We start from the raw sequence: 144,179 nt of genomic DNA on the forward strand, positions 1-144,179 counted from the left end.
AGAAGTGTCAAAACTCAAAATTATAGCATCCAGGTGCGTTTTCTGAAAAACAGACTTTGTGGAAGGATTATAACCAAATGGAAATTAACTGAGAATTAGTATTTCACAAAGCAGAGGATGTGATGATAGAAATTTAATGAGAAACAAAGTCAGGATAATTTATGATTATATCCAAATCAATTTTCCCAAAGTGTAGTGTTTTTACCACATATGGGTTCAGATGGTTTTTACTTTAACAGTTATATATTTATTTCAATAGCTGTTAGAAAAATAGAGGTAGATACTAAATCCATAATTTCACATTTATTTGTATTTAATATAAAGTAAGTATTTAAGTTTTAAAAAGTGGGCTGGTTGAAAGGAAAGTATTAGGTAACTAATAGCACAAATGATACATCGTAGTGTAGGTGATAGACAACTGACTGAATTTTCGGAAATGTTGAGCTGAATAATTGTCAATAACGTGGTTGTAAAATACATTCCAGACTTTACCCAACTGTGATGATAAAACAGGTTTGTGTTTCTTCTACAACTTAAATTACAGGGCTGATCCCTAGGTACAAAATTAGCACAAAGTCATCTTCTTCTTTCTCAAATATTCTTCAAAAATTATTCCTTCAAATATTCTAGGCTTGCTTCTATTTGCCCAGGAATTAGTTCAGCTCATTGTTTATCTGTGGGTGACTTCTGGGAGAAGGGAATTCCAGGATGTCCCCTGTGGTTAGATTCACTTCCCTGGTGTCAACACTCCATTGGCAGTAAGTGCCCAGCTGGTGTTTTGGGGCACTCCGCTGAAGTCATGGTGATCTTGAAGAGATGTTCTGGTGGTCCTGTCACCAAAACCATGTCAGCTGCCACTGATACAGTTCTCTGCCAATCGATTCCACAGTGCTTTCTTGTAGTTCAAGAATGTTTGCCTCTTCTCACAGTGCTGTGCTTATTTAAGATGCCCACAGTAAAACCACCTGGTCTCAGTGTTACAGCTCTTAAATAGCACAGCATTTTCTGTTCATCTATGCACTGTAGTTTTCTTCAAGACATCTCCCCAAGCAGGAGGGAAGCCGGCTTAGAAGTTCTACAATTAATCCTATTCTGTGTTCACCTCAAACATTTCCCGGACTGTGGTGATGAGTGTTTTGGTGTCCCGCAAAGCAGAGCCCGAGACAAGGACTTAGTGCAGGCGATCCCAGGAAGTAGGAGCAAGGAGATAGGAAGAGTAAAACAGAGAAAGAGGAAAAGTCCATCAACAGACACACTGTGAGGTCACTATTGTCAGCAACAAGAGCTCAGTTCCACCAGGACCTCTGAGAAGTGTGCAGAATATTCCCCACAAGTGTCTACCCGATGGAGAGGAGGATGGAGCATTTGTTCATTGGCCAACATTGTGCATTGGTTGAGGGTTGCCCATAGGGTATGAATTCCTTGGCACTTCTGAGCTGGGCCAGCCTGGAAAGCTTCTTGGCATTAGGAGAAGGCCCTAGCACAGAATGAAGACAGATAAGAGCTGTGAGTCTTGAGGTAGAGCACCAGCAGCAGAAGGTGAGTCAGACAGTCTATCACAGGTATGAATGAAATCAGAGATGGGCTAAATGAGTATGACACAGACACAAGAGGCAACAACTACAATCCCACTTAGCAGTCCAGTCTTCCCACTCCTCATCATCAGTTTCAATCATGGCCCCATCTTCCACATAGTTCTGTATTGCTTTTTGGCTCCCGTTAGAGCAATGACAGTAGATATGACATATTTTAACATATTTGATCCTCTGTCAGCAAGAGAAAAAGCAAAAATGAATTAACCAAAGTGTATAAAACACAGTAAACCTGGTGAACTTTAAAAAGAGATAAATTTGGTTATTTGAAAACAAAAAATAAGGAAACCTCTGGCAAGTCTGAGAAGCAGACTTCTGGCAAAAGAAAGAAAAACACAGATATACAAAACTGTAATGAAAAAGCTAGAAACCACTGACACAGAAGATGTTTTAAAAATTACAAGAGACTTATACAATTTACTAACATGAATTTTAAAATATAGATACAATAGATAATGTGCTATGAAAATGTAATGACAAAAACCAATGCAAAAAAAAATAAAGAAAATATCTGAATTGCTTACTAACCACAAACAAAATTTAAAAGACTATGGAAAATCTGCTCACTTCCCCAAATTTTGCATTCTTAGATAGTTTCATGGGTGGGACAGGAACAGCTCCTGAAGGAAAGGAGAATGCTACAGAAGAAAGAAATAGTAACAGGAAAGTGAAAATAAATGATGCTCATTGCATTCCACCCTTTGAGTAAAACAGACAACACCACATACACTCTTCCACGTATACAATTGCAAGAAGGCAAACATGATACAATGCACTCACCTTGTCCTTAAGGGTTGACAACCAAAGCAACATCCAACTATCATATCCAGCTGCAAGTCAAGGGTCGCTGGGTGACATACATTCCATTCAATCAGACCCTGATGCTGGTCAGTTAGTAATTATGTATTGAGGACATAAGAGTACAGAAAAGGACGTGTAACTGTCCTCAAATATCTTATATTCCAATGGGAGGAGACAGATAGTAAACATGCAAACAAATAAATAGATAAGATGAATTCAGGTACTAAAAACTGCCAAAAGAAGATAAAGGTAATGGGGCTGAATGTGATTGGGAGATGGATGTGCTGTCTTTGCTCACGTGAAGAGCAAAAGTGTCATCCCATCTGAAGAGATGACACTTGGGTTGAGATGTTTGTCATTGGTTTATTAAGATGTCTTGATTGAGGTATAAATATGAAATCATTTGATTTCTTGCCATTGCTATCCCAACTATGCTATCCCTATAGCATAGTCCCTCAGAGCATAGACTTTTATAGACTCTGGTGAAGTATATGAGTTAAGGTCCATCCAAAAGACAAACAGCACTATCAGTATTTGAAAAGGGGCTGGGCACAGTAGCTCACACCTGTAATCCCAGCATTTTGGGGGGCTGAAGAAGGGGATCGCTTGAAGCCAGGAGTTCAAGACCAGTCTGGGCAACATTGTGAGACCTGCATCTCTACAAAAAAATTTAAAAAAAATTTTTTTTAATTAACTGGGTGTGGAGGCACGTGCCTGTAGTCCCAGCTGCTCAGGAGGCTCAGGCAGGAGGTTTGCTTGAGCACAGGAGCTCAAGGCTGCAATAAGCTATGATGGCACCACTGCACTCCAACCTGGGTGACAGAATGAGACCCTGTGCATAAGGAAAAAAAAAGTATCTGAAACAGACAGAATTTGATGCAGACAACTAGTAACATGGGTGATGGAAAAGGTGAGAAACTGAACAGAGGACAGTAAAACTACCCAGATATTGTCAGAAGAGGGGCAAATGGAGGAGCATGTGTGACCAGAGCCCAGAAACTGTGAAAAAAGAGTGAAAGCTGGAGTGTGCGAGGCCTAGGGTCATACAAGAGGAAAAGCCCACAGTCAGAAACTCCACTGGAGACAGAGAGAGTGGACAATGAATACCTTGATTATTTTCCTTCCTCCTGTTTTCCAGTCCCTCACCTGTGCCTGCCTTTGACCACATAACCAAAAGTAACTGACCCAGGGAAGCACAGCCTGCAGGGATGAGGTCCCAGCCCCAGTACATAGCAGGGGTGGGAAAGGGTGAGGGCAAACAGGTCCGGGGCAGACAAAGGAGGATTCCATAACTTTCTGATTATTAAAAGTCCAGTCTTCTTTAAGGCTTCAATCTCAAACTCCACTTAAATCTTTTTTCCCTTCTCTTGCCCTCACATGGAGCACTCTTGAGCTGGGATATTGACTTCTAGAAAAGAAAGTGGAAAAGGGGTATGATCTAGGTCTGAGATATCTGCTCCCCTTCCTTCTTCAAGGCCCAGCCCTTCCTGTGTATTTGAGGTGGGCCGAAGGAGAAGAAACTGGAAAAAAGTCTTACTCATCTGGCCATGGCTGTAGTTCTTTCTGGGTTGGCTGTTACTGCTTCTCTGTCTAATGCTGGCCACTGATACCCTCACTGTGGCAGGCATTCAAATGTTGATCAGTCCTCTGGAGGACTCATGGGTCCAAGCCCAACCACCTTCTGCAACGTTTCCTGAGCCAGGGCAACTGTAGGGCTATGTATAGGCAGCTCCCCTTCTGCCCCTGTTTTCACCTTGAAATAATTCCAGTTATCTCCTACTTAACCAGATAAATCCAAGGGCAGTTTAGAAAATAATACCCAACTTGAAGGGAAGAGCATACCCATTGCCCCTTCTTTTAGGGATCTCTTGCTTTATGCCTGGTTCTCTGGAGTCTTCCCAATAGTTAGCTTAGCAGGGAGGAGTCACTTCTTATCACAAACACTGCACTTTCCACAAGACAGATGCTTCTGACACTAACTCCCCTCCTTCCCCCTTTACAGTCATCTCATGAAGATTGGGAAGGAAGGCTGGGGGAAGTCTGGTAGGGATAGATCTGGTAAGGATAGCCACCTCCCATGATAAGCCCTGGGAGAGGAATCTGGCGCCAGGATGGGCAGCTGTTTTGAGAAGGTGGCATGCTTAGAGCCTCTTTGTTGTCACATCTGGGCTTTAGCTGGAATTCCCAAACAGGAAAAGCCTCATCAAACATCCTGTTGCATTTGAACAATGGAAAGGAGGTGAGCTTGCAAAGATCTAGGGGAAGAGGGTCCCAAGAAGGAGGAACAGCAAATGTAAAAGCCTTGAATGCAAAGTAGCTTGCTGTGGCTGAGGGGCAGAAGGGCGCTGGTAGAAGCTGGAGCAAGAGTATCTGTGGGAGGAGACAGAAAAATAAGGGAGGATGGGTAGGCAGCTGCGGATACCTAGGCTTTTGTAGACTAAGGTAAGGGGCTTAGATTTTATGTCTGGTTGCTCTGAGAAGCTACTGGATGTAGCTTATATAATTGGACAGATTTTACTTTTTCAAGGCAGCAGATTCTGTAAGTGGATGGATCATTACGACATTTTCCACTGTCAGAAAAAATAAAACCAACATTGACTACATACACAAAGAGAGTCTGACGAAGGCATATTCACCTCTTCTGGCTAGCATTCATTTTATTGTTGAGATGGATACAATGATTAGAGCTTTGCTCTCCACAGATCTATTACGTTAATAGTGTATGAACTGATCATTGTTTTGGAGAGACCACTGTGACTGTTCTGTGTGTGGAGTAGACTGTGGGGACAATGCTACAGGCAAGTAGACCAGTTAATAAACTGATGCAGTGATTCAGCTGAGAGATGATCATGTCCTGGGCGCTGGTTGAAGCAGTGGAGGTGGTGAGAAGTGGGCAGATTTGGGATGAATTTAGGAGGAGGAGCCTTGCTGAAAGGTCTCAGTTATGAAATAATGATTCCTGGGATTTGGACCTGGCTGGCCGACTGCCTGGAGAATGATGCTCCCTCCTGGGATGAGAATGACTCCGTTAAGGCAAGATTCATTTATAGTTGCGGTGCTTTTTTTCTTCATGATTATAGCCCCAGAGTCTATAAGAGTGTCTGCCACCTTGTAGGTACCCCACAAATATGTGTTGAATAAATGCAAAAGCAATCGTTGGATCAGGTAATCATTGAGAAGCCTATACTCATGCTCTTGCCACCTAGGACTAAATGATGCATGTAACCACGCTATACAGATGGTCCCAACTTAGGATGGTTCAAGTTGTGATTTTTGACTTTATGATGGTGTTGACCTGACACACATTAAGTAGAAAATGTATTTCAAATTTTGAATTTTGACCTTTCTTCAGGCTAGTGATGTGCAGTATGATACTCTCTTGTGATGCTGGGCAGCTGTGGTAGGCGCAGCTCCCAGTCAGCCACACAATCACAATGGCAAACCACCATGAAATATTTTATACTTTATTCTAAAATAAGCTTTGTATTAGATGATTTTGCTCAACTGTAGGCTAATGGAAGCATTCTGAGCACATTTAAGGTAGGTTAGGCTAAGCCATGTTACGTTATGTTAGGTTAGGTATTAAACACACTTTTGACATGATATATTCAACTTGCAATGGGTTTATCAGGACATAACCCCAGTGTATGTTGAGGGACACCTATATATGTTTGCAAGATTTCCACTTAAAAAGGAAGAATGGTCTGGGCGCAGTGGCTCACGCCTGTAATCCCAGCGCTTTGGGAGGCTGAGGGTGGTGGATCACCTGAAGTCAGGAGTTCAAGACCAGCCTGACCAGCATGGTGAAACCCCGTTTCTACTAAATACAAAAAATTATCTGGGCATGGTAGTGCATGCCTGTAATCCCAGCCACTCGGGAGGCTGAGGCAGGAACATCGCTTGACCCTGGGAGGTGAAGGTTGCAGTGAGCCAAGATTGTGCCATTGCACTCCAGCCTGGGCAACAAGGGCAAAACTCTTTCTCAAAAAATATAAAATAAAATAAAATAAAATAAAATAAAATAAAATAAGGAGGAATGGGGAAGCAATTCCAGTTGCCATCAGTTAAGAACCTATGTCCCATTCTTCTGGATAGGGACAGTACAGACTTACTTTGCTGCCAGAGGAGCAAGTTCTTTCTGCCCTCCTATGGGTCCTACCCCTTAGAGAACTTGGGGTTCTCTAAGGGCAGCAGTAAAATAGCCACCATTCTAGAAGGATTTCTGCTCCTCAGCACAGGCCTAGAGAAGTGTTCATTCTCCAGGGACTCAGCTTCCTGGTCTCAGCTGCCTTGATGCTCTGAGTGATGAGGGAGAGCTGAGTGATGAACACAGGCCTGAGCAGTGTTGCTGTTAATGTTGCTTCAAGATGAGGTGCTCCCTCTTTACTCCAGCTCCCTCAGGGATCCCTATTCCCAGTTACAGAATTTGCTTTTGCAATTCTTCAAGGAAAAAGACCATCAAACTCTCTGCAGTCTTGGAATCTTGCTGTAAGTAGAAGGAGCCTTTCTTTTATCTGCCTGCTCTTCCTCTTCTGCTTTCAAACAACCCAGCTTGGATGGAAACATCCTTTTTGGCAGTGCCTCATTAAAGGGCATAAGAAATAGTCAACCCATTTTGACATCTTTTGATCTTAGATCTCTTGAAGCAGCTCCTCACTACCTTGCCTCAGACAGTTCCACATTTCAGGGACCATTACCTAAAAGTCCTCAATTGCAGATATCAGTTTCTGTATTATTCAGACCTCTTTAGTTATGGAACAAAAATTCAAGTAAAATTAGCTTAACTAATAAAGCACAAGTAATGGCTCTTGTAAAAAAAGCCAGATGAGTCTGGAATCTGGATCATTGCGTCCAGATAAACAAATAATATTGTCAAGTCTTTCTCCTCCCTTCTCCCATCCCTTTCCTTCCATAACTGGTCTCAACTTTTCTTTGTGCTTGGGCTTCATTTTATCTGACTGCAGATGGCTTCATCTTGGCAAGGGCAGGGCCTAATCTCCTGGTTCATGTTATGTAGCTCAGCTCTGCCAAAGCAAGAAGAGGGCTTCTGTCTTCTCCCCATGCTTTACTGGACATAAGTTCCAGCTGATTATCCCAGCTTTGATCAGTTTCCTCATTCAATCTCAGTGGCTGGGGGATGGTCACGCCTAGGTCAGGTGATAGTCTTTGTGGCCAGGTGCTAAGAATCTGTGATTGGCACTCCCACCAGAATCAACCCCATGGTTGGACTAGGGGAGGAGCAGATATCTAAGGGAAGAAGGGGAGGATGGTTGCCCTCATTAAGAAAGGAGAGAGAAGCTGCTCAGGCAAAGACAACAGATCCCTCTTACGGTGAGTCAGATTTAATGCCAGGACCTAAAAAAAGAGCGAGCATTCAAAGGCTTGTTTTTGTTTTCTTTCCCAACTTAAACAAGAAACATAGTTGGTGGGCAGGAATCATAATGAGGAAGTGAGCATTTCTTCCTTTGTGGAGAAGTGTACTAAGGCAGGAGGTTGTAAGAGCAGGCCCTACATTTGTTCGCTGGGCTCTTGGAGGCTCTTGGAGGCTCTTGGAGATGGAAGCCATTGCAGGTGATGACTCAGTGTGGTGGATCATGCCTCCCTCAATTCTGCTCTGTCCAATTCTCCAAAGCCAAATAAATAGGAAGTGTGGCAGACGAATTCTTTTTAGTAGCAGTACACTTGGGTTTATTTTCATGGGCATGAGTCCACGGGAAAGCAATTATTTTCTCTTGTTTCTTTGCTGCATCAGAGAAATGGAGCAATTTTAAAGAGGGATTTCAAAGAAACAATATTGTAATTTACAAAAAAATTGGATCATGTAGCGACCACCAAGTCGGCTGTGCTGAAATATCATGACTTGTTCTGAACAGTGTCTGTTAGAATCTTACCATGCCAGAATCAGAAGGGATCAGAAGAGATCACAGCCAACCTTCTCACACTGCAGAGAAGGAAATTGAGACCCAAAGAGGAAAATGGAGTGACTTAAAGGACCCAGTGAGTTAGAGGAAGTGCAAAGCCTAATACTGAGGTTTTTTAAATCCCTGCACAAGGATGTTTCCATTAACTCATTCAAGGATGCTTAATAAAGTAAATAACGGAGTGTCTGCTACAGATTTGCTTCTAAATGTCCTTGAAAGCAGTTGATTGGAAAATTCAACCTGGTGCTGCAAGTGAAATTGCTAAATGAATTTGATTCTTGCATGCCAAAAATATCTCTACAAAGATATGAATTTGTCTTGGTTTAAACACTGTGGGCAACTGGATTCAGACATCAAGGTCATGGCTTTGCTCATAGTGCCTTTGCCTTCCAGTGGCCTTTTTGGTCTCTGAATTCCACGGTCTGAAGTTTGTCTTACCGAGGAGATTACTTGACCATGTTTTTGTCATCTCTGGTACCTTCCCGGTTTCCCATCTTGATGGTCAGGCTATGCTGCTCAAGTCTGATCCCCGTGGAACTTCCTCATCACAGCAAGGCTGTGTGGGGCCATTTTCTCCTCCACATCCCCCTTGCTCTGTGCCCTGCAACCTGGGCTGTCTGGAATATAACCCTGCAGCTTGCAGTTGGGTTCAGCCAACTGACCAGACGTGGAAAAGAAGAGGGCGAGGGTAAGGTTGAGGTGCTTATTGCCTGGTTCCCTCTTTGTGGGATTTCCAAGGGCTGGCTGCATCCCTCCATTAAAAACCTCAGCTCCCACCAAGTGGCTCCTCCCATCACAGGACTCCCTCTCCTGGTACCAGTAGCTCTCCTTCCACTCGCCTGTTCAGGCCTGGGCAGGTAACAGCACCTGCTGTTACTCAGGCTTTGATGAGCCCTTTGGGTTTCTGCATTATCTTTTGTGGTTTCCCCATACCCTACCATCCCTTTTAAAAATAATCCCTTTATTAAACTCACCTGAAGTTACCCCATTTGAGTGTGCCACCTGTTCATCTGGGACTCTGACTGATATACTACCTGACTCCAACCTGAGACTCCATCTCCCCCAGTCTCTGGAACATATTCTATCCCAACAGGGAGAATCTTTGGAGACTGCTTTCAGGAGTCAGTGTGTCTGCAAGTTCCTTGAACCTGAACTCCTAAGTCTGAATTGCAAATTCTCACCTTCCTCCTGAGAACAAGCCCCCAAGAACTTACAGTAGAACCTCTCACATGGAGATGGCATGAGGCCAGGAAATCAGGACCTTGAGTGAGGAGGCTGCAGAGCTGTGCTGGCTGTCTGGGATGACATTAGGTGTCTCATATAGCAGAGGGACAAGAAGAGGGGGTCTGGGGATCTTGAGAGAGAGCCCACTCTGGCAACGTTGGAAGCCAGAGCGTTCCTTACCTTTGGGCTGATGAGAACTAGGGGGAGGGATTTGTGTCCGTGCTTAGGCCAGAGCACTAGGAGTGGAGCACCTGCCAGAACCCAGCATGATGATGGCAATGAGGCTCTGCTAACTGGACTGAGAGAGCCCCCAGGGAAGGTGAAGCACAGTACTCTCCTCTCAGTATTAACCACTACCCCGCCCCCTGCAAATAGCCCACTGGTTCAAACTCCTACACCCCCTAGCTGAGCCATCCCATGGGTCTCTTAAGCTCCAAGTCCCTGTTCTGACAATCGCAAGCTATTCAATAATAGCCAGTGTCTTCTTTATTTCTATCCCTCATTGTGCTAGACACAAAATATGTTAGCTTAAGAGTAGTTTACAGTCACTTACAACCTGCTTGCTACAGACTGCCACTTGAGCCCAAAACTGTGTGGGATGGCAGTTTCACAGAAGAAATAGTTGCAAAGATGCCCAAAGTGTTCATATTATCTCACATTTTTTCAAAGTGCTTCACAGTTTGTCATTTTCTCATGTATTATATATCAGTTAATTCTCACAATAAATCTGTTATACATATGTATATATACGTGTGTGCCTATTATATATAATATACATATTTAACATATATAAAATTTTTGTATCTCTCTATATAATGTGTCAGAAGTACAAGACTTCAAGAAAGAAAATGACTTACCCAAGGTAATATAACAACTCAGAATGAATTGCCTCTTTAGATTTCATATGACCTTATTGTGTAATATGTTCGTTCTGATTATGTCTACCTTCCACTTGAGTCTGTGAGCTTGTTAAACATAGAGTCCATGACTTATATTTTTTGTCCTACATTCCAACAAATGTGTGCATGTGTATATGTGTGTATACAATGCATCTTTAATGTTTACTGAATACCAAAACAACCAGTCATGTATCCACCAATTAGATTAGGAAATAGAATTTTACTAGTACTATCCAAGGCTTCTCTGTGCCCCTTCCCTATATCTTGACCTCCAACCACTATTCTGAATTTAATCTTTATTATATGAATGTATCTATATTATTCAATTGTGTACATAGTTTAAATAAATGGGTAAGTGGTTTATTTATCCTCACCACCATCCTCTGTCCCCACACACCCTCCATGTACACACACACTGTCCTACATACAGTAGGTCCTTGGCCTGGCCTGGCTCTAGCATGACCAGAAAGCAACTGACTGCCTGCTATCATTTCCAATGGCTTGAGGAAGTCTGGTCAAAGTTTGGCATTGGTTTCTGGGGGGGAAAAATCATGGGAACACAGCATCTTGGAGCACCTAGCTACAATGCATGCCCATGCTGCTACTCCAGTGGAGTCCTTTTGTAATTGTTCAACAGGTTCTTCTTGCCTGCTGCACAGATAAAGCCAGTTCATGGAAAGAGCATTATTGCAGTAAAGGTTTTCATGGATAATTTTGTGGGCAGGGGGCTGGGGAATGGGTGCTGCTGATTGGTTGGGGTTGAAATCCTAGGGGAATGAAAAACAATCCTCATGCATGGAATCCTCCTCTGGGTGGGGGCCATAGGACCAGTTTACTTATGAGTCACAGGTCAAGGAGGGATCAGTTGGTTGCCAGAATGAAAAAGTCTAAAAATCACCTCAAAACACCAATTTTAGTTTCTACAATAGGGATGTTACCTATAGGGGCAAGTTTAGAAGTCACATGTCTTGTGACTTCTGGCCTCATGACTCCTGAGCAGTAAGGGATTGTAGAAGCTACACCTACATTTTAGCAGAATTCAGGCCCCTCCCATAATCCTAATCTCATGGCCTTTCATTCGTTTTACAAAAGTAGCTTTGGTCCCTGAGCAAGGAGGAAGTTAGTTTTAGGGAGGAAGCATTATCATTCTTTGTTTCCAAGTTAAACTAGAAATCAACTATTCCCATGGTTAGCTTGACCTACACCCAGGAATGAGTGAGAACAGCCAGGTTGTGAGGCTAGAAGCAAGATGGAGTTGGCCATGCTAGACTTCTCTTGCTGTCATGATTTTTACCAAGGCAGTTTTACTTTGTAGCCACAAGTCACATCGATTCAGAGGGGAGTCCTAGTGACTGCCTTACCTGTGGCGCTCAAAAATCTTTTCTTTCTGGCCCTTGCTTCTGAGTCTCTGGTGACAAGCACTCCCATCCCCCTCACCCTTAATGATCTACCACTAACCTAATTTCCATTTCCTTACACATTTCCCTGTCAAATTCTTGGAGCGTTTATGCCACATTTTAACAATCATTTCAACAATGCAAGCGGTTTGTACAAGTCTTAAGAATGACATTTTTCAAACTGTAGGTCATGACCCATTAATGAATTGTAAAGCCAACTTAGTGGGTTCAGACCAGGATTTTTAAAAAATGAAATACAACTGGGCATTACCTCATCAAGCAGCCAGGATTACAAAAAGATCAGAATGTGCTCCCAGTAGCAAGGTAGCAAGGCATAAATGTTATTTTGTGAAAAATGTGTGTGTGTGTGTGTGTGTCCTGGATCACAATGTAAAATGTATTTCTTTCTGTAAATTATGTTCAAAAAATGTTTTTAAGCCACTCCTCAAGAGGAACCTTGCCAGGGACATTGGTTGCTTGCTCATCTACCCCCTATTCCACCTCTCCCTATGGTAGAATAATTCTGTGGTTAGGATGGGCTGTAGGAGTGGCCATGAACAGCCTGAACCAATTACCATAATTTAAACCCAGTTGCTACCAGGATCAGTTCAGGGGTGGTCAGCAATCCAATGCCTAGACCAACTAGGACATGTCATTCCCTGGCCACAGTCAAGGGACACATGACCCAATTAATCCAGGGATCCATCTTCCAGGAAATCCAACCACATCCTTTGATGGTCCTGGAAATCTTACAAAGACATGCTTTGGAGTGGCCGTGTCTTGTCTGAAACACAAAAAAGCTATTCACTGTCCATCCCACCCGACCCTCAGACCAGAGCCTGCTGGGGAGGGAGAAGAAAAGACCAAAAAACAAACAAATAAGACACAGGATAATTTTAAGTGACACCATTAATAACCTACTTATAAAAGTCATGGTTTTGCTACCTTAAAGAGAGCTTTGTAGGTGACCACAAGTCCTTCTCAAGTGCTGGGTTCCCTCAAGGAGTAGTTTACACATGGAAAAGACTGGGCACTTAGGAGGCTGAATGCCTAAGGAAACAGATTTGAGAATCATCGGCATGTCCATGCCAGGGAAGGCCAGGGGCACATTTGAGGCTGTCCAGGGAGAGATTCTAGCCAAAGGGAGAAGAGCTGGGGCAGACCCTGGGGAACAATAGTGCCTGGAGTGGATGAAGAAAAAATTGGTCAGAGATAAGACAGATACTACAGCGCTTGTCCTGTTGCAGCGTGGTGGACACAGATGAAAACAGTGTTCCCTCTTGTTCCCCTCTGTTAGTCTACCAAGACCTGGTCTACGCTGGCCTGCCAGACTTCCAGGGCCCTGGCGTTGGAGTTCTGGGCAGTGGGAGAAGTGGAGGGAGAAGGCAAACTGGATACACTTTCTAATGGGCAGATGACCTCTTGAAGGAAAGAAGACATACAGGAAAGAAGATGGGTGGCATAAACCACATTTTGAAAGAAGGTTTAAATGTAAACCCCCTGGCATCATTAAAAATGTTCTTTTCAGCCGGGCATGGTGGCTCACGCCCGTAATTCCAGCACTTTGGGAGGCTGAGGCCGGTGGATCACCTAAGGTCAGGAGTTCAAGGACCAGCCTGGCCAATATGGTGAAACCCCATCTCTACTAAAAATACAAAAATTAGCCGGGCCTGGTGGCGTGCGCCTATAGTTCCAGCTAGTTGGGAGGCTGAGACAGGAGAATCGCTTGAACCCAGAAGGCAGAGGTTGCAGTGAGCTGAGATCTCGCCACTGCACTCCAGCCTGGGTGAAAGAGTGAGACTCCGTATCAAAAAAATAATAATAAAAATAATGTTATTTTCAATAAAAACTTAAGTGACTTTTTAGTGTGTGGGGGGAGGAGTTAGACTGTTCTTTCTTTTGATGAAACATGAGAAGGCTTGGGGTGATCAGCTATACTGGAGTTATTAATACAATGCTAGAATAGGTAATTAATTGTATGTAGCCATCTCCCTCACTAAACTGTGAGCGCCTAGAAAGAAAAAAAAAGAGTAGAGCTGAGAGCAGGGGATCTAGCAATGCTTGAGGGAGGAAGGAAGAAAGGATGAGTGGAAATATCTCCTGCTTTATTTAGTCCAGTCCCTCCAGGGACACCTGCCCTTCCCACCTAACCCTACGTAGAAGGGCTGGCAGAGAGACAACAGTGCAGCCCCAGGGCCTGTAGAATCGAGAGGCAGGAGCCCACCTCAAATAACATGGAGTCCTCTGTAAATGGAACGCTAAGATCAGGTGTGGAGCAGAACCTTCCAGGAGCTCAGACACACATTCTATAAGGATGGTGGAGTCCCAGCATTTTCTTCTTTCATTTCCCTTAGCTTCACCATGAAGTTCCTTTGGAAAGTACCTCATTGTCTCACTATCTTATCAGAAATGAGGAAGGGGTTCTGGTTTCATTCTGGGGCATGAAGGAGGAGTCAGGAGCTGTGCTTTAAGGGGCTGGGTATATGACCCTGGGGCAGAGTTGGAGATGCTGGCATGGTCTGCCTCATCTGAGCAGTGCTCAGCATATGCCCAGGCTCTCTGAAATCTCTCCTAAAAATTCATCTTGGCCTCTGCTTTTGACTTGGGTGAGTTGTTTCCCAGAGTCCCACTCCTGCAGCCACATTCCTCCCCAGCTTGGTTCAGCTTAACTCAGCTGTGGTGCCAGGAAGACACTGGGGCTTTTCAAGAAGAAACCCCGCCTTCTTTTCTCAGAATGCAGAGATGTCCGGGGTTCTGGGCCTCTCCTGTCTTTCCTGGAAACACAATATGGCCTAGATCTGATGGGCTCACATGGAAAATGACACTTGCCTTGGATGTGATGAGTCCACAGAACCTCCCTTCTGGCTCTCGTTTGTTCCAGCATTTCTGAGCTGACCCCCCTGCCACCCTACCCCTGGTGTTGAGCACTAGAGACATAGTGGGCCTCAACCCTCTTGGAGATTACAGACCACAGAACATGTGGAGGGGTCAAAAACAAAAGCAATCAGGAGGGCCTCAAATGCCTCAATAAGGAGGTATGGTTTTGAGCTGGAGTTCCAGGATTTGGCATGTGGAGTGGCTGAGGCATGCAGGAAAGCTGGTAAGAGGATAGTGATCATCCCTTCCTCCTAGTGGGAGCACTCACTTTTCCCCTCTGGGATGGGGCAATCAACAGCTGCTGGTCTTTGTGTAGCATCCCTTCTGGGAATGAGGGTTCCTTTGAAAAATGACTCCACCCCAACCACCCATGCCGTATGGGTCTGGTGGGGCTGCCAAACAGAGTATCATGTCCAACCTGACTTCCACCATGGTAGAAAACAGATGACCCAGGTTCAGCCAATCACAGTGCCTCAAGACCCTCGCTTCGGTGATTGATACAGGGCAGTGCTTCGCAACATAAGGCTGTACAGAACCCCATACCTCTGGTGCTTGAAAAGCAGGGTGGCAGTTTTATTTTTGTTGTTATTAGATTGGGGAGCATGTCTGACATTTAGTGACCAGGGTGCCAAACATCAGCAGCACCCAGGACAGTGTCTTGTAACAAACAATTGTCCTATTCCAAAGGCCAATACACTTTGTTGAGAAACCCTCACCTAAAGGATGGGGCCCTGGTCCCAACTGGACCCAAGTCTATCCCTTAGGTTTTGTCCAAGAATGTCTGGCAAGAAAAGGCCTCTTTCTCTGGGTTCCCTAGCTCAAGACGAGCCTGAAGCACCTTGGCCCTTCCCTCTATTCTGTAATGCACACAAGAAGATGTCTGAAGGAGAGAACAAGGCCAACACAGAGAAAGGCTGGGATGAGAGATGGAGATGAGAGTGTGAGATAGCCAGTGACATCATCTGCCCTTGTCCTTTTCTGTTATGACAGCCAAAACATTTTTTTTTTCTCTTTCAAGTCAGGTTCCTTTCTCTTGCAACCCAAAGAATGGATTAATCCAGTCCCATGGCTGGGTGTGATGTCTCACACCTGTAATCCCCGCAATTTGGGAGGCCAAGGTGGGCAGATCACTTGAGCCCAGGAGTTCGAGACCAGCCTGGGCAACACGGTGAAACCCCGTCTCTACAAAGAATACAAAAAAAAAAAAAATAGCTGGATGTGGTGGCATGCACCTGTACTCAGCTACTTGGGAGGCTTACGTGGGAGGATGGCTTGAGCACAGGAGGTTGAGGCTGCAGTGAGCTGTGACTGTGCCACTGCACTCCAGTCTGGATGACAGAGAGAGATCTTATCTCAAAATTTTAAAAAATACACTTCAAAATTTTTTTTAAAGAATTCTAATAATTCTGAGGCTTCAGGAAGCAATGTTCCTTCTCTCTGGTGACGGATGTAGGAAATACAAATTTTAGAAGGCAGCTTCAGCTCTCTATATTCTCCCAAACCTCCCTCCACGCTGTCTACAAGCAGGAAACAGCTCCAGGGAAGGATTACACAGCAAACTAGTGGCAGGAATCATATTGGAAGTCAGGTCTCTTGCCTCAGAGCTTGGAACAAATGCACTACTCTTGTTTAATAAAATCAAATGTAAGCTCCTGTCATCGGGGTTGGGGTGTAACTATGTCCTTAATACCCCATTTGGCATTCAGGGGAAGATACACAAAAGGAAACTTTGTCTGGGTCCACTGGGAACTTTCAAGCTGGTTGGAGCCACCACTGCTGCCCAGATCCTGTTGATTTGGCTTAAAAAGTGGGATATTCAGATGAAACTGGGAACACAGGATGCTCAAACTAAAGGGCAGGGAATTTCAAGCCTGCTGCGGTTCACCCTCCTTCTCCTGGGTTTTCCAGGTGAGGCAGTGAAACTGCTCTCTGAGACCTCCCATTTCCTCCACAGAAGACCATCAGGAGATAGTTGGCATCCCTCTTTGGCCCAGAGCATTCTTAGCAGTGCCTTGTGGCCAGGACTCTATTTATTTTTTTGGAGATGGAGTCTCACTCTGCTGCTCAGGCTGGAGTGCAGTGGTGCGGTCTTGGCACACTGCAACCTCTGCCTCCCAGGTTTGAGCAATTCTCCTGCCTCAGCCTCCCGAGTAGCTGGGATTACAGGTGTGTGCCATGACGCCCGGCTTTTTTTTTGTATTTTTAGTAGAGACGAGGTTTCCCACCATGTTGGCCAGGCTGGTCCCGATGGCCAGGACTCTATAATTAGATGAAGATGGGATCTTCTGCCCTTACCATTAAGTTGGAAGGATGTATGCAAGGCTGGTACTTGCCTGACTTAGATAGAGGGGAGGCCGTGCTGCAGAAAGCAGGGAACCTGCTCACCTTTAAGTGCTTTTCTGATACTGAACTGTCAGAGCTCCTGGATCCTCTGGCATGCCCACTATTCACCAGCCCTGCCTGCCTTCCCCCTCCCCATTACACAGACAAAAGTCACTGTCAGGCATTTGTTGCAGCAGAATAAAGTCTTAATTGTTGTAGGTATGGAAGGGATTCAAACTAAAGCTATTCGACAACACAGTACAAAGAAATTCAGCTTCTGACATTATCTCCCCGTCTCTAAATTCCAAAATACGCTCACAGGCTCTCTTTCCTCTCCCCTCTTTCAGTTGATTTCTCTGAATGCTTGGGTTCCTGCAGGAAATTTTTTTAGTGTTTTTGAATATTTTGTTTTGCTTTGTTTTCACTTGAACTTTTGTTATGAATGTCCAACTTTCAATGCACTAGGAACCATGGATTTATCCTCTATTTTCTGCCTCAGAGGGACTTCTTGAGGTTTCTTAATTTATGATCAATTTTGTAAGTGTCCCATTGATACTGGAAAAAGGAAGAAGATTCTGTTTTTTTGTGCATGTGAATTTGTGTGTGAAGAGTTGTGTATATGTGTGTGTACATTTAATCTTGGTAGTTATTCTTGCTTTTTTAGTGCTTGAGTTGCCAAACAGAGTTGTATTAAGCTCTTTGCAGTACTGCTGTGCTTCTGTTGAATTCTCTCATCTGACGTGAATGCTGTTGTTTGGATGTACAGTTTTAAATGTGCAAGTGAATATGTGTGTGTATGTTTGTAGAATTAAACTTGTTTAGGTCTCCTACAAAGAGGCCACATGGCCATGTGCCCCATGTCTTATGGCCTTGTTTTTATGTTTTTGTTTTCTTTCTTTACACTTTTTCAGAACATGTGATTAAACAGAAATTTGAGCCAAGAGGAAGGGGTAGTGGCAACCTACTGAAAATCTTCAATTTGTCTTGACCACAAGGGAATCTTGCTGACTGACTAAGGGAAAAGCCAGGCTCTCCCTGAGACAATGCAACTGAATAGGGCCGACTGACAGGGAGGAAGAGTTGCACCTAGCCAGGCAGGCAGCAGACAAGGGCAGATTGACATAGGACATGTAGGCTGTCAGCTCTGAAACTCTACCAAGAAAGCACGATGTTTCAACAGACAAAAAGAGAGTGGCAGTGGGTACTTGAAAAGCACATGAGGGAGGTTGGTCTGCATGGAGCAAAAACTCCCACACTGTGCACAATTTGAGCCTGGGATTCCAGTCTTGGAGCGGGAATGGTAAGAGGGAGGTTGGGCCAAACTTGCGGAATTGTGGATAACACAAGGGATCACAGCAGAAGTGTAGGACACAGGCAGAAGCCTAGTGGAGGCTGTGTCGCAGGAAGGCAGGAAGAGACTGTTTAATGTCCAGGTATCTGAGGACAGGACTAGTGCTGAGAACTGCTACAGATGGAGCCACAGCCTGTAGCTGTGCAGGACAAGAGAGAAGATGCTCAAGCCTGCTGGCCCACAGCCCTAACTCAGGGTCCAGGAAGTCTGAATCCCATTTTAGTTCTCTGATGAGGAAGGGAGGGTGCTGAAGGTCAGAGGATGTGTCTCCAGGGAAACAGGTAAAGCAGTGGGGAGTTGGGAGAGCTTAATGCACCTCTTTCCATCTTTGGCAGATCAAGCAGTCAAAAAATTAAAAAGGATTAGCTACTAGGATTAAATAAACACACACATACACATTCACACACAAATTAAATATACAAACACACACATGTTAATGTACACAAAAAATAGAGTCCACTTCTGTTTTCTAGTATCCATAGGACATTTATAAAAATTAATCCTAAAATAAGAAATATACTTCCCAAAGCCAAAAAAAAAACACAAAAAACAGTATTTATCCACAGGTCAAATACTATATCCATAGCATATTTAAAATTAGATATTCACAACAAAAATCTGTGTGAAAACAAAACACAAAACAAAATAAAACAAAACATTTTCCTAAAGTAACCCAAGCATTTGGGGAAACCAGCTTGAAAGACAGGGATGGGGATAGACAGCCTGTGAGCATATTTTTAATGTTTGAGAAGCTGCAGAGACAATGCCAGAAGTTGAATTTCTCTGGTACTGTATTGGCAAAATGGCTTTTGTTTCGATCCTCTTTGATACCTGATGCCAGTTACAATTGTAATCTGCTATAGCAGAGAACTTGGTAGTGATTTTTAAGTTTATCTGTGTAATGGAGGAGGTTAGGTAGTAGTAGTTTTGTTCCTGGTCATTAGTTGATCGACCTTTCCATAGACGAAAAGTAAAAATACAGGGAAATGTATCTTCCTAAATGCGTTTATGAGACAGCAAGAAAATAGGAGACACTCAGGCCAAAATTCTAAGTGAAAGAAAGAACTCAGGAGCACTGCAACTGGCTGTTGTTCTTATGGCATTTACTGAACCAGATGAACTTGAGTTTCTGTCATCTGGTCTCACAGGGCACAGGAAATGGGAGACAAAGATCGGGGCCATCCAAGGCCTCTGGACACTTCCCCCATAAAGATGAGACCCCCCCAAGGTTTACACTTCCAGTGAAAGGGTGAACCAGAAACAACTACTAATCTTCAACTGCTGGGAGGGTGTAAAAACTTAGGTGCCTAGCAGAAAAGGAGAAATAATGTCATCAGCAAGAATTTGGAACCACAAGCTCTCTGTCCCTTATGGTGCTTAAAGCCCAAATTCATGTTACCTATATGGTCCAAACAATAAACAAATTAAAAAACTCAAGTCTGGGAGGCCGAGGCGGGTGGATCACCTCAGGTCAGGAGTTCAAGACCAGCCTGGCTAACATGGTGAAACTCCATCTCTACTAAAAAAAGAAACAAACAAAAATTAGCTGGGCGTGGTGGCTCACGACTGTAATCCCAGCTACTCAGGAGGCCGAGACATGAGAATTGCTTGAACTCGGGAGGCAGAGGTTGCAGTGTGCCGAGATAGTGCCACTGGACTCCAACCAGGGGGACATAGTGAGACTCTGTCTCAAACAACAACAACAACAACAGCAACAGCAACAGCAACAGCAACAGCAACAGCAACAACACAAGTCAAGTCAATAATTTAGAGTAATAAAAGACTGGTAGTGGTCCAGGTGGCAAAAATAAATGCAAATCCTTGATAAAACTCACTTAGAAATAAATTTAACAAATGTTATGAAAGACCCCTAGCAATAAAAACTACAAAACATTGTTGAGAAAAATTAAAGATGGAAATAGATGAAGAAATATACCATACTCATGGATGAGAAGACTCATATTGTAAAGATGTTAATTCTCCACAAATTGATTTATAGTTCAGTGCAATTCCAATAAAAAGCATAGCAGGGTTTTTGTAGATATTGACAAACTAGCACTAAAATTTACTTGGAACTATAAATATCTGAGCATAGGCAAAACAGTATTGAAGAAGAACGAAGCTGGAGAACTTGTTCTACCTGATTTTGAGACTTACCATAAAGTACAGTAATCAAGTCAGTGATGTTGGCATTAAAATAAACAGACCAATGGGGAAAAAAGAGAGTCCATAAATAGATCCACAAATATACAAATGATTTTTGACAAAGTCACCAATGCAGTTCATTGGGGAAATTTTCTTAACAAATCTTAACAAATTATCCTGGATCAACTGGACGTTAGTATAGAACAAACTGAACTTTGATTCATACCTCACGTCATACATAAGATTTAATTCAAGATAGCTTAAAGACTTAGATGAAGCAGCTAAAACTATAAAATAACTAGAAGAAGAACATATAGGAGGAAATCTTTGTGATTGAGGGTGGGGCAGTAAAAATATTCTGCATGATAATCTCACTGTATATTCATCAAAACCCATAGACAATAACAGTGAATCCAAAGGTGAACTACTGACTTTGGGTGGTAATGATGCGACAGTGTAGGTTCATTGATTGTAACAAACGTACCTCTCTGGTAGGAGATGTTGACAGTGGGAGAGGCTGTGAGTGTGAGTGAAGTCAGGGAATATATGAGAACTCTGTGTAATTTCACATCAATTTTGCTGTGAACCTAAAACTGCTCTAAAAAATGAAGTCTATAAAAAAAAAAGAGACAGAAAAGACAGATTACTTACAAAGGAGAAACCATTAGACTACCATCTAATTTCACATAAACAACAATGGAAGGCAGAGACAGTGAAATGATACATTCCATTGTGGAGAGAAAACAATTATCAACCTAGAATGCTATGTTCAGTGAAAACATTGTTGAAAAATGGGGGTTAAATAAAAACATTTTCAGTCGAACAATAACTAAGATTATTTGCCACTGGTAGACTCTTGCTAAAAGAAATTTTAAAATATAAACTTCAGGAATAATAACAGTGATTTGAAGTAGAAAATCTGAGAGGTAAAAAGAAACAAAGATCAGAGAAAGTGGTTAAAAAGTGTACATATGAAAAAAAGCTCATCATCACTGGCCATTACAGAAATGCAAATCAAAACCACAATGAGATACCATCTCATGCCTGTTAGAATGGCGATCATTAAAAACTCAGGAAACAACAGATGCTGGAGAGGATGTGGAGAAAAAGGAATGCTTTTACACTGTTGGTGGAACTGTAAACTAGTTCAACCATTGTGGAAGACACAATGTGTGTGTGGCGATTCCTCAAGGATCTAGAATTAGAAATACCATTTGACCCAGCAATCCCATTATAGGGTATATACCCAAAGGATTATAAATCATTCTACCATAAAGACACATGCACCTGTATATTCATTGCGGCACCGCTCACAATAGCAAAGACTTGGAACCAACCCAAATGCCCACCAATGATAGATTGGATAAAGAAAATGTGGCACATATACACCATGGAATACTATGCAGCCATAAAAATGGATGAATTCATGTCCTTTGCAGGGACATGGATGATGCTGAAAACCATCATTCTCAGAACTAACACAAGAACAGAAAACCAAACGTCATGTGTTCTCACTCATAAATGGGACTTGAACAATGGGAACATATGGACACAGGGAGGGGATCATCACACACAGGGGCCTGTCGGGGGTGGGGAGCTAGGGGAGGGATAGCATTAGGAGAAATACCTAATGTAGATGATGGGTTGATGGATGCAGCAAATCACCATGGCATGTGTATACCTACGTAACAAACCTGCATGTTCTGCCCATGTACTCCAGAACTTAAAGTATAATTTTTAAAAAAAGAAAGAAAGAAATGTGACCTCCACTGTTGGAGGTGGGCCTGGCAGAAGGTGTATGAGAAGGTGTATGGGTCATGGGGGTGGAAAAAAAAGTGTTTGTAAACATGTACACACTTATTTTCTCTTGATATCCTTGCCTCTTTGCAATGTGATTTTTCAGTTCCTTTTTTATCAAAAAAATGGAGTCTTTTTCTCCACCCTTTGAATTTGGGCTCAGCCCCAGTTCATGCCCAAACCAATGGGATATGGTAGAAGTGATGTTGTGCCAGTGGGTGTTTTTTTATTTTGTTTTGTTTTTGAGACAGGGTTTCACTCTGTCACCCAGGCTAGAGTGCAGTGGTGTAATCATGGCTCACTGTAGCGTTGACTTTCTGGCTCCAGCGATCCTCCAACCTCTCAGCTTCCCGAGTAGCTGGGACTACAGGTGTGAACCACCATGCCTGGCTAATTTTTGTATTTTTTGTAGATAAGAGGTTTTGCCATGTTACCCAGGCTGGCCTCAAACTCCTGGGCTCAAGCCACCGCCCCACCTTGGCCTCCCAAAGTGCTGGAATTACAGGCATGGGCCACCATGCCTGGCCGGTGCTGGTTCTAAACCTAGACTCAAGGCTCTTGCAGACTTTCATTCATTATCTTGGACCTCTGAACTGTCATGTTAACAAGCCTAGGCTAGCCTGCTAGAGGATGAAAAACCACATGGAGGAGCTGATCTAGCTCATTACCCTCTTCCATCCCCTTCCACCTGACAGCCAACTCATTAGTGAGCTCAGCGGAAATCAGCATAAATTGGCTGAAACCTGAAAAACTGTCCAGCCTACCTACAGTCTCATGAAAGATGATATATGGTTATTATTCTAAGCCACTAAATTTTGAGGTGGTTTGTTTTTCAGTTAGGAGCACCAAGAATTAGCAATAGCTAATAATGGCAGAAGTCAATAATGTCTTGTAGGTTAGAAAATAAGATAGAAATAAAATATGCAACAATAAATAGGATGGGCAAATAAGCAGAATAGAAGCGTTCTAAGGTGAATAAAAAATAGATTAATTTTTCTCATATAATAAGAAATAAGCATTATAGAGCTGGTGCAGCTGTTCAGGAAATTTATCAAAAACCTAGACTCTCTCCATTTTTTCTCTCTACAGTCCTCAGTTTGGGCTATTGCCTTTATGTTTACAAAATGGCTGCTGTACCTCCAGGCATTGCAACCGTGTTCCAGAGAGAAAGAGAGAATATGATGAGTCTCTTCTTTTTTTTAACTAGGAAGTATCTTTTGTACAGGCTCCACCTTGTGGAAAGTAGATTTCTGTTTACATGTCACTGGCCAGAACTCTTGTCACATGGCCATACCTAGGTACAAGGAGCCTGGGAAATTAATATATATATTTTTTCTGGGTGAACTGCTTTCCCAAAGAAAATCAGGACTTGGTTATAAAGCAAATGTAAGAATGGGTGTAGTTTAGATGACTAGCAGTCTCTGCTCTCTATTTTGGAGAAATCCTCTTACTTAAGGAAATAATCCAAAAGGAAAAGCAAACAATGTCCTTGGCATAAAGATTAAGAGACAACATTACACAGGGTACAAGGCACTGGAGTGAGACTCCTAGTCCTAGCTCTGCAGCTGACTTGCTGGGGAACTGATCCTCGGTTTCTTCCCCTTTAAATCAAGACATTGGAGTAAATAACATGTAAGCCTTTTAAACAACAAGTAAGTCTGTAAAGACTGAAGGGAATTAACATTTATGACAGATTCCTTAATGTGCAATAGCTCATTTAGACCTCACAACAATATCTCCCTTTACCCTGGGGGATGCTAAATCTCAAAGCAGTCAAATAGTGTTCCCAGACCCACATCTAGTGAGTGGCAGAGCCAGAATTTCAAGTAGGGTCTGTAGGCCTCCAAAGCCAGAGGCTTCTTTCTACTGCCCATCCAACCTTTCTCAAAAGGCAAATAAGGTCATGCATTTTTATTTACTGAATTTTAAGTAAAGTAGTGTCTTTTGAAGCAGGCCCAGTGCCACTTGCAGCAGAATCACCTGGGATGTCTATTACGAATGCAGATTCCTAAACCTTCTCCAGATGAACTGAAGCAGACTTGCTAGGGCCGAGGGAGACCCAGGAATCTGTATTATTACAGGCTCTCCAGGTAATTGGAGAGACTTTACAATTTGGGAACCATGATTTTAAACTAATAATTTAGTGTTCCATTCTACTGTAGTTTATTTATGGATCTGTCGCTCATGGAAATTTCCTCCTAGTATCGGGAAGATACAACTTAAAAATAGTCTGTTTTTCCTTCCTGTTGAATCTACTCAATTCCCTGGAAAATGTTAAGGAACTGGAGGTGTGATTAACACTGACTAATCTAGGCTCCATACGTCAAAGGCACAGACTAACATGAACATACATGCTGATTAGAATCATACAGAGCTGGAAGGGGATGGGCAAAGAAATGGCATTAGCTAAATATTTACTATGTTCCAGACACTGTACCAGACACATTACGTCATTTAAGGGGCCCAAGACAAGTGATTCAATCCCTTTTATTTATAAACGGGGTAGGTACTATTATTATTTACATTTTAGAGATGAGGAAGCTAATGGCCAGAGAAAAGCAGTCACTTTCTGAGATCATTCATTCATTCATACAATAAAAATCTCATTAGCTCTTATCTTATGCAAGACCTTGCAAATACAGCAGCAAAAACGCAGTCTAGGCACCTCAGGTGGCACGAAGTCCACCAAATCTCCATAGAAGAAACTGGAACTGAGAGGGCAAATTGGGACTGGAGCCTGCCAGAAGCCGTCTCTCTGGAATCCTCAGCCTAAGCAAGAGGGGAGTTTGCTGCTGAGGTTGCTGGAGCTGCGGTCTAGAGCAAGTTGCAGGCCTCTGAGCCTGTTCGAGGTTCCGAAAGGTTAGCTGACTTGCTTAAGTTAAGTGTCCTAGACAGGAGGGAGAAAGCGCGCGGGTCTCAGATCCCAGCTCCAATATCCACGCCTTTTCCCTTTTCACCTCCCGGAAGGAAGCCTTCACAGGTGGGGAAAATGCTCACCCAGTGACTCTAAAGTAGTGCAAAAATTGGCATTAGAGGCTGGTTCTGATTCCTGCTATCAAGGTTTATCTAATTCCAAGCTCAAATGACACAGAAAATAAAACTTCCTTCTTAAAAGGTTCTGCGGAAAAATATTCTCTGTTCTACGTAACAGCCTCCTTGGCTGTGTTTGTGTCTGAAGAAAGGACTAGTCTGACAGGAAGAATTACAAATCTGGAGCTCATTTCGGCGTCGCAGAGGGAAGGTGGGTGGAGCGTCTCGCAGTAAATTAGGAATTCAGAATGAAAACGTAGAGTTTATTTGGATTTTTAGTGACACCTCAGGATTATTATACAGCAGTGTCAGACACAGCTCAAAGTAATGATGACTGCTCCCCCTCCGCCCCGCGGGAGCTGGGTGCTAAGAAGGGGGAACCCCTCTGAGGGGTTGGGGTGGGGATCCTCCCTTTCCAACCTGGATCGGGAAGGGGTTTGAGAGGAGTGCGGCTTGGATCCCCATCCTGGATCTGTTCTGCAGGGGGTCGGGAGGCTATTTGAGGGTGTGTTTGGGCTCAGGATCTGGGTCTGACGCTGGGATCTGAGGACTTTCTAGGTTTGGAACTGGGTGGGGGAGATGGGTTTGGGGTGACCGCTGGGAGCAGGAGGAAATAGGAGAGTGAGTCTCCTGTGAAGGGCACTGAGGAGGGATCTTCGGGGGAATGCTGAAGTTGATGCGTGGACTTGGAGAGGGGAAGTTGAAGTGGATGCAGGGGCCTGGCGCTGCAGCGGATCTGGGTGGCATGTGCTGGGACTGCCGGTGCGGGGCTGTGAATGGGGTCAGGGTGGGGCTGAGGCAGTACCAGATCTTCCGCGCCTAGAGGAGGTTAGAAGAAAAGAGCGTCGAACGGCCACAGCCTTTTTCCGAAGGAGACTCACACTGACACACCCATCGCTCTACCCGGCCCTCCAGGGCTAGCGACTCAACGGTGCTCGGGCTGGCAGACCCCGCCCCCACGCGGCCTCTCGGAGCGGGGAGCCGATCGGGCCGGGGCTGGGGTCTGCCGGCCCGGCCCCCGGGGAGCGTGGGGCGTGGCCAGAAACCGGCGCTCGCGGCTGCGGATTGGCTGCCGGGCGGGCCCGCAGGCGGGGCTCCCGGCTGGGTCCAGCTTGGCCGCTCGCGGCGGCGGGGAGGCGGGGCCGGCGGGAGCCCGGCAGCCAATGGGCGCGCGTCCCCCGAGCAGTTACAAAGGGCCGGAGCGAGGCCGCCGCGGCGGCGGGGGAGGTGGGGCGAGGCGAGGCTTGCTGGGGTGAGGCGGCGGCCGGGCCGGGCCGGGCCACAGGCGGTGGCGGCGGGACCATGGAGGCGGCGGCCGCTGCTCCGCGTCCCCGGCTGCTCCTCCTCGTGCTGGCAGCGGCGGCGGCGGCGGCGCTGCTCCCGGGGGCGGCGGGTGAGCGGCGGCGCGGCGGGCGGGCGACTGCGGGGCGTGCGGGCCGGGCCCGGCCTCTGGCTCGCTCCTGCTCTTTCTCAAACATGGCGCGGGGCCGGGGGCGCAGGTGGCGGCGCCGGGGCCCGGGCCGGGCACTCGTGGCCCCGCGCGGCTCGGCGGCCGCCGGGCGAACCGCAAGCGGGGAGGGGAGGCGGGGCAGGGGCGTGTGTCCGGGCGCGGGCGGACGTGTCCGGCTGCCCGAGGCCGCCCCGCTCGGGACTCCCCGGGGAGGTGGAGTCGGGCGGAGTCGTCCGAGGTCCGGGGCTGCCCTCTGGGGTGTGAGCGGGCGAGGGCCAGGGGCGGAGAGTGCGAGGCCGGCGGGGACTGGCAGAGCCGTGGCTGCCCGCCGCCGCCCCCTGGGCACGGCGTGACCTTGTTCCGGGGACCCCCGCCCCAAGAGGATCCGTGCCCGAGGCTGCCGGGCCCGGGGCGGGGTTTGAGGTTGGTGTGGAAGGCGGCTCCCGGGCGAGGTGTGAGCTCCAAGCCGCTAGGGCTTCGTCCAGTGGGAGTCGGGGGCGACGTGTGGTGAGACCCCCGGGTCCGCAGGCCGCCCTGACTCCCGCCCGGCTCGACCCGACCCGACCCTGCTGGAAGGGGCTGCTTCTCCAGCCAGGGGGGCTTTGTGTGAGAAGAAGGAAGCGCGGAGATGCGCGGAATGTTTCTTCTTTCGTGCGTCTGGGGAGTGTTGAAGTGAGTCCAGTAACCAGAAGGCTACGGATTGTTTTCGTAGTGGAAACTTGAACGTTTGCTCATTCTGCGGGTTTTGGAAATTTTGGGAATGACTGTGAATTGATTAAACGCTTTTTATTTCCTCGAAGGAACATCACTCGCGATGTTCCTTTTCTTGAGTGACAGTTGATAGTTTGAGTCAAACATCTGTATAGCTGGTTTTCAAGGAAAAATGTTCGCTGGATTTTTCAAAATAGTAAATCAGGTTGGGGTAGGTGGTTGGCATCCACGAAGGGATGAGTGAGAAACTTCGTTAGTAGCAGAACTGAGACACTAGAAGCTAAAATACACAGCCTCAGTGTTAGCAACTAAAATGCAGTGAAAGTACATTTCTGTTTCTGAAACTGGACAAAAGATGTTGAAATTTGTTTTAAAAATCAAGACTGACGATGACGATTATAATTAGTCCTAATAGCTACCGTCTATGTATTATGCATTACTACGATGTAAATGCATAAAGTACCCTATTGTATAAGTACATTATTTAATCACCACAAGTAAACTCTCGGGAGTAGTGGCATTTGCCCCACTTTACAGATGTGAAAAGTGGGGTGCAGACACGTTAAGTACCCAATAACTTAAGTGCTAAAGCTAGGATTTTCACTCATCTCAGTTTCCAAAACCTGTATGTCATATATATATAATATATATATATAAAAATATGTATACATCATACTATCTGGCGTAGCCCATTTTTCTTCAGTCGTCTCATGAGCAATTGGTCTTTATTATTCACTTTGGATTCTTTCCTCATGATTTGAATATCACATAGGCTTCATTCCGACTCTTAGCACATTCCTGAGTCCCTTCACGTGGGCCTGCATTAGAGGAAACAATGGATTTTTGACATTGGCCTAGGGAGGAAGGCAAGGTAACTGTGTGGACATTTGGGAGAATCAATATAGTTAGGCATGAAACACAGGTAACATTTCCACACCACTATTAACTTGAATAACAGAGTGCACTCTTTTCCACCAGAAGTAGCATAAGAAGCGTTCATGTATTCAAGTAACAGTAGTGGACTTAGTTGAAGATACAGAACATTGCTCAGTCCATGTCCTGGAGGAGTTTACAGTCTCCATGATATGCACAAAATACAAAGCTGTCCTCTTATTACTCTTAAGTCCAGACTGCCCCAGCTTGTCTGCCTTCCCTGTTGGTTATGATGATGCCTCAGTCCACTCTTAAAAGACATTCTGAAAAAGGTCAAATGCTTTTTATTTCCTCTATAACTTGGCTTCCCTTTTAAAGACTTGCACCTTTTTATGTTCTGAGTATGTTTTATTGTTCTCTGCCCAACTTCTTTCTCCAACATAGGTTTCTGTAGGGAAATTGATTCCTTGTCCCTAGTACACAGTTTTAGTACCACTGTGTCTATATGTATATCGCATCTGAGAATGCTATTTGCATCCTTTCTGCCATTTCATAACTTTTTTTCTTTGAAAACATGCCCCCAATCCAACTCTTCTATGAATGCCTCTTGAATGTCTCCTCCTTTCTTGGTATGCAGCCTTCAGCTTAATCCTGCCTGTTATCCTCCAAATCTAGTTGCTTTCCCATGTTTCTCTCATCTGGGCTTTCTATGGCTGCTGCCAAACTAGTCTTCCTCAGCCATCCCCACGAAGGTTTGTAAGATTTCCCATTTGTATTCAGCACTTACAACAACACTTAGCAGCTTATGATTGGGGCCATCTCTGAGTATCCTACCAGGGATCTCATTTCCCGTTACTGCAGACTTTCAAGCAATTTCTCTTTCTCACTGACTCCTGACTGTTCAGCCTTTTCACTACACATTTAGTTTTGCCCCTTTTTTGGGAGTGTGAGAAGTTCTCAGCCCTGACTTGCTGTGCTGGTTTAGTTCTTGAATTCTTTGTCTTCCAGAACTCTGCAACACTTAACAGTTTGTGTTGTCCATTTCTACTGCCTGTGCTGCTACTTAACTCTACTTGAATGTGTTATGGTACCCAGAGGACAAGATTCATGCCATTTCTTTCTTTTATGGCCTCAGAACTTAGCACTGTGTTTTATATTCTATTCCACATAAATGCTTGTTGATTTCTATTTGAGCATTCCTTTAATATTCATACTGTTTTATGTAAGTCCAGTTTATGCAATATTAACTTATAATTCCGTATAAATAATCAGGAAAAGTTGTATGGTGTGTTGAAAGCAATTGGTCATTTGTCCCACCTTCACCAGCAGTTATGCAGAAAACAGGGGCAATACCTACTTTTGCCTAATTCATGAGATTGTGAAGATCACATGAGAAAGTGGTATTTGAGTTTGAGGTTGCTATTCTGTGTTGTTACTAATGAGCAGGACTGATGTTCAATAAGCAGTTCCCACTGGGCCATGTGTGTTTTGGTTAAACATCCTTTCTGATTGGTTGGTACCCTTGTAGTGCCAGTTGTTAAATATTTTTAATATCATCTCTATAGGGAGGCATTAGTATTCAAAAAGGGAAATGATTAGCGTAAGCTGGAATGATTGCGGGAGGCTTCCTGGACACTTTAGGACTTAAACTGACTTTGAAGGGTGGGTAGAATTCAGAGTGGGATTTGATGAGTGTGAAAGTTCTTTTAAAGTTGTGTCCCCAACTGTCCTGGGGCCTACTCCAAGGGAGGAAACAAGGCTTTTACTGACTGACTGGCAAGTTACTCTTCAGAGTTAGGTTCCTTATTCTGTACTGTGGAGTTTGGATGTATTAACCTCTATCATTTTTTCCCCAATCCTAAAAGCTATAGTACATAGCTGGAAATAAAACATAAAATTAATCAAAGTGGAATGAATGAGGGAGAATAACATTATGGGATGCCCAGTAGGGCTGGGCATTCAAATGGTGAAAGTCCTAAGTATATTATCACTTCAGTTTACAGATGAAAAAATGACTCAGGTGAATTTCTTAGGGTGGCACAGGGGCAGAAGAGAGACAGGAACTTTGATTTTCTGATTCCACATCTCGTGCCCTATATGGTGCTTTAAAATGTGAAGGACTCGGAGGTGGGGGTGGGACAGGGTTGGGATAGGTGGTTGGCATCCACGAAGGGGTGAGTGACTTAAGTGAAGTAGGCCTTGAACTTCACAGAATTCATGAAAAGTGAATTCTAAAGGTGGAAGGGAGGGGGAATGATTAAAGCCTTTAAGTCCTCAAGGGAAAGGTCAATTTTTGTTTTAATTGCTGATAAAAGGACCTAGTATAAACTTATTGATTGAGAAAAGCAGGCCTATAGTAGTTTGGAAGATGGTCTTGAGTAAGTACGGTTAATTGAATTGGGGTGTAATTAAAGGCCTTGGTTTAGAATATTAGATGATCCGCTTTGTTGTTGAAATTAAGAGAGGAGTTGACATACAAATAATCAAGAGGAAGATAAATCTTGTTCCTGTGAGGAGGGCCGCTTATGTAGGGAAGACCCCTGTTGAAAGGTTCTAGGCCTTAGTTGAGCAGTTACAGGGACTCAACACCATTCTTGTAGTGTCATTTTATTGCACCAAATATGTTCCTGTGTAATAAATGGAATTTTGAAAATGCTGTTATCCTATGGATGGCCCTTCTGATGTGAGAACGTGTCTCTTCAAACCACAGAGCCCCTTACAAATGTCGACAAACCTCTTGCCTTTTGCAGTTCTCCTTGGTCATGGCTTACGTAACACAGAGTTCTCTGAACAGATGGACTGTGGTTTAATGTCATGTGATTGGGTCACATCTTTGCTTCCTGCTTCTGGAATTGAGGGCAGATGCTGGCATATTTCTCAGGGATTTTTTAATGCTTTGTCCCATAGAACTAGCTTGAGGAAAGTTTTGGAGTCTTCTCAAAATGTATGGTCTGTTCTGACCCAACCTAACTCCAATACTTAGGATAATATTTAATGCCATTCTTAACTGAATTTTCTCAATGTCAAATCCAGGCAGTCTCCATAAACATTAAAATTGTTTACCACTTTGAATTAGATCCAATTTTATGTGTTTTGTTTGCTTTCCAGGTAAGTTTCTTGTGGCTACCCTTCTTCATCATGAAGAAAATTGGTTGGTAGACTTGTAATTATTCATCTCAGACATCACTTTCTTAAATACTAGTGGACTAAGTCCAGTTGGTTTTATGGTCCAATTTTATAGATCAGATCAAATCTTTTGTAAAGCTGCTCCCTCAAAGAACGATTTCTAATCTAACTTTAAAAAAAATTGACTTGCAGAGTATACACACAGGTTGCTTTGAAATTTCTTGAAGGGTTACAAGAATATGCTACATATTCTACCTGTCTTGTCTCGTTTAATTCTCTCTTCTCTCTTTTTTTTTCTTTGACCATGGCTAATATGTCATCATTTAATTCTCATAACCAACCTTGAGTGGTAGTTGTATAGAGTACCAAAACTTCTTACTTATTTGCTGGTTAATTTCCAAACTCTTAAGTCCATTTGTTCCCAGATACAGGTGGCCAGTGCTCAGAAGATAACTGTAGGTTTTGATAACATCAGCTCTACCCCAAGATTCTTTTCAACTCTAAACATTATCTAAAGGTGTTAGTATTTTTTCATCCTCTATTCGTAAATACATATATAAAAGAAAGACACTGCTTTGAATGGCACAGATGTAGACTAACAGTAGTTCAACCACTGAGACTCAAATGCTTTTTTATTACCATAAACCCCATCTGCCTGGGTAGGCAGAATTGACACAATTTTGCTCAGATTGGAACCTAGTTCATATCTCTGAAAGAAGACCCTCTTTGTTTCCATTTTATAGACCAGGAAACTGAAGTTGCGCTGTTAATGAAAGGTGGAGCCTGCATTTGAGCACTCCAGGGTATGTGCTCTTTTCCTATACAGATGCTCCTCTACTTATGGTGGGGTCACATATGTCCATGCTACTTTCATGTAGAGGAAATACATTGTTAGAGCCACTTCAGCAGGAAAGTTTTTCTCTTTTTTGCAAACCATGAGAACTTGCTTCAGATTGTCTTGATTACAGTTTTACTGTTTCTTTGCAACTGCAGGCTATTCAGATACTAACAGTCTTTCTTTAACATCATATTTTTAGGTAATTTGAATCTCCCTGATGTGTCCAGTGATAGTTGATCACTTACTATTTGTATTGATTTATACATATATTCATAGCAAATTCTTTTCTTCTGAAAGTAACATAAGCACAGGACTGAAAATTTCTATTAGAGAAAAGAAAAAAGCCATCACCAGCCATTATTAACATTTTGGCATATCCTGCACCCATGCTTTTTTTTTTTTTTTTTTTTTTTTTTGAGTATAAAAAACCATTCTTGGGCTGGGCATGGTCATGGCTCACACCTGTAATCCCAGCACTTTGGGAGGCCAAAGTGGGCGAATCACGAGGTCAGGAGTTCGAGACCAGCCTGGCCAACATGATGAAACCCTGTCTCTACTAAAAATACAAAAAATTAGCTGGACGTAGTGGCAGGCACCTGTAATCCCAGCTACTTGGAGGCTGAGGCAGGAGAATCACTTGAACGCGGGAGGCGGAGTTTGCAGTGAGCCAAGATCGTGCCACTGCACTCCATCCCGGGCAACAGAGTGAAACTCCATCTCAAAAAAAAAAAAAAAAAAGCAACAAACCATTCCTTAATCATTCTATTTCAGCAGTTTATGAAAGCTAATGAAAGTGTTTAAATTGACAAAGAGCTTCAGTTTACAGAGGAAAGAGCTTCAGTTTACAGCGGAAATGGCTCATCTATTCTTAGCAAATATTTAGTAGTGATCAACATGATGAGAAATATAGGAAAAGTAAGAGGCAGTCTTGCTTTTCAAAAAATTGATGCTGAGGAAATACGACTACAGACTCAGTACTACCAACCACAGCGACTGCTTTACAGAGGAGGTAGGACTTGATCTCTCTGCCTTGCAGGAGGGTAGGGCTTTGAGTGGATGTGTGGTGGAAAGGAGGCACTCCTTGGCTGGAGAGGATGGCATGTGTGGAGAAAGAGCATTCTAAGTTTCAGGATTTCTAAGGGGAGAAATGGAAGTTCATGGTGTTAAAGGGTGGGCTCAGAGAATTATGGGCCTTGAAAATCAGGTGAGAGGTTTTAATGTGGAAAAAGAATGTCTAATTGTGCCACAGAGGGAATGGATCAGGGTGGCTACCCAGGGAAATTTTGGAGTTGGTTTGATGGCATTGAGAAACGGGGTGAAATGGTGACTGTATGACATTTGAAACAAAGAAATCAGAAGAATTAGTAGTAGGGGCCTGTGTGTGGCTGTTCCCTTGCTTGTGTGCTCTTCCCTCACATACCTGCATGGCTTCCTCCCTCACCTCCTGCAAGTCTTTGCTCAGATGACACCTTTTTCTCTGTGAGGCTTATCCTGCCACCTTTTAAAATATTGTCATCATCCTACAGTGCTTTCCTTCTGTGTAACAATATCTTCTAACATATTTTATTTATTTACTTATCACATATACTTATTTACTGTTTATTGTCTCCTTCCTATCATTCTAAGCTTTGTGAAAGTGGATGTCTTTGTTTTGTTCACTAATGTATCTCAAGTGTATAGAAAGTGCCTGGTGCATCCTAGGCACTCACTCAATATTTGTTGAGTGGCGGTAGGTCTTAGCTGTAAAGAGGTAGAGTACAGAAATTAAGAGTGACTCCATGAAAGAAAAAAAGAATGACTCCCAAGCTTTTTTAGGCTGGATAATGCCTTTAACTTAGTGAGTAATTTGGCACGAGGATTAAGGGGAGACGAATTCTGGTTTAAGCATGTTGAGTTTGAGGTGAAGGTAGCCAAATAAAATTGCTTAGTAGTCAGCAAAGATAAAAAAAAATGGAACCTAGTTGGAAATGGGAGAGAACCTTAAGCAAAGAAATGGCTACTAGCATCTAGCATTCACCTCATATTCTCTCTCTCTCTCTCTCTTTCTCTTTTAGGGGTGGGAGGATTCTAGTGTCCTAAAACGCTACCTTAAATGGAGTTTTTATTTAGACCTTGAAGTCCTAGCTTGTATCTGGAGTCCCGGTCCGTTTGCTGGGATATGGTTCTCTCCTGTTTTTCAGGTTCATGCTTTCTATTTTTCCCCTACCTCTCTTAGTAAAGATGTATATATTCAGAATTACTTGTGATCTTCTGGTTGTATTGAAATTAACCTTCAGACAGTGCTGCTTTCTCTGCAGTAATGCGTTTGATCTCTTGGGAGTGTGGTTCTTGGCTGAGATAAAAGAGAGGAAGTTTCCTGCTTGCGGCCTAGGCCTCAGGTCATGGTTGCTGATGTTACAGGTGTCAGCTTTATTATCTCCTGGAGCTCCCTGATGGCTATCCTTTTAAATGCTTTTCCTGTTGTTTTTCTCAATGAACCAAACACTGGTGCAGTTGTATCCCTAGACCATCTCTCTTTTTCTATTTGGATTGATCTAACTTAAGTTTTTCTTTCAGTTTTGAAGGCAGATTAAATTCATGTGACTCGGTTGTCAGAAATTTAATGAAATCTTTGTTTATAGGAGTAGTATATAAGCCCCAACATATCTGGCTGTAATTAGAGTCTAATCAGTGTATCTGTGACTCACTTTTCAAAAGAGGATAGTTCCTAATTTACCTGATCATTGTGAAAATAGTGTACAGTAGTATTTACACTTAGTACATAGCCTGACACCAGTAGGTGTTCAATAAAGGGGAATTATTATGTATTTAAAGAAGTGAAAGAATGTCTTCTGAAAGAAGAAATACATGTCTGTGTAATGAAGAACTAGAATTAATTGGTAGACTGAAAGGCAGAATTCAGCTCAGTGTAAGGAATGACTCTCTACCATAGCTGTCAAAATGGAACATTGTAAGGTAGTATGTTCCCTGTCACACTGGAACTATTCAGGCAGAGGCTAGATAGGCTTCTGTCTGAGAAATTGTAGAAGGAATTTCTTACATTAGGTGGGAGGTGGGACTTGTTTATCTGTAAGCTCTGTTTCTCCTCTAGAATTCTGTACTTTTGGGCATAATTCAAGCTTCCTTGCTTACCGATTTTAGCCAAATATAGTCTAAATATCCCTAGGATTCATGACTTCAAGATGAGCAGTATCTTGTACCTCCTGTATTATACGAGAAAAGTTAGTTTATCCATTGATTGGCTTGTATTCTGGTCATTTTCCAAAAAAGGATTTTGGAAGCATGAAATAATAGCAAATTCAGTAAGACCAAATCTACTGACCACAAAAGATAAGAATCAGTAAGTCAAAAAGCGAAAGAAAAAGAGAACAATTATCTGTAAGTTTAGCTGAGGAAAGCTTTAAAAGTTGAACACAATACTTAGCTCTGAGTTTTCTGGTAACCAAGGCAAGTAAGGAAGACTGATAATTTGCATAGATCTCATCACCTATCGAGAATTCATGAGGAGGCTGCCACCTTCCTTAATAAAGTGGAGCCCCAAACGCCAAGATTGTAATACAGGGAGAATCTCCAAGTGGTAAGGGTTTATTGTTGGATCTGGCAGTAATCTGATTCTTGTTCTGAGGCTTCCCCCTTTAACACGTATTGAGGGTTCACTTTAGTGCTGCTGCCTCCATCTTCTCCAGTTTAAGTCTCTGATCCAAGTATGAACACATTAGTCTTTCTCTAATGCCAGTGGAACAGCTGATGTAAGACTAGGACATTTAAATCAAACTTTGCTAAAAGCTAGAGGATAATGAATAGAGAGCAACATGAAACTATTCAGTCTGGCTTACAAAGACATTTTTCTCATGCCCGTATCTTTTGGTGTGTCTCCATTTGATACACTTCATCTGAGTACTGCCACCAAAGGCAGAGCCAGACATTTACCTTCAAACAGGTGCAAGTCAGTAAGATCCAGAGTGTCTTTGCTTGGGTTTCTTGTTTGAAGAACTGCTTCATTTCTGAGTAATGGATGTTGGGAATGATTACTTTAGGAGAGACCACACTTAGATTCTGAGAGTGTGGCCCTACTGTACTGGTGTCACAGTAATCCCAGTATTCATGGAAAAGATAGGCAAGTACATTAGCATGAGGGCATTCTTTGGTTAGAAGCGTTCTGATTTCATTGGGAAAAACAAGCTTCTCTCTGTTCTTGAGCAAAAGCTTTTATAGAAGTCTTTGTACAGGGGCCATTGAAAAATAAAGTGAACAATTCAGGTTTATCACTCTCATGATTTGTAAGGATTCACTTTTCCTTTTTTCTGCAGTTGCTGTGCTACTTCAGGTCTGTTCCAGTGTTTCCTTGTTCTCACCACCAAGACTGAACCTCCTTATTTTTGTTCATTTGCTTCAGGAAAACCGTTCCATCTAGATTTCCTAGGTGTAAACCTCACTGATTACATAATAGTGTATATTTATAGTTCTAGGACACCTTGTTCAGGCATCCTGTTACATTTCTACATTATGAGATCCTTAAATATGCATTGAATTACAAATAGGTCCCCAGGGAAAAGGCAAAAACAAATGGCTTTTTCTGCAAGAAACTAGGACTAATATAGATATTTAGGAGCACTGAATATGGAGGATAGAGTTAAACTTGAAGAGACACACAGAGATAGAAAAGCAGCAACTGCCCTTTCATTTGTGTGCATGTACACGATATATGTATGGGTTTTTTATTTTTTGCTTGATGTATTCATTTCCAAATCAAACTATAATGTGCTCTAATTGGGTCTCTTTGTTCAGCACATGGTTGTTGATTTGAGTACTTTCTCCAATTGAAAACCTGACATTTTAATTTTGTTATTCAATGTGCAATAGATTTAAATAAAAACATGCAAGATTGTGTATTGTAGATTTCCTTCAACAATAATTATATATAATTATTTTATCAAAATAAACAAGTTAAAGTAGTTTTAGTTGTTTTGTCTCATTTTACACTTAGGAAAAAAATTACAAACCAGGGGCCAGAGTCTGGTCATGTTTGTCAATGAGGAAAGACAATTTCTGATTGCCAGTGCCACCAAAGCATTGGCAGATTAACACAGCATTGTAGATTACTTTCCTAGGAAGAGATGCTCCTTTTTTCTCCCTTTCCATTATTTTGCTTTCCTTCTTTCCATGGTGCATTTTCCTTTTGTTTTCTTCCTTCTTATTTCGATGCATGTATAAACTTGAGCCTTTCTGCTCTCACATTCTCTTTCTCCCCATGATCATAATTGTTTCTTCACTTTATTCTTAAAAAAAAAAAAAATAAGGCCACGTAAGTATTTTATCTAGATTTCATCTATCATTTAAGTTTTGTCAGATCCAGCCTGCTCTTGCCTTACCATGGGAGAAGGGAAAGGAGGGAGGAGTTTTAAGGGATTTTAGGCATCAGGCAGAAGTCTTAAGGGAAACTCTGCAAGGACCAACAGGCTCAGAATTAGCTGTGCACTGCAAACAGATGGTGTGTCCCTGAGGAGATAGTGTAGTTGCCCTAAGCAATTGGGTGCTTCCATCTGATTTAGCTTAGTCTCTGTAACTGGGAAAAAGGAAAATCTCGTGGAAGAAATGAGTATAATCACCTGTGAACCATTCTAAACTATTATCTAGAGCCTAGTGATTATTGACTTGTATATAGATTTCATAATTCTGCAAGATAGTCTTCTGTGTTGTATCATCAGTTATCCAAGGGATAAATAACATCAAGACCCTTATGCCTCTGAGCCTGATAGATCCTTTTAGTAACCAACCCACCACTTTCTTCAGTAGCCAAGATGCTACTGTATCAGTGCTACCAGCAATTGGAAACCCATATTCCTAATGCCAAGTCTCGGCATGTAGATTTTGAGGTCTGAAAACTTTATTAGCTTTCTTACGGTACATCTCAAGCCTAAGTTTTCATATACACATAGTTTAGTCTCAGAGGGCAAATGTTTCCCTGAAAGGAGTTCAGTCAACACTAGATGCTTATATCTTTAGGCTCCAAGGGAGTCCAAAATTTAATGATTAAAAATATAAAAATGCAAATATAGAAATTATACAAAAGCTCCTTCATTTTGGCAGGCTGTTCTCTCCTTGCTTGGTTTAATTCAGCTGTGTTCTTCTAGGAGACTGCAACCACAATTTAACTGCTTTGCTTTGGTATTTTGTTTGACAAGGGAGATGAACATTTCAGATGAGACGGAGTCTCACTGTGTCACCCAGGCTGGAGTGCAGTGGCGCGATCTTGGCTCACTGCAACCTCTGCCTCCTGGGTTCAAGAGATTCTCCTGTCTCAGCTTCCCGTGTAGCTGGGATTACAGGCATCCGCTACCACACCTGGCAATTTTTTTTTTTGTACTTTTAGTAGAGACGGGGTTTCACCGTGTTGGCCAGGCTGGTCTCGAATTCCTGACCTCAGGTGATCCACCTGCCTCGGCCTCCCAAAGTACTGGGATTACAGCATGAGCCACCGTGCCCGGCCTTCAATTTTTTTCTTTAAGGGTAAGTGCTTTTTGAATCCTGTTTGCTTACTTTTTCTGACCCAAATGTTTTAAAAATGTTTTCCTGTGTTTTCATTTAAAAGATTGGTTTTACCTTTCACATTGAGATGTATAGTCCATCTGGAGTTGCTTATTTATTATGGTATGAGATTTTTATTATTTTTAAAATATGGATATCTAGTTGACTGGGAACCATTTATTGGTAAAACCTTTTTTCCCCCAGTGTACAATAAGATCACCTTCATCATAAATCAAGAGGTTGTATATGTGAGGGTCTGTTTCTCTGTAATCTCTTGTTTTGTTTGCCCATTTGTCCTTGTGCCATTACCATACTGTCTTAATTATTATGATGTTAGGAGTCCTGATATCTAGTAGTGTAAGTCTTCCAAAGATTACTTTGGTTATTCTTGCGATGTTGTTTTTCCATATAAATTTCAGAATCAACTTGTCAGTTCCCACTGCATAAAAAAACCCTGTGGGGATTCTGATTTGATTTGATTGAATCTACAGATCACTTTATGGAGTATTGACCTCTTTACAGTATTGAATCTTCCAGTTAGGAATTTGTCACTTTTCTCCATTTATAAATACATTTTAAAATTTTATTTTATCTCCTTTGGAATTTCTATCAATGAGTAATATTTTTTAAGCTTTCTCTGCAGAGGTCTTACCTGTCTTTTGTTAGGTTTATTCCTAGTTTTTAGATTTTTAAAAAATGTTTTCTATTTATTGCTGGTTTAAGAATGATTTTTTAATGTAATTTTTTTTTGGAATAGTGAATAACCTTGTATTAGTGACCTTGCTAGATTTACTAATTAATTCTAATAGTTGATCTGTAGGTCACTTTTGGATTTTCCATGTACATAGTTGTCCTCTGCAAGTAATGATAGTTCTGTGTCTTTCCAGTCTATCTTCCTTTTGTTTATTTCTGACTTACTACACTCAGACCTCTAATACAATGTTGAGAAGTAGTGATGGATATCCCTTTCTTACTTGTGATTTCAAGGGAAAATGACAGTCATGCAACATTAAATGTAATGCCTGCTTTTATGCCTTTTATTTAATCTGATTATTTCAGAATCTTTTTAAAATTCTGCAGTCTACTGAGATTTTTAAAAATCATGAAGAGCTGTTGAATTTTATCAGTTTGCTAAGATTTTTAAAAATCATGAATAGCTGTTGAATTTTATCAGTTTTTTGGTTTTGTTTACATCATCTAAACTGCCAAACTCCCTTACTATTTTCTTTTTTTCTTTTTTTTTTTTTTTTTTTTGAGACAGGATCTCACTCTGTTGCCCAGGCTGGAGTGCTATGGCCTGATCATGGCTCACTGCAGCCTCAAACTCCTGGGGCTCAAGTGATCCTTCTGCCCCAGCCTCACAAGTAGCTGGGACTACAGGTGCGTGCCACCACGCCTGGCTCAAACTTTTATTTTGGCATCTTTTGTACAATGTTTTTGTATATCCTCTACCTAAAATGACTTTCCTTTCTTCACTAGCTTTCTTTAAGTCTTAGTTTAGGTGTCATATTTCAGAGAAATCTCCCTTTTCTGTCCCCTGATCTGTGCACTTTGCATCATCATTTATCAGTGGCGTGTTCTCTGCATTGTGAACTTGAGGGCAGGAATCTCATCCTAATTATCTCTATCCTCCTAAAGGTTTTTTCTTTCTTCCTACACAGGTTACATTGACTGTTGTGTTCTGAGAAAAGGTGTTCAGGCCTTGCTTTCTGCTTCTAAAATTACTAACTGCCCAGGACCATCAGTTCATTTCTTCAACTGTGGCTCCAACAAATCTTTCGCTGTTTGCTGGCCCAGGTATTGCTCTCCTCTGCCCCGAGTCAATGGCAGCTGGGAGTGGTTACCACTTCCTTCTCTTACCACAGTTCCTTCTCTACCACAGTTCTGTTTTGTATGTCATTCCCCTAGCCCAGGATGATCAGTCACTTTCATTTACATTCATTATTACGCCTTGTAATCTGTGCAGCCAAGCCAGTCTCTCCTACAGCCACTCGTGCTTTCCAAAGGGAAAGGTTGAAATTTTTCATTTTGTCCTACATGAGGGGTTGTGGGGAGTAGGGGTGGAAATCACTGTAGATTATCAAGTAATCCTTTTTTTCTTTGTGTACTTTTGGAATAAATCTAGATTATGTTGATGTAACTGTTAGGACATTTCTGTTTCTTCATCTCTAAAGGAGCTGGGATCTGATATTTCTGTTCACATTCCTTCCAGCATGAACGTTTTATGGCTAATTAGATATTAACTTATTTATTAGGGATATTACATATACACACTGGATGTGTCCCTACACTGTTAATTTGGGTTGGAACTGAAAATATACTTTCTGTGTGTGCCTAATGCTACTATAGTGAAGTTCTTGAGCCAGGTCTGTTCAGTCATATTGTTGAAAAACTGCATGAATATTTATGAAGGAGAAAGAGATGATAGGTACCATGAACATTAACTGTTTTATGTGCATATGGTTTATATTGTGTTCTATGTCAGTATTGCCTACCAGAGCTGTCTCAACATTAGCTCTGATTCTCTGTCTAGCATCTAGACCAGAGACTGGCACGTGATAGGAGCTCTAAAGAAATACTTGTTGAAAAAGTGCATAAACTAATTTTTGAACATTTTATTATGTGCTGGGCACTGTGCTAAGTATTCTATGTATGCTATTTCATTAACCCTCAAACCTTCTGAGATTGGTACTGTTTGTTAGTATGTTATAAATTTAGGAAGTAAGCTGAAGAAATTTAGGTTCAAATAAGTTACGTGACTTCCTCAGGATTACTCAGTGCCTAACTGGCAAAGATAGGATTTTAACTTAAGTCTGTCTCTGAGTTCCATCAACTTAACTACCGTATCCTTATAATACCTACCCACTAGTCAAATTAAAATCTAATAAGAAACTGTAAAAGCTTACTTAGATTGAGAGGAAATGAGAAATTCGGTTATTGTTTTAGCACTCACCATTAGACATAGAAGTTTCTCCATTTCTTTTCAGGGCCTGTGGTAAGGCAAAGTGCACACATCTGCTCTGTATATTAAAATATCCCCTCAACTCATTGAAGTGGAACAAAAACAAGGTCACTTGACAGGACTATAATTGTAATCACACTATACAGCTTTACTTCCTGCCCTTTAGTAGTAGGACCATTTCCTTGTCCTTAAGCATGCTTCTAAAATACCAGTTTTAATGGCTATATAGTCTTTCATTTATGATTGTATAAGGATTCATTCTGTCATTGTCTTGTCATTCACATAGGTTATTTTCAATCATAAAAAACTGTAATGAACATCTGCAAGTTTAGATTTTTGCTCTCACCTATTGTTTCCTCAGACAACTCTAAGTAGTAGAATTAATGGATTAAAAGATACTCTTTAAAGGCTCTGACTCTTAAAATGTGTTGTTAAACTCCTCAGGTCTGCTAACCAGATCTTTATGCTGTACTTGTGTGATTTATTTCGAATCTAAGGGAGCTTTTCCTTTTAGTGCTGAATCATACTGAAATCCTTGTTTAACCTGAGTTAAAGTATAGTTGCAAGGGAGCTATCAAGACAAATAATTACAGTGATGGTGAAATGAATACAAGTCAAACATCCCAATCTGAAATTCAAAACGTTTTGAGCACACCAACATGATGCCACAAGTGGAAAACTGTGCACATAAGTACTTAACACGAACTTTGTTTCATGCTGAAAATTATTTCAAATATTATATTAAATTACCTTCGGGCTATCTATATAAAGCATATATGAAACGTGAATGAATTTTATATTTAGACTTGGGTCCCATTCCCAAGATGTCTCATTATGTATATGCAAATATTCCAAAATCTGAAAAAAATCCCAAATCCAAAACACTTTGGGTCCTGAGCATTTTGCATGAGGTATACTCAACTTGTAATATTTTCTATGTATAGCCAAGTTTGCACATACATAGGTTACAACAACCCATCGTGTCTTAACCTTTCAGTCTGGAGGCCGGAGTTTTCTTTTTACTTTGATTGTAAATTGTATTCAGATTTTAGAAATGTAAAGCTTAGAGAAATGTGCATCTCAAAATTAAGAAAGCTATGCCCACTGTTAAAGATTGGGGCATGGAAACAAAGTTGGACAGTGTAGTAGAAAGGTCCTAAACAGGGGATTTGGTTCTTATTTTTGCTATCAAGCAGAAGAGTCAAAACTGTAGGAGTCTAAACCAAATCAGGTCCACCTGGGAGTCTTTAAAGTTTAGGGTTACTTAGCATGGGGATAGTGGTATAGCAAATAGTTGTATAGATTTTACTCATGGGCTGGTGATAATATAGTGAGGATTCACATCCACCTGTAATCTGGGTAGAATATTTATGTGAATCATTTTGGTTTTTTGGTTTTCTTTTTAAAATTTTTTTAATCGTTTTGGTTTTCTTAAGTTTTGGTTTCTTCATTAATAAAATGACAGAACTGAATTGCCTAGATGATATTCAGAGTTTCATGTGGTTCTGTTAGTCTGGGATTCTACAGTGGAATTTTGTCACCGCTTTTGGGAAGAAGTTTACCTTTGGTGGCCTACGAATAAAAACCACGTTGGCACAATGCCATTTATCATATGGGATAATTCTGTGTGTTTATATAATCATTTATGTTAGTTTCCAAATGTGTTAATAATGTACAGTATCTCATTTGATTAGCTCAGTCTGATGATGAAATAGGTCAGAGAGATATTATGTTTATTTTCCTGATGAAATAAAACATGGTGGTTAGCATCTTGAACAATTTAAATTTGATCATCTTACTTGGTATGCCAGCCACTAAGGATGAAATCCTGCCACTGAGAAAGAAAACCCAGTCAGGAAAGCGTTCTCACCCTTATCTATCTAACAAATTGTACATATTCTCCAAGTTCTGACTTGAATGCTGGTGAAGCTTTTCTTGATAATCTCTTCTACCGCAGCAGAGTAGAAACACTTTGATCATTCTCCTCAGGACTCAGGATTTTAATTATCTGTTTAATGCCTTTCCCTTCCACCCTAGTGAACTACTCAAGTTCAAATACCTTGTCTTACTCATTTCTGCACCTCATAGCCCACACTGTACCTGGCATATAGAGATGCTTAGTGAATAATTGCAGAATTAAATGAAAGAGTCAAGGTGATGTGTTGCGGAGTGAGGAGAACTTGGGCTTTGGGCTGGTGGAAGGAGGTGTCATCGTATACATTTTTTAGATTGAAATTTTGCCATGTATATGTGTTTAAAAATTTAAAATCTAGTTGAATAAAAGGCGGGGGCGGGGGGGGCGGTAACCAGGGGCCAAATCTATCTATTAATAAAGTAAATTTGAATTTTTTTTTAAATGGCAATTAAAACTCATGTTCATGGAAAAAATTAAGTTCCTGTTTTAGTTTTTCCCTAAATGATCCTGCCGTATCACATAACAGCAGTCTTGTAGTCAATCAAGACTGGCTTCAAGTGGTGAAATGGAATTTTTTAATTCCCTGGAGAGAGAAATCTTTACCTAGTTAAGCTTTGTGTTATCTTCATGTTTTTATTTGTCTAGTGACTTCTTATTGAAAGAGTAGTTAGGAAAAACCCTTTAGCACTGACTTTTTCAAATTTACCGTAATGTAATGACCTCTTTGAAAGGAGAAGTACAGAGTGTATTTTTCATAATGTTACTTAAATTCTGTAGACATGAAACTAGATATAAAACCCTTATGTTCTTGGCTCATACACCACTATAAACCAAATCTGCAAATTAAATACAAAGACAACTACAAAAAAAACAAAATTCAAATGAATACAATTATTCCATGTGACAGATGATGTTTAGGTTTTGCAGTAGAAAAAAATAGCTTTAGGTCTAATTCCATTTTAAATCTGTTTCTGTATTTTAACTTCAGTGATAATAAAAGCTGTGAGTAGTGCCTCTTCTCATCAGTAATGTTATGCAGGAGGGTATTAATGACTTCAAGGCCTTGTTGGTAAGTTCAGGATGAGACATCATACCTAACCAAAACACTTGACAGCAAGCATTCCTCAAATACAGGTTTATAAGTTTTACTGAGATATCATCCATTTTGTTCATTGGAAGATAAGGTTAATATTTTGACATTATCGAAATCTTCATTAAATGATTTTCTAAACCAGTTATTGCTGGAAATGAGAATGGAAAAACATTGCATACCTACAATTATATTTACTGCTAACAAATGTTTGCAAATTGTACTACACATGTAGGACCCATATAACACTTGCATATAATAAAGTACATATATGGTATTGGCTGTTAGGCTATTGGCTTTTGAATATGCATGCCATGCCTGTATTGCCATATGCTCGATTCAAATTCCCTTTATTTTTTACTCTTTCTTTTACAATGACCATGAAACTTATGCTGTGTGTAGTGTGCCACAAGGACATTTGGCCTGAAGAGGATCTTCACACAACTGAAGAAGCAGCAGTGAAAGCCTAGTGCCAGTGTTGAGACAGTGGCTACTCATGATCTTGAATGTTTATCCTTGTTTTTAGATATCTTTGAAATGAAAATATGTTCTCAAACCTTGTACCCAATTTATACAACCTTTTTTCTCCCAGCATATTTGGGAAACATTGTTTAGCAAATATTTTTCTGATCACTATCTAAGGAGCCAGGATTCAGAGATGTGAAAAACAAAACAAGCTTGGCCCTTCCTAAGGCAATGAAAGACCCTTTAACAGCAAGCTATAAATGGATTGATTTGCGCTGTTCTAAAGGTATGCAAAGAGCACTATGGAACATATTGAAAGGAGCTACGAATTACTGTGAAGGTAAGGGTGAGGTTTAGAGCACATAATGGCAAAGATCCTGTTGAAATAGGGTCTTAAAGGATGAGTCAGATAAGAAGATAGGTTTAAACTAGACAGAGAGGTGGTATGTGTAAAGACCAAGGTCATGAAAGACATGATTATTATAAAGGTGAGAGGTGTGTGGCCCTAGATAGCATTTGCCATGTGAGAAGTAAATTGGAACCCCAAACTAAAAGTCTTGTTAGACTAGGTGTTTAGCCCTTATCTCATCAGCATAGGGGAGCCATGGTGATCTGAGAACTAGGAGAGTATTCAGGGCAATATTTTTTATGTATAGCAGTTACCACATTGTATTACAGTGTTCTCCTTCACTTGTCATTGGAGCTCTTCAAGTGCTGTGACTATTAGTTATTGATCTTTGTGTACTAAGCTTTTGGTAGAGTAACTGATAAAAGTAATGCTTAGAAAACATGGGTTGAATGACTAATCATGAGTAAAGAGGATTTAGGAGAGAATTATGACAATCTGCTATGGTGGTAGTTTTAATGCTTTGTGGGTCACAGACTCCTTTGTGAGTGACTTTGAAAACTTTTCCTTGAAAATATAAATACATATAACATTTGGCTTATAGTTTTATGGGATTCATGTACCTCTGAAGCCAGTGCATGAATTCCTGGTTCAGAATTCCTCCTTAGGAAATTATACCCAGACAGCCATCACCATCACACCTTGTCATGAATAATTTACTGTCTCTTTTAGCAGTCTTTATTATGATTGTGTCTCTTTCTTGTAATTTCCTTGAGTTTCTTTCATACTTAGGAAGCAAATAGCTGACCTGTCTATGAATAAAGAAAGCATTTTTAATAATGATTAAGGTAAAACTTTACTGGTCTGTAAAGATAATAGACAAGTATGTGAATTAAGCCAGCAACCAAGAAGCAGCTGCTTGAGGAGAACCTGACATTCGTGAATTTGAGTTGAGCAAGTGAGTTGGGAGTCTGCAGGGCCACCCTCAGACTTGGTTTGCTAGAAGGACTCACAGGACTCAGAAAAGCTATTACAGTCATGGTTATAGTGTATTACAGCAAAACCATACAGTTAACATCAGCAAAAGGAAAAGGCACCCGGGGTGAAGTCTAGGAGAAATCAGACACAAGTTTCCAGGTGTCCCATTCCAGTGGCATAGCATAGATGGCCTTAATTCTCTCAACAACAATGTGTGACAACATGCACGAAGTTGTCAACCAGGGAAGTTCACTTGAGCCTTGGTGTCCAGGGTTTTTATTGATGGTCAGTCACTTAGGCTTGCAGCACCTGCATGACAGGCATCAGCCCCTCAGACTTCTACCTGGCCCCCCAGCAGTAATAGGTGTTCACTGTAAATCACATTGTTAGAATAAGCTGTCTGACAAAATTGGTACCATGGGACCCAAGGCCTCAGGCATACAGAAATATTCTTATCAGGGAGAATATTCCAAAGGTTCAGAGCTCATCTACCAGGAGCTAGCCAAGGCCAGTTTTGAAGACAAGTCTTTCTTGGGAATATGCAGGGTTTGAGCAACTCAGTCCTGCTGAGTTAACCCTTTCTTGTACAGCAAGTTAGCTGTTCAGGGAGTTAGCTCTGTCTATCCTGCCCCTGTCTGCCTAGCCACTCCTTTTCTAGATAGAGTAGACCTCGCTGCTCTCGTCATAGATGGCCATTCCATGTACCTAGACTCCTTTTTATTCCCTTGCCAACAAGTAATTGGAATGTTTGGATTTAAGAACGTGCCTGTGCTTTGCAATTTCATGCGACCATGGTGAAATTATGCACACATTCTATCATTGTGATTCAACAAGTATTTTTTGAATGCTGCTGTGCATGAGGCATGGTGTTAGATGGCAGACTGACAGAAATGACTAATACGGGTATCTGGCCTCAAGGAGTTTACAGTTTCATAGGAGAAAGAAAAACAAAACTAGCAATTCTGGTAAGCAATGTGTGTTTTGGAGCGCACTTCATCAGAGAGCATGGTTGAAGGTGTATCTGTGTGTATGAGAAGGTGTTGGTAATAATTAGAAGGCTTCCCTAAGGAGGTCACTCCTGGGGTTGAGCCATAAAGATCAAGTAGATACAAGTGGGCATGAAGCTAGTGTTTTGCCGCCAGTCATTTCTGTAATTAGGTTGCTTCTGTGGTTGGAGCATGTATGTATTGTTACGGGTGTAGTCTGCTTGGCTTCCCTAAGAGAATGCCCCAGTCCTGGCCAGAATATACCTGTCTTTTTTAGGGTTTGCACCAAGGGGAATAGAGAGTGTCTGGCTCAGTACAAATCTGTTTCCGTTACTCCATTATCCAGAAAACCACTGAAATGGCATTAGCCTACAGTTAATGGGTGGTGGTGTTTCCACACATTGCTTCTCAAAGGAGGAGTATGTGAATGTTTAGTTTGGGGCTGGTAAAAAAAAAAAAAAAGTATAACCATTACAAATTTAAATGTACTTTGTTTCTAATGGGAAGGCAAATGCTTGCCTTGCTTTGATGAAATTGAGCATAACAAAATTTTTCTATACTTGGAAGCAAAAAACTTCAGGAAAAAACCTGGGTCCAAGTGTTACTACATTTCCTTGGGCTTCTATGTGTATGTGGTTCTCAATATAATTTGAAACTTCTAAGAGCAACAAATAGTTGTTTTTTGAACAGTGCATAGAAATTGTGTGATAATAGGATCAAGAATGTATTATTAGAGTGAATATTGGATAATTTCAAACTGTTAACCTTGAGATTTTTTTCTAATTGAATCTTTCTCTTTTTCCAGCGTTACAGTGTTTCTGCCACCTCTGTACAAAAGACAATTTTACTTGTGTGACAGATGGGCTCTGCTTTGTCTCTGTCACAGAGACCACAGACAAAGTTATACACAACAGCATGTGTATAGCTGAAATTGACTTAATTCCTCGAGATAGGCCGTTTGTATGTGCGCCCTCTTCAAAAACTGGGTCTGTGACTACAACATATTGCTGCAATCAGGACCATTGCAATAAAATAGAACTTCCAACTACTGGTAAGTTGTATAAAATTTTTTTCCTAGATACTACAAGACAAACTCTTCATACTCTGTGATTTTAGGACTGGAAGGGATCATAGAAATTGTCTAATCCAACTCATTCCATTTAGAGGCAAGAAGTGACTTGTCCATTGTTATAGACTTATAAGAGTAGCCAAGATCCTGCCTCCTGGGTATGTGTTGTTTAAGAAGGTGGTTCCAGGGTGGACTTCCTCTGAGGTCTGTTATACCTAAAAGGATAGATAAAAGCAAACTCTGACAAAGCCCACAACAACATCTTCAGATTGTCTCTACTTTGTTCTCAGAGTGAATTTCTTCTTCCTTATATAATGCTCCTATCTTTTAAAGCAATCACAGTCTTTTAATGAGTGGGGATTCAGAGCAACACTAAACAGTCTAGATGTTTTCATTTTGTAATTTCAGCTTGTTTTATGATCTTTTGCATAAATTAATTATATATGATTTCTAGAGTTTTGGTCCTTCACCTGTAGTTTACATTTAAAATTTCCTGGGGCTGGGTGCGGTGGCTCATGCCTGTAATCCCAGCACCTTGGAAGGCCTGAGGTGGGCAGATCACTTGAGGCCAGAAGTTCGAGACCAGCCTGGCCAACATGGCAAAACCCTATCTCTACTAAAATAACAAAAATTAGCTGGGCATGGTGGCACATGCTTGTAATCCCAGCTACTTGGGTGGCTGAGGCACAAGAATCTTTGAACCTGGGAGGCAGAGGTTGCAGTGAGCCGAGATTGTGCCACTGCACTCCAGCCTGGGTGACAGAGTGAGGCTCTGTCTCAAAAAAAAGATAATAAATAAATAAATAAAATTTCCTGGCAGAACCAGCAGTGTGAAGGCTTCATAAACTTTTTAATTTTAAGATTCCGGTTTAATATGGAAGTCTGAGCACATGTATTTAACTCTTACCTCTTTCCCCAGATCCCAAAGGAATATAAAAATGAGGGCAACCTGTATTAATGCTAGTGGGATTAATGGTAGAATGCCACCCACATGCCAGCACTTGTGAGGAACTTCTGCAATTTACAGTACAGATGACACCAGACTAGTAAAGAATTGACTAGCCATATAAGAAAGGTTAGTCATAGAAAAGTCCAACCAGTAACTTAGACAAGGGATTGGGGGTGAGGTTAGGGTACAGGGGCAAACTCTCAGTTCCCTTTTAGGAAGCACCTGGCTTCAGTGCTCAGAGGAGCAGACACAGTTGCTCACTTTCCACTCAAGTTGGTCCAGGCATTGTGCTAATTAAAGGAGGAAGCACTGCTGTAGCGCAGAAGGAAAAGGCCAGTCCTCCCCCTGTTCAGCATGATAATGCAGCTCCCCCGTGGTAAGGGTTGGTCGGACTGCAATATCTTTGTGACTTTGATGAAAGCATCTGCAGTTATAATGTGGCAAAGAAAAGGATAATTCCAGAATTTCCCATTTCCTTCATCCGAGCTTGAAATATCTGAATAAATATTTACAAAACCTTGTGAAGAAGTCACCTCATTTCTCATGTTTCTAATGAACATATATAAGCTTCTCATTTCCAGCTCTAGGATAAGCAAACAGCAAAAAATTACTAATGAAAAGTTAGGAATTCAAAAGAAGTAGTCTGAATTAGATAGACTAGATGTCATCCTATGAAATAGGTTTACCACATGATAGGGAAGAACTTTCAAACAGTCCAGGGTCTATTTTCAGTTATTCACTATGAAATGAGAACATTTCACAGTTGTTAAAGGTTGCTTTCAGAAGAAAAGCCCAACTGATGAATGTTTTTAAAAATGCACTATTGAGAGCGAACAACAGACTGGATGCCATAATTTTATAGTCAAGTTTGGGACAAGCTTAAGAAACTGTGTTACAATTCAGAGAAAAGACAGTTGGTGAGCATATTAAGAGATATAGGGAACAGATTTAGATGATCCAATATGCTTATTATCAGAATTCCAGAAAAAGGCATGAGACCAGAAAGAAGACAGAATACTAGGCAAAATTTAATGAAAAAATATTAATCCAAACACACATAATAAAAAATATCAATTTCAAGAATAAAAGAATTATATAAGCATTTAACACACATAAACATTGGTTACCTATAAAAGGTAAAAAAAAAAAAAAAAGGTTCAGATTTTCTGCTTAAATATCAAAGGGCAAATGGAACATTTTTGCAGTCACCTAAAATTCTTGAAATAGGCCAAGATTTTTCATATGCAAAGGCAACAGCCTTCTTGCCACAACTAAGTTCAGTGTACAAGGACGCATGGACTCTGCTGAAAGAAATTACTAGAAATAGGATTCTGTATGATAAGAGATTAATCCACTGAAGATCTTAAGAATGGGAAAGATGTGATATGAAAGAAATGGTGGTAAGCAGTAAACCAGTAAGACTCAGGATGAATGTCAAAATAATTGTAATTTTCTGAAACAACCAGAAAATCTTAATTATTAATAGAAGTTACAAGAAAATGATCCGGACTTAAAAGTCCAGGAGGTTAAGATAGTATAAAAAGTATATATATGCAAACTCTCTTAAAAAAAAAAAAAAAAGCAAAAGATATGTTCTGCCTTTAAAAAATTGGTGGAGCTATTGGCCAGGCACGGCTCATGCCTGTAATCCCAGCACTTTGGGAAGCCAAGGTGGGTGGATCACTTGAGGTCAGGAGTTCGAGACCAGCCTGAGCAGCATGGTGAAACCCCGTCTCTACTGAGATACAAAAATTAGCCAGATGTGGTGGCATATGTTTGTAATCCCAGCTACTTGGGAGGCTCAGGCAGGAGAATCACTTGAACCCGGGAGGCGGAGGTTGCAGTGAGCCAACTCCAGCCTGGGCAACAAGAGTGAAAATCCGTCTCAAAAAAAAAAAAAAAAAAAAAAAGTTGGTAGAGAGATATATATACTGAAATGTGAGTTGTTTGGAAGTGATGAAGATGTATGTGTGTTTTTTTTTTTCGTTTGTTTTGATATTTTGTTATTGTTTCTTGTTGTTTTTCTTGCTATGAACATGTAGTGGCCTTGGAACAAGAAGACAAGCCAAACATACTTTAAAAAAATATATGATTTTTAAGGAGACATTAATGGGTATTGTTACAGGTTATTGGTATTAGTGACCTGATGTGATAACTGGGGAAGTCCTATGATATTGGCGGCAGCTGGCCTTGTAATGATGGCTGAAGAATACAGAAGGAGTAAGTGGGTGCTGACAGAGCTGGTGTGCATAAAAGGAGGCCTAGTGGGAGAAGACTGAATGATTCACTTGTTCTGGGTTTGAGCCCTATAAACTGCTGTAATGAGGCTCTTTGGCTAAGTGGTGGCAGTGGCCAGCTGCAGGAATTGTGTAGGATTAGGAAAATGGGGGTTGCCACCTACAGTGTTTTTGTTGTTGTTGATGTTTATTTCACTCAAGGCCCTTTTTCAGTAAAGTCATCACCTGGCCTTGGTCCCGTGGAACTGGCAGCTGTCATTGCTGGACCAGTGTGCTTCGTCTGCATCTCACTCATGTTGATGGTCTATATCTGCCACAACCGCACTGTCATTCACCATCGAGTGCCAAATGAAGAGGACCCTTCATTAGATCGCCCTTTTATTTCAGAGGGTACTACGTTGAAAGACTTAATTTATGATATGACAACGTCAGGTTCTGGCTCAGGTAATGTAATTGTTTCTCCTTTTTCCTAAGACGTCTTTTTAAAATTAAGCGATACTTATTTTATTAGTTTGCTAATAAGCCAACTTGCTAGAATGTGAGATAGTATAAATAATATTGCAGGTTTGAACCTAATAAAAATCTTTAAGCTTGATGTATATATGACTGTGGCTGGTTTAAAATAGATTAGAACTTACTAATTTAACTGTTACAAAGCAAGTCAGTAAGTCAGCTCCGTGGTGGTATAAATTTCAAAGCGTTCTCACTTGTATAATCTAATTTGCTTTTCATCACTGTGAGGTAGAAAGGATAAGAACAATTATTCTCATATAGATGAAGCTGAAGGTCAAAGATGTTCTTTTTTTTTTTTTTTTTTTTTTTGAGACGGAGTCTTGCTCTGTCGCCCAGGCTGGAGTGCAGTGGCGCGATCTCGGCTCACTGCAACCTCCGCCTCCCGGGTTCACGCCATTCTCCTGCCTCAGCCTCTCCGAGTAGCTGGGACTACAGGCGCCCGCCACCACGCCCGGCTAATTTTTTGTATTTTTTTTTGGTAGAGACGGGGTTTCACCGTGGTCTCGATCTCCTGACCTCGTGATCCGCCCGCCTCGGCCTCCCAAAGTGCTGGGATTACAAGCGTGAGCCACCGCGCCCGGCCAAAGATGTTCAAATGATCTGCAGCTAACCCATTCTATTCAGGATTGTTTAGCAGCTTGATGTTTAAATTTGAAAACAGGCATGACAGAAATGTATTCAGAATTGTGAAGGTTATTTGCTTTTTAAACATTATATGAAATTGTCTTTCGTACAGGCCTGGTTTTTTAAAATTAAACTAATGAACTCTTATGTCATTTTCTCACTTGAGAAAAATGTCTAACCACCTTCTTATTTAATGCGGTTTTGGCCCCTAATGAGGTTTTCTTTTCTCAGTTCTATTTGTTGATATTTGTGGCATCAGAAGTAGATGAGCTAATTGTCAGAGTCATCCCAAGGTGGATTTTGGCATAGCAGTGCTTCATGTTTAAACTGAAAGGGGGTTATCTTTTACTTTTTCTTGCATGTGATTTGGAAAAATATTAAGAGAGGAACACTCCTATCCCCTGTGTTTTTAGAATTTGACAGTTGGCTAAGAATAAATAGATCTAGGTTTCAGGGCAAGCTTTGTCATTGATTGGCTGTATAACCTTGGTTACAACATGTTTCCTCTTTGGGCTTCTGTTTCCTCATCAAAAATATGGAACCCATACTGTTGATAAAAAACACTTCAAGTGGTTTGTTAAGACTTTTAAATGAGATGTACTATCCTTTGAAAAGTATGAGTCATCTTCAAATAAGGACTAAATTCATGAATAAAGTGAAAATTTGGAAAGCGTATATAATGAAAATTTCACTAATTTTGGTGAAACCCCATCTCTATTAAAAATACAAAAAAGTTAGCCAGGCATAGTGGCATGCGCCTGTAGTCCCAGCTACTTGGGAGGCCGAGACAGAATCGCCTGAACCTGGGAGGTGGAGTTTGCAGTTAGCTGAGATCGCACCACTGCACTCCAGCCTGGTCAATAGAGTGAGACTCCATCTCAAAAAAAAAAAAAAAAAAAATTCACTAATTTTATAATTGAGTGATATTAAAGGAATATTAAAGCAGAAGTTGTGACTGGGTAAGAATATAATTCTGAAGCATAAAATCACATCTAATGTTGCAGAAAGCTCATATAATGACAAATGTCTATTTATTTTAAGGAAATGAATATATATTGGTGTGTGTATATCCATTCATTTAAGAATGAAGAAACTGATTTTATTACCTGAATTATTCTTCTATAGAATTTGGCCATCTGTATTCAGTAAGAGAGCTCTCTCCTTGACTACTAGGACACACACAGGCTCGCACTGGAGCTCAGGTCCCAGAAGGCAAGCTTAGGGATTCCTGAAACAGTTGTGCAAGGAAGACATGAGGGTTTGGACTTAGATGAAGCAGTCTCGGTACTGAAGGTGTGATAGTCTTTGGGCAGGAGTGGTGGACAGAGGTTATTTTAGAGCTTTCCTGGGACTTCCTATTTATTCTCAGTTCAGATCTTCAAAAAGATTTTGCTCATTCTAGAAGTCATCCTGCTCAAAACTGTGATAATCAAGGACCAGAGTCAAAGAAAATCAGGATGGCTACAGATATTTGGAATTAATCCCTTAGACCCGTTCTCTTGTTTCTAAACTTATACTCCAGAAAGACACAGCGCTCATGCCACTTGCCACAGTGGAATAAGCCCACCTAACTGATTAAAGGAATTGGTGTGTGGGTGGCAGTTGATTACTGAATAAGCGTATCTTCGTTAACCTTTTAGATATAAACATGAAAAACAATGGAATAATTCTGTTTTCATTATATATATATATATATATATATTTCTAAATCTATGAGGGACCATAGCTCTCTGTTCTCTGAAAGCTTCTCTCCCTCCTTTTATGCCTTACCCCGCAAAAACTTGTCTGCATTGCTTGCTAGCTCTGTGGCTTTGGGCAGTTAACCAATGTCTCATGCTTGAGTTATTTCATCTTTAAAATGAAAGTGATGGACTCTGTGCACATCATTGGATTGTTGTGAGTTCAAGCAAGACAAAATGTTTGCATGAAAGCGCTTGGTAAATTGTAAAGTTATGTCCAAATGACAAGTGTTACTCTTATTGAAAACATACTTGGAGGAAAAATCTAACATACGGTATCAGTTGACCGCATTGTACAAAACTTAGTTTAAGGCCTCCTTTGCCTGTCATAGTTCATTGTGTACTGAATTCCCTCCAAACCTATCCAGGCAGAAGCCATCTTCTGGTGAATAATAGCAGAAAATGCCATCTGTTTCCCTTCTATTCATTATAAATCCTTAATGCCACCTTAGGCATGAGACTAGTGCCTGTGAATAAGTAAATATGTGTTTATAATACTCTGTTTTTAGTTCTTTCATTAATTGAGGAAAAGGTATAAGCATTTCACATTCTGAATTCATATGTTTATTACTTAGTACCATGACCATAATTAAGGAAAGGCCCTATCTCTACCTCTAAAGACTGTGCTTTTAACTTGGGAACTTCAGAGAATACAATGAAGAGCTGGGTTCTGGCAGCTGTACGCCAAGTGTGTGAGTGTGCACATGTGCATATGTGCCAGCTTTTGAAAGTGAGTCTTCTAGGCCAGTGTTTGTTAGGGCTTGTGCAGCTTATGAGCTCTTGTAATATATGCATGTTGTTCAGGTCTTATTTCCTGTTCACTGCATGTGAGGCTGTGGAGTCCCTGTTTCCCTTTTGAAGTTTTCTCTCAAACAGTTCTAAAGGTATAGAAGAGTAAAGCAGAGAATATAGAGATCTAAATTAGGCCTATTCAGTTTTATCTTTAGAAGAAAATCGTTACTTTTTTTTTGTTTTTTTTTTTGGAGACGGAGTTTCACTCTGTTGCCCAGGCTGGAGTGCAGTGGCGGATCTCAGCTCTCTGCAGCCTTCACCTGCTGAGTTCAAGCAATTCTCCTGCCTCAGCCTCCTGAGTAGCTGGGATTACAGGTGTGCACCACCATGCCCAGCTAATTTTTGTATATTTAGTAGAGACCAGGTTTCACCATGTTGGCCAGGCTGGTCTTGAACTCCTGATCTCTAGTGATCCAATCACCTCGGCCTCCCAAAGTGCTGAGATTAGAGGTGTGAGTCACTGTGCCTGGCCAATTGTTAACTTTTTAAAAATGCTGAACTATTCATGTGAAGTAACCCAATATAGATAATACAATGGATCAAGATTTGCTTTTTAATTTTAATTGACATCTAGAATCCAGTGATAAAGGGGAAGACAAAAACTTTCCTCGTCCTGTTGGCCTTTCTTGACCATACCATTTACACAAGTCCTGAACCTGTCAGGTGTTTTCAGAATTTGTGTTTGTGATTCCTTTTTCTTTTTTATTACTTGTCTTTGCAATTTCCAGATTAGTCTCCTGAAATTAACTCTTAAGTGTACTTTTAAGTCTGTGGTGTGGCCCTCTGCAAGGCTTTCATAAAATGTAATAAATTAGTATCTACACTAAACAACATAATTAGAATTGATTATTCATAGTGCGAAAGAGCTCTATGATTTAAATAAGGATTTCTGACAGATCTGTTTCTAACTAGCAGCCTCCTTATAAACACAAACAGTTATTTATAGTTAGACTGCTAACTACTTTACAGGAGGTGGGGAGGGTAGAGCAAGAGGAAGAAAGGACCTGTTTGAGAAACTTAAGAAGAGCTTCTGATCGCTTTAAAGATTCAACGTTTGGATTTATAAGCATTTCACATCAGGGAACCAAAGAGAGCAGATAATTTCATTTACTGTCATTGGGTTAATTTGATCTAGTAAGCAGCTTTGAGTATAGATTATAAATGACACCGATTTATGTGTACATAGATTGTATAAATAAGATACTAGTGAGGAACATGATGTACACTGGCATTTTCTTTGTTAGTGTCAATGTAATTTAAAATGACACTTCCCGGATGGGGGATAGGATATTAAGTGATTGCCTCACATATAGTGCCACTTAAATGTTGCAGGTAAGTTAGTCAACCTTTTTAAATGAAGTAAATGGCAATACTTAAAAATACATATTTTGGAGAAAGCCAGGCTCCATTAGTGGAAAAACAGTGCTCCATTACCAAGGTAAGTTACTTAGCTTTGTTCTTCAAGATACTGGTGTTGCCTGTGTGGCCAGTTGTTAGCAAGTAAATAGCTTTCCTTGAAATAGTTTCTGTGGTGATTTTTACTGATTTATTAAAAAGCCAGAATGTACTTCTGTGTTTCTGCGTTCACATCCTTTTTTCCTCCCATCAGTGAAACTGTTACGAGATTCATCTTTCTAAAATAAGATTTTAAAATTATCTTGCTTCCAGCCATGGCCCTTTTTCTCAGAAATCTTCAAAGGTTCCTCTTTTACCTAAAGCTCTCATTGGTTATTTTGAGCTTGGTATTCAGTACTCTTTATCTTCTGGTGACAGCTTACTTTCTCTTTCACTGCTTTGCCACATATATCCTCTCTCTGATTGCCCAAGCTGCTTGCCTAAAAATGTGTCATTCATTTCCCTCTACCTTTGCCTGCACATTCTTCCTGCCTAACCACCGTACTTAAGGGATAGTCAAAATTCAACTTACTTTTACAAAGCCTACCTTGACCCTCTAGCAGGAGTTTTTGGATTCTTTTATTATATTTATTATCTTATTTTCCTTTTTTAATTAGTTATTTTATTGCAAATATAATACATATCTCCTCGGTGAGATAAATTCCTAAAGGGATAGCTTAAAGTGTCAGTTTTCTGGGTCACTCATTAGTGCCTATCATGATGTTTGAAACATGTAATATTGTTGATTGTGTTGAGTACTATTTATTTTTACCTTTAGGTTTACCATTGCTTGTTCAGAGAACAATTGCGAGAACTATTGTGTTACAAGAAAGCATTGGCAAAGGTCGATTTGGAGAAGTTTGGAGAGGAAAGTGGCGGGGAGAAGAAGTTGCTGTTAAGATATTCTCCTCTAGAGAAGAACGTTCGTGGTTCCGTGAGGCAGAGATTTATCAAACTGTAATGTTACGTCATGAAAACATCCTGGGATTTATAGCAGCAGACAATAAAGGTCTGTAACATTTTCTTTTCCTTATGTTGTATGTAACAAGATCTCTTTAAGTCTTTACAGATATGGTGACTAACCATCATCAAAGTAGATGAGACATAGATGTCTGTCATGTAGATTAGACCCATTAAGTCAAATACAATATATCAGTAACTTTTAGAACTAGGAACTTCTTAAAGATTTTCTTGACTCTTGATAGCATTCCTAAAATCTCTTATTGTTTTATAAAATATAAAAGAACTATTTTAAAAAGCCATGTACTTTGTTGGTTTAGTTTAGGGCAGTTAGTTATTGAGAGTACTCATGATATGGAAAAGATATATAAACTTGCTCAAAATTTTGAGAATAGGGCTCAGATAGGCGTTTCCTTTTAATCTCTTCCTGACCAGTAGGATGTTTCAATATAGACTATTGACCTTATTTATGGGGAGAGTAAAAATAACTTGTCAGTGTTCTGAGTCGCCAAGGGCCAAATAGATGAATCTTCTGGCAAACTCAAAGAGATAAATTGTTTCTTCAACCACCCTGCCATTGGTAACCGTACGGACACTTTTTTGCCTATCATGCTGGTGCCTGAGGCCCAGCGTCAGGTCAGATGCTGAAGAAGGAAGGAAGCCTGTCAGCAGGGAGTCAGAATGAGTGGGGACTGCAAGCAGTGATCTTAGACTGTGCTGCTGCCACTTTCTTAGCTTCCGTTAATACCTTTATGCCCACGATTCCTACTTTTTTATATATTTTTTTGAGATGGAATCTCGCTCTGTAGCCAGGCTGGAGTACAGTGGTGCAATCTCGGCTCACTGCAGCCTCCGCCTCCTGGGTTCAAGTGGTTCTCCTGCCTTAGCCTCCCAAGTAGCTGGGACTACAGGCATGCACCACCATGCCCAGCTAATGTTTGTATTTTTAGTAGAGATGGGGTTTCACCATGTGGGCCAGGATGGTCTCCATCTCTTGACCTCGTGATCCACCCACCTCGCCCTCCCAAAGTGCTGGGATTACAGGCGTGAGCCACTGTGCCCAGCCCCCACGATTCCTTTTTTTACTGCCTCTGTCAGAGACTTGTGTTTCAGCTCCACTCTTGTCATCCCTACCCCTGAATCAAATGTATTTCCCAGCTTTCCTATTAAAAAAAAAAATGCTGTCATTATCTCTTAGCTTGGCCAGACCTGTAGTCATCTTTTTCCTTCTCCCACCTTCCGTTTACTTCAGCAATATTTATTTATTCAAATATTAACAGTGTTTAACCTCAGTTGGTAATTATGGGTGATTTTTATGATTTTTCTTTTAGCTTCTCTGGGTTTTCAAATTTATTTACAAGCATGTACTGCTTTTTTGTTGTTGTTGTTGACTTTTATTTGTAGAAAATTTCCAATATGTAGAAAAGCGGAGTAGTTACAGTGATCCCTCATCGTCCAGCTTCAACAGTTGTCAGGTCACTGCCAATCATAATTGATGTCTGATCCCGCCCACTCTGCCCTAACTGTGTTATTTGAAGCTGGTCCCAGACAATATGTTTTCATCCGTAAACACTTACAAAATGTAATTTGTATCTTCAAATGATGAGGAAATTTTTTATGAAACAACCACACTACCATTGTCAATTTTTTAAATGTTATCAAATATCCAGTTAGGTTCAATTTTATAATTGTCTCCTATTAAAAAAATTATTTATTCAAATTATGATTCTAAGTCCACACATTATATTTAGTTGATATTTCTCTTATGTGTCTTAAAATCTTTAGGTCCCCCCTTCATCTTTTTTCTCCTCTCGCAGTTTATTTGTTGAAGAAATGGGATTGTTTGTCCTGAAGGGCCTATCACATTCTGGATTTTGCTAATTGCATTTCCATAGTGCCTCTTAACTTGTTCTTCTATCTTTTCTAAAAACTGGTAGTTAGATTTAGAAGCTAAACGTAATTGGAGTTTTATTGGTTTTCTCGAAATACATACTAAGGATATTATATACATCCTATTGCATCATATGTGGAGGTATATAGTGTTTGATTAAGACGGGGCAGTGATGTATATGATGGATGTAGGTAGCGATTATCAGTGGCACCTGACAATGCAATACCTCTTAAGTTCAAAACAAAACAGGCCGGGCACAGTGGCTCACGCCTGTAATCCCAGCATTTTGGGAAGCCAAGGCGGGTGGATCACGAGGTCAAGAGTTCAAGACCAGCCTGGCCAAGATGATGAAACCCCATCTCTACTAAAAATACAAAAAAATTCGCCAGGCACGGTGGCAGGTGCCTGTAATCCCAGCTACTCGGGAAGCTAAGGCAGAGTATTGCTTGAACCCGGGAGGTGGAGGTTGCAATCAGCCGAGATCGCACCACTGCACTCCAGCCTGGGCGACACAGGGAGACTCCGTCTCAAAAAACAACAACAACAACAACAACAACAACAACAACAACAACAACAACAAAAAATAGTAATCAGTCTGACCGAATCCTTAGTTCTCATTTTTGTTTCTGCCTCTAACACCACTTATTTCCTCGCCCAACTCTTAAAACAACCTTTTCTTTATTTACTATGTTTGATGACCCTAGACTTTCCTCGTTCCTTCTTACTTCTTCATAGTTGTCTTTGTTTTCTCAACTCTTTACTCTTCTTGCTGATTCATATGAAGGTACTGATTTTATAAGTGGTAATTTCTTCCTTAAGAACATAGCCACATTCATGGTTTCAAACTCTACCATGTTGGCAACTCAAATCTCCATTTGAAAGCTTAAACCTCACCCAGGGTCTGGATTTTGTCACATTCCAAGTTACAAACACAGCAGCACAAAATGTCGGTGAGTCTGTGCCCTGAACTTCTAACCAGGCTGATGCTGTCATCTGGTGGTCACTATGAGAACTAGCTGACCCTACTGGCTCTTCCCTACTCCCCTTCCTTCTTCTTTGTCAGGGGTTAATGTACTTTCTCTGAGCCTAGCCCCTCCACCCCAGTTCCTTTATCTTCTCCTGATTTAGTTAATTCCACCCCTGGCAGCCCTTTATATGTATGGCCCCTTACATATAACCTTCCTTCTGCCTTGTCCGTAACCTGCGGTTTAACTTTCTTCCATCTGCCTGTCTTCCACTTTGTTTCTTGTATTTGTGAGCTTTTCAAAATTCAGTAATGGTTAAGAAGCATGCAAATAAGCTAGTGATGTGCCTATATCAAGGAAGAGCAAGGGTGCTAGTTTGGACAGAATCAGTTTATAAAGTTCATGAAGAACAAATTAATACTAAGTCCTTTTAAATGTACCCAGAAATCTCCTTCAGAATCTTCTGAAAAGTTTCTATTCCTTTCTTAATCTCTTCTAATCAGAGTTGGTTTTCTTCTTCAGCCAAATACCTTCAAAATAGAAGCTGTTTCATGTCAACATGGATTTTTTCTTTTGTTTTACAACCAGCAGGGAAAGAAAGAGTGCAGTTTATGTACTTCTTACCTAAAGAATCTAGTATTCTGTTTTTTAAATCTTAACAGTCTTACAAAGTAAGATGTTCTTCTTGTATAAAAGGAGCCAAGAGGCTCCTTGGCTAAGAAAGTGTCAGTAACAGGCAGGCCATGGATTCAAACCAGGTCAGAATGACTCTAAGCGTCCATCTTTTACTGGGATTGTGCTGTCTCCTAATGTTGTAGTGCTTTTTTTCTTCATGGCTTAATTAAATATGTGGTTTTCCAGCTACTTCTAGGTTAAATTAGATTGTCGTGGACCAGTCTAGCTTAGGAGCCTAGCTAGTATCTTTACCATTATTCCTATGAGAAAACATGTTTTAAACTCGTGTTTTGGCTTACAGAGGAAATTTTGGAACCCATGTTTCTAGTTGTTTGAGTTTGGTCCCAGCTTTTCCAGTTTTTCTCCTGACATTTCAGTTCCTATTTCAGCTTCCCCATGTGTTAGAGGTATCACTATTTCTGTTTTTCTAAGCTAGCAACCTTGGAATCATAATCATCTTGTCTTGCGTCTTTGTGAACTGTGTACACAATCTGTCACTCAAGCTTGTCATTTTTCGTTGAAACTCACTTTCAGTTTTGTCCCATACTCTTCCATTCCCACGGTGGCCACACTGGGCTCCGAAGACTTCTCACCTCCTTCCTTCCCTCTCTGTTCCCCTCCTTTTTTTAACCTTCTCTCCTTCCAGGAACAGCCACCGAGCACCCAACCCGACCCAGAGATTTTTCTAGGCACTTAAGAGTGCCAGCTCTGATACTAATTATCTGTGAAGACTCAAGAAAGTCACCATCTTTGTCTCTTAAATGGGATTAATTATACTTGCCTTATCTCAAGAGGGGCTTACTCTGAGGAACTAAAGAATGTGTACATAAAAGTATAAAACAAACTGAATGTAGAAGAAAATGTGAAGGAAATACATACAGACTTACGGTGGCATTATATTGCAGTGTGTGACTCAGGATTGAGAGTGAAAAGTAATAACCTTTGAACAAATAAATCATAAATGATCTGCAGCCCAACTGAAATGTTAATTCTGTTTTACAGACAATGGTACTTGGACTCAACTCTGGTTGGTGTCAGATTATCATGAGCATGGATCCCTTTTTGATTACTTAAACAGATACACAGTTACTGTGGAAGGAATGATAAAACTTGCTCTGTCCACGGCGAGCGGTCTTGCCCATCTTCACATGGAGATTGTTGGTACCCAAGGTAATTCTATAAGCAGTTCTATTATTTAAGCTTTAAATTTTCATAAATAATGTCTATGAAAATAGAAGGTGGAGGCCAGGCCTGGTGGCTCACGCCTATAATCCCAGCACTTTGGGAGGCTGAGGTGGGCAGATCGCCTGATCTCAGGAGTTCATGGCCAGCCTGGGCAACGTGACAAAACCCCATCTCTACCAACATACAAAAAATTAGTCGGGTATGGTGGCGTGCACCTCAGGGGGCTGAAGTAGGAGGATTACCTGAGCCTGGGAGGTAGAAGCTGCAGTGAGCAGACGTCATGCCACTGCACTCCCACCTGGGTAATAGAGTGAGACCCTGTCTCAGAAAAAAAAAGAAAAAGAAAGAAAACAGTGGGTGGCTTAACTGGAGATATTTAAAACAAATTTTTTAGATGAGAACATTTTATCTTTCAGTTCAAAATTTCAAGTAGAGCTAGGAATCTGGAAATTTGTTCAGAGATTCTCTAATCATTGTAACAAAACTGATTTTTTTTTTTTTTTGAGTTCTCAAAAGTAGCATTCAATCTTATGATTTTTGAGGATCTCAGTTTCAGAATTCAGGTCCAAGTGAATATATTTTTATGTATAGTATCAAATGAAGTGTGAAAGTGCTTTGTAAACATCAGCATGCTATGTAACTGTTATCTGGCCATCTAATAACTATATTTGACCTTGAGATAAGGAGACTGCATGAGATAGTTTTACAGTTGAAAAATTAAATACTCAGTTTTAGTTATGACATTTGTATGCTATAGATTTTGTGCCATGTAGGATTTCAGATGCCAGTATATCTCTCTGCTCTAGCAGTTGTCCACTTGCAACCCAATGGCTCTGCCACTCCCCACTTTACATACAGCATAAGTGCTAGTTCACATCTTTGCTCCATCTTTGTAATTATTATTATTATTGATTGTAACAGTTTTATTGAATTATAATTCACATCATACAGTTCACCCACTTAAAGTGTAAAATTCAGTGGTTTTTAGAATACTCAGAGTTGTACAGCCAACAAACACTACAGTCAATTTTAGAATATCTTCACTCCAAAGAGAAACCCTATAGCCACTAGCAGTCACTCCCTTTTCCTCCCAAACTCCTTAGCCCTAGGCAACAACTGCTCCTTTTTGTCTATAGATTTGCTTATTCTGCACATTTTATATAAATGAATCATACAATATGTGGTCTTTTGTGACTAGCTTCTTTCACTTAGCATGTTTTCAAGGTTCATTTATGTTGTAGCATGTATGAGTACTTCAGTCATTTTGATGGCTAAGAGAATACTTCAGTGTATGGATATGCCATATGTCATGTATCCATTCATTGATGGACATTTGGTTTGTTTCTTCTTTTGGCCATTGTAGCTAATGCTGCAGTGAACATTTGTGTACAAGTTGTATGTAGTTTCATGTTTTCAGTTACCTTGGGTATATACCTAGGAGCTGAATTACTGTATCATATGATAACTCTATTTAATGGTTTGAAGAACTGCCATACTGTTTTCTTAAAGTGCCTGAACCATTTTACATTCCTGCCAGCAGTGTATGAAGGTTCCAAGTTTTCCACGTTATAATTATTATTTTTTAATAACATTTTCTAGTGGTTAGCATCAAAGATAATATACTTAATACTGAGTACATTGCAGTTGATAGGGAAGTGATGATCTACATGCTTGGTTCCTGGGCTGCTGGAATATCAGTCTATGGCTGAGTTTCTTAAAAAGAATTCATAAGGCACCAACAGATAAACTGATAACTTTTTTTTGCCCCAGTCTTTGAGTTGTTCATCTTTTAAAGCATGTTATTGTCCACATTTTCTTTAAAGAAATATAATTTCATTGACTTTTGGTGTAGTGATTCACTTGAGTTTAATAATGCCATAAGTATTGTAGGTCATGTGGGCTGAAATGCTTTGATAATTTGGGTTAGGAGAAGAGACTTTTGAACCTAAAGATGTGAGTCGTGATTGGTATTACCTTTTAAGCAGTCATGTTTAATTTTTGATTCTTTAGGAAAGCCAGCCATTGCTCATAGAGATTTGAAATCAAAGAATATCTTGGTAAAGAAGAATGGAACTTGCTGTATTGCAGACTTAGGACTGGCAGTAAGACATGATTCAGCCACAGATACCATTGATATTGCTCCAAACCACAGAGTGGGAACAAAAAGGTATACTTTTGAACAACTATATTTAATATCTTCTGAAATCACCTTTTTTCCCTTCTCTTTCATATATACATATCATTGCTGGAACTCAGCTTAAACTTGCACTTTATTAGATTGCCAACAGGCAAGAAGATCTCATGGTCTTACCTGCTCTGAAGCCAAAGTTACCTGACTTAAAAAGATGCCTGCTGATGAAAGCTTGCCCTTTCAGAAAATTTCATTAGGCATGTTAATTATAATAACAGTAGTAACTAACGTTTTTAGGGCACCTACTATGTGCCAGTCGTCTAATAGGTCTTTTACATATATTACCTCATTTAATCCCTTCTCAAATACTGGGCAGTAGCTAGCCCTGCTATTTTCATATTTCAGTTCCTAAAAATATGACTTTCTTGCTTTCTTAGAACTTTTGCACATGCTGTCTCCTGGAGCATACTTTACCCTACTGTTTCTCAGCCTCATACCCACTGTAGGAAGTTTTTTCTAGTCCTCAAAAATCTTAGGAGTCCCTGCCAGGGACTGTCATAGCACAGTGAACTGGGACCATTGAGGCACTCATGCATTATGTTGTAACTGTTTATTTATTTGCCTGTATATTCTATTAGGTGCAAGCTGCTTGAGAGCAGCCTTGTATTCCCAGCATCCATCACAGTGCCTAATACATGGTAGATCCTCAGTAGATATTTGTTGAGTCCATGAGTCTTCAAAAGAACTTAATTAGGTAGGTGTTATTACCCTTAATTCACAGATGAGGAAACCACCTTGAAGAGGTTAAATAATATGGCCAGCTTCATGTGGATGATAAGCCAAAGAGCTGAGATTTGAACCTGGGCATTTCTGACCCAAACCCCTTATCACATGCTGTCACAGCATTTCTTCAAACTACTGCCTTGGCCTTGGAGACGGCCGGAGAGCCGGCAGCATTAGTCTATTCAAATTGCATGTATAATTTTGAGATTTCTGGATTCCCTGGGGACTCTCAATTTTCCCATCCAAGTACTAACCAGACCCGACCCTGCTTAGCTTCTGAGATCAGATGAGATCGGGCGCGTTTCGGGTGGTATGGCCATAGACGACTCTCAATTCTCAACCAGCTAAGGGGTCCTTGTCAGTGGTTGCTGTAGGTCTCTGTGGGTCCTGACCCATAATTTTAGTAGGTTTTTGAAGCTTCAGTATGAGGACTGGCATTCGTTTGTATCATTTTTTTCCCTGGAGTATATTCGTGCCCTTCCTTTCATCCTCAGTGAGAAGACTTCTAGATTAAAATGCATGGTTTCTACCTAGTACGTGTATAGGTGGTGTATATTAGGACACCTTTAACAGTCACAGTTGTTACATACGTCTTTCATTGGAAACCAAGATCATGAGGCAGATAGCGTGAAACTGCTATTTTAGCATTTTGTGGGATTTAGTTGACATCATTAATATGCAAACCAGTGTGGATGTTTAATATTTTTGTTGAGTCTAATATTTGTTATGTAATATTGTGTGCATATGTCTATGAATAGAGAAATGTCTGAAAGGATGTTCATCCAAATGTGGCAATAAGGGGATGATTTTCAAAGTTCTTTTTGCAAATTTTTTTTAGGTACATGGCCCCTGAAGTTCTTGATGATTCCATAAATATGAAACATTTTGAATCCTTCAAACGTGCTGACATCTATGCAATGGGCTTAGTATTCTGGGAAATTGCTCGACGATGTTCCATTGGTGGTAAATTGCTCCCCTCTCCCCCAACAGTTTGTCATGAGCAGAAGTTGTTCAAGAATTGTCTTCTTTTTTTAATTGAATGAAATTATGTACAATCCATTACCTGAAACAGGATGTCACCGAGTGCCAGAGAAAACAAAGGCGATGAAACCTTTGGGAGGGAACAGTGCCATGGTGTGCACATGCACAGCTCTAGCCTAGTGTATTCTCTTCCTGTTTCCATTTGAATCTTGAGACTCATCAGAACCCAACCCCTTGTTATATTGGAATATAGTTCTTTAGAATGGACAGCTGCTTGAGAGGCTCACCTAGGAAGCTGTTTGTAGCATGTACCTGGGTGTCAAACTTATTTTTTTTCTTTGGATTGTGGTTATTTTCTCCAACTTGATAGTTATAGATTACATACACAGAATACAATTATGTTACCATTGTGTTGTTTTCCAGAGTTACTTTGTTTTAACTTCTAGCTTTTTAGATGGAGTACTTTTAATGTTTACTCAGGAAACAGTCTCTTAGGCTTGGGGACCTAGACTTGGCTGAGACCTAGTGCCTTAGGTTTTTGAAGCAGTAAGGGACAGAGTATTTCTCTGTATTGTAGTAAATAGGATATATTATTGACAGATGCAAGTAGAGAAAGGGACTTGGCACCTTAAACTTGCCTCGTAGGATTCAAGTCTCACTGATAGGGTATATATATCCCTGTGCAAGTGAGAGCCTATGCACTTACAAAATAGAATCTCATTTGCTGCACAGTAGGGTTCTAGGGGAAAATGTCAATCTGGTCATCACAGCTCATAGTTTACTGTCATTTCAAATAGGCTTTATTGATCTCATGGCAATACTTAGTTTCAAGGTGTGGGTGGAATATCAACTCAGGGAAATGGCTTGTGGATACAGATGTAGATGAGATAGAGAAAGCTGTAATCTCTATTCCACATACCTACTTTAGTAATGAAACACTGTAATAGGTCTCTCAGGTGATCTTTTTAATGCTTTGGCATTAGCTGAATAAATTGATCAAAATTTAATTTTTTTTTAAACTGATACAGGAATTCATGAAGATTACCAACTGCCTTATTATGATCTTGTACCTTCTGACCCATCAGTTGAAGAAATGAGAAAAGTTGTTTGTGAACAGAAGTTAAGGCCAAATATCCCAAACAGATGGCAGAGCTGTGAAGTGAGTATTTCTTTTTGATATTAGGCAATTTTCTAAACTGCTTCTGCTTAGTAAGCAAAAGTTTGCTACTTTTCTTTAAGGAAAACTTTAAGAATTTTCTTTTTCATAGCAGTCAAACCAATGTGTAGAAACAGAATAATTTGGTTTTCATATGCAATTGTAAGCACATTGAAAGGGCCATGGAACATTTGCAGTGGCCTTTAGTGTATCAGAACATAGTTTAGATCTGCTGGGCAAACTAAGGCACATACTTTTTAAATGAATGCCTCCCTTCAGCCAGGGCAACCCAGAATAGTAGACAGTTACTGGACAGGAATGAGGAGACCTGTATTCTAGACCAGCCTGGCTACCATTTTGAGGGTCTGACTTTGAACAAATCACTGTAGTTCTCTGGACCTTAATATCCCTTTGTAAGGTGAGGAACTCAGATAAGGTGATTACAAAGATGTTTCAAATGATTTTCCATTTTATTCATCTGATTGCCCAGATAACCGTTAACCAGGAATTTAGGGAAAATGCTTTTTCCCAGCAGTATCTGAGCTTCTCAACCTCAGCTCTAACAAAAGGTTTTAGAAACATTTTTGTAATTGTAAATTTAAAGATTCGTAAGATGAATTTTATTTAACCTCTCCTTAATTGCTAGCTGTTACTATTATAATATTGGTGAAGCAGGGCATATTCCTCCAGGTTTGAAGATTTGTAGCTTAAAAAGCTGTTCAGTTCAGTAGTTGATTTTACATCTTAAAACTATTTTAGGACTCAGCAGAACCTCTGATAAGCAAGAGAGCTTGCTGCCTCCAACAAAATCACGTCTCCAGGCCCAAATAAAATGTATTTCAGCATGCTTAAGGAATTTGCATGTGACATAGTTTAACAAATGAGAGTGCTGCTAGATTTTGTCTTTTAGAAATTTGATCTACTTGGGAGGCTGAAGTGGGAGGATTGCTGGAGCCTGAGAGGTCAAGGCTGCAGTGAGCTGAGGGCATGCCATTGCATTCCACTTTGGGCAGCAGAGTGAGACCCTGTCTCAAAAAAAAAAAAAAGGAAAGAAAAATTTGATCTGGATACTTCAAAGTACAAACTTAAAATTTCAGTGTGAGGTCAGATTTCTTCTTTGCTTTGCCCAGCTCTGGTTTAGGATTCGGCCTTTTCAGGTTTGCTAAGTGAGTCACTCTTTGTCCACCTGCTTTCCAGCACTGGCACCAGTACCCTATTGATGGAAATTTATGTAATTTCTACTCATTTGCTATTACAAATAATGCTTAAACAACAAGTGTATATGTCATTTAAAAAGAAAATTTACCGGTAAAAATTCGTATCCAGACCAATGGAAAATGGTGCATGGCATTAATTTTTTTTTTATATTTTCTTGTAGGCCTTGAGAGTAATGGCTAAAATTATGAGAGAATGTTGGTATGCCAATGGAGCAGCTAGGCTTACAGCATTGCGGATTAAGAAAACATTATCACAACTCAGTCAACAGGAAGGCATCAAAATGTAATTCTACAGCTTTGCCTGAACTCTACTTTTTTCTTCAGATCTGCTCCTGGGTTTTAATTTGGGAGGTCAATTGTTCTACCTCACTGAGAGGGAACAGAAGGATGTTGCTTCCTTTTGCAGCAGTGTAATAAAGTCAATTAAAAACTTCCCAGGATTTCTTTGGACCCAGGAAACAGCCATGTGGGTCCTTTCTGTGCACTATGAACGCTTCTTTCCCAGGACAGTTACAAAATGTTGTGTAGTCTACCTTTATTTTTTATTAACAAAACTTGTTTTTTAAAAAGATGATTGCTGGTCTTAACTTTAGGTAACTCTGCTGTGCTGGAGATCATCTTTAAGGGCAAAGGAGTTGGATTGCTGAATTATAATGAAACATTTCTTATTACTGAAGAAAGTGATTTACTCCTGGTTAGTACATTCTCAGAGGATTCTGAACCACTAGAGTTTCCTTGATTCAGACTTTGAATGTACTGTTCTATAGTTTTTCAGGATCTTAAAACTAACACTTATAAAACTCTTATCTTGAGTCTAAAAATGACCTCATATAGTAGTGAGGAACATAATTTATGCAATAGTATTTTGTATACTATTATTGTTCTTTCACTTATTCAGAACATTACATGCCTTCAGAATGGGATTGTACTATACCAGTAAGTGCCACTTCTGTGTCTTTCTAATGGAAATGAGTAGAATTGCTGAAAGTCTCTGTGTTAAAACCTATAGTGTTTGAATTCAAAAAGCTTATTTATCTGGGTAACCCAAACTTTTCCTGTTTTGTTTTTTGGAAGAGTTTTTGTGGTATGTCATTTGGTATTCTATTTTGAAAATGCCTTTCTCCTACCAAAATGTGCTTAAGCCACTAAAGAAATGAAGTGGCATTAATTAGTAAATTGTTAGCATGGTCATGTTTGAATATTCTCACATCAAGCTTTTGCATTTTAATTGTGTTGTCTAAGTATACTTTTAAAAAATCAAGTGGCACTCTAGATGCTTATAGTACTTTAATATTTGTAGCATAAAGACTAATTTTTCTAAAAGGGAAAGTTTGTCTAGCTGCTTGTGAAAAGTTATGTGGTATTCTGTAAGCCATTTTTTTCTTTATCTGTTCAAAGACAGTGTTATTTTTTTAAGACATGAATTACATTTAAAATTAGAATATGGTTAATATTAAATAATAGGCCTTTTTCTAGGAAGGCAAAGGTAGTTAATAATTTGAATAGGTAACAGATGTGCAAGAAAGTCACATTTGTTATGTATGTAGGAGTAAACGTTCGGTGGATCCTCTGTCTTTGTAACTGAGGTTAGAGCTAGTGTGGTTTTGAGGTATCACTACACTTTGAGGAAGGCAGCTTTTAATTCAGTGTTTCCTTATGTGTGCATACATTGCAATTGCTTACTTTACATGTAATTTATGTAATGCATTCAGTGCACCCTTGATACTTGGGAGAGGTGGTAGCTAAAGAACATTCTGAGTATAGGTTTTTCTCCATTTACAGATGTCTTTGGTCAAATATTGAAAGCAAACTTGTCATGATCTTCTCACATTAAGTTGAAATTAGCTTATAATAACTGGTTTTTACTTCCAATGCTATGAAGTCTCTGCAGGGCTTTTACAGTTTTCGAAGTCCTTTTATCACTGTGATCTTATTCTGAGGGGAGAAAAAACTATCATAGCTGTGAGGCAAGACTTCGACTTCATAGTGCTATCAGTTCCCCGATACAGGGTCAGAGTAACCCATACAGTATTTTGGTCAGGAAGAGAAAGTGGCCATTTACACTGAATGAGTTGCATTCTGATAATGTCTTATCTCTTATATGTAGAATAAATTTGAAAGACTATTTGGTCTTAAAACCAAAGTAATTTTAGAATGAGTGACATATTACATAGGAATTTAGTGTCAATTTCATGTGTTTAAAAACATCATGGGAAAAATGCTTAGAGGTTACTATTTTGACTACAAAGTTGAGTTTTTTTCTGTAGATACCATAATTTCATTGAAGCAAATGAATGGGTTTGAGAGGTTTGTTTTTATAGTTGTGTTGTATTACTTGTTTAATAATAATCTCTAATTCTGTGATCAGGTACTTTTTTTGTGGGGTTTTTTGTTTTTTGTTTTTCCTGGGCCATTTCTAAGCCTACCAGATCTGCTTTATGAAATCCAGGGGACCAATGCATTTTATCACTAAAACTATTTTTATATAATTTTAAGAATATACCAAAAGTTGTCTGATTTAAAGTTATAATACATGATTTCTCACTTTCATGTAAGATTATCCACTTTTGCTGAAGATATTTTTTACTGAATCAAAGATTGAGTTACAATTATACTTTTCTTACCTAAGTGGATAAACTGTACTTCTGATGAATCAGGGAATTTTTTTAAAGTTGGAGTTTAGTTCTAAATTGACTCTACATATTACTGCAGTTAATTCCTTTTTTGGCTAGGGATGGTTTGATAAACCACAATTGGCTGATATTGAAAATGAAAGTAACTTAAAAGGTGGGATGGATCATGATTACTGTCGATAACTGCAGATAAATTTGATTAGAGTAATAATTTTGTCATTTAAAAACACAGTCGTTTATACTGCCCATCCTAGGATGCTCACCTTCCAAGATTCAACTTGCCTAAAACATCTTCTAGTAAATTGTGTGTCCATATTCATTTTGTCAGTAGCCAGGAGGAATGGGGACGGAGGAAATACGACTTAGTGGGGCATAGACATCTCTGGTCCATCCTGTCTCCAGCTGTTTCTTGCAACCTGCTCTCCTGCGTGCTGGTCCCTGACACAGAGACCATTGCCTCCCCCACAGCCTTTTGACTGAAGAGCCGCTTTGGAGACGTAGAGTAAAACGGCTGATGGAAGTTGTGGGACCTACTTCCATTTCCTTCAGTCATTAGAGGTGGTAGGGAGGGGTCTCTAAGTTTGGAGATTAAGCAGATGAGGCTTGGGATGCCCCTGCTTTGACTTCGGCCATGGATGAGGAGTGGGATGGCAGCAAGGTGGCTCCTGTGGCAGTGGAGTTGTGTCAGAAACAGTGGCCAGTTGTATCCCCTATAAGACAGGGTAAGGTCTGAAGAGCTGAGCCTGTAATTCTGCTGTAATAATGATAGTGCTCAAGAAGTGCCTTGAGTTGGTGTACAGTGCCATGGCTATCAAGAATCCCAGATTTCAGTTATTACAAACTGTAAGTGGTCACTTGGCGATTTTGTAGTCCATGCATGAGTTACCTTTTTTCTCTATGTCTGAGAACTGTCAGATTAAAACAAGATGGCAAAGAGATCATTAGAGTGCACAACAAAATCACTATCCTGTTAGACACATCATCAAAAGCTTATTTTTATTCTTGCACTGGAAGAATCGTAAGTCAACTGTTTGTTTCTTGACCATGGCAGTGTTCTGGCTCCAAATGGTAGTGATTCCACATAATGGTTCTCTTAACACTGTGGCAGAAAATGCCAACTCAGATATTTTGAGATACTAAGGATTATCTCTGGACATGTACTGCAGCTTCTTGTCTCTGTTTTGGATTACTGGAATACCCATGGGCCCTCTCTCTCAAGAATGCTGGACTTCTAGAACATTATGATGATTGTCAGTACATTAAACTTTTCAATCCCATTATGCAATCTTGTTTGTAAATGTTAACTTTTAAAAATATGGTTAATAGCATTCAACCTGTTTATTACAACTGAGAAGGAACTTCAGTGAATTTGTTTTTATTTTTTAACAAGATTTGTGAACTGAATATCATGAACCATGTTTTGATACCCCTTTTTCACGTTGTGCCAACGGAATGGGGTGTTTGATATTTCTTCATATGTCAAGGAGATGCTTCAAAATGTCAATTGCTTTAAACTTAAATTACCTCTCAAGAGACCAAGGTACATTTACCTCATTGTGTATATAATGTTTAATATTTGTCAGAGCATTCTCCAGGTTTGCAGTTTTATTTCTATAAAGTATGGGTATTATGTTGCTCAGTTACTCAAATGGTACTGTATTGTTTATATTTGTACCCCAAATAACATCATCTGTACTTTCTGTTTTCTGTATTGTATTTGTGCAGAATTCTTTTGGCTTTATCAGTGTAATCTCTGCCCTTTAAGATATGTACAGAAAATTCCATATAAATTTCCATTTAAGTCGAATGATACTGAGAAGCCTGTAAAGAGGAGAAAAAAACATAAGCTGCGTTTCCCCATAAGTTTTTTAAATTGTATATTGTATTTGTAGTAATATTCCAAATGAATGTAAATAGGAAATAGAAGAGTGATGCTTATGTTAAGTCCTAACACTACAGTAGAAGAATGGAAGCAGTGCAAATAAATTACATTTTTCCCAAGTGCCAGTGGCATATTTTAAAATAAAGTGTGTATGTTGGAATGAGTCATGCCATATGTAGTTGCTGTAGATGGCAACTAGAACCTTTGAGTTACAAGAGTCTTTAGAAGTCTTCTAACCCTATCTAGTGGAAGTTAAGATATTATAGCATGTTTGGGGAGTGCCCTCCTGTCTGCAGGTGTGTCTCTGTGCCTGGGGGCTTTTCTCCACATGCTTAGGGGTGTGGGTCTTCCAGTGGGGCATGATGGACCTGTCTACAGGTGAACTCTGTTGCCTTTGGGTCAGCACATTTGTTAGTCTCCTGGGGATGAAAACTTGGCTTACAAGAGAACTGGAAAAATGATGAGATGTGGTCCCCAAACCCTTGACTGACTCTGGGGAGGGGCTTTGTGAGTAGGATTGCTCTCACATTAGAGATAGTTACTTCAATTTGAAGGCTGGATTTAGGGATTTTTTTTTTCCTTATAATAAAGACATCACCAGGATATGAAGCTTTTGTTAAAAGTTGGAAAAAAAGTGAAATTAAAGACATTCCCAGACAAATACTAAGACAATTTGTTGCCTATGGACATCTGCCTTACAAGAAATACTAAATCCTTCACACACAAAATAAATGACACCAGATGGTAACCTGAATCCACAGGATGAAATGAAGAGCACCAGAAATGGTGGATATGTGTACAACTAGAAAAGACTGTATGATTGTATAGCTGCCATAAATTACTACAAATGCCCTGGCTTAAAGCAACACCCATTTATGATCTCAGAATTCCATAATTCAGAAGTCTGGGCATAACATAGCTCAGATGGTTCTCTGCTCCGTATTTTAAAAGGTCAAAATGAAGGCATTGGCTGGACGACATTCTTTTCTGGAGGCTCGGGATGAATAGGCTTCCAAGCTCATTGAGGTTGTTGGCAGAATTCAGCTCCATATGGTTGTAAGACAGGTTGGCCAGGGGTGGTTGTCAGTTTCTAGAAGCCACTCAAATTCCTTGGCTCGTGGTTCCCTCCTCCATCATCAAAACCAGCAACAATGGGTTGAATCGTCCTTGCACTTCTCTGATCTCCCCTTCTGCCTCATCTCTCCACTGTCTCTTCCACTGCATTTCTCTAATGCTTTTGCTTCCCTCTTCTGCTTTTAAGGGGCCATGTGATTACTCAGGGCCCATCTGGATAATCCAGGATAATTGCCCTATTTAGTAACCTCAATTTTACCTGCAAAGTCCATTCACGGCAGTACCAAGATTAGTGTTTGATTAAATGACTAGAGAATGGGAATCTTGGGGAAATACTTGCCTACCAAAATAAATGTAAGTTATCTTTCAATAGCATAAGACTATATAGTAATTATATCACCATACTGTTGGGTTTACAATATAGGTGCAGTGTATATTAATAACACAAAGGAGTGGGTAGGAAATGGAGGTCTATTGGGATAAAGCTGTATTTTATTAGAATTAATTAGTCCTAATTTGAAGACGATTGTAATAAATTGAAATGCATGCTGTAGAGCCTGGAGTAACCACTAAAGCATCAATTTAAAAATATATTAAACAAAATGGTACATCAAGAAATATTTAACACAAAAGGCAGAAAGAAGCAAAATGATAAACATTTGGAAAACAAATAGCAAAATGACAGCCATAAGTAATCATGCCAATAATTTCATCAAATGTGAATGGACTAAATAGTTAAAAGGTAGGGATGGTCAGGATGGATTTAAAAAGAAAAATCAACTATATGGTGTTCACAGAGGCACACTGTAGATTCAAAGACCAATAGCTGTAAAGTGAAAGTATGGAAAAATATATAACATGCAAACAGTAATCAAGAGAGCTGGAATGTCTATATCAATAAAATGGGCTTTGAGACAAGAAATATTACTGGAAATATAGGATACTTTTAAAAGCCAATATATCAGATATAACAGTTAACATACGTATATGCACCTAACAGGACCCCAAAATAACGAGAAAAATGATAGAATTGAGAGGAGAAATGGACAATTTAATAATACTTGGAGATTTTGACACCTACAATAATTGATAGAACGACTCAATTGAGAATCACAGGCATATAAAATAATGCTGTCAGCCAAATTGTCCTAACATTTACCACCACCCACCACGAACAGAATGCACACTGTTAGTGCACATGGAACATTCTCCAGGGGAAACCACATGCTATTTCATAAAAGAAGTCTTGGTGAATTTAAAAGGGTTGAAATAGTAGAAAGTATGTTCTCCAACCATGTTTAAATTAGAAGTCAACAGAAAGAAAATTGCAAATCCCAAAATATTCGGAAATTAAATCACACATTTCTAAAAAACCCATGTATTGAAGAAGTCACAAAGGAAGTTAGAAAATTTTAAACAAATGAAGAAGTACAGCATGTCAAAATTTATAGTGTACAGCTAACGCACTGCTTAAAGGGAAATTTACACTTTTAAATACCTATACTTTGAAAGTAAAGCCAGTGGGGATAGCTGCAAAAATACTTAAAGCACAATATTAGGAAACTGAATCCAACAACAGATAAAAAGATTTATACACCAGGACCAAATGGGCCATATCCTAGGACTGTAAGCTTCATTTAACATCAAAGAATCAATGTATTATACCATACTAATAGAAGAAACAATAAAACCCATATTATTATAATAACTAAATAGCCAAAGGAAAGAACATTTGACAAAATTCAGCACCCCTTCGTGATGAAAACTCAGCAAACTAGAAATAGAAGGCAACTTCCTCAACCTAGTGAAGGGCATCGATAAAAAACAGCCAACATACATGATGGTGAAACAGAATACTTCTCTCCTTGAATCAGAAACAAGTCGAGAACATGCTCTCATCATTTCTATTCGATGTTGTCATGGAGGTTCTGTACAGTCCCTGTTCCCTCTCCCTACAAAAAGACTAGAAAGACATTAGGTTGGGGAAAAAGTAAAACTGTCTTTATTAAGTAATATTACCTGTCAGATTCTAAAGAATCCACCAGGAAAAAAAAATTGTTTTAAAAGCTACGAGACCTAATAAATTCAGCAAGGAAGGTTCTAGGATACACAATCAGTATTTAAAAATTGACATCATATTAGCAATGAACAATACCTTCAAAAGTAAACTCAGAATAGCGTCAAAAAGAATATAATACATTTATTTAATTGAAAAAATATTGCCGAGAGAAATCAAAGGATCTAAGTAAATGAGAAACCATGCTCATGGATTAGAGAATTCAACAGTGCTATGATGGCAATTCTCCCCAAATTGTTCTATAGATTCAACTCAATCCCTAGCAATATTCCAGAAAGGTTTTTCTTTAAATTCACAAGCTGATCCTAAAACTTAACATGGGAATGCAAAATGTCTAAAAGATCCTAAATGATTTTTTTTTTTTTTTTTTTGAGACGGAGTCTCGCTCTGTCGCCCAGGCTGGAGTGCAGTGGTGCGATCTCGGCTCACTGCAAGCTCCGCTGAATGATTTTGAAATGGACAAAATTAGAGGAATTACCTTACCCAATTTCAAAACTTACTGTAAAGCTACAATAATCAAGACTGTTTATTGACACAAGGATAGTCCATCATATACAGCAACGGGACAGAATTAAGAGTCCAGAAATAAGCCCTCACAGACGACCAACGCACTTTCAAGATATGCGCAAAGATAATTCAACAAGAGAAAAGACAGTCATTTCAATAAATGGTGCTGAGACAATTGGATATCTGTATTTTAAAAGGAAGGACAAAAAGGAAGAAAGTTAATCAGACCCTCAGCTCATTATGCACCTAAAGGTAAGAGCTAAAGCTATACAACTTCTAGAAGAAAACAGGAGAAAATCTTTGTGATGTTAGGTTAGGCAAAGATTTTAATAGGACTTCAAAAGCAAAATTTATTAAAAACCAGTTGATAAATTGGACTTCACCACAATTAAAATATTTGGGGCTTTAAAAAACGAGAGAATGAAAAGATGAGCCAAAGACTGGGATAAAGTATTTGCAAATCATACATCTGATAAGAGATTTGTATTCAGAATATATAAAGAACTCTTACAATTCAATAAGAATACAAATGGCCCAATTAAAAATTGGTGAACAAATTCATTGCTCAGAGATTGGGTATGGTAGAGTTAATTCTAAATTCTGTATTTGGGTATTAATGTTTAAATGGTAATTTGGCAACAGTTGATAAAGTGAAGTTCTAAATACCATGAATTATGTGTAGGACTGTGACAAAAAAAGTAAAAATAAAAATTGGTCAAAAGATTTGACATTTTCCCAAGAAGATATATGAATGGCTAATAAACATAATTCTTTATAAAGACTTGATGAAATTAAAACCACAATGAGAAACCACTCCTCACACACTCAAATGATTATAGTTTTAAAAAGACAGATAGCCAAGTGTCAATAAAGATGAGAAAAAGATGAATCTCACACATTGCTGGAATGTAAACAGTCCCTTTGGAAAACAGATTGCAGTATCTTAAGAGGTTAAATAGAAACCTATTATGTAACCCGGTAATATCATTTCTAGGTATTAGTAGAGGTGCCAGATAAAATACAGGAGGCCCAGTTAAATTTGCGTGTCAGATAAAAACAAACAATTTTTTAGTATAAGTTTGTCCCAAATATTGCATGGAACATGTTTATACTAAAAAAGTATTGTTTATCTGACATTTAAATTTAACTTGGCTTCCTGCATTTTAACTTGCTAAATCTGGCAACTCTAATCCAAGAAAAATTAAAACATATGTCCACTCAAAGACTTGTAGGTGAATATTCACAGCAGCATAATTCCTAATAGTCAAGAATGGAAACAAGCTAAATGTCCATCATCTGATGAATTGATATTTAAGAGGTAGGGTATTTATACCGTGGTTTACAAGACTGCTTGATCCTTGTTGTAATGAGGATGACCTAAAAACCCTCATGCTAAGTGAAGGAAGTGGGATGAAAAGGTTGCAAAAAGGCACGAGGGAACTTTTTGGGATGATGGAAATTGAGGCAGGAGAATAGGGTCTGGAGGCAGGGAACCTAAAGCTCTTTCACCCTGACTTCCTAGAACTAAATTGAAAGAAAAACCCTAACTTTCCACGCCTAAGTAAAAAAAGGACCAGAGGCTGCAGATGGGAAATCTGTCTGCAACAAATCAGACTGAGTACCAGTGGAGTCTTCATTTGCAACTTTGTGACTTAACTCCAGCCTCTTGAGTGGTTGCCGTCCACAATCAACCAGACTGATTGCGGGCTGAGGCAGTCTTCATTTGCACAGAAGTATAACTTTGTAACTTCACCCTAGCCTCTGATTGGTTGCCTTTACCAATCAGATGTTTGCACAGGAGTGTGACCTTTGTAACTTCAGCCTCTGGTTGGCTGCTTTCTGCAACCGATCAGACTGATTGAGGGCTACCACTTCATTTACATGAAGTATGCATGAAGTGGCCAATGGGAAACTTCTGGGGGGTATTTGGACCAAAGAAGATTCTGTACTGGGGGCCCTTGAGCCGCTGCTCAGGCTGCTCCCACACTGTGGAGTGTACTTTTGTTTTCAATAAACCCCTACTTTCCTTCTTTTGTTGCTTCATTCTTTCTTTGCTTTGCTGAACATTTTGTTCAACTCTGTTCAAAATGCCAGGAATCTGGACAACTTGAAGTTACGACCTTCTACTGGTGACAGAATGTTTCAAAGCTTGATTTTGGTGATGGATGCAGAACTCCGTAAATTTACTAAACGTCATTCATTGTGCATATGAAATGGGGAAATTTCATGGTGTGTAAACTATATCTCAATAAGTCTGTTAAAGAAAAAAAAAGTAAAACTCGCCTTTGCCAGCTTTTGTTGTTGTTGTTTGTTTTTTGTTTTTTCTTTAGACAGGGACTCTCTCTCTCGCCCAGGCTGGAGTGTAGTGGTGCGATCAGAGCTCCGAGCGATCTGGACTTCCCCGGGTTCAAGAGATTCTCGCCCATCAGCATCTCTAGTAGCTGGGACTACAGGCGCCCGCCAGCACCCCAGGTTAATTTTTGTATTTTTTAGTAGATACGGGGTTTCAGCATGTAGCCCAGGCTAGTCTCGAACTCCTGAGTTCAGGTGATCCGTCCGCATCAGCCTCCCAAAGTGCTGGGATTACAGGCATGAGCCATTGCACTGGGTCTCACCTTGCCATTCTTCCCACCCACCATACTTCATGTGTCCGTCATGCTGCATGTCCCGACGCACTCTGCTTCCTGCCTTTCTGCTAGGCTCCGCCCTTTGCAGGAACTGCATTTTTCCCTCTCCTCTGCCTTGCTAACTTGAATCAACCCCAAGGCTCAGGTCGGAAGGCATTTCCTCCACTATTGTTGCGCATCCTGCCTGCTGGCACATCACTGATCCCCTGCTGCATTTCCAAATCACTTGCCTCATCTCATTGCCCCTCATTCCTGTTTTAATCCCCTTAGGGAGTTTAGGACTCTTGCTCTCCCTCTCTTCCCCTTGAGAGAAGCAGACGGTTTCTATGCCTTTTTCTTTCCAAGCACCTAATGTAATAATTAACAAAATAGTTTCAGTGCTTATTTTGGGTGCTAACTCTGCTGGGTCCTTGGATGCTCCAGGAGTCTGGCATGTTTGGGGTGCTTTGTCTAAATTTTTAGGGGTCTTCCCTAAATAGCTACCACCACACTCTGTTTCCAATGCCACATCATTTCGTATACATGCTTCCCTCTAAGCCCTTGTATTAATTTCACGTCTCTGTGTTGTTCCAAGGCTTGCTGCTGCAACTAGCTATGAATGTCTGGAGAACAGGAACTCTGTCTGATTCATTTCTGTGAAGCTCTTGCCTAGTCCAGGGCTTGGCTCAGAGCAGGCACTAAGAGGAGCTTGTTGAATGAACGAACATTCAATTAAAGGAATCCCAAATGAATATGAACCAATCTAACAGAATGTCGCTATGGAGATGGATATTTACTTCATCGATAAGGAGAGTCCTTCATCCTGGGGCTCCCCAAATGCAAGGCCTACAAGTTTTTTTTATAAAGGGATTTCTTACTGTCCCACCAATCTCTCGCCTCCCCTTGCTATTCTGTTTATTTATTCCATCAACTACTTCCATTGTTTTTTTATTCGTTTATATTTTTCTCATATTTGATGGCATTCTTTTTAAAACAATGAGCTCTCATTAGTCAGAACCCAGCACCTTTTAGTAAGATGGAAGTTTGGGATCTTCTGATTTGAATTACATAAAGTGAAAGAATATTTTTATATTCTTGATACTCATCCTCAATTTTGCATTCTTTATTGCACATTGACTGTATGATAAATCCTGTACATATTATTCATCTCTTTATATTTATGTTCTTGTACTGTTCTCCCAAATGAAAACCAGAATTCTTATTCGCAGCAATTTAGACCTCAGCCCAGCTTATGAGCAGAGTGATACGGATCATTTTGGAAGTCTTTCCAGCTGTATTATTTTGTGATTCTCATGTAGTTCTTACATTTTTTTTTAACCAATGATTGAATGAAATCTATTTTGATCTTATTGGGATGTTCATATTTTCAACCTTTATTCATTTATTTATTCTGTCAAGTTCCTTTTTATGTGATTTTTAAAAACATTTCAACTTTTATTTTAGATTCAGGGTGTACATGTGCAGATTTTTTACATGGTTATATCGTGTGATGCTGAGGTTCGGGGTATGATTGATTCTGTCACTCAGGTAGTAAGCATAGACCCAGTGGGTAGTTTTTCAGCCCCTGTTCCCGCCTACCTGCCCCGTGCAGCAGTTCCCAGTGTCGGTTGTTCCCATTTTTGTGTCCATGTGTACCCCGTGTTTAGCTCATCCTTATAAAGTGAGAACATGCCGTAGTTGGTTTTCTGTTTCTGCGTTAGTTCGCTTAGGTTAACGGCCTCCAGCTGCATCTATGTTGCCGCAAAGAACATGATTTTGGTTTTTTATGGTTGTATAGTATTCCATGGTATATATGTAACACATTTCCTTTATGCAGTCCACCGTGGATGGGCACCTAAGTTGATTCCATGTTTTTGCCATTGTGAATAGTGCTGCAAAAAACATGTGAGTGTCTTTTTGATAGAACAATGTATTTTCTCTTGGGTATCTGAGTAATGGAACTGCTGAGTTGAATGGTAGTTCTGTTTTAAACTCTTTGAGAAACCTCCAAACTGCTTTCCACAGTGGTGGAACTACTTTATATTTCCAGCAACAGTGTGCAAACATTCCCTTTTCTCGTCAGCCTCCCCACCATCTATTATTTTTTGACTTTTAATAAGAGCCATTCTGACTGGTGTGAGATGGTGTCTCATTGTCAACCTTTAAAAATGAACAAGAGTTTGGTTCATCAGATCGCACGGCCTATGTTTTTTGTTTGTTTGTTTCTGAGACAGAGTTTCACTCTTTCACCCAGGCTAGAGTGCAGTGGCGAGATCTCGGCTCACTGCAACTTCTGCCTTCCAGGTTAAAATGATTCTCCTGCCTCAGCCTCCTGAGTAGCTGGGATTACAGGCGCCTGCCACCACGCCGGGCTAATTTTTGTATTTTTAGTAGAGATGGGGTTTCACCATGTTGGCCAGGCTGGTCTCGAACTCCTGACCTCATGATCCGCCTGTCTCGGCCTCCTAAAGTGCTGGGATTACAGGCGTGAGCCACCACGCCCGGCCACTGCCTACCTTTTTAAGGAACGTGCCCTAAGCATGGTTAAGTTTGATACGGACATTCGTTGCTTGCCAAATACAGGCTGGGTTCAGGATGGCTCACCAAATATACAGCTTGATTCCTCCTGGACTATCTCATGCCTTGGCTGTGTTTGAGTCATTCCAAAAGCCAGTCGAATGGGATCTGTGACTCTGGGTGGAAGGGGCCCTGCATAGTACTTAACATAGAGTAGGCATCAATAAGTATTTGTTGAATACACGAGTGCCTGCAGATAATCTAACTGTAATCTAACTCCCTCAGAAATGCAGATGTTCTTCTGTAACTTCCAGGATGGAGGGTCACAGTGCATCTCTATTGACACATATTCAGTGAGCAGGGTGCATTCACTGTTTTCACAGAACATTATCTTATTTTTGGAAAGTAACAATTAAAACATTGTTTCTAGCAGAGTGACATGTTAGCCCATATCTCCTCCCCACTCGTCTGCCAGGGTCCCATACTCCCAGCCTTTGTCCTCTAGCACAGCAAGTAAGAAACTGAGACCGAGTCCCTTTGGGTGGGCTCTTTACTAGGTTGAACAGTCTGTTTCTTAAACTGTTACTCATACCTTCCCAAGCATCCCTCACTATGCTCCTGATTCCTCACTTCTATGGCCAAGAATCCATGTGTCTGGTGGAAGATAACCCAGATTTCAGGTCTGTGCAGATCTCAAAATATCTCAAAATTTGTTTAAAAATCAAAATTTAAAAAAAACTCAACTTAGCCTGTTCTCCAATAAATCCTCAATAGGTGGCAGTGTTGATCTTTCTTTGGTCTCTGGTCTGCGGGCGTGTTTTGGTTTGTTTTGTTTTCATGTTAGAAAAGAGTTGAGGTTTCTAATAGCTTTAGATTGAGTTCTACTAAATGTAGTTCTCAATCAGACTATTTTTCTTGAGGCCTTACCAAAAGCAGTATCTCCTACGCCAGCTAAAACTGTGGTAAATCTTCAAGGTAGTATTCTATTATTTAACATTTTTAATTATAACAATTATTCATGGTTGTAAAATTTCAAGAGCTACAGAAGTGTAGAAAGTAAAGTGAATGAAAGTTTTCCAGGTGTTTTGCTATGCACATAAAAATGCATATAGTTATAAAACATATAGATATATAACATTTATGTATATATATATAAATGCAGAACAATATGGATAATATGACTATATAAAAATGTTATATATCTGAATGTTTATATATAAATGTTATACATCTGTGTGTTTATATATGTAAATGTTTTATATCTGTATGTTTATATATAACTTATTTATCTGCATGTTCGTATACATGGCACATATATATATATATGAGGTCATATTAACCATGTTATTCTGCATCTTACATTTGCTTCTTTACATAGTGTTTGTTCTTCCACGTCAATATACATGATCACCATTCTTCCCACTTTCATGGCTTATAACAAAATTTACATTCTTTTTTTTCTTTTCCTTTTTTGAGACAGGGTCTCACTCTGTTGCCCAGGCTGGAATGCAGTGGTGCAATCTTGGCTCACTGCAACCTCCGCCTCCCAGGCTCAAGCAATTCTCCTGCCTCAGCCTCCTGAGTAGCTGAGATTACAGGTGCCCGCCACCACGCCGGGCTAATTTTTGTATTTTTAGTAGAGATGGGGTTTCACCATGTTGGCCAGGCTGGTCTTGAACTCCTGACCTCAAATGATCCACCCATCTCGGCCTCCCATAACATTTACATTCTGTTCCGGAACCACAGTCAAGTCTTCTAGGCTTGAATACTTAAACCAAATAAAAATAGCATTTACCATATTGTGATTATATAAATATTAATCACTGCAGAACAAAGTGTGATAAAATCTATAGAGAAAGAAAGAATATTCCATGTATTTAATACCAGCCACACAGCTGTCAACATTTAAATCTTGGTCTTTTAATGTAGTTTTTACTTTCCTCACTTTTATTCAGGTATCATTGTTTTTTAATTTGTTTCAGTCTCATTTTTTTGAAATCTCATTCTTTCATTCCCTCTGTTTTGCACAAGTACTTCCGTGAGTAATTTTTACATTCAAGTGCACACATGATAAACTTTCCTTGCATTGCTGGAGTATAATTTCAGCTCAAATTCATATTCCATTGGAGTTTTCTTTATTTTCTGAGACAGAGTCTCACTCTGTCACCCAGGCTGCAGTGCAGTGGCGCAGTCTCAGCTAACTGCAACCTTCACTTCCCAGGTTCAAGTGATTCTTCTGCCTCAGCCTCCTGGGTAGCTGGGATTACAAGCATGTGGCACCACACCTGGCTAATTTTTGTATTTTCAGTAGAGATGGGGTTTCACCATGTTGCTCAGGCTGGTCTCGAACTCCTGGCATTAAGTGACCTGCCCGCCTTGGCCTCCCAAAGTGCTGGGATTACAGATTTGAGCCACCATACCCAGCCTCCACTGGAGTTTTAAAGGCATGATTTTTAAAGCATTTCTGATGGGAAGTCTGAAATTAATTAAATTCTCATTTCTAATATTCAAGCTTTTAAGACTTTCTCATTCTCCCTGGGGTTCTGAAATTTCTAAAAATATCTAGGTATGGGTTTTGTTTTCATTTCTCCTGCCTGGTACTTAGTGGCCTCTTTCAGTCTGAGGACTTGTATTTTTTCCCAGCTCAGGGAAACTTTCTATTATGTCTTTGACTTTATCCCCCACCACCGCTCTGATTTTTTTTCTTACCTTCTGAAACTCATACTGAATTGATGGATGTTAGCCTCCTGGATCTTTCCTCTGTTTCTAGACTTTTAGTTTTTACTATGCTGACTTTTTTCTATATTTCTGGAGATTTCATTGACTTCCACACAACTGATCCGGCTTTTAGTCTTGGCCATTCTATTATTCCTGTTTGCTGAATTTTTAAAATTTTGACCCTTATTTTACGTTTCTAGAAATTATTTCTTGTTCTCCGATGGCTCCTTTTTTACGGCAGCTGGCTCTTGTTTTGGAGATTTCAGTCTCTCAGATCTCTCCAGAGATACTAATTAGGGTTTTATCTTTAACATTACCTACTGCATCTTGTTTTTTTTCCAGGATGACTCATTGTGTTTACTCATGTTTGTTCAGCTTGGTTGTGCTATTGGTTTTTCTCAAATATTTGGGGCTCCGTGGCTCTCCATCCACTTTCCTAAATGAAGGATTAGATTAATCTGTATGGATAGCTGGTGTGGCCTGCTTCCACAAGAGGCCTCTCCCTGGAAGGGGAGGGCCAGTTCAGGTCCCCTTGAGTGGCTGGGCCATATTGTCAGCAGGCTCACCTCTAGATTGCAGCAGGCAGCCTGGGATGCCCATGCCTGCCAAGGTAAGGAGGTATTTAAATAATGGACTGGAGTATTTAGCTATAATTTCCTCTTGGACAGAGGACTTTCTACTACCCCTCCATGCCTTCTGATATGGTTTGGCTTTATGTCTCCACCCAAATCTCATCTTGAATTGTAATCCCATAATCCCCTCGTGTCCTGGGAGGTACCTGGTGGGAGGTGATTGAATCATGGGGGCGGTTTCCCTCCGTGCTGTTCTCGTGATAGTGAGTGAGTTCTCGTGAGAGCTGATGGTTACAGGGGCTTCCCCCTTCACTTAGCACTCATTCTCTCTCTTGCCACCAGGTGAGGAAGGACGTGTTTGCTTCCCCTTCTGCCATGATTGTCACTTTCCTGAGGCCTCCCCAGCCATGCTAAACTGTGAGTCATTTAAATCTCTTTTCTTTATAAGTTACCCAGTCTTGGGTATGTCTTTACTAGCAGCGTGAGAATGGAGTAATACACCCTCTCAACCCAAACTTGCTATATATATTTGTTGGGGAGGCCTACACAGACTTCCAACCCTGTTCTTGTTCTGCTACTCTCTTGACTTTAGACACCTATATTAGGATCCCTTCCTGGATAGATCACCTACATTTTTTAAGAACAATGATTGGGTCCTAGGTACCCAAAGGGCAAAATTACTACTAGTTGTTCCTTTACGGGTGGAGCATATGTTGAGCAGGGGAAGGGAGAAGGGAGGGGCCCCGAATGTCCCAGCCACTGTGAATGCAGCTCTTTGCTCAGTTACTCTGATGCTTTCTGTCTCTTGTTTCTGAGTTTGGGGTTTCTCTAGGGCTCCCTTGAGAAGGAAAGTTCTTGGTCCTGGCGTTTGGGGCTGTGGTTTACCTTTGTATTTTCTCAGTTGATCTGATCCCATCTACTTTTTCTTTTCTTTTCTTTCTTTTTTTTTTTTTTTTTTGAGACAGAGTCTTGCTGTGTTGCCCAGGCTGGAGTGCAGTGGCACCATCTGGGCTCACTGCAACCTCCGCCTCCTGGGTTCAAGCAATTCTCCAGCCTCAGCCTCCGAAGTAGCTGGGATTATAGGCATGCACCACCACACCTAATTTTGTATTTTTCGTAGAGATGGGGTTTCACCATGTTGGCCAGGCTGGTCTTGAACTCCCGACCTCAGGTGATTCGCCCACCTCAGCCTCCCAAAGTGCTGGGATTACAAGTGTGAGCCACTGCACCCGGCCAATCCCATCTACTTTCTAGCTTCTAGTATTTTCTCAGACTTTCTCACCTGCTGGCACCCTGTCTTGTTTTCCAACACTGATCTGATTTCACTCTTTAAAAAATACTTTATATTTTACCCTCATGGATCCATGGTGTAGTGGAGAGGTGGATGCATGTGCTCAATTTGTGACTTCCAAACTAATATGCTTTTCAAACTTAATTTTTTTCCCTAATTCACATGGTTTAGAAGATACTGAAAGGTCTATCAAGAGGGTACAGGAAAAAAATTCTTAAAGGTACTAAAAGGATATATAAAGTGAAAATGTCCCTTTCATCCTATCCCAGATAAAGACTACAGGTTGTCCTCTTATATTTATTCTGCCCTTCTTTCTTTAGAAACAAAATCTCCAATTTTAGCTATACTCATGAATGCTCAGCTAAGGAGGGCGTTTCCTAGATGTGTCCAAGTGACTGAGTTCTGGCCAGTGGGAGGTGAGTGGAGGCCATGTGCTTAACGTTCAGTGGCTCTCCTAGAGGGTGTGGATGTGCCTTTCACTTTCTTTACTCCCCCTTTCTTATTGGCGGGATTGCAGAGGTGATGGTGAGCCATCCTCCTCCGTGCAGAGGAAGGCAACACTATAGTGAAGGCAGAGCCACACAATGGAATGATCCTGGGTCCCTGACACTTCGTCACCATTATACCTGCCCTGATTTGTGAGACAGAATTGAAATGCTATCTTGTTTAAGCCTTGCATTTTGGGGTCACTTCTTATGACAGACAGCCTAGTCTGTCTGCTAATTGATATAATCTCTGGGCTATTCAGCTCTCCTTCCTGGAGGCAACCAATGTGACCATATTGCTGGATTCTTCCAGGGATATTTCATGCATAAACTAACAAATGTATACAGGCATGCATGCATGAATGCATTCATATGTACATAAACACATATATCCAACCATGCATATAGCCCCCTCTCCATTTTTACATCAATGATGCTGTACCAAACAGCTACACTTTAAAGAAGAGGCCAAGCTTGGTTTGGAGGAGGATTGCTGGTAATGGCCCTCAGCTCAGCTTCTCCTTTTCTTGCTGACAAGGTGAGCTCTCTCTCCAAATATACACCACCTCCTAGCAAACCAAAAACCCTGCAGCTACTGAACCCGCTTTCCTCTGAGGCAGTTTATTACTCAAGTGCAACCCTCAGCGCCTTCTTACCCCTTCCCCCCTAAAAAAGAGGTTTATTGAAATGTTCTAGCCACAGAATAGCCTCCCCGTAAACAATTCCAATGCATTTTCCCCCCAGTTTTGCATCTCTCTGGGGTCTCTGAGTGACAGGGGTTGGTGCTCCAGGCAGATGCTCAGGGGATCCCCTTCCTCCCCCACCACTTGACCCAGCCCTGCCGTGGCCTCTGGAAGCCCTGGATGTAGATGTCTCACTGAAGAATGAAGCTGATTGCTGGATGTAGATGTCTCACTGAAGAATGAAGCTGATTGCTGGATGTAGATGTCTCACTGAAGAATGAAGCTGATTGCTGACGGCCTCTGTGATGGCCTCTTTTCTCTCTGCTCATCTTCTCCCACACAGCCACGTTCCCATCCTGGGTCCAGTGCCCTGAACTGATCTTTTAAGAGAAAAACACGGGAGATTGGACAATATCTCCACCAAACTCTACTCTTTCTAAAAGGGAGGGAGAAGGCTGAAATCCACTCAGGTTGGCAGGGGAAGGAAAAGGTGTATGTGTGGGAGGGGGAATGGGGTGAGTCTTAGAGCTGGGAGATGCTACAGATGACCGTCCCCTGTGCAGCCTTGGCCATCATAATATTGCCAAAGGTCCTTACTCCTCTGCCTGTCTGAATCCTGCCTAGCTCAAACCTCATACCGTCCACTCTAGATAGCCTCCCTCTCCAAGCTGGCAATGTCTGTCTGTCTGTTTTTCTTTCTCTCTCTCATACACACAAACACAGACACACACACACACACACACACACAGGCTGTTTCTGATTCATTTCTCTTAGAGTCTGTCATAGAGGTGCTTAGGAGATTCTTGTGAAATGAATATGTTTTTAATTTTATTTTTTGAATAGATAATCACTTAATTAAAAAATCATCTTGAGATCATATTGGAAGAAAAAAAATCAGAGTATCTTTCCCTGAGAATTCTGCCTTTCACCCTTGTCCAATTCACTCCACCCCACCACCTCCATTGACAACTGTCTTTGTTAGTTTGTTTGTCCTTCTAGTGATTCTTATGTAAATATGAACATAGATTTGTATTCCTCCCACCCTTCTTACACAAAGAGTATCCAATGTTCTTCTTTTATTCTTCCCCATTATAACCTAGAGGTTTTAAAATTAATAAATTTAAAATACTGATCCATTTGCTTTTTCACAATAAAGCATGTATAGGTACAATCCCATGCATGTTACAATAATTTAGTTTTCTTCCAAAGAAAAATGTATCCATGGCTTTGTCCTGAGAGGAAGTTTTCAGGGGAGAAACTATCCTAGTGATTGTAGAATCCTTAGCCCAGAAGACAGCTGGGCTTGGGAGGCTCTGGGACCCAGGCGAGTGCAGGAACTTTCTTACCAGGTGGCTCTGAGAGCTGGGAGATGAGCCACCTCTCATTTGCATTTCTGAGAGAGGCAGGCAGGGAAAAGAAGCCTGGCTCAGAGCATTGTCTCCAGCCCGAGTGACTTTTGGGTTGTGTATCAATCAGAGTTCCAAAAGAACCGGAAGGGGATATAGATTAAGAGTTTTACTGCAAGGAATTGGCTTACATCATTACGGAATCCGAGGGGCAGGCCATCAGGAAAGGCAGGCTGGGGCCCTGGGACACAATCTGTGGCCTCAGTCTACAGGCAGAATTTCTTCTTTAGGAAAGCCTCGGCCCTGCTCGACTGATTGAATCAGGCCCACCCTGGTTATCCAAGACAATCGTTCTTACCCAAAGTCAACTGACTTCAATGCCATCTACAATAGACTTTCATAGCAATTCCTAGAGTAGCATTTGCTTGAATATGGGACTGTTCACAAGTTCACACCTCAAATTGACTGTCACAGGTTGACTTGGCTGAAACAGATTGTGTGAGAGCAGAGGCTAAGTGGGGGGCGTTGGAGTTTTTTGTTGTTGTTGTTATTTTGTTATTTTTTGGAAATCAATGTTATTTCCTTAGATGATACTATGCAGGGTAATCACGGCTGCAACGAGTGATTCCATCTATCAGTGGAATGAAGCATTTTTTTTGCCAACTTGATGCTTGACTTTCCTAACTTAGTTGCAAGAAGCAACCCCATTAGCCTCTTTCACAGGTGAGGAGCACACCTCAAGGTCTCTTGCTCATAAACCCAGTAGGAGTCACTGGGATTTGGCTCTCATCATGGTCACTGAGGGGTTAAACCTGCCACAGTTCTGCTGACCCCTGAGGGTTTCAGCCAGTACTCCATGGCCATTAATCATCCTCATCTGGGACCAGGGCTGCCGGGAACAACATTTACTAGCAATTAACCTACAGTAGAGGGACCGTTGTTTCCCCTGCCTGCACTCCCCTCCTCTGCACGCCCAATTACTCTAAATTAACATTTACCAAGCAAAGTGCCTGTTAATTGGAAGGGCAGTAGAAAGAAAGGCCACACACCTACCCAGTCTAACTTAATAACCTCAAAAGCAGCCATTAATTAACAGGGCAGCATTTCCATTCAGATCTTGTTTAGACAGTTCGCCAGTTAACTCTGTGTCTGTGTTTCTGAGCTCAGCCCTGCACCGCACCTCCCTGCCCCTCCCTTGCCAGCAGCTCAGATGAAAAACACACTCATAAAGAAATCTTCACTCTCTAGAATGTCTGCACTGGCCAGGGGACTTAGGTATTCCTGGGGACAGCCTTCTTATTGTGTAGATGGGGAAACAGGCTGAGAAAGGCCTCAGGGTCCCAGGGTCAGACACTAGCTGGAGGCCTCCTGGCTGGGGGCTCCTATCCACCCTGCCCTGTGTGTGTGTGTGTGTGTGTGTGTGTGTGTGTGTGTGTGTGTGTGTCATGCTGTCTGTCGTCTCTGGTCTCAGTGCCTGATGCCAGGCACTCAAGATGCGTACTTGCATGAAGCCGAGGAGCAGGGGTGGGAGTTGGGGGGGTGGTGGGTAGAAAGGGAGATGCTTCTAAGAGGAGAGAGGGAGGGATGGAGAGGAGGGGGACTCCCTCTCACAAATGGCAAGCAGCTGCCGTGTCTCCAGGCAGCCCTGAAGGCCTTCTTCCATTGTCCCTCCCCACTTGTGCAGTTGGGTTGAGTGGCAACTGTACCCCCAGCCCAGCAAATGGAGGGTCCTGCCCATTTGACCCTGGGCATCTCTCGAGCCCAGCCTTCCTTTCCTGTGCATACTCGTGGTCTCCTCCTCATTTGGCAGCCCTGGGGACCCCTGGCCATTACCCTTCTTTCCCCAGGGCAACTGTTTCACAGCCTCCTGACTTGCCTTAATGTCTCCATCAGACAACCTCACCTCCCTCCCTGAGAAACTCAAGCCCACCAGGAGGGGCCTGCTTAGCTTCCCTTCCTCCCTCTGGGGCTCAGCCTGCCCTGTCTACAGGACCTGCCTTGTTGGTGGTAGTTGGTTGTAGAGTTGGCCTCAACCCCCAATCTGGATCTGGACTCTGGTCTCGCGCCTCTCCAGGCTCCTTCGGGCTCATTCTCTCTCTGTAGGTCTCCACTCACTCACTTCCCCTGCATCCTCCCCACAGCACAAGGCATACTCTCAGGGGACGCCCCTCCGAAATCAGCCCTGCCTTCCCCCATGGTCCTCCAGCTGGTGTCGAGCTTCTCCAAAGGGACATTCCACAGGTTGCGTTTTCTCATCTCCTACCCACTCTCAATTCTCCATAGTTGACCTTTGGCCCTCAACTGCCCCACAGAAACTGCCTTTCTCAAGTTTAAAACAACCTCCTTGTTACTAAATCCAGGAGACACTGTGTAGGTTTCTGTTTTTGTTTTTTTATATGACCTTTTTGTAGGATTTTCTGCTGTTGCCCACTCCCTCCCTCCCCTCTGAAACTCCTGACTTCCATGATAGCACTCTTTGTTTTCCAGGTGTTTCTTTCCGCTGGTCCCCACAGGATTTTCTGTGCTGGCCCCTTCTCTTCTGGTCACATATTCTCCATGGGTGGCCTCATCCACTCTGTGGCTCCATTACCAACTAGATGAGGAAGAAGGGGAAGAGGAGGAAGATGATGACAATGACAACTCCCAAATCTCTATACTGGGCCAGATTTGACTCCTGAGCGTCAGACTCCATCAACCACCTGGGAGTCCTCCCACTTGGGAGTCCTGCAGGCATCTCACGCTCGCCATACTCAAAACGAGCTCATTAGCTTCCCCTGTACTGCTTCTACTTCAGGGTTTCTGTGTCATTGAAAGTGCCGCCATGCACAGCGGAGTCATCCCTGCTACCACCTCTCATGTTCAATCAATGAATCAATCACTCTTCAAGTCTTGTACCTTCTGATATCTCCAACAAGCCTCTGGATTCCCATATTCACTACCGTAGCTGTGATACATTCCAGTCTTACCTCCCTTGCTAAACTCATATTTCATCACGTCATGCCCTTCAGTGGCATGGCGTTGCCCTCAAGATAAGGCCAAGCTCTTTAGAACATCATAGAAGCCAGGTTCCTCAAGACCACTCAGGGGCATGACACATTGGGAAAATTCCTGCACTCTGCAAGTGTTCTAATCTTGGCCTCAACTTTTTCATTTTAACAAATAAAACATTTCCTCAATGGTGTTGGTTCTCAGAACCACGATATCCTAATTTCCTAATTATAGTCTTCTCATACTTCTATGTGGTAGGTGTTATTGTCCTTGTTTTATAGGTAAGAAAAATGGAGTCTCAGAGGGTACAAGCTCACAAAGTAATTAAGGCGGGCTCTGAACTCAGGTCTGACATTTCCAGTGTTCTTGCCAGGATCCCTCAGCTGAACAATTGAACAGAGAAGAGGTGGGGGCTTCCAGTGACCCAGGGACTGCTGGACCAGGCCACAGATCTAACAGACCTTCTCACACTGAAAACCTCTTTTCCTGTGTGCCACTGGGGATGCCTACCTGGGGCTTGAGCCCCTGCCTGAGCTCTGGATCAGACAGAGCCTGCTCCTGCACCTTGTCTGAAATGGAACAGGGGTGACAGATGAGCAGAGGATCAATAGCCATCTGTCCAGGCTCCACTGACAAGCTAATCTTTTCAGTAAACATTTCATTAGCTCCTGCCAGTCTGCTGCACCTGCTGACAGGAGAGGCTGAACAGAGTAGGGGGAGGGGACCCTCCGCTTTATGGTAGGGCTCCAATGGCAGCAGGGGTCTCCTGGCCCCTGAGAGCTAGTTAAGCTCAGCTGGAATACCCCTGCCATGCACTGGAGGAATCCAGATCATCCCCTAGATTTTTGTATTTGAAGGGACTTTGAAAATCATTTAAACCAAGCTCTGCTCTTTACAAAAGAGAGAGCACAGTCCTCAAAAGTGACTTGCAGAAAATCAAAGTAGCCACTTGCAGAGATATCAGTGGAAATCAGACCGGCTTCTTTTCCATGTTGTGAAAACATTTGTATTCATTTTGTAATATGCAAAACATCTGAAATTATATACAGTTGTAACCAAACATCTTTGGAATGGGAGTATTTGTGAAAGAAGGGTGTTGGGTGGGTGGCAGGAATTTTCCTTTAATGTGGGTAGATTTAATTGCGTCTCCATGAAGGGGGCTGCACAGACTCCATGCAGGGTGACTTATGGCAAATTCTGGAGACTTACGTTCTTTTTGTTTCCTCTAGCTCTTCCCCAGAGAAGCTTCCATGACCACCATCTAAATATGCCCTCCTCTAGGCCCTTATAAGAACATTATAAGTTGTCACAACTTGTGCTTTTTCTTCATCATACTATTACAACTACTGCTGCTGCTGCTACTGATCATGTCAGTGATATTAATAATAACAAAGCCAACATCTACTGAGCACCCACCATGTGCTGGGCGCTGCGCTAAGTGTGTTCCATACGTTATCTGTTGTAAACCCCACAGCAACCCACGGAGGCAGGTGCTATTATGTTATACTTTCCCATTTTGCAGATGAGCAAAGTGTCTCTGAGAGGTTAGGTGGAGGAGTGAGGGGTTAGAGCCTGGGTTTACCTCACTTCAAAGCCCAAGCTCTTACTCACCATATTGCATTTGCAGCTCGTGGTTCATGGAATTATTTGGCTATCATCTGGCTCCTCCAACTAGACTGTGAGGTCTGCGAGGCTAGGAAGTATAACCAGTTGCCTCACCACTATGTCCCCAGCACAATGGTTTTTTTGTTTGATTTTGAAGTGATGCAAGGTATTGTATGTGAGTTTGTTTAGCCTTTACTGCTCCCAAGCCAGTGGAAATAAGCTGGGTTTTGTTTATTGTTTTCTCGGGGAGTGCTGTTTGTTTTAGCCACGCAAATTCACTCTTCTCCTCTGCTGCTTCCCCAAGCTACTGCCTGCAAATATAGCTAATTTGGGTGAGCTCTCATTTATAGCACCTTTTCTTTCCTCTGTTTTTTAGAACAAAATCATGTCCAGAAAAATTTCTTTATGCTAGGCAATAACCCCTACTTTGAACTCACTGTTCTGAACAAGTGAGTCATTTTGCACACTGGGGGAATACCCCTCAGTGTAGAAAATTATGTTTGCTGGCTCTCTCGGAGGCCTGCAGCCCCTCACGGCCTCACGTGCTCCCCTTGTTCTATCTCCTGTTTTATCTCCACTGCTTTGGGCAGCCCTTCCAACTAATTTTCATCCTGGAGTTTAGGTTGTCTCTACATTTCAATAGAAATCATTGCTTTTGGATGATTTCCAGAAGAGAAAATGGACATGCTGACATCTTGCCATGGGGTGACTTTATGGGAATTGGGGTGCCTCTGGGTGAAGGGCAGTTTCAGCTGATGGCTGCCATGCAAGGATGCAGCTTTTCTCAGAGCTGAGACAGGACCCAGCCAGAACGCTTGGTGTCTGATTCTAATGTCCTTGATCTTCAACTCTGCGTTAGAAGGCCTTCATTAGCCATGCTAATAGAAGAAAAATAGAAAACACTGAAAAGCTAACACAAAAAATTAAAACGGCTGAGCGTGATGGCTCACGCCTATAATCCCAGCACTTTGGGAGGCTGAGGCAGGTGGATCACATGAGGTCAGGAGTTTGAGATCAGCCTGGCCAACATGGTGAAACCCCATCTCTACTAAAAATACAAAAAAATTAGCAGGGTGTGATGGTGCATGCCTGTAATCCCAGCTACTTGGGAGGCTGAGGCAGGAGAATCACTTGAACCCGGGAGGCAGAGGTTGCAGTGAGCCGAGATCATGCCGTTTCACTCCAGCCTGAGCGACAAGAGTGAGACTCCATCTAAAAAAAAAAAAAAAAATTAAAATGATCCATAACATTTCCACCTAGTGATAACTACTGTTAAAGGTGTAACATGGTAGATAAACACCTTCAGATTTTTCTCTATACAAACATATGCACATACAAAAAGATGATCATACTAGTGTATGATTCTGAAACTAGTTATTCTCAATTAGCACGATAGAATGAGTATATTCCCATCAATAAACAGATTTATTTAATTTTTTTTTGAGGCAGAGTCTCGTTCTCTCTCCCAGGCTGAGTGTATTCAATTTTTAATGGATCTATGATGGTCTAGTGTATGCATGGCATATGATTTATTTAACTGGTAACCTAGTGATGCACACCGATTCTCATTTTTTAGCTTTCTAAACAATTCTGCACTGAATATCTTTGGCTATATACCCCTGTGAACTTGCCTGAGCTTTTTTCTCCTAAAGCAGGGTTTCTCAAGAGTGACAATAATTCTTATTCTGGGGGGCTGTCCTGTGTACCGTGAGATGGGTGAGAGCCTCCCTGGCCTGCATCCCTAGATGCCAGCAACACCCCTCCCCCGACATGCTGACGATCAATGTCTACATTGCCAAATGTCCCTTGGGCAGCACAATTGCTTCTGCTTAAGAACCGCTGCCCTAAGGATAAAGTTCTTAAGATAAAAGTTTAAAGAATATACATATTTTAAGGTTTTTGTTATCTATTGCCAAATTACCTTCTCAAAATTGCACTGATTTATCACTTTATACTCCAAACAACAGTGTATAACAGTGCCCAATTTCACTACCCTTATGAATACAAATATTAGCACTAAAAAAAGCCCAGCTCAAAACATTTTACCAATCTCAGAAAAGAAAATGGGCTTTTTGTTTTGTTTTTTGAGATAGAGTCTTGCTCTGTTGCCCAGCCAAGAGTGCAGTGGCATGATCTCGGCTCACTGCAACCTCCGCCTTCCAGGTTCAAGTGACTCTCCTGCCTCAGCCTCCTGAGTAGCTGGGACTACAGGCGTGTGCCACCATGCCCAGCTAGTTTTTGTATTTGTAGTAGAGATGGAGTTTCACCATGTTGGCCAGGCCGATCTTGAACTCCTGAGCTCAGGTGATCTGCCCACCTTGGCCTCCCAAAGTGCTGGGATTACAGGCATGAGGCACTGTGCCTGGCCAGAAAACAAAATACTATCTCACGGACTTTTAAAAATTACTAGAGTGAGACTGAACATGAAATAAAACTATGTTGATTATATAGATTAGCTATTGTTTCCACGGTGAATTATTTTTCCTTATAATTTACTATTTTTTCCTTTGGAATATTCATTTTTGTCTTATTTTTTCATGTCAGCTTTTAATATTATGAATAGAATATACATATCTTTCCTAACTTGCTGTTTGTCTTTATGTGTTGAGATGTGTGGTCTTATTTGATCAAAAATCCTAAGAGGGTTGTAAACAGGGCCAGGAAAAGAGTCCTCGCACAGGTGTCTTCCTGGGGACCCTGAACCGTGTCCCTGCCGTTGAGCCTCCAACCGGCTGGGTCTCTGTCTAGCAGAGGATCCTGTGTGGGCCATGCTCTTTTTTATTAAAATCTGCTGAATGTTCCTTTTGTGTCTGAGTGAAAAGTTCTGGCTCTGAAAACTCAGTTGTCAGGAGGGAGCCTTGATCTGGGAAGACTGACCTGGGGCTCAACAATAATTAGTTCAGGTTAATTATTGGCAATCTGTAGATGTGCAGCATAGGAGCTTCTCTTCCCCTCGGCCTGGGCCTCTGGAGGCTTCTTTTATGAGCTCTGAACCCTGAGGGAGGACTTAAAGTAATGAATTTTCCTGTAATCAGATTTGAGGGTTTGTTCCCTGAGCCATCCAGTCAATTGGAGAATTGAGCACTGACTGGTTTATTTGGCCACGGGATGCAGGAGATGATGCACAGAGCATCTGATATGCAACCCGGGGAGGAGAGTGAAGAAATGGCATGAAGAAATGGCATGAAGGAACAGCATGACATATTCGAGAAGTTGACCTCTGGGCTTGGAGGGAGCGGTTCTGTTTACAAGGGCGACAGAGCGTCTGGGAGCTATTCGGAAGAGTGGGGTATTTTATTTTGAGTATCAGGGAGTAAGAGTTCTGCTTATCCTCGAGGGGAACCTTGTGAGATTCACCTTAAACTTGAACTTCATTCCTATGAGAGCAATGCAGTTTGCACATGTTTATAAATACTTAATTTGTTCAGGTGAGCCACAGTGGCTCACCCCTAAAATCCCAGCACTTTCGGAGGTTGAAGTGGGAGAATTCCTTGAGGCCAGGAGTTTGAGACCAGCCTGAAAAACATAGTAAGATCCCACCTCTACAAAAAAAGTAGAAACATTTGCCGGCCTTGGTGGCAAGTGCCTGTAGTCTTAGCTACTCAGGAGCTGAGGTGGGAGGATTGCTTGAATACCGGAGACTGAGGCTGCAGTGAGCGAGGATTGCACCACTGCACTCCAGCCTGGATGGGAAAGCAAGACCCTGTCTCAAAAAAAAAAAATTAAATATTTAATTTGTTCAGATTTATTTAGCATCCATTCATTCATTCATTTATCCATTCAGTCAACAAGGAGGCACTGGGGATATAGAAAATACCTGCCCCTGCATTATTGGAAGAAAATAGATGCTTCGTGCGGATTTGTGTTATGTAAACAGGGGATCACAATGAGAAAAGCTACAGAGGCCAGGCAGGCCAAGTTAGTGAGGCAGGGGTTGGGTCAGGGAGACGACAGGGAGATAGGGAGTGGTGAGAACTGGGGTGAAGTGAAGAGCCCACGTCTTCTCTAAGGAACAGCTGCCTCAGCTCCAGCTAATGGTTGCCAACACTGTGGCCCACAACTGCCACGTTTTCCAGTTTTTCAAGAAAAGTCGGAAATCCAGATTCTTTGGGGGGTAAAGTATTTCTATTTTAAAATTTTGGTTCATATTTTTATTAAGCATTCTGCAGGACAAACAAAACACGTGAGTGGGCCAGATTCAGTTTATAGGCAGCTGGATGTGACCATAAATACTTCTGCAAAGTATGTGGATATTCTGTTTAATAAACACACCTACAAAGAAGATATGGAGATGTCATAGAGGTTAGGAACCAAATAGAGGAAGGAGGTGAAGCTGGGGGAGGGGAGAAATAGTTATATCAGAAGCCTAGGCTAAGGTGACTCCGAAGCATAAGATGAGTGTAAAGCCTACTGCCAGGCAAAAAGGGAATGCGTATTGCCTAATAAAAGCACATCTACCTATATATTTAATTTTTTCTTTTTAAAATTTCTTTTAAATTTTTTAATTTTTTTTTTACGTTTTATGAGATGGAGTCTTGCTTTGTCGCCCAGGCCAGAGTGCAGTGGCATGATCTCTGCTCACTGCAACCTTTGCCTCCTGGATTCAAGCAATTCTCCTGTTTCAGCCTCCCAAGTAGCTGGGATTACAGGCACCTGCCACCATGCCCAGCTAATTTTTTGTATTTTTAGTAGAGACAGGGTTTTGCCATGTTGGCCAGGCTGGTCTTGAACTCCTGACCTCAAGTGATCTGCCAGTCTCAGCCTCCTACGGTTCTGGGATTACAGGTGTAAGCCACTGTGCCCAGCCAGTATTTAATTTTTTCTAATGTTACCGACTAAGTAGATGTGATGAGTGCTATGCTAGATTCTTTACCAAATGTAACTCTCAACTCTGCTGTCGGAACACCCTCATTTTTCAGGAGAAGAAATGGAGGCCCCGGGTGGTAAAATGACTTACGGAGCTGGGGCTTGCACCTGGACCAGACCTTTGCAACAAGGCGTTTCTGAGAACACGAAGGCGGCAAAAGCTACTTTAGGAGGTGGTGAGCACCACATTGCTACAGATTTATAAACAGGAAATGAAAGAGTATGTGATATTGAGGGAATTCAAGCATGGAGTAGGAGTCAGGCCAGAGGAGAGTGAGAAGCTAATGAACCTAGCTTGGGGAAAGGGCACCAAAACTCCCAGGCGCCGGTCCTGCCCTTCACCACTTCTTAGAAAGTTCTTCCTTCTGTTGAGCTGAAACCTGTGTCACGGGTCTAAGCTCTGCTCCTGGGGCAGTTGGGGGTGACAATGACTGAGCATCTAACATGTGCCAGGCTCTGTACTGGGCTTCAGGGCTGCCGTGATAACTCAGACGTGGTCCATCTCCCCCAAGGAGAACACAGCCCACCTCGGCACACAGGTGTGAGAACAATTGCGTTTGTCTTATTTCTACCCTGCCTGGCATCCACCCTGGAGCCCCGCAGCGCTCAGTCACAGCAAATCTCCCCCTCTGAATCCCTCTCATTTATATCAGAGTGCTGGGCCTGCAGGGGGTTGGCAGCAGATCCTGTTGCCACCCTGTCCCACATTCTCTGGCCCTGGAGTTCTCCTGAAGCTGTGAAAGGCAGTCCCCAGCTTGTGGGATGATTCTGAGGCTGGTTTCAGTATTTCAGAGGGTCCCCAGTGGGCCTGAGCCCACAGCTGCCTTCCTTGGCTTCTGGAGGCCAGTTTTCTGTCTCATTTTCCTCACTATCTTGCTTTGCCGCCTGACATTGCCTTCTCGATTAACTCTCTGCACCCAAGTCATTGCCTCATTTCTGCTCTTTGGGAAACCTAAACTAAGATGGACACCCTCCCATTTCACAGGGAGGAAAACTGAGTCCCAGAAGAATGGCAGTGGCTCGTTTGAGCCACCCAGATGGCGAATGACAGAGAAGACCTTGATTCCAGGTCCGTGGCCCTGAGCTCAGCCTCGCCGGCTCCTTCCCCACAGTACCTCCCAGTCTTCCTTAGTCTTCCATCATCTTAGGCTGGGTTTTTCTTTTTAGCAGAATTCAAGGGTAACAAAGTCAGAATTTGGGGTATTTTTTCAGATCTGGAAATTTTTCTCCCATGATACTTCTGGTATTGCTGTTAACCTAGCCCGGTTTTTATCTGTAGCACCTTTTATTCATAGGTTGGAGATCCACGATTGATAGCCATCCCTGTTACCGCTTTCATCTTTTCTATTTCTTAATCCCATTTCTGGAAACACCTTGTAAGTTTATTATAATATATCTTGTAAATTTATTATAATAAACATTTTATCAGTTTATTATCTGAAGTAGGAAATTTGTTGCTTACTGCTTTCAGTGCATTTTATCTTGAAACTATTTTCCTTTACTTTCTCTCCTTACCTCACTCAGTTCTTATTTAATAGAACTTACATATTTTGGTGTCTCATTAAGAATATGCTCCTATCTATTCCCAAATTTTCCTTCTATTTCAGGAAGTGATTGTGTTTTTAAGGAAAGGTTTCCTTTGGACCTTACTATACCTGGTTCCTATTCTCTCTGTTACACAATTTTCACAAGGCCCCGAGTTGAGGTTTCATATGTTGGTTTTGTTATTTATCAGCACGTTCTTGAGCAAACAGATCTGTCTAGGCCCAGTGTTGGTATCTCCCAGGAGTAAGGATTAGCACTAATTTCTTCTTAGTTTGCTATGACTTGGCCAATCGTTGAGGAGTATGTACAGAAGCAATTGATGGGTTTTCAGTGAATTCTATTTCCTTCCTCCAGGAAAATGTCCCATTTGAATCTCTTAGAAAATGCAAGCACTTTAGTAGGTCTGAACTCGGGAAAAAGCTCCTTGGAAATGGACTTTCCAGTCCAAGCAGAGAAGAAAAGTCTAGAGACTATTCTAGACTGGTGCTGTTTCTGAGGACAGAGGCCACCAGGGCCTTCACAGAAGGAAACTCTAATGGATCTCCATTGGCAGGCACCTACATGGCAGAATGTGGGTCTGCACCAGGCCAGGGGTGGCCTCTGGTGGAGGGTGAGGCCTCCTGGACCAGTCAGGAGAGCAAGGCGAGTGGCCAAGGGGGAGTGAGGACACAGCCTGCAGCAGGGGCCCCTCTGCCCTCTGATCTCATTCACTGGAGGGGACCGTGTTTTTCCTCCCGTCCTCAGTTGTGCTTGTTTCTCATTTTTCTTTGCAAGGCCTGGTTTTCCCTTCCTTTCGGCAAGTGTCGTGGGTGATATGAAGGGAATTCCTGAGATGGTATTTCCATTCAACCTGCCTCTTCTCAGGAGCCACTCACTGATTTCAGACAGGAATTCTATGTTGAATGTAGATTACAAGACATTTAGAAATAAAGCACGGAGATTCCAAAAGGGATTCATTCTACAGGGATGTGAGACTCTTGAATATGTCATTCTGAGTTAATTCCGTTCTGTGCTTAATTCCAGTAAAGGAGACAAAAGAGAGGCAGCCGAAGACACAGCCTGCACGGAACTGTGCTGGCCGCATGCCTCAGTGCCTCATGCTGAGGGTGGGGCAAGAAAGCACATGTGCGCACACACACACACACACACACACACACGAACATCGAGGGATGTGGTCAGGATGGAAGTCCGGAGGAGCTGAGATCTGGGAAAAATGACAAAAAGGCTTTGCTGACTCTACCCTGTGTGAGTTCAAAATTGCATTCAACTGCTAGCAACAGAGGCCTGAAAAACAGTGGCTTAAACAAAATAGGGGTACATTTTTTCTCTTAGGCAGGGCAGGACTGCTCTGGTGGCTTCACAATGCCATCAACATCTTGAGCTCCTTCTATCTTTCTGTTCTGCCATCCTTAGTGAGTGGCTTCCATCTGTAAGGTCACCTCATGGCCCAACATGGCTGCCAGCACCCCTACCCTATCTGTGTTACAGGCAGGAAGAAGAAGAAATTGGGGAAGAACAAAAAGGGTGCCTTTCAAATGCGTCAGCATCTCTAAAGGAATTCCCCAGAAATCCCCCCAGTGACTTCTGTGTACAACTGACTGACCACATGTGCAGGGGAGGCTGCAGCATGTGGTTTTGTAGCGGGGCACCTTACCACATTCAACAATATGGGGATTCTGTTACTAAAGGAAAGGAGAGAGTAGACAAGGAGAAGGCAACTAGCGATTCTGGACACGAGCTCCAGGAAGACAATAAACAGAGGAGGAAAAGTACTGCCCTCCTCACCCATCTGGGGTACATGGGACACTATCAATAAGTGATAGAAGCCCAGGACTCAAGCTGTAGTTAACTTGCTTTCCACTCTTCTAAATGTTAAAGGAAAGTTCACATCCGGGGTAGTTAGGAGACAGAGCAGCATTTTAAATGCTGTCAAATTCCAGCTGAATTTAGAAAATTAAGAATTTTCTGAAGGGTGTTGCACAAGATGTTTTTGAATGTTACATGAAAAACTGAGTCCCTAATCAAAAAGTTTGGGAAACTCTGGATTGAACCAAGTTATACAGTTTGATTTCAGAAAATGTTGGGGTCACTGGTGTGCTCATGATTTTTTTTTTATTTCGGACAGAGAACATTCCCATATTTGACCATGGACTCACTTCTTATAGAGAATCCCATGGGATAAACATTCTACATAGTTAACATTTAGGAAATAATGGTGTGGAGGCTACGTCTTTACCCTGCCAGTTTTCTCAAAGCACTGCCCATGGGCCACCTGCACTAGAATCTTCTTAGCTCCATTACACAACTACTGAATCACAGTCTCAGGCCTGTGGCTTGGAAATCCACATTTTCAAAGCTCTCTGAGCTATAGTCTTATGCTTATTGAAGTTTGGGATCCACCAGGTGACAGAGTTGTGCCTCCACTTTACAGACACCGTGACCTGATCAATTTACATCCAGGTACCTCCTCCTGGCTCCCTCAAAACTCATTTCTCTCAGCACCATTTGGTACCTGGATAATTTTCTCAGCTCTGTTCCAAGTAGCTTGCATTTATCTTTATTGTTGCTCTTTTTATTGATTTAGGTCTATCTCTGCAATTCGTCAAGCTTGGATTGCATTTTAATCTTGTCCTCCAAAGTAGCTAAGATCCCTTCCAGCTTCCTATCATCCAGAAATCTGATTAGCTGGGTCTCGATTCCATCCTTCAAGCCATTAATGAAAACATTAAATGGTCCTGGCTTGGCATGAAGGTCTTCAGGGTTCTCGGTGGGTATATGGCTCCCATATCTGCCACTAGCCTCTGCTTGGCATAATCCTGGGTTGGAGATCAGGCCCAACATTTCAGTTGTAGGTTACTGCATCCTCATGCTTCCTCATCCATGCACGTAGTGCAAATCTGTGTAGGAAAAATACAACCTAGTAATTAGTTAATTAATTAATTCAATAGATATTAGATCAACAAATGTCTTTAAAACACTAGGTTTTTCCTCACACCAGTGGCATGTTGACCTCAGAATGAAGAAGCTAATGCCAAGTGTGTGCATTAGAAAGATCGATTTTTATGTAAAATGCAACTCAGCTCTGTCTTTGTGATACACCATTCCAGGAGGAGATGACCTCAAGACAAGCAGCTTCCATGCAGTACTGCAGCAAGGGCTTACTTTCCCAAGCATTTCCCACGCTCCAATCACTGCTCTAATTCCTTTAGATGTGTTAACTCACTTCCTGCTCACAATACTTCTATGAGGTGAGTGCTATGGTTATCTCCCTTTTTTAAGATACTATGCAGATAGTGCCAGAGCTGATAAGGGTCAGAGGAAGAATTCAGGCTCAAGCGGTCTGGCTTCAGGGCCCAGGCTCTGGCCCACTCTTCCATCCTGTTGCAGCAGTGGTTGAATGGATTATGTGGTGGGAACAGCCTACCCAGTGCTCAGAACCCAGAAATGATCAGAAAGACTCACCGTGGTGCTCATGGGTTTTCAGCAGTCATCTCTGTTCATGTTCCCAAACCATGCCAATCAATATTCTTTGCTGCTATTGGGTAGATGAGGAAATAGAGGGACCAAGATAACTGCCCCAGAGCCAACCCCAGAGCCAACCCCAGGTCCAGCCAACTCTTTCCTCCTCAGAGGCTTGCCCCAGGAGAGACCAGCTGAACAGGCATTGCCTGGGACTCCTTGGGGAAGTGGAGGTTGGAAAAGTAAGTGAAGGAACAAGCACTGGGGGGGGGGGCAGCGTTCAGTTTATCCCTTGCTATGGCCCCATCCTCCCCTTTTGCTGTCGCAAAGCCCTGCCAGCCAGGGCACCCACAAAGCCCACCTTCTCCAGAGGGGCCTGAATCTCTTGTTGGGCTTGATGTGGGTTTCGGAGGTGATGACTGGGCTGAAGTGACCTCTCTCATTGAACAGACTCAGCCACTCAGGGCTGGGCCTGGCCTGACTCTAGGAGCACAAGACGCAGCCTCTGCCCTCAGAGATTCAAAGGTCGAGCAGACATTGGCCACAGTCCCGCTGGCTCGGACCATGGCAGAGGCTGAACCAGAGCAGTGGCGGAAGCAGAGGGGTGGGCCGCAAGCTCTTCTTGGAGTCTCAGGAGCTGCAGAGAGCAAGCTGGGCTTCCTGGAGGAGGAGGCGTGAGAGTTGGGCCTTGAAGTCAGGTTTCAGTGACAGCGGACGTGCGGGGTGGTTGGGGTGGGTGTTGAGGGGGTGTGAACACTCATGCACGGCCTCATGAGCACTGGAGCGGCGCTGGTGGCCGGTGATTTCTCAGACAAATGCCTGCCAAAGCCTCTGACATAAATCAATTTTTCACTTCATTCCTTCTGACTCAACCCCTCCGTGGGCACTCAGCAGCTGTTTCCTGAGCTGATGTACATCTCATTAGTCTATCAAGCTCCAACAGCCAAGGCCAAGGCCCCCAGAATGAAAAACTGACACGGCCACCCCTTTCTGTGCCAGAGACAGAAGAAGGGAGGGAGACTGACGGCCTTTGTTCTCTGAGCAAGACCGTAAAGCACTTCGCTTATAGGCCACAAGAGGGCGATGGTGGCCCACACATAGGTTCTTCCCAAAGAGCCAGCCAAAACACCTGCCTGCAAAATCTGGAGGTTGTGAAAGGTGACTTTGTTAAGGAAGGGCGATGGCACTTCTTCCTGCCCCAGAGCTCTGAAAGCCTTTAAAGTGGCTTTAGCAGCGTGGTTTAAGAATGGCTCCTTCGGTACAAGGACGGCCATCACTGTTTCTCCTACTGTGTTTGATGCCAGCGTTCTTCCCGTCTGCAGGGACGGACGGAGAGTGAGCAGGGCACACAGGATGTAGCTGGCTCCTGGCCATGGACGGTGGCCGTTGTGGGGCCAGCAGGGCAGAGCCGCCTTCCTACATCTGAGAACTCAAGGGCGAGAGGGAGGCAGGGCAGGGGAGAGGGTTGGTCTCAGTTCACAGGGCGACCCTCTGGCCCTGGTTCTGACGGCGACTCGCTGTGTAAGCTAAGGAGTGTCTCGCTCTGTACAGCGGGCAGGTGGTGGGTCTCTGCACGTCCAGCATCTCCAACTTTCCGTCCTCTGAGCTGTTTTAACATGGGAGGCGCTGGCAGGGAGAGAGGGGTCACTGATGTGGGGAGCTGGTGCAGGGCTGGGGAGTAGCCTGTGATGCTCGAGAACCTGGAGATGCCCCTCCCATTCCTTGGGCCTTGACTGTCTCATCTGTGGAATGGGCGGGTCGGGCTAGATAATCTCTAACCATTGCTTCCCTTCACTTCTGTCCCAATAAACACACACGGAGCTTTTTCGTTTGTCTTTTTTTTTTTTTTTTAGAAACGAGGTCTCACTGTGTTCCCAAGGTCTGAGTGCAGTGGCTGATCCCACTACTGTCCAGCACGGGAGCTCTGACTTGCTCCATTTCCGATCTGGGCCTGCCCACCCTCCCTTAGGAAACCCGGTGGTCCCCTACTCCAGAGAGGCCACCACATTAATGCCAAACTTAGCTCAGACACCTAATCGGCATAGTGCACTAAAGCCCAGAACTCCTGGGCCCACGTGATCCCCCTGCCTTCTGAGTAGCTGGGATGACAGGTGGGTGCCACCACTGTGCCTGGCACAGAGCCGATATTGGTGCTAATACTTCTGATTCTGATTCCATTTAGAAACAAAATAAAACATGTTGCCCTTTGGCTGTTTCAGACCTCCACAGTGCCCCCAAAGTGTCCTAACTATATAGTGGTTGGAGACCATTACTGTGAATGCACATGTGGCCCTTCTCCACACGGTGCATCTGAGGGAAAATGACAGAACACTCAATCCAATTAGAGGAGGCCAGCACAGGCTGGCAGTAAGGAGCAGGCACGAGGCTGCGTTCCCTGTGCTGGCTCCTGGGCCCATGTGCTAAGCTCTGCCTTCAGTTCCTGCAGGAGCTGTCCCTTGTCCAGCCTCAGATGTCCTAGCCTCCAGCCGATGGAGGCTGCATTAGCTCTATGGTGGCACATGGGCCTTTTGTGGCTCCCATGGCCCGTCGATGCTTTATGTGGCCCATATTTCTTCAGCTGCATCTTCCAATGCTCCCATTGATTTTTAAAATTCAGTGCAAATACAAAGCAAACTGAAGTTTATGGAGTGTAGGAGAATCCATCTGAAAATTCCCTAGGGTGGCACCAGAGATTGTAACATTAGATGCACTAAGAAAAAAACAATTGCAGCACATTGCTTGGCTCTGCAGTAAATAATATTTATATAGTCATAGAATTGCAGAGCATAAGAGAGCTAATTACGGTTACTGAAATGTATGGGAGAGTTAGCAAACCTAATAAAAAATAAAAAAAGGTTTGGGGTGGGAAAAAGTAGAACTGAAAGAAGTCAGGAACCAAACCTGGAGGAAAGACAGAAGGCAAAGAAGCTGCTAGTAACAGTAACAATTGCATCTTACAAAATGAGGAGTCCAGAAATGACACCTAACATTGATATAACAAGAAAAAGAGGTTTAACTATTTTATGTCTAGCTGCAAAGGTAACTATGTTAGTCATTAGTGCCACTTGCCAAGATATTTCTGTTTCTCCTTTGTTCTGGACAATTCCTGACCCTCTCTGGTTAGATGGGGCCATGAGATTAGTTCTGGTAACTGAGTTGTGAACGGAAGTGATGGGAATCACTTCCAGGGCTAGCATTTCATTACCAGTGGGATCAATCTTTCTTCTAGAAGGCGATTGGCATTATGTGAGATGGTGGCTCTTCCATCAGCCTTGGGTTTTGAATAATTACAGTGTACAGATTATGCCTCTTCCTGTCCACCATGGACCTGTAATTGACAAGTTCCATGAGTGAGAAACAAACCTTTTGATAGAAGCCATTGGGATTTGGGGTTGTCTGTCATTGCAGCATTACCTGCTGTATCCTGAACTAGCACGTGATATAACTTTACTAAAAGGACAGGAGAGGAAGTGGTCAGGGTTATAGGCGAGCTAAGTCTTCAACTATTAGAACATAAAATACACAGGTAATACAGAATTGTTAATCCAAGAAGTGGCAAAATTAACATATTATTTGAGATGTAAAATTGTCAAAAGTGGTTACCACTGGGGAGGGGGACTAGGGATGGAGCAAAGGAATTTTGCTTTGTCATTATAAACCCTTCTCTAGTATCTGGCTTTTGAAATTAAAGTTTGTTAGTTTTTGAAATAGACTAAGTAGGTACAAAAGAGGATACAGGAAGTCAGTCTATTTCTCACTTCTGTTTTCCAATTTGGAGGCAACGCCTTGCCAGTTTCTTAGGTATTCTTACAGGAGCAGTCTAAGAATACAAAAACATATACAGGCTGACATGCCTTTACTTTCACTTAGCATTATATCTTGGACATTATTCCTAACCAATTATTTAAAGCTGCTTTTGCTTAAAAATAGCGGGATAGTATCCCATTGTATGGGTGTACTATCACTTAGCTGGTCCGCTATTATGTGACATTTGTTTCTCATTTTTAATGTTATTAACAATGCTCTGTGAATATCTTTGTAAGATGTCATGTTACGCATAGGTGAGCCTATCTAAAGGCTAACATCCTGAAAGTGAAATACCTGGGCATGTGTACAATAAACCTTTTGAGAAAGTGTACAAACTGCCTACACAAGTCGTATCAATGTTCATTCCCACCAGTACTGGAGAAAGTGCCCTGAGCTAGTGTCTCACCTATAAGGTCTATTGATTTGGTTTGAATAGGAGTTAAAGTGGTAGGGATTTATTTTCTAAATTACTCTCTGAATTATCCATTGAAATGAATGAAAACGAGACTGTAATACTGCACTGGCATGAAGAGTTTTAAATTAAATCTCACATTCTTCAAATCTTTTTGGCACTCACTCTTTCCTTCATTTACCCACCAAATATTGGTTGAGTACCTTCTATGGTCAGAGGCTGCTAAACACAGTGAGTGGATGGGTGGATGGACAGATAACCAAACCATATTTCAGATCTATAGCTCCAGTAAAGGAACTAATGCAAACAAATACCAAATACTAGGGATTCTGAATATTCTTTCTTTTCTAAAAAATTTTATACCTACACATACATCTACATATATGTATCTCTCAATGATTCTTTCTCAGTTTCTCCATCATTGAGTGTAGAGTTGTAGAAGCAATGGCTTAGTTTGAGAGTAAAATTGTGAAATCATAGCATCCGCAGCTCATTCGCATTCTCTCCAACTTCTTCCACCACTCATAACTGTGACTGCCTCTCTCCCATTCCCCCCAGGATCTCATTTTTTCCACCTCCCTCCTCTTGGCTTCCAACAGGCACAGATCTTCCCAGTTTCAGATGAGGCTTCCTTTGCCACTGTGCTTATATCAGGACAATCCAACCACCCTATTCCCTGGCTGTGATGTCAGCACAAGCCCCCTCCTCCACAATCCAGTCTCCTTTCTGAAAGGAAGACTAGATCCCATCACTCTCCTACCTAAATATATTGGTGGTTCCTGTTTGCCTTTCATAAAGCGTGGCATCAATGCCCCGAGGCTCTCACCACTTCTGTGCCAGGCTCGTTGCTAAGTGCTAGGTGCACATACTATTCCATTTCACCCTCCTGACCACTTTCAGAGGGGGGTCCTAATATTACCCACATTATACAGGTAGGAGCACTGGGGCACTAACGTGACTGAGGACCAAGGACACCTAGCTAGGAAAGCAAGGTGCAGGAATTTGAGTCCTGTTTTCAAAGACTGCCTCTAATCACAGCACGATGGCACCATATCATTTTGATAACCTTTCTGAGATTACTCCCAAGGGACAGAATTCAAGGTTCCTACACCTTTGCTTCCAGGTTCCCTCACTGTGGTCTTCATTGTAAGACAGTTTGCCATGCAGCTCTCTGCCTCTGTTCCTACAGTGGGAAAAATTGAAGCATAGGACTGAGGCAGAGATTCTCAGAAAATGTTGGTGAAGTAGAATCCCACTGCATTCTGGTAGCATCCAGTCCTGCATGCCTCTTTTCCTCACCCCTTTCTTCAACCTCTCTGCATCTGGGCTCTGCACATGCCTCTGTTCCATTCTGGCTAGGTCTCCAGGGACAGGCACCCTTGTGGCCACATGCATTGCCAGCCTGGGGCCCTGCTCTTGCCTCCTCTTGTAGCCAAAGTTGTCTTCCAGATTGGTCTCCAGCACGCTGCCCATGAATGGCTGTGTCCCCTCCATAGCTTCTTGCTTTCTAGCTCCACAAGATAGATGTGCCTTCTATCCACAACCTTCTTACCTCAAGTCTGGGAGCTGTCCACAGCTTTGTCCTGCACTACCTCCCCCCGACAAAAAAGACCCACCCACAGTCCCTACTGGGGACGTAGGAGCCATTCCATAAACAGAAGCTGGATGAATATTTAACAGGAAGTAGTATATTAACAACTTACGTGGGTGTTGTAACGATCTGCAGTGAAATATTCCCTCACCTCTTGGTGAAATTATCATTCCGAACCACGGAATACATTAGGTTTTATGATCTACTTGCTTCTTTGGGGAAATACAAATCTTAAAACATCATCTTCATATGACAGGGCAAAGAGTCCCCAGGGACACAAGATGTTTAAGGACGTTAACTGAGAATCAGAAATAGTTTGTGATTAATATTGGGGTTTTGTTTGTGGGCATAAATAAATCCCAGGTCTAGGGCTGACTTATAAAAATCTGTCTGTGATGAAAACTCTGATCGCAAATGATGGAATGAGAAAACAATCTGAATTTAAAGAAGTGATTTGGGGGCAGGGTTGCAGTGTTTAGAAGCTAATATTTTCTGGCCATAAATGAATATGCTATTCAAACATTCCGAGTCATCAACATAAAATACATAGAATAGAGACTAGGAATTTATATTGATGGTCTACAGCTGTCCAAGTTCTGTAAGTAGGTCATGTGAAATGGAGTTCGTTTTCCGGGGTCATTGAAAGGGGCCTGCTGGCCCTTCTTCCTTCCCCATGAAGGCAAGGAAGCTGTGGTAATTCTCAACAGGAGGAGGGCAGAGGAGTAAGCACTGGCACTTGGAGCCTGGCATGACTGGAAGTAGGCAGGGGTCCTCATGAAAGGAGCACGGCTTTGGGAGTGGGAAGACTCCTGTTCGCCTCCTCCCCGCCTGTTAGTCATGTGACTCTCACATATCTAACCCTGCTCAGGCCTCATCCTTGGTCCAGAACCCATCACAGACTGCCCATGGCTTCTAGAACAAAGTCCAAGCCTCCAGATCCTTAGCCTGGCTCCTAGCATCCTCTGCAATGTGCCTCTGCCACTCTCCAGGCTCGCTTCCCAGCACAGTGGCTTCCGAGCCTCAGCACAGGCTCTCTCACTTCTTGCTCCCTTTCCATAACCTGCAGCCTCTGCCCAGGATGCCTTTCCTCTTAGAGCCATTTGGTTAAAAAAACTGCTCTTCTTTTAAAACAGCTCAGAAGTCATCTCCTCTCTGAAGCCTTCTCAGAGTCCCCTGGGAAGAGGTAGCTTAACCCCCTTCTGACTTTCTGGTAAACCCTGAATATCTTGTAGTCTTGTGGCCTTGTGGTACACAGAATGAGTAGAATGTGGTTCCCTGTCTCATTGGTGTTGAATCTGGCTAGGTGGCTTGTTTAGTCCAGGGCCTTAAGAGGCAGTGCACTGCTTGTGCTCTTTTGTGCTTCTTCAATTTTCTGAGGGGAATGTAAGGCCATGTGGAGCAAATCTGATCCCAATCCAAACCTGGAGCCAATTCCAGCTGACTTGCATCCTAAGGCAGAGCTGCCCTGGGCAAACCACACAATTGGAAGTGAAAAAAAATGCTTGTTGTTGGAAACCACTGAGTTTTGAGGTGGCTTTTTACACAGCATTCATGTGGCAATAGCTGACCAATACATTACCACCTTGGGGCTGAACCTCAGAGAGAAGCGTAAGCAGAAGAATCAGCTAAGTGTACAGGAGCTAAAAGATATCAGGGCTGCTATTCTAAGCCTCTCAGAGAAGCCGACCTTTGGTGTGAGGCCGTGTCTAACATGGAAGTGGTAGCACTGGAGAGAGGAGAGATCTGGATAGATGGGCAGAGACAGTGCTCCTGGATGGATATCTAATTCCTGGATAGAGATCCAGGAATTCCCACATGGCCTGGTGGGGGATGAGGAACCTCTAGGAGAACTACTTGACTTATATCAATTAGGGGACAGCACAGGGGAGCTACAAAGCACAGGTTCTTGGGACCTTAGGCTATGGAAGGACTTTAGTTATCTGCTTAATACCCCCAGACCAGACCAATCACCCTCCGCACCAGAAGATCCCATCACAGGATGCCCAGGACCTCACAGGATGAGGATGCAGGAGTAGAGGCCAGTGAGGACCCAGAGGGGAACATAAGTACCCAAGGTCACTCTTCCCATCACTATGCTGATACCATATCAGAAATTAGGAGGTGGGGAGTGGAGAACCTATGAATGGAGAAAACCTTATGACTTTATGGATGTTAACTTTAAATCAACTGAAACCATACCAAAGAGACTATTCTAAATGGGAAGAGATGGAGTTACCTTTAATTAAGAAACTTAAGGTGCCCCTGCCCTAGGTTGAATTCCCTCATCAGAGAAAGGGTAGAGGCTTGGGTACAAGATAAGACATGTTGCAGAGAAGACAGTTATTATTATAACATCTAAGTTGTAGTGGGTAATTGTTGACTCTACTTGCTGTGACCTGAATGTTGGTGTCCCTCTAAAATTCATATATTGGAACTTAATTTCTAAGGTGATGGTATTAAGAGATGGAGCTTTTGGGAAGTGATCATATCATAAAGACTCTGCCCTAATGGGTGGGATTGGTACCCTTATAAAAGGGTTTTAAGGAGTGAGTTTACCCTCTTCTGCCCTTCCATCATGTAAAGATAGAGAGAAGATATCATCTGTGAAGAACAGGACCTCATCAGACACTAGATCTGCTGGCACCTTGATCTTGGACTTCCCAGCCTCCAGAATTGTTGAGCAATGAATTTCTGTTTTTCATGAATTACCCCATCTAAAGTATTTTGTTATAGCAACAGGAATGAACTTAGATACCACTATACATGCTCTGCTTGCACTGATGGTGCTTTGGAGGTTGAAGGAATTGGGTGTTCAATGTGGGCTGAAGAGTTATGGGAAAAGGGCAGTTGTTGCATGTTACTGGAATTGAAAAGTAGAAAAGCGAACATTTATGTGACTAAGAAAAATGGAAATCCCTTACCCCTGAAGATCTTCAGTGATAGTAGGAAGATTCTTTCTTTCCCATCACATATGGAGTTAGGGTTAAAATCATTCCACTTAAATATTATGGCAACAGAGAGGCCCTCAGGACCTGGAGACCTCCAAGCTCCTGCTGACTTTTGAGTTTCACAACATTGAGAAGGTAGGGGGGATTATTTTCAATACATCTCTTCTAGAGAAGGATGAAATAAAATGTGTGTGTGTGTGTGTGTGTGTGTGTGTGTGTGTGTGTGTGTGTGTGTTGTGTGTGTGTGTGTGTGTGTGTGTGTGTGTGTGTGTGTGTGTGTGTTGGGGGGTGATTCAGGAGAATCTGAAATAGGTCAGCCTGATACTGAATTGATCATCATTGTTGCTGTAACAAATTAGCCACAATTAACACAATTAACTTTAGTGGCTTAAAAACAAGCCTCCACTGTGTTTGGAGGAAACTAGCAGGCCATGGGATTGGTTAGTATCCAAGATCATTGTTAAGTGTCAGAGCAGGCAAGAGCCCGTCCCTGATGGAAGCCTGAAATGTGGGGTGAGAATGACTCAAGGGAGAGTCAGTGACTCCTGCTTTGCACTTTGGGTCAAAAAGCTGTATGGTGAACTGAATAATGGTCCCCTAAGGATGCCCATTTCCTAATCCCCGGAACCTATGAATGTTTCATTCTATGGTAAAAGTGACTTTGCAGATGCAACTAAATTAAGGATCTTGACATGGGGAGATTATCCTGAATTACTAATATCTGGGTGGGCGCAATATAATCACAGGAGTATTTATAAGAGGAAGACAGGAGTTGCAGGGAGGCGATGGAAGCAGAGAACTGAGTCAGGTAGCCATAGGCCAAGGAATACAGGCGGCCTCTAGGGGCCACAAGAGGCGAGGAACAGATTCTTTCCAGATCCTCTCTCAGAAGAAACCATCCTTGCCGACACCTTGATTTCAGCCTCAGAAGACTCATTGTAGGCATCTGACTCCCACAACTGTAAGAGAATGCATGTTGTTTTAAGCCACTAAAGTTAATTGTGTTAATTGGTGCTGATTTGTTACAGCAACAATGAAAAACAAATACAAGCTGGAAGCAATATAATGAACCAACAATAGGGGACTGTGTGACAGAAGCTCATTTTTGTAGAAGAACACACTTATGGGAAGTAGTGTAGAGTTTGAGCTTTTGAGGTGAGCAGATGTGGAGGTCTGAGTCCAGTTCTATCCTTTCTAGTGGTGTGATCATGAGCAAGTGATTTATCCTCTTTGAGCCTCAATTTCTTCATCTGTAAAATGGGGATACCCACCTCATAGTCTTGTGAGGGCTAAACTGTGCCTGGTACACAGTAGGCACTCACTCAGTAGTAATGTCTATTATCGTTATCATAGAAAAAAATCTGAAGGGACCTAAAGCAATAGGAATAAGAAAAAAGTAATAAAAGGTGCATTATAACAAAGAATCTGGAAATGTTCAGAGTTTTATAAAGGTCTAATTCATTCTCAGACAATGAGCTACAGTCCATTGCTCTGCTTTTTGGGTAATGTTTTTACTACTTTTATTTTTACGAGTTACTTGCAATTAAATGTTTTATCTTGCCAGTTCTTTTAAATAATTTTTCAAAGTGTACAACATTTGTACTGTCTTCCATTAAATTGCTTTTGTCCACGTGGTTTGCTCCCAAGGTTTTGAGGCGGTAGGGACTCTGAGTGAGGGCAGAAGACACACAGGGAAGGAAAAAGGGAGCTGGGCCTTCTGGAGTCTGGAGGGACAGCCTGGGGCATCTGGGGACAGAGAGCAACACCCTTTCATCTGATACTTAACTCTGGGAGGAAAAAAGCAAGGTTAAACTGTGACTTTAAGCAAATCATGTTTACTTAAGTAATTCACTGTGGGTATTTTTTGCAAAGGGCTTAAAACTGTGTCTCTACTTAGTCATGCAGATATTAGCAGGTAAGGAGAACTTTATTTTTAATATTAATTCAACAGACATATTGAGCATCTGCCATCGGCCAGGCAGACGAAAGAATGGATCTGGGAGGGAAGCAGTGAGTAGATGAAGAGAAACACAAAAGTGAGTAAATCAAGCTAACCAGTTTCCATAAGCCTATTATCTACTTTCACATTTTTCCATATTTACCTTATATCTCTGTTTCTCTTTTTATTTTCAAAATAATTTGAAAGTAATTTTCAGACATCATGATTCTTCATCCCTATATATTTCAATGGAAATATCTGCTATGGACTGAATTGTGTCCCCCTCAAATTCACACGTTGAAGCCCTAACCCCAAATGTGATATTTGGAGATGGTGCACTTGGGGGTAATTAGGTTTAGATGAGGTCACAAGGGTGGAGCCCTCACAATGGGATTAGTGCCCTTGTAAGAAGAGATACCAGAGAGCTTTTGTGCTCTTTCTCTCTCGGTTGTGTGAGGACACAGTAAAAAGGCAAAGCTGTCTGCAAGCTGAGACTACAGCTTTCAGGAAGAGGGACCTCACCCAAGTTCAACTATGCTGGCACCCTGACCTAGGACCTCCAGTTCCTAGAACTGTGAGAAATAAATGTATGTTGTTTAAGCCACTCAGTCTATGGTATTTTGTTATCACAGCCCAAGTAGAGTAAGACGATTGCCTAAGAGTAAGAACATATTCCTTTATTACCATCTGCTATTATTACTAAGAAAGTTAAACATAATTCTATAAAATCATCTAATATCATCTATATTCTAATGTCCCGAAAATGGGTTTTATACCTATTTTAATCTACTCTGATTTTATTGTTGTTGTTTTACTTACCAGGAATAAAATTGACCTTTGATCAGTGTTGCCAATGGCATGTCTGTTCACCATATGGCATTTGCTTGCATTGCAGAGTCCTGTTTAAAAGAAAATCACCAGGCTCTGCTAAGCTTGCCCTCTACCTTCCTGTTAAATGACATCAAATACCATGTCTTGAAAAAGCTGGACCCTTTCATCTCCCCTTTCTAACTGTACGTGCGAGGAGCTTAGGCTCTCTTCTCATGGACCAACTGATGTTCACTCAGGTAGGATGAAGTGGGGTGCAAGAAATTAGGTTCTTTAGCCCCTTCTGCAGCTGCCAATTTTGAATTGATATCATTTGATTTGGAAAATATTAAGTGTCCACCATGTGCAGGGGCCTTTCACATGAATTATCTTGTTAAATACTCACAGAAACTCTGCAGAATATAGTGGGAACATATCTCCTTTTAGAGCTCTGGGTATACAAGAAATGTTATTATTCTTTATTTCCTTTAAGTCAACTTTGGACTCTTTGAGTTCTTGTTTTACCATGATTTTTTTTTTTTTTATCATTCTGCTTAAGTTGTTATTGGGGTCCCCCTTCCTGTCTTTCTTCCTCCTTCCCTTTCTTTTCTCCACCCACTTCCCTTAATCCCCTCTACCTCCTTTCATTCCCCTTCCATTCTGCTCTTCCCCACCTCTTCATAAGTCCCTTCTGACTCCCTCTTCCCTCGGCTCTTCCTCCTCACACCTTCCTTTTCTCTCTGCCTTCTTAACCACACAGAGCTCCCTGTAGGTGGGGTTGTGGTCCATACTAATAACAGTAAATTCCCATTTATTGAGTGCTCACTGCATGCCAGGTGCATGGATGAGTCTAATTAGTCCTCACAGCAACCCTATGAGACAAGTTGATTGGTTATGATGCTTTAGGCTGCAAGTAACAAAACCCAACTAACAGTGGCCTGAATCACAAGATATCTATCCTTTACTTAACAGGATGGACGAGGAGGATGCTGGCCTTAGTTCAGCTGCCCAGTGGCAGCATCAAGGGCCTCCAGCCTTCTGCTCTCTTCTTCTCCATTGGGCTTATTCCTGCGTGTCTGCAGTATGGCAACTGAGCCCCGCATCTGCACTCAAAGGCAGGAGGTAGAGTAGAGGCTATGGTTGTGAGAAACTTTCTTTTCCTGTTGTGAAAGGAAAATATCTCAGGCCCCCAGAATCACTAAGCTAAAGGGAAAATTCAAGCTGGTCACTGCTTAGGGCAAACCTGCCTCCCATTTCCAAAGTTATTCCTGTGCTCACTGAGATAAATGCACATCTGATTGCCTCCTTTGGAAAAGTGAATCAGAAACTCAAAAGAATTCAACCGTTTATCTCTCACCTATCTCTCACCTATCTATGGAAGCCCCCTTTCCCCTTCGAGTCTTCCTGCCTTTGCTTTGAGTGGTCCTGCCTCTCCAGACTGAACCAATGTACTTCTAACACATATTGATTGACGTCTCATGTCTCCCTAAAATGTATAAAACCAAGCTGTGCCCTGAACACTTTGGGCACATGTTGTCAGGACTTCCTGAGGCTGCGTCACAGGTGCATATCCTCAACCTTGGCAAAATAAACTTCCTAAATTAACTGGATTTTCTGGGACCACTCTGTGCTTATCTCTCTTTAATCTTTCCCCTCTCAACTCATTGGCCTGACATGTGTTACTTGGTAACTGCTAGCCACAAGGGAGACTGGAAAACTGAGTGTTGAGCTTTTTTAGCCTCTGTAGTGGTGAGAAGAGAGAAGGGATTTGGGAATTTCCTTTGGGTGGCCACTTAACACTGTCTGCCTCATAATTGGCCCTCCTTTTACAAAAGAAAAACTGAGACTCAGAAGAGTTCTTATTTGCTCCAAGGATCAAGGTGCTAAGAAGAGCTTGAATCCACATTTCTTTGACTTCAAGTTCACAAAATTTTCAATAAGCAATTCTTACTGACTGAGGGCATTCTATAAGGCACACAGCTCTCTTGCCACCCTCATATGTACATTTATTCAAACATCTCTGAGTGCTTATTGTGTGCCAGCCCTGGGCTGAACACCAGGGGTCCAGAGATGGATGAGCAGGGCACAGTCCAGTGGGCTCGCTGATGCATTAACAGATGGTTCCAGTTCAGAGTGGTAAGTGCGCCAGGAGAGCTGGCGTGTGAGCACAGATGAAGGGTGTGAATGACTAAGCTTCCAAAACATACCTTGCCCAATGTCGCCTGCTAGAGAGTGGCAGAGCAGGGACTCAGAGTGTGAGTTGTCTAATTACAAAGCTGGAACCCTGCCCCTCTTCCCTTGCACCTTCTGCCATCCACAGCAGCCAGTGGAGGGAGCAACTCTGACACCCAAGCAGGCATGGACCCCAGCTCTATGTAGGTGGCTTCTGAATGATGATGGTTCTCTTCACAGCATTCCCCAGAAGTGATGGCATGAGCTTAAAGAAAACAAAAGCAGCGCTATCTCCAGAATAATCCCCCTGCAAGCCTGTTCAAAGTGTTTTGTTTTTTTTTTTTTCTTAAAAAAAAAACAAAAAACTGTTTTGGTCACATCTAAGCTGGGCTCAGCAGAATGAAGCTAGCCATCTAGATCTTCATGTTCTAGCTACTTACTTTTCTTCAATGGTGGCATTTTCCCCCTTAACTAAGATCACTCAGTTCCCCACTTGGCTTTACCTATGGTTGGTTGTAGGCTGTAAGTGAAAGGAAATGCCAACTTCTCACAACTTGGAGAAAAACTCAGCCCAGTCATGGCTTTTCTTCCCACTGTAGAAGCTGAAAAATGCCAGACACATCCCAATCTCCCTTGCACCAAGCAGAGCCGTGGCCTGGGCTCAGCCAATCAGACTCATCACTCCTGAGCTGAATTACAAGTGAATGAAGTGGAGGAGGGACCCTGCAGGATCCATTCTAGCAAGGGTGTTGGCAGCCAGAGCAGCCACAACAGTTTCCCGAGGCGGCAGATCTGGTGGCTGCATCTGAATGGAACAGCAGAGGGCTGGCATTGTAAACTATGAGCTGCAGGTCCACAACAGCAACAGTGGAGTCTCCACAGGGCCGGTTCTGAGCCTGCTTTCCAACATCATCCCAGCTGTATGGCCTCCAAGGCTGGGTTTAGGCTTTCTCATATACTCTGTGTGCTATCCAATATCCTACAATAAATTCCTTTCTTGTGTAAATCAGGAAAAATTAGTTTGTTGCTTGCAAACTAAGCACCCTGGCTGTTATATGCACAACTTCTGGAAGGGCATGCAGACACAATCCATTACTAAAATGACTAGTCTTATTGAAAGCTTTCTACTGAGCACAAAAGATGCTGCAAACTTTTTTTTTTGAACTGGACTTTTGATTTCAGAATAGTTTTAGACATACAGAAGAAGTGCAGAGTAGTTCAAAAGGTTCTCATATATTCCATAGCCAGTTCCCCATATTCTTAACATCTTATGTTAGTAAGGTACAGTGGTCACAGTTCATAAGCCATTACTGATACATTAATACTAACTAAAGTCCAAACATTATTCAGATTTCCTTAGTTTTTACCCATTTTATCTAATGTCATTTTTCTGTTCCAGGATCCTATACAGAATACCAAATTACATGTAGTTGTCAGTTCTCCTTAGTCTCCTCTTGGCTTTATTTCTGGTTTTGAGGAGGACTGGTAAGGTATTTTGTAGCATGCCCCTCTACTGGCACGTGTCTAATGTTTTCCTCATGATTAGAGTGGGGTTATGGGTTTTGAGGAAGAAGACCACAGAGGTGAAGTGCCATTCTCGCCACATCAGATCAAGGGCACATCCTATCAACATGACATACGACATCGACCTCAATCACTTGGTTGAGGTAGCGGTTGTCAGGTTTCTTGGCTGTAAAGTTACTCTTTTTCCCCCTTTTCATACTGTACTCTTTGGAAGGAAGGAACTATACACATCCTAAAATTAGAGTAGGGAATTACGCTCTACATCCTTGAGAGTGGGGTACCTACATAAACTATTTGGAATTCTGCAAGGGAGATTTATTCCAAACCCATATAAATAAATGAGTGAATAAATAAGTGAGAGATCTATTCTCTCCTGTTTATTTATTCACTCGTTTATTTATATCAGCGTGATGCCATGGATATTTATTTTGCACTTTGGGTTACACTCTAGTACTACTTTATTTTGGTGCTCTTGTGCCCCACTGGTATATTCTCCATCAATATGGCTTTAAAAAAACAACAAAACAAAAGCACTTCCTTACTTTTTGGCATTACAAGATGCTCCAGGCTTATCTTGTATATTTCTCGCACCATCCTAGCATCAGCCATTTCTCTAAGGCGTCTTGGTTCCTTTTATTGGAGAATGGGATTAGAAACCAAGATCGGCTGGGTGCAGTGGCTCACGCCTGTAATCCTAGCACATTGGGAGGCCAAGGCTCGCGCATCACCTGAGGTCAGGAGTTTGAGACCAGCCTGGCCAACATGGTGAAATCCTGTCTCTACTAAAAATACAAAAAATTAGCTGAGCATGGTGGTGGGCACCTGTGATCCCAGCTACTCAGGAAGCTGAGGTAGGAGAATCACTTGAACCCGGGAGGCGTAGGATGCAGTGAGCCAAGATCCCGCCATTGCACTCCAGCCTGGACAACAAGAGCAAAACTCCATCTCACAAAACACACAAACAAACAAAAGAAACCAAGATCTAGGTGCTAGGCATGCGTGTTGCTACTAGGGTGTCATTGCCCCTGGTGTGTCATTGCTTCTAGGCCCTCTCAGCTGACAGAGCAAGGAAATATATGTGTGTACACTAACCTGTGCATATCCATATATCCACAAATATATCTTTGTGTAGCCATCTGGATCTATATTAACATGAGTGCTTGCTGATGTCTTCAACTCTGCCCTATTACTACATCGATCAGTGTAGCCCTTGCTTACCTGTAACCTCACGCTCCAACAGTGAGAAACCTGGCTTCTACCATCTGCTACCTATTTACTTCATTTTTTAATTCCAGTATACGTAAGTGCTGGTTTCAGAATTGTTAGCCCATACCCCCGTGGGAAACGACTTTGTCACTAGACTGCAGTGTTTATGTGCCGTTCCCTTGGCCTTTCTCTTGGTCAGGCCTCACTCATTTCTAAAGTTATACTTAGTTCAGTACCTTTTTCTCTCACCCATTTCGGTAAGCTTGTTTCAAACATTTGTACAAACTTTCCTTTTTTTCCCTGTTAGGCAGATTTTCAGTCCAGCCTCAGACTGGAACCCCTTCCTTTTCCTGACTTCTCTTTCTCTTTTTCACCCTTAGCTCTTCATCCTGAAACTTTGGTTTCATCCTGTTAGTCCTTCACCTGGGGTAGGCCAAGGAACATGTTTAGTCTCTATCCTGAAGGAGCAAAGGTGTGTTCCCACAACCCAGGGAAGCATCTCATAGACCTCTAGGGGAGCAGATTGTCCAGAACAGAGAACCCATGAAACAAGAAAACCTTTCTTTCTCTTTCTGTTATTTGCGGCCTCTCATAGCATTACTTAGGTGTGTTATTAGGATAATTTAACCCCCATCCACAGACATACGCATGGAAAGGAAGAAAGGTGTTGAATGGAGACAGAGACCACCTTCCTGCCACATGGAGGACTGTGAAGACCGACTGCACGGCAGGGTGAGACTCAGCCATGCCACGGCCATGCCACAGTACTACAGAGCATAGCTTTTCCAAGATCATTCATGATCGCAAGATTTCATTTGCCTTGAAACATTAAGTTCTTTAACTTTCTCTATTATTATTATTATTGTTTTTAAATCAGAATATTAGAATACTTTGAAAAATCACCCACTGCACCCTGAAAGGTATTCTAAATACCATTCTCAATCATCCCTGTGGCTGTATCATGGGGAATCTGAAGTTTGAAGTGACATCTCTCATCAATTCTGCCCCTGGGGATAAAGTGGGAGCCTGACAGCTGATCACTTCTTGCCTTTGATAAGCACCTTTCTTATTCTAATTACACCTTTCCCTAAAGTAACTTTTCCAGCTTCCCACCCTCACCCTGCCCCTTATATCCGTGTTTAAAAGGAGCTTATTCAGATAGCTTGTGAATAATGATGCCTCAGGATGGTTTAATGGGGAAAAAGGAAACCTGTAGAGAGCCTTATCTTGAGTGAGTGTCTCAATCATCCAAGATTATCTCCCTGTCGCCCTGTGACCCATCTTCTTCGTGCCACCTTTTAATTTTGGTAGCAATTCCAGTGTATATGGATAATGCCCATTAGCATATTCATGGTCATCTCTTCATATTTATTGTCCGCACAACTCATTAATCTTCACCTACTTTGTGTGCTTGACAGCTCAATTTATTTTGCAATCTCTGGGAAGCAGCCATGGCCCCCCAAAGCCTTTGTTTTCCTGTAAATAAACTGTGTTGGAAACCAGGGGACAATGATGCATCCTGTGGTGATTGACACCAGCCACGGCTACTAATCAGGATGAGACTTCATTGCCAGCTGAGTCGAGTGCATTATGGGGCCATTGTTCCAATGCTGCCAGGGCAAGAACACACACAGCCAGTCACCTTCGCAAGATGGGTTGATTGTTCTTCAAGATTAGACCGAGTTGCCTTATTATCCATCCCAGACAACAAGGCATCTCACCCAAACAGACGCATTTGAAGGAACGGCCAGTGCACCGGCCAGATTTGAATTGCTAATGTATAATCTGCCCGGCACAGATGTGCAATGAATATTTGGATGTTGTTTTGCCCGTCAGTTGAGGAGGATGAATTGATGAAGTGATGAGTATTCAATGATGGGTCCTGGATGTTGGCCAACAGCAGAGTTTGAGCACTTGCACGGACGATCATCAGATTACCCCCCAAAGTGCCTGTGCCATAATTCAGCAGCAAATTCTAGGACAGTCTAGCAGAGTGTACTTCTGGTTGGTGGAAAGTTCCCTTTCTTTTCTGGTACAATTAGATGTTTCGCTGTGTTTTTCAGGCTTAGGAAAGATATAGAAGTTGCCTTTATTGCCCTTCCCTGCCAACTCTTAATGATATGAATAATGGTTCAGGAGCTAACTACTTGGGTTTCAATTTAGCTTCAGCATTTTCTAGCTCATTTTCTTAAGTTCTTTGTGCCTCTGTTTCCTCATTTGTTAAAACAGATTGAAAAATTCTACTACCCATCCAGAACAATTGTGAGGATTAAATCAGATAATGTACACAGTGCTAGAACAGTGCCTAGTGCATAGTACATGCTGAAGAGATGTTACCTGTTACTGTATTGTTGGTCATTTGCTTTCTCTCAGTATTACTGTGGTCAAGTAGCTTGGATATACTGGATATAAAATTAATCCATTTTCATTACCTCAGAATAGCTCATGGCCTATACTATGCTACTTTCCCTGGTACATTTCCCATAGAAAATGTACCTTTCCTATAGGAATGCAACTTTTCCTATAGTTATATAACCATGGAGCCCTTTTTCTTGAAGCATTTTTTACAGCTTATTTTCCCTGGAACATACTATAGGAAAAGCAGCTCTAGAAGGTAAACATTTACAAAATTTTGAAAGAAAAACATGTGACTCAAGAATTTTATATATAATCAAGCTATTTATATGCAAGACAATGGGAATTATACAAATGCATATATTCTCTCTGAAAAAAATGTTATTCAAAGATGTGTTCCATAGAAAGGGAACAATGAATCTAAGGTAGAAACCAGTGAGACCAGTTGATTGTATTGAAGTAAGTCCAACTGCAGCAAATATATTATCAAACTTGAAATAAAAAAATTAAAATATTTGAAAGAAATTATTTATATTGAAATAATGGGATAATAAAATACATCAATGAATAACAGAAGAATGAAGAAAACCGGAAGGGAAAGCAAGTGTACTTTTTAAGAAAAAAAAGGATGGTAGAAAGGATATATACACACACACACATATCTATTATGTATATATGTATTACACGTGTGTGTATAGATATATACACACACAGTGTACACATATACAGGTGTGTATATATATGTGTGTGTGTATATATATGTGTGTGTATATGTGTGTGTATGTTAAACACACACACAGGTTTAATAAAAGCAACCTCAGTAATCTTTAATAAGATATTAAAAGCCAATACTACGAGATACAAGAAAAAACACTAAATCTAAGATTTCTCTATCTATTAGACAAACCAAAAAATATTCAAAATTAAAATATGGGTAAAATATGATTATTTAATGTGAACAAAGAGAAAGTCAGGTCTGAGGGTATTAGTATCGAACAATGCAGAATTATGTGAGTCAAAGACTATTAAACTGCTAATTTCATTTCTTTATCTTCAGTGCTATGCACAGGATAGGTCCTAAATATATATGAGTAAGATTTATTGTGGAAGTGGAAGCAACGAGTGAAAGGTGTGTGAGAAGGCATGATTTGCCTGAAAGGACCTCTTGAGGGTAAGTTTTAAAAAAAACTTATTGACACACAGTATTTGTACATATTGACACTGTAACATGACATTTTGTTGCATGCATACAACGTGTAATGATCAAGTCAGGGTATTTGGGGTATTCACCATCTTGAGTATTTATCATTTCTTGGTGTTGGGAACATTTCAGGTTCTCTTCTAGCTATTTTGAAATATACAATACATCGTTGTTAACTATAATCACCCTACTCTGCTATTGAACATTAGAACTTATTTCTTCAATCTAACTGTATATTTGTATCCATTAACCAACCTCTCTTCATCCCTCCGACCCCCTCCCTGCCTCTGGTAACTATTTTTCTACTCTACCTCCATGAGATCAATTTTGTTTTGTTTTGTTTTGTTTTCTTTTTTTTTTTTTTGAGACTGAGTCTCGCTCTGTTGCCCAGGCTGGAGTGCAATGGCAGGATCTCAGCTCACTGCAACCTCCACCTCCTGGGTTCAAGCGATTCTCTTGCCTCAGCCTCCTGAGTAGCTGGGATTACAGGCACCTGCCACCACGCCCAGCTAATTTTTTTGTATTTTTAGTAGAGACGGGGTTTCACTATGTTGGCCAGGCTGGTCTCAAACTCATGACCTCAGGTGATCCACCCACCTCGACCACCCAAAGTGCTGTGATTACAGGCGTGAGCCACCCCACCCAGCCGAGATCAATTTTTTTAGTGCCCCCATATAAGTGAGAATGTATTTGTCTGTTTATGCCTGGCTTATTTCCCCTAACATAATGACTTCCAGTTCCATCCATGTTGCTGCAAATGACAGGACTTCATGCTTTTTTATGGCTGAATAGTATGCCATTTTGAATATATACACCACGTTTTCTTCATCCATTCATCTGTTAATGGACACGTTTCAAAGACTTCATATCTTTGCTATTATGGATAGTTCTGCAATAAACAAGGGGGTGCATGTATTCCTTTGATATACTGAGTTCCTTTCCTTTATTTATTTATTTATTTATTTATTTATTTATTTATTTATTTATCTTTTGGGGGACAGAATCTTGATCTGTTGCCCAGGCTGGAATGCAGTTGAGCCATCTTGGCTCACTGCAACCTCCACCTCCTGGGTTCAAGTGATTCTCCTGTCTCAGCCTCCAGAGTAGCTGGGACTACAGGCACATGCCACCAAGCCCAGCTAATTTTTTTATTTTTAGTTGAGACGGGGTTTCACCATGTTGGTCAGGCTGGTCTTGAACTCCTGACCTCAGGTGATCCACCTGCCTCAGCCTTGCAAAGTGCTGGGATTACAGGCATGAGCCACTAAGCCTGGCCCAGATTTCCTTTCCTTTGGATAAACAGCCAGTAGTGGGATTGCTGGATTGTATGGTATCTCTATTTTTACTTTTATTATTATTTTAAAAAATCTCCATACTGTTTTCCATAATATTTGTACTAATTTATATTCCCACCAACAGTGTATGAGTTCCCTTACTCTGCATCCTCGCCAACATCTACTTTTTTTTCTTTCTTTCTTTTTCTTTTTTCTTTCTTTTTTTTTTTTGAGACAGAGTCTTGCTCTTGTTGCCCCGGCTGGAGTGCAATGGCAGGATCTCAGCTCACTGCAACCTCCGCCTCCCTGGTTCAAGTGATTCTCCTGCTTCAGCCTACCGAGTAGCTGGGATTACAGACGCCTGCCACCATGCCTGGATAATTTTTGTATTTTTGGTAGAGATGGGGTTTTGCCATGTTGGCCAGGCTGGTCTCGAACTCTGACCTTGTGATCCACCCACCTCGGCCTCCCAAAGTGCTGGGATTACAGGTGTGAGCCACCACACCTGGCCTATTTTTTTTTTCTTTTTGTCTTTTTAGTAACCGTCATTCTAACTGAGGTAAGATGTTTAAGTGCTCAACATCACTAATGAGCTATGAGTAGTGATGTTGAGCACATTTTTATATACCTGTTGGCTATTTGTTTGTCTTCTTCAGGGAAATGTCGGATTTTTTTTTTTTTTTTTTTACTGTTGACTTGTTTGAGTTCCTTGTATATTCTGGATATTAGTCCCTTGTCAGATGGGTAGTTTCCAAATATGTTCTCCTATTTTAACAGGTTGTCTCTTCATTCTGTTGTTTTCGTTGCTGTGCAGAAGCTTTTTAGTTTAATATAGTCCCATTTGTCTGTTTTGTTGTTGTTGTCGTTGTTGCCTACTCTTTTGATATCTTAGCTATAAAATCTTTGCCTAGACCAATGTCCTCAAGTGTTTCCCCTATGTTTTCTTCCAGTAGTTTCACAGTTTCAAGTTTTAGATTTAAGTCTTTAATCAATTTTCAGTGGATTTTGTATATGGTGAGATGCAGGAGTCTAGTTTCATCCTTCTGAATAGGAATATCAAGTTTTCACAGCACGATTTACTGAAGAGGGCATCCTTTCCCCAATGTATGTTCTTCGTGCCTTTGTCAAAAATCAATTGGCTGTAAGTATGTGGATTTATTTCTTGGTTCTCTATTCTGTTCCACTAATCTATATGTCTGTTTTTAATACCAATACTTGGCTGTTTGGGTTACTATAGCCCTGTAATGTATTGCATTGGGGATTGCACTGTAAGGAACTGCATTATATGTGCCGATTGCTTTGGGTAGTGCGGTCATTTTAGCAATATTAATTCTTCCAATCTATGAGCATGGAACATCTTTCCATTTGTTTGTGTCCTCTTCAATTTATTTTATCAGTGTTTTGCTGGATACATTTATTCTTAGGTACTTTATATATTTTTGGTAGCTATTGTAAATGGGATTGGATTCTTGATTTCTTTTTCTGCCAGTTCACTATGGGTGTATAGAAAAACTACTGATTTTGTATGTTGATTTTATATCCTGATATAAAATTTACTGATTTTGTTTATCAAATCTGAGGATTTTTTTTTTTTTGGTGGAGTCTAGGTTTTTCTACATATAAGATCACATCGTCTGCAAAGAAAAACAGGCCAGGCACAGTGGCTCACATCTGTAATCTCAGCACTTTGGAGGCTGAGGAGGGAGGACTGCTTGGGTCCAGGAGTTCGAGACCAGCCTGGGCAACATTGGGAGACCCCCATCTCTACAAATTTTTTTTAAATTAAAAAAAACAAAGAGGGATAATTTGACTACCTCTTTTCCAATTTGGATGTTTTTTTATTTCTCTTGCCTAGATTGCTCTCATTAGGACTTCCACTACTATGTTGAACAGAAGTGGTGAAAATGAGCATCATTGTCTTGATCCAGTTCTTAGAGGAAAGGCTGTTAGCTTTTCCTCATTCGGTATGATGATGTCAGCTCTGAGTTTGTCATATATGGGCTTTATTATATTGAGGTATGTTCCTTCTGCACCTAGTTTGTTTTTTTTTTTCATGAGGGCTGATGAATTTTACTAAACACTTTTTCCACAACTATTGAGATGATCTTATGGCTTTTGTCCTTCATTCTGTTTATGTCAGGGGTCCCCAGATCCTGGGCCACAGACAGGTACCCTCCTGGAACAGCAGGAGATGAGTCAGTGAGTGAGCATTACCACCTGAGCTCCACCTCCTGTCAGATCAGAGGCAGCATTAGATTCTCACAGGAGTCAGAACCCCATTGTGAACTGCGCATGTGTGGGATCTAGGTTGTGCGCTCCTTATGAGAATCTAATGCCTGCTGATCTGAGGTGGAACAGTTTCATCCCGAAACTACCCCTGCCCCCCAAATACGATCCATACAAAAAACGTCTTCCACGAAACCAGTCCCTGATGCCAAAAAGGTTGGGACCGCTGGTTTACATGATATATGATGTTTACTGATTTGCATATATTAAACCATTCTTGTATCCCCGTGATAAATTCCACTTGATCATGGTGGATTATCTTTTTGAAGTGCTTCTGAATATAGTTTACTAGTATTTTGTAAATGTACAAACTATTATGTGTCTATTTTCATGAGGGATATTGGCCTGTAGTTTTCTTCTTTTGTTGTGTCCTTGTCTAGTTTTGGTATCAGCATTAACACTGGCATCATAGAATGAGTTAGGGAGAATGACCTCCTCTTCAGTTTTTTGGAATAGCTTCAGGGGAATTGATGTTAGTTCTTCTTTATAAGTTTGGTAGAATCCAACAGTGAAGCCACTTGGTCCTGGGCCTTTCTTTGTTGGAAGACTTTTTATTACTGATTCAATCCTGTTATTTGGTCTGTTCAGGGTTTTTCTTTCTTCCTGGTTCAATCTTGATAGGTTTACGTGTCTAGGAATTTATCCATTTCCTCTAGGTTTCCCAGTTTGTCAGTGTATAGCTGTTCATAATAGTCTCTAATGTTCTTTTTTATTTCTGTGTTATCAGTTGTAATGTCTCCTTTTTCATTTCTGATTTTGTCTATTTGGCTCTTCTCTCTTTTTTTTTTTCTTGGTTAGTCTAGCTAGTGGCTTATCAATTTTATCTTTTCAAAAACACTCAACTTTTCATTAATCCTTTGTATTGTATTTTTGGTCTCTATTTCTTTTAATTTTGTTCTGATATCTATTATTTCGTCTACTAATTTTGGGTTTGGTTTGTTCTTGTTTTTCTAGTTTTTTGAGGTGAATTATTAGATCATTTATCTGAAATCTACTTTTTTGATGTAGGTATTTATTGCTATAAACTTTCCTCTTAGTACTACTTTTGCTGTATCCCATAGGGTTTGGTATGTTGTGTTTTCATTTTCATTTGTTTCCAGAATTTTAAAAAATTTCCTTCTTAAGTTTTTCATTGACCCAGTGGGTGTTCAGAAGCATGTTGTTTAATTTCCATGTATTTGTACAGTTTTCAAAGTACCTCGTATAATTGATTTCTAGTTTTATTCCATTGTGGTCTGAGAAGAACTTGATATAATTTCAATTTGTAGAAATTTGTTGAGACTTGTTTTGCCTAATATATTATATATCCTGGAAAATGTTCTGTGTGCTGATGAGAATAATGTGTATTGTGCAGCTGCTGGAGAAAATGTTCTGTAAATGAGTGTTAGGTCCATTTTGTCTAAATCACAGTTTAAATACATTATTTCTTTGTTAATTTTCCATTTATACGATCTGTCTAATGTTGAGAGTGTGGTGTTTAAGTCCCTCATTATTATTTCATTGGCATCTATCTCTCCCTTTAGATCGAATGAATTTGCTGAATGTACCTGGGTGCTCCAGTGTTGAGTGCAAGTACATTTAGAATTGTTGTATCCTCTTGCTTAATTGATCCTTTTATCATTACGTAATACACTCTTTGTCTCTTTTTCTTGTTTTGACTTTTTTTTCCTAAGCCCTTTAATATTCACTTAAATAGTTGAGGCACAAACAATAATAAAACTATATTTTTTATGTTACAAGAAGATTTTGTATGATATCGACATGATACACCAATTTTCTCATAATCTCTTTGGCAATAACATTTCAGTAACACCCTAGTCCACAGGCTGATTCAACAGGGTCAGAAAGGCAAGCAGGAATATATTAAAAATAAACTTATTGAGGGGTAAGAGGAATCCAAACATTGACTGACTGATTATTATGCTCACTACTAGGTTTTACATAGTTAACATAAATTAAATGAGAATGTAAGTTCTAGTTATCTGTTAATAGAACAGCATTGCTACGGCTAGGTAATTCTAAACTTCAAATGTTCTTTCATTTTAAGGACAAATTGTGGAACCAAACAATATGTCTTTGCCTCAAAATGCATGTCAATGTACACTAATATATATTTTCCATTTCCAAAGTTTTTTTTACAAGTGTGCAACATTAGCACATGAAAACATTCAAACTCTTGGCTGGGTTCAGTGGCTCATGCCTGTAATCCCAGCACTTTGGGAGGCCGAGGCGGGCAGATCACAAGGTCAGGAGATCACAACCATCCTGGCTAACACGGTGAAACCCCGTCTCTACTAAAAATACAAAAAAAAAAAAAAAATTAGCCAGGTACGGTGGTGGGCGCCTGTAGTCCCAGCTACTCGGGAGGCTAAGGCAGGAGAATGGTGTGAACCCAGGAGGTGGAGCTTGCAGTGAGCCAAGATTGTGCCACTGCAAAAAAATAAAAAGAAAAAAGAAAACATTCAAGCTCTTATTACTTCACTTGAACCTGGGTTTACATCCTCACCTGCCGAGCACTATTTGGCCAGCATCACCACAACTATCTGGATATATCACCCTGTTTTTGACTTGAAATCTATTTTATATGATACAAATACAGCTACTTATGCTTGTTGTACTTTCCATTAGAAAGGAATATCTTTTTCCATCCCTTTACTTTTAGTCTGTATGTCTTTTACAGGTGAAGTGAATTTCTTATAGGCAGCATATAGTTGGGTCATTAAAAAAAAATCCGTTCTGTCAGTTTTTTCCACTCTTAAGTGAAAAATCTAATCTGTTTACATTCAAGAGTGTTATTAATATGTGAGGACTTACTCCTGTCATTTTGTTAACTGTTTTCTTGTTGTTCTATATAATTTTTGTTTGTTTCTTTCTTTCTTGTTTATCATTGCAGTTTGGTGATTTTCCATAGTGATAACATTGGAGTCCCTTCTCTTCCTTGTTTGTTTGCTTTACCAGTGAGTTTGATAGATTTGTGTGTTTTCATGATAGTAGATATCATCCTTTTGCTTCCAGGTGTAGAACTCCCTTAGGCACTTCTTGTAGGGCTGGTCTAGTTTTTGCTTGTCTGGGAAAGACTGTTTCTCCTTCATTTATGAAGGATAGCTTCGCTGGGTAGAGTAGTCTTGGCTGCCAGTTTTTTTTTTCTTTCTTTCAGCACTTTGAATGTATCATCCCATTTTTTCCTGGCCTGTAGGGTTTCTGTTGAGAAATTGGCTGTCTGATGGGGGTTCCTTTATATGTGACTTTTCTCTGGCTGTTTTAGAATTCTCTCTTTGTCATTGACTTTTGACAGCTTGACTAGAATGTGCTGCGGAGAAAACTTGTGGAGTTACAGCTATTTGAGGATCTCTGAGCTTCCTGTATCCTGTATCTGGATGTACACTTGGTACACTTGGGAACTTTTCAACTATTATTTCATTAAATAGGTTTTCTATAACTTTGGTCTTCTCTTCATCTTCTGGAACACCCACAGTTCAGGTATTTGCTCACTTTTTTCTTCTTTTTTTTATACTTCTCCTTTTCTGTTGCTTTTCTCTCTCCCCTTCCCCTTTCTTTCTCTCTCTCTTTTTTCTAGCTTGTTTCAAAAGACCTGTCTTCAAGTTCTGAAATTCTTTCTTCTGCTTAATCTAATCTGCTGTTGAAGCTCTCAAGTGTATTCTTTTAAATTTCATTCCTTAAATTCTTTAGTTCCTGGATTTCTGTTTGGTTCCTTTTTTAAGATATCTATATCTCTGGTGAATTTCTTATTCTTATCCTGAATTTTTGAAATTTCATTGTATTGTTAATCTCAATACAATTAAGTAATTGTTAATGTGTTCTCTTGTATCTCACTGAGCTTCATTCATATTATTATTTTGAATTCTATTTTCAGCATTTTATAAATTTGTTTTTCATTGGAATCTATTACTGGAAAATTATTGGGTTTTTTTTGGAGGTGTCATACTTCCTTGCTTTTTCTTGTTTCTTGTGTCCTTACATTGACATCTGTGCATCTGTTTTAACAGTCACTTCTTCCATTTTTTTTGGATTGGTTTTGATAGGGAGAGACTCTTTCCTAAAGATGTATCTATGGTGTTGGGTAGAGCACTTTAGCTTTGCTTCTGGGTGCATGCAGTAGTGTAGTCTCCATATGATTTCTTCTAGTGTAAAAAGCATTGGTGGTGTCTGTGATTTCCTCAGTGACTTAGGCTGTAGTTGTTAGTGGAGGCTGTGGTGAGGTTTTACTGCGGATGGGGATGCCAGGTCATCAGTCCTTATGCCCCAGTTGTGGCAGTGGCGAGCCAAGTGCGTCTCTTCTTGGGCCTCCAGAAGATGTATGTGAACACCAGCATTAGGGGGTCCAAACATGCCGATTCTTGGACCTCCAGGAGGCCCTTGCTATAGCGCTGGCAGTGACAGTGGTAGGCTGGGTGTGTGGCTGAGTCTGTCATCCCCTGGATAATGTGTGTGGCACAGGCAATGGCAGTAGCAGTGGTGGCACAACACTTGGACTCTGAAACAGCATATGTTGGTGTTAGTGGTGGCTGCAACAGGCTTGGGAGGTGGTTCATGTGGCGGTGGGAGAGCCACTGGTGTAGTAGGGGCAGGCTGGGTAGACCCATCCATAGGCCCCTGGGAGGAGTGCACAGATGCCAGTGGTGGTGAATGAGGCAGGGCAATCCCCATACCCCCAGGTAGTGTGCTTGAGCATGGCAGGTGGGGGTTGTACCAGGCCAGGCAGGCCTGTCTTCAGGCCTCCTGGTGGTGTCCTCAGGTGCTGGCTGTGTTGGGCAGGGCAGGGTGCTCCCCAGACCCCTGGTAGAATGTTCTGGTGGCTCCAGCAGCAGCAGCAGCAATGGTTGGGGGAGCCTGTCCTTAGGGCACATGCAACTATGTAGCAGTGGCCCCGCTGTTGGGAGGTGGAGTCACTGCCAGTGGCATATGCTTTGGTTTTCCAGTGGCAGCAGCAGTGGCTGCAGTGGACAGTGGCAGAGCCTGTCCTCAGGGCATGTGCACAGCAGCTCCTCTGCTGGGGGGAGTTGAGTTGCTGCTTGTGGTAGCTCTCCCAGGTAGGCAGTTATCAGGCCCTAAGGAACATGCATTTTTTATTCCCTTTGTCCCAAGGGTAGCTTCCCTGGTCCGTTGCACCACTGATTCCCCAGGGTGTAGGACACTATGTGTGTTAGAATGCTGGGAACCCTGGTGTTCTGCTGGGTCCAATTGGTATTGTGCTCCTGTAGACCTCTGGGTGTACGTGGGGGTATATCAGTGGGGCTCCAGGCATGTGGAGATGCAGGAGCAATTGTGCCCCAGGGTAGGATGCAGTCTAGTGTGGACTGGGCTTGCAAAATGGTGCCATGCTCTAGCTGCTTAGGACTCAGGGAGTGCATGGGACCCAGCATGAGTTCTCCTCCTTGAGCAATGCTGTTGCGTGGTCTCTAGGCAGCTCCCTATGTTAGGTCTCTGGGCCCATAAAGATCCAGGGGCTGTCCCATGGCTAGGGTTGCAAGTCTGTGGTGGGAATGTGGACCACTGGGGATCTCTCCCTTTCCCCACACTAGCCTCTCTGAGCACCTAGCCAATCCTGGCTGAGCCAGTTGCCTAATTTCCCTCTCCTTCCATTGCCTCAACTGTTTCCTGTCACTTCTCTGTTGAATTCTAGTGTTCTCTTGGATGCTCTATTCAAATGCCTCTAGTCAGCCATTTTGAAGCCTTCCCCTCGGTCTCTTTTTCCCAGGCTTATGTCCCTAAGCTGCCTTAGCTGACCAAGTTTCTATTAAATAATAATTATTTTCTCTTGGATGACTAGGACTCATCCAGATGGTCTCACCCCTTCAAAATAATTGCAAACAAGATTAAAGCAGCATTTAGGAACTATTCTAGTTGGCTTTTGCCTTTCTCTGATGTATACTCTTGGGACTCATACCACCAACTAGGTATAAGTTTTTAAGGGATCTCTTACTTTATCTGCCCAACTCACTTTCTTCTGGGAACAGCTTCCAATTTCTTCCTCAATATACCCTCTGTTCCCTTCTCCCAGCTATATGATTCCTGCTGCTGTATGATCCTAGATCTTGGCCACAATTGATGGGTTCAACATTAGATTGCTGAGCTGAATCAGGCAACCCATAGTACCTTGCCTCTGAACCTTGCTTCACTAATTTAAGGGCAGCTGAACCAGGAAAGGTCCATCTTAATCCTTCTCTGTTATTTTTTCAAACTCTGCAAGAGAGCCAGTTCCTCTTTGGTGGTAGTATTAAGGTGGAGGGCTTGGCTTCACTGGTAGCATGTTTCCTGCTACAAAAGAGAAGTTAGTCTATAATGAAAGACAATGAAGTATCATATAAAGAAATGGTGTTCTGGTGGCATTTGAATTCCTGGTTTCATTTGAACATCTAGCCTAGCTACATCCCTGTACTTCTCTTGATCCAGTTGTGTAACTTTCCTTGAATTACACAATCTATCCCCAGTAGCTTCCTAAAAATCTTCCCTTTCTGCCTAAGCTAGGGTTGGGTTAAAAATTTTAAATATTTGCCCATATAACCTAACGTATGATAGTGTATTACTCTATTGAATTGAAGTGTTGTTAGGTTTCCAGGTTCTATAACGCAAAGGAAGCATATAATTTGGCTGCAAGCAAGCTGGTTAACATGATAATTTGGTTTGAAAATAAACATCACCAGTGATTTTTTTTGATAATTGCTTTTTTTTTTTTTTTTTGGTGTACCCTAAGCAGTTTTGCAATCTTTTTGTGTCTTTTTTTCTTTAGATTTTTCTTCATTTTTGCTTTTCAAATTTGCCTTTTAAAACTTTAAATATTTGCTTTTAGAATTTAAAGTCAGTTGTTTTTCCTCTGGACTGCTTATAGTAGAAAAAAGCTGGAGTAATCTCAATATATAATAACAAGGATTATAAAGAACAAATTGTATATCTCAAACAGGGCATTAGTTGGAAACACAAATGTCTACTATGTTGTAAACTTAGTAGACATAAATGACCAACAGGATTATTTTATAGTTTATTGCTCAAATTTCTATTTTCTGAGGAAAAAATCTAACTTAAGAAATATAAGAAACCATAAACAAAAAACTTCTGGCCCAGTCACTCTCATTGTGATACCAACACCAAAACCCCAGTCCTCTTGGCATAAACAGAGCTGCTGGCTCCAGCAGCCCCTTGGCTCAGGGGTCAGGATGGTAAAATTCTCCCTTCCCCTACCTCCCAAGAGGTGATGCTTTATCAAGGACAGTTGAGAAAGTGGGTCATTGGGAAGACTCCCCTCCCCTCAGCTGGCAGGCATGAGAGCACTGGTGTCTGGATGGTGGCACCTTCTCCGGCTATTGGGGACAGAGTTCGAGAGGGTTAAGGTTAGGAATGGAGTAAGGGGTTCAAAGGAAGTGATAGAATATAAGGGGTTTTTGATAAAAGTAGAAGTAGAGGAGGGCTGCAACTGTCCCTCTGTGTGAATTCAGACAGGTCCTTCCTCTTTCTGGGCTTGTTTTCCCATCTGTGCAATACCAAATTAGGTTAGGTGGCCTCTGGGGTCCCAGTCAGATTTGACTGGCTTTGATTCTGGGAGGTGGAAATGGAAAGGAGATCACAGGACAATTAGTGACCCTGGCAAAGATGGACAGAAAAGGGCTGATTGTTATGATTAAAGATGGAGTGGGCAGAGTGGGGCAGTGAAGTGCTCTGGTGCTTCATTTTTACTCTTTTTTTTTGAGATAGAGTTTTGATCTTGTTGCCCAGGCTAGAGTGCAATGGCGTGAAGTCAGCTCACCACAACCTCTGCCTCCCAGGTTCAAGCGATTCTCCTGCCTCAGCCTCCCAAGTAGCTGCGATTACAGGCATGCACTACCACATCCCACTAATTTTTTTGTATTTTTAGTAGAGACGGGGTTTCTCCATGTTGGTTGGGCCGGTCATGAAGCATTTGCAGAAGAGGCAACTGTAGTACAACTGAAAGAACTGTTAACCTCAAGTTGGACATACCTGGGTTTGAATTGTAGCTCTAATGCTTCCTAGCTGTAAGCCTCAGACTTTCAATCTCTAAAAATGCCTATAATAATTACCTGGAAGGATGCTGTGAAGAGCAAATGAGACAATCTCTAATGAGCTCTGCAAAAGCTCTGAAGGCTGTCCAAATAGGGGTTCAGTAGACATTTGTCATTGGATCAAAGAACTGCAATACTGCTCCCCCTTAGCTGAGTGGATCTCTTTATGGACATGATACTCCCTCTTCCATTGGCCCATCGTGTTTTTATGTGTGTGTGTGTGTGTGTGTGTGTGTGTGTGTGTGTGTGTGTGTGTGTGTGAAGGACAAATGATATTTATGCATATCAAAGGGGAGGAGACTGAGAAATTCTGGTATGTGCGAAGTCCCGGATGGCTCAGGTAACTAAGGGCCAAATGCTGGCTCAGTTACTTTTCAATTGTGTGCCTTCAGGCAAGTCTTTCACCTCTCTGAGCTTGTGTGTAAGATGGGGGATAATCATACTCACCTCAGAAGACTGATGGGAAGAGGCAAATGGACAGTAAATAGCAAAGTCTTTCTAAACCCAAAGACCTGTACAACTACAATTGCAGTGCTGCAGAGGGAGTTGTACTGAAAAAACATTACACAAAGAATTTGGTTAGGGTGAGGGCAGACTGAAGAATAGTAAAGTGGTTGGACTTTGCAATCAGAGGGCCTTAAGATTCTATCCATGCTTCAAGGCTGTGGGATGCAGGCAAGTTGCTTAACTACATTCATCTAAAAGGGAAGAACACCTACATCTCAGTGAACTGTTGGGGATTAAGCATCTGCTATGTATGTATCTCCTTTCATGCCCTGCACAATTACTAGAATTACTATGGATAAGGCCCCAACAATTCACCTTCAATGTTTCATGCTTCTACTTTCCCTAACTTCAGCTTAGTTTGGAAGCTGTAAACACTTCTTAAGGGCAAAGTTCCATTCTAGGGTCCAGGAACCAGGAACTAATGGTCAGAAGCTGGAAGCTCATGGCAGGCAGGACTCTATCCCTCCCAGACCTGTGAAATCTTATTGTCACTCACGGGGGCTTAGGACAATGAAGTGAAGCTAAAATCAGGGTCCATGAACCCATGTAGTCCATTTGGAAGGATTTGCATAAAAATGGTCAAATATGCAAATGTTTAGTGCTGCTTAGTAAGGTAAGCACCATGTTATAGGTCACAATGTGGCCAAGTCTATCTGTGCTAAACTCCATGGTAAGAGCCACCAGGCTTCCTGGAAAGGCTGCATTTCTCAGAAACACATGAACCAAATCATACCTTCTGTACTACATGGTAAGCTTTCACGATGCCAAATAAAACGGAATGCAACAGAACTTTTAATCCCATAAAAGACTCAATATATTTGGCACCCTCATTTTACAGTACTCCTTTCTGGTACAGAATCATTTTGCCAAAGTACTCCTGTGATACAGATGCACATGATAAACTGTAAAATGGAATTTCACCCATTGAAGAGCCCCAAAAGAACAATATGGTAGTGTAGCATGAACTAACATACAACTTCTAATTTTCAATATCCCCAAATTGCAAAATACTAATAGCTAATATATATACTACATGCCAAGTATTAAGTACTTTGTAATATTATCATAATCTGTTATAACCGCACTATGAGGAAAGTAGAATAGTACAATTATCTCACTTTGCAGATGAAGAAGCTGAGGTATAGAGATCAATTTACTCAAAATCATATGGGCTGTTAGGCTCTCAAGTCTAGCTCTTAAGAGTTGATAAATGTGGAGCCTTTGGCTAGTAAGCTTTGCTGCTTTTGGAAATGAATTTAGCCTTAGGAGTATGTTGGAAACTACTGTTTATGATTTGCTGTTAGACCAACAGGTAAACAGTGAACTATAAGTCAGTGTCATGAAAAGATCAGTGTCATGAAAAGGCTAGAGTATATGGAGGGGGAAGATCACTTCTGGCTTGGGAGGTGGCCAGAGGGTCAAAGAAAGCTTTGCAGCAGTGGCATTTGAGCCAGGCCTTGGAAGATACAAAAATATTTGTGTCCTATACTTAGTAGGAGCTTGGTCAAGACAACACAAATATTAACAAAACTAATGGCCTAGATGACATTAAGAAATACACCCTAAACAACATGCACAACACATGTGTGACAATATTCTTGCTTCATTTCAATATCCACTTTACCCTAGTGTTCTGATTTCCAGTTTGGTTGTCATATCCATGTTCATAATGCCAAAATAGATTATGGAGACCAAAATCTAATACTGTTTCTTTTTTATGATAAACACCTTTTATTATATCTCAGTGTGCAAAAATACAAATTATCTTAAAAAAATTCAGAGCACTCTTGTTATGGATCCAGGCAAAGACATGACGAACAAAAATTCCCTAACAGATGACAGTGAACACTTCGGTGGATTGAATCTAGGAACTACAATAGCCCTATTCTCATTATACTATGAAGCCAAATTAATCAACTTTGATAATGATACACACTTAAACTATCAAAACCAATTAAGGCACAGTATCATTCAAAATTCATAGACAGAAGAGCAATAATCCCAAGAAAATATAATTAAAATACTCTGCTGAACATGGAATTATACCACATTTGTAACTTAACACTGGCAAAATTTGGAATGATTACAGCATAAAAGACATGGTTTTTCTGAAAAGTGGACAGGGAGGTGTGGTATATGGGAAAGTGGCTCACATTCAAGACTCAAGTTTATTTTTTAAAAGATCTCTTCTGCATTCGATTCTAGATTTCTTTTTTGCTTTCAAAACTGGGTCTACAATCCATAAAAATGACATTAATGAACACAGCATAAAGATCTTAAGAAGAATCTGATTATACCAGCAGTTTGGTAACATATCGGTAGAGCTGTTCTGTAAATGCTTCAGGAGAAAATTTTTCCTTCACTCTGGCTCTTCCAGCCAGGCCCATGGTGGCTTTTAAGGAAGGTTCACGGATGAACTTTTCTATCGCTTCTGAGAAGTGCACTGGGTCAGGCTCACACAGAAACCCTGTGACGCTGTGGTCAATGGACTCCAAGGGTCCACCTGAATTAACAGCAATGACTGGGCACTGCATGTACATGGCTTCCAGAGGGACAATGCCAAAGTGCTCATTGCTTGGTGTGTAAAGCACACATGTGCAGCTGTGGAGGAGGGAGATTTTCTGTTTGTCTGAGAAAGACCTCAAGAAGGTCACATACTGGCCAAGGTTGGACTGTTGGACCATTTTCTTCAATTCCTGATAATGTTCCACATTCTCCAGGACTCTCTCGTCATAACCACCTGCCACGATCAGATGAACCCGCTCCCAATCTTGGGATGTCAATCTTCCACGCAGCTGTACTAGGGCCTCCAGTGCCAAAGTCAGATTTTTCTTCCTTTCGTATCTGTTGATAGACAGCAGCAGGAATTTTTTTCCCTTGGGGACTAGGTCATCAAGCTTTTCAGGAACAACTGAGTCAAAGCTGGTGACATTTAGAGATGGATAGAGGACATCAGGGTCTATGTGAGACAGGGACTTGAATGTTTCCTTAAAAATAGCAGCTGTGAACTGGCTGTTGACTAAGATGCAGTCTGCCATGCCTGTGGTGTATTCCTCTATCCAGTCAATTGGGGCCCTGTATAGCCGTTTAAGAAAAGATTCTCTCTTGGTGAGAAGCAGATCTGGGAAGTGACAGTAAAATAGGATCTTCTTCCGCCGTCTAGCCAGCCTGAACACTGGGATACAGGCAGACACCTAGCCAAAGCAAAAATCAACAGCAGATAAAGTGGTCAACTCAACTTCAACCAAACCAAAAACACAGACACCCACCCTGTCTGGCTAGTCTGTGGGCTCCTCATGGGCAATGTCTGATTCTGTTTTATTCCCCAAGACTCTCACCCAGTACCATATGCCTGGTGTACAGAAGGCTAGAGACGTTTGCTAGATGTGTGCTAAACATTTAAAGCTTCAAGTCCAGTGGTTTCCTCTTGAATAGTGCTGTCTAATAGAAATCTAGTAATATTAAAAATGTTTTTAAGGGTGAAATTAATTTTAACATATTACTTACCCAAAACATTATCATTTCAAAATGTAATCAATACTAAACAGTATTAATGAGATACTTTATATATACATATATTTCACATTACATCTTCAAAATCGGTTTGTACTTTAACTTTAGCACATCTCAGTTTAGACTAGCCACATTTCAAGTGCTCAACAGCCACATGTGGCTAGTGGCTACCATATTGAACAGTGCCGCTCTAGGATCTTTCTCCTTCTAAGGAACTGAATGAATGAACTATAGTAGTTTAGAGCACAAGCTCTAGATTCAAGGCTGCCAGGGTTTGAATCTCAGCTCTACTAACTATGTGGCCACGATCAAGTAATTTATCCCACTCTGGGCCTTAGTTTCCTCTTTTGTAACATGGTGAGAATTACAGTTCAAAAAACCCATATACTTTTTGTGATTATTAAATGCATTGATATATGCAAAACACATAGAGTTTAGCACACAGTATGTGCTCAATACATATTAAAGCTAGTCATCATTTAGCATGAACTACATGCTGGCATTACTACAGACTTTCTTGTTGGGTAATCTTTACAAGTCATTTTAGTCTCAGCTAACTTAACACCTGAAGAAGGTAACTTTAGGGATAATGTGCAGTTTATTCAAAGCCACTTAATTAAAGCAGTAGATGCAGAACTTGAATCCAAGATGCCTATTTCCGAGCCAATAATTTTTCCTCTACTCACTAAAGTCTCAGCTGCCTCATGCCTACTGACACATGCAGGATGTTTGGTAAATGTCCACGTTACTTAAAAAGAAAGCTTCCATGCAAGCAAGGATGATCAAAAGTAACTCAGGAGTCATAATTAAAGAAACACAAATACAAATGTGATGCCATCTGCACCTATCAGTTTGGCAAAGATTAAAATGGTTAATATCCAAGGCGGACAAAAGCATGGAGTAAGAGGCTCTATCATACATTGCGGGGGAGTAAAGTGACACAGCCTCCTTGGTAGACAAACTTGGCAGTAGCTACTGATATTTAAAATGAACAACTCTTAGACCCACCAACTTTAGGAATTTCCTCAAAGGACATATTTGCAGAAGTACAAAAATATAAAAAAAAAAGAAGTAAAAGGATGTTCATTACAACACTGATCTATTCACAAAAAACTAGTCACAACTTAGTGTCCTTTAAGGAGAATGTTTAATTACGACACTTAAAAGTGGATTTTCTGGCCACTATGAAGAATGAAGTGAATCTCTAATATTGATACGTAAGAATGTCCTGGCTGGGCGCGATGGCTCATGCCTGTAATCCCAGCACTTTGGGAGGCCGAGGTGGGCGGATCGCTAGGTCAGGAGTTCGAGACCAGCCTCGCCAACATGGTGAAACCCCATCTCTACTAAAAATAGAAAAAAATTAGCCGGGCGTGGGGCGCGCGCCTGTAATCCCAGCTACTCCAGAGGCGGAGGTTGCAGTGAGCCGAGATCGCGCCACTGCACTCCAGCCTGGGAGACAGAGCGAGACTCCGTCTCAAAATAAATAAATAAATAAATTTTTGCTGAAAAAGAAGGAAGATGCCTAATAGTAGGTATGTCATAATACAACTTATGTACCAATAAGAAGATATAGATATACCTATGAAAAGACACAGACTGGTGTCACCACAACTTCTGAAAAAATACAAGAGAAACTTAACGGTGGCTATCTTCAGGGAGTAGAATAGAACGAGGCTTTTAGGTTACATCCTTCTATACTACTGAATTTTTAGTCGAATAAATGTTACTTTTTAAAGTCATCTTTTTTAGGATGGGAAAAATGCATGAAGGAAAGAGTCAAGAATAGCTATAGGGCAGATCCAGGTGGACATTATTTAACAAGGTAAAAAGCTTGAACTTTTCTCCAAAAACCAATGGGAAGTCATGTACAAGTTTTAATAGGGGCATGATATATTCAGCTTGGAGTTTTTAACACATGACACTGCTAAGGACGGTGTGGCCTGGCTCCGAACACAAGGACAGTGGGCTGCAAATGGCCTGAGAGTCAACAAAAATAACAGGTAAGAGGGAAGACAACAAGCGAGTTACTCATTAGTAAAAGGTGACTGAAGTGGACTTCGAACACCAGCGTTTCTCAGAAAGAGCCCCAAAGACTATCTGCATCCGAATCACCCTATGACCCAGTTAAAATGTAGATTTCTGGGCCCCACCTCAGGGTTCCTGGAGGAAAACTTCCTGGAGGATGGAACCCTAGCAATCTGCAACTTTAAATGGGCCCACACTAAAGTTAGAGAACCACAGGCTCGCTCACAGCCCTGACTTTTCCAGGTCAGTTCCGATCTTTCCGAACCGCAGACAGGGAAGGTCGTCTCTCAGGTGTCATGCCCGCGGCCGTCCCCGGGGAGGTGTGCACTCGCGCAGCCCGCCCCGCGGCCGCCTCACCTGGTCGCACACGACCACGTCGAACTCCTCGTCGGCGAGGAACAGCACGTAGAGCGCCAGGAAGACCATGCGCACGTAGGCGCAGACGGCGGCGCCGCGGCCGCCCCAGCCCAGGCCTCGCGGCAGCCAGTCCCCGACACAGCGCACCGGTAGCTCGCGGCTCTCGGCGAAACAGTGGCCCGGGTCGTAGTGCGCTGTCCAGATCTTCACGCTACACCCGCGCGCCTGCAGCGCCAGCGCCGCGTCCAACACCAGCCGCTCAGCGCCGCCCACGCCCAGGTCTGGGTGCAGGAACAGCACCGACGGCTTGGGAACCAGGTCCCGTTCCCGGCCCTGCTCCTCCGCCATAGCCCTGGAGTCACAACTGCACCCCGCACCCTGAGGGGTCTTCTGCGCAAGCGCCGTCCCCGTAGCTCGTAGCTGGCCACTGCGGGCCGACCCCGCCCTGCCGTACGTGCGTCAGTTAGGCCACATCAGCGCAAATCTGTGAGGGTCTAGTAACTGCCTGAGAAAATAGCTTGTCTGACCCCAGTTATATTTTTCCTTCGGTAGGGATTGGACTCTCTGATCACGTTGTGATCCAAAGGAAGGAGGCCGGAGGTCTCTACTTCCCATAGAGCTGGTAACTAAGTTGTCTGTAGCAGACTATCTACAGGCATATCGTGAGACGACCCAGGCGTCCCTGGAGTCAGAGAGGACCTTGCCTGCAAGTCCGGGGGCGGGGCCTGAGCCAGTCTCGCTAGCTGCCGGTCCTTCGGGTCTCCGCAACTTTCTATCCGTCCGCGTCAGCTCTTTGCCACCCTCATTTCCAGCCATGGTATGGCGGCCCTTGCATGATCCCCACCTCTCCCAGGAGCTCTGACTCCTCCTGCTTTGCGCCGTGCTTTTCCTCTGTAGCTCCCTTGCTTCCCCCAGCCTCGGGTGTGGGTGTCTAGGCCGGGGTTCGGGGACAGGCCTGCCGCGCTCACCCGTTTGTCTGCTTGTTTCCCTCTACAGCCTGGTCCGACCCCCAGTGGCACTAACGTGGGATCCTCAGGGCGCTCTCCTAGCAAAGCAGTGGCCGCCCGGGCGGCGGGATCCACTGTCCGGCAGAGGTAAGGAACCCTGCAGTTCGTTCGCTTCCAGACTCGGAGATAGGACCCATGAACTCGCTGGTTCTGGGGTGGAGACCCTAGCATATAAAGATTGACAAGGGCAAAATGAGCTTCTAGTGACGTGGCCATGCGAGTAGTTAAAGGCCTTTTGGGAGGAAGGCGACATTTTTTTCTCGTTGCTCAGTTTAGGGCACCACTCTTAAAAAAGGAAAGTTAACAAACTGGAATAGAGTCAGAGATAACTTTGAGAAAACCGATGTCATGAAACTGGTGTCTCTGGACCTGAGGTTTGCACTCACATTTCCATCTGGAGGCCCCATAAGCAATCTGTCCTACAGATAACTCGTCCTACACAAAACTTAGTCTCTTTTCAGCTCAGCTCTCTCACTCTCAATTATATCTCCTTAGTTCCATATGGCACTGTTGTACACTCATTTACTCAGAGCCAGAAACGTCAGCGTCATCTTGAATTTTTCTTATGCTCTCTCTCTCTCTCTAGTCATATGCCAGACTTTAAACTCTACTTGAAAGCCTTCTCATAAGCTCTTTCCTTCTCCTTCCTACTGCCCTGCATTTGCGACTTAACCCTTCTTTTCAGGCTGTTTGCTTTCCAATCCATCGTTCACTCTGCTGTTACTCTTCTGCGTAGTTTCCGTTACTTTCTTGTTGTTGAACTAAAAAAAAAAAAAAAAAAAAAGCCAGGGGGATACCAAAGCTCTTAATGGTCATTTCAGCCTAACCTTTCTTTTTCTTTTTCTTTTTCTTTTGAGACGGAGTCTCACTCTGTCGCCCAGGCTGGAGTGCAGTGGCACAATCTCAGCTCACTGCAACCTCTGCCTCCAGAGTTCAAGCTATTCTCCTGCTTCAGCCTTCTGAGTAGCTGGGACTACAGGCACATGCCACCACACCCAGCTAATTTTTTTGTATTTTTAGTAGAGACGGGGTTTCATCGTGTTAGCGAGGATGGTCTTGATCTCCTGACCTTGTGATCCTCCCGTCTCTGCCTCCCAAAGTGCTGGAATTACAGGCGTGAGCCACCGCGCCCGGCCTTCAGCCTAATCTTTCTTTGCTGTCCTATGATCCAGCACTCGTGAACTCATTACTGTTTTCTGAATTCACAAACTCTCCCTCATCTCAAGGCAAATTTCTGCTTACTTTCCAAGACTAAGCTCAGGGGTTATTTCCTCTTGAGGCCTTCTCTGACTGTAAGCAGCAGTAGCTACTAGTTTTCCCTTTTGCTCCCATAGCATTTTGTTCATTTCATTGTAAGACCAGTGATGTTTCCATATTTATCTCCTTCATTAGACTTTAACAGAGAACCTACTCAAGTCATTTCTATCCCCAGTACCCACCATAAGGAATGACACAATAAATAATGACTG

General features: G+C 41.7%; 3 protein-coding genes and 1 long non-coding RNA gene across 6 annotated transcripts in view; 3 read left to right on the forward strand and 1 right to left on the reverse strand.

Moving 5' to 3' along the window:
- The first annotated feature begins 26,570 nt into the window (after positions 1-26,570).
- On the forward strand, positions 26,571-73,526 carry TGFBR1 (transforming growth factor beta receptor 1). Of its 2 annotated transcripts, none has more exons than XM_032164668.2 (9): positions 26,571-26,749; positions 48,430-48,675; positions 52,093-52,323; positions 57,721-57,951; positions 62,436-62,603; positions 64,629-64,785; positions 66,371-66,495; positions 67,542-67,672; positions 69,048-73,526. In XM_032164668.2, the coding sequence occupies exons 1-9, from the start codon at positions 26,659-26,661 to the stop codon at positions 69,171-69,173; spliced, it is 1,506 nt and encodes a 501-aa protein (XP_032020559.1). In that variant the 5' UTR covers positions 26,571-26,658; the 3' UTR covers positions 69,174-73,526. The 2 variants fall into 2 exon arrangements, with proteins under 2 accessions (XP_032020559.1, XP_058301139.1); XM_058445156.1 differs by lacking the exon at positions 26,571-26,749 and adding an exon at positions 40,601-40,679.
- A 12,291-nt stretch (positions 73,527-85,817) lies between these two features.
- Positions 85,818-127,772, forward strand: LOC116475323 (uncharacterized). Of its 2 annotated transcripts, XR_009215343.1 has the most exons (5): positions 85,818-85,889; positions 114,450-114,534; positions 115,333-115,504; positions 123,559-123,672; positions 125,215-127,772. It is a non-coding gene; the product is annotated as an uncharacterized LOC116475323 (long non-coding RNA). The 2 variants fall into 2 exon arrangements; XR_009215344.1 differs by lacking the exon at positions 115,333-115,504.
- Positions 127,773-136,462: 8,690 nt separating this feature from the next.
- On the reverse strand, positions 136,463-142,100 carry ALG2 (ALG2 alpha-1,3/1,6-mannosyltransferase). The gene is made up of 2 exons (XM_032164669.2): positions 141,704-142,100; positions 136,463-138,999 (listed from the first exon to the last, which is right to left on the reverse strand). Exons 1-2 carry the CDS (start codon positions 142,049-142,051, stop codon positions 138,097-138,099), a joined length of 1,251 nt encoding a protein of 416 aa, XP_032020560.1. The 5' UTR covers positions 142,052-142,100; the 3' UTR covers positions 136,463-138,096.
- Positions 142,101-142,150: 50 nt separating this feature from the next.
- SEC61B (SEC61 translocon subunit beta) overlaps positions 142,151-144,179 on the forward strand; it is an 8,770-nt gene continuing 6,741 nt past the window's right edge. Inside the window, exons 1-2 of the mRNA XM_032164670.2 lie at positions 142,151-142,520; positions 142,700-142,797. Of these exons, the coding sequence (XP_032020561.1) occupies positions 142,518-142,520; positions 142,700-142,797 (101 nt within the window). The 5' untranslated portion in view covers positions 142,151-142,517. The remainder of the gene's footprint in view (positions 142,521-142,699; positions 142,798-144,179) is intronic.

This window comes from Hylobates moloch, unplaced genomic scaffold (genome assembly GCF_009828535.3).
Source record: "Hylobates moloch isolate HMO894 unplaced genomic scaffold, HMol_V3 SCAFFOLD_10, whole genome shotgun sequence".
In the NCBI taxonomy this organism is placed as follows: Eukaryota; Metazoa; Chordata; class Mammalia; order Primates; family Hylobatidae; genus Hylobates; species Hylobates moloch.

What these genes read in the sequence shown, in the direction of transcription:
- TGFBR1 (XM_032164668.2), top strand. Translation starts at nt 26,659, where the DNA reads ATGGAGGCGGCGGCCGCTGCTCCGCGTCCCCGGCTGCTCCTCCTCGTG. An exon ending in TATAGCAGCAGACAATAAAG is followed by an intron (nt 57,952 to 62,435) that starts GTCTGTAACATT and finishes TCTGTTTTACAG; the next exon opens with ACAATGGTACTTGGACTCAA. An exon ending in GGAGATTGTTGGTACCCAAG is followed by an intron (nt 62,604 to 64,628) that starts GTAATTCTATAA and finishes TTGATTCTTTAG; the next exon opens with GAAAGCCAGCCATTGCTCAT.
- ALG2 (XM_032164669.2), bottom strand. Translation starts at nt 142,051, where the DNA reads ATGGCGGAGGAGCAGGGCCGGGAACGGGACCTGGTTCCCAAGCCGTCG. An exon ending in ACGTGGTCGTGTGCGACCAG is followed by an intron (nt 139,000 to 141,703) that starts GTGAGGCGGCCG and finishes TGCTTTGGCTAG; the next exon opens with GTGTCTGCCTGTATCCCAGT.